Source organism: Lotus japonicus, chromosome 1, assembly GCF_012489685.1.
Source record: "Lotus japonicus ecotype B-129 chromosome 1, LjGifu_v1.2".
In the NCBI taxonomy this organism is placed as follows: domain Eukaryota; kingdom Viridiplantae; phylum Streptophyta; class Magnoliopsida; order Fabales; family Fabaceae; genus Lotus; species Lotus japonicus.
Window position 1 is genome coordinate 91,219,675 of NC_080041.1, and position 140,851 is coordinate 91,360,525.

Here is a 140,851-nt window from a genome sequence, read left to right on the forward strand (position 1 = left end):
CAAAAGAATGAATCTGTCTCAATACCCCTGTTATTTTAGCTTTAATTTTTCAATAAATCATTTAATTTATGATGCACTTGACTTGATATTTACTTGTATTCACCATATATTTGCAATGAGACAAAGTTCATTATAGAAACCTACGTGGACAAAGAGACAAGGGTTTCCAAACAACAAAGAAAATGATCCTTTGCTATAAGCCTTGGTTAATTCTGACTCAGGACACAGAAGTTACGTCTGAAATTATAAAAAAAGAAAATTTCTCTTAATATAAGTTAGTTTAAACACATAGCGATTAGTTCACTTTAGCTTTTAAACAATACCTTAATATCTTCCTGATTTACACCCACTCAGCATTTACAAACAAACACTAAAATCCATATCTGACCTATGAACCCTGTGGCAATTGCGCTGCATGTTCTTATCCACATTTTTTTTATCTTTGCTTGCTGCCCACCTATCACCTATGTTCTGATTTGTCAATAGGAAAAAAGATTGCTTCACACCGATTTCATCTATACCCAAACAATAGAGTTAAGAATTGAAGAGAGGAAAATAAAATATATTATGAGTAATGTGATTGTAAAAGAAAAGTAATACGTATATGAAAATAAAATGACAGAAAAAATATTTGTGGATATAAAAAGTTGTTGTCAATAAACTATAATAATATAGACAACTTGGATTGACACAATCCTCTTCAGCGTTCTTGATGCTTCTATTTATAAGTGAGTCTCTGTTGGTCTTCCCAGCATACCATTAGCAACCTATCCTATGATAATTTGGAGATGTTTTTTTCCGTTCCACTGTCTTTAATTTTTTTATTTTTATTTTTAAAAACCCACAATAACATAACATGTGTCTACACTTCATATTATTAATTTTAATCTTTTGTTAACACTTACATTTAGGGACTGACCGATGGGGGTAGTCGCATCCTAAGAAAACTTATTATTTATAAAATACTATATAAATGTTGTTTTTTCCCTTCTCAATTTTTATACTAATTGTTCTAACTATTAACTGCTAATTTTAAATAATGTGTTAAATTTTCGCGATTCTTACCTATTTTTTTCTGGTTTTACCCCTGCTTCTAATGAAGAGATAGAGAAATATGTAAGTTATTTTAACTGAGTAAAATAAATGAAAAGAAAGAATGTATGATATGTTACAGAAAACTAACACTTTAACTTAAAAGGGAAAATATAACTGCATAACTATGAAAGTGTAGGTTGTATGGAATGTAATGTTTGATGGTCAAAAGCAACTAGTAAGTAAGTTCAGTGTAGTTAGGAATGTTAAAATGAATGAGTGATTAAATAAACTTTTAATTAGATTATAAATATATACAATCATTACATAAAAAGTTAAGGTATATCCCATTAGAAAAAAGATACTTAAGCCTTATCTTAGGTGATAGACAGGTCCCGCCAAACAAGATACTTGCGAGACCTTAACGTTAGGACAACGCTAAGTAAGGCGAGTCAACGAAGGAGCTCGTTAGTGTCCATATAGGCTTAGTTAGGCGTATGGGTCAATACTAAGGCCCAATAGAGCATAGATAAGGCCCAAATATAATAGATTTAGGTTTAGGGTTCAGCCCCACTATAAAAGGCTAACCCCCATTCATAATAAAGAAGGTTCTCTCTTATGTTCAACAATGGCTACCATAAACCCTAGAGAAATGTCATCATTGTTCATGTAAGAACAGGTGATATAGTAATATATATATGGAGAAAATAGTTAGAAGCACATATAAAGAATTGACCAAATAGAAAAGGTCCAATAACTGATTTAAACTAGAAAGACATCTAATATATCTTAGAGATGCATAGTTAAAAAAGGTACTTGAATATTGTTGTCATTGGCTCATTGCTAACAAAAAAAAAACATTCATTTTACAAGATTAGTCCAAGAAAGAAATAAAGGAATGAACAAAGTAAGACAAGATCAGTATCGCTCATTTTGTGCTCGCTAAATTTCCGCAAAGAAAAAAGAAAGGAAACGAACCTAAAGCTACGCGCAACGTAAGGAGCACCTAGGAAACAAAACGCAAAGCCTCCTCCTCGTTCTGTGTTTCACTAAGGACATCATTATTCATTCCATTGTGTTATGCCTCAAAACATTTGTTTGGCTGTGTGAGTAAATAAACTCAGCCTGTGAAGGCAAGGCATTGAGAAAGAGGAAGGAGAATTCCATTTTTCTCAAAAGGATTCCCTTCCTTCTTTCTTGATTCATTTTTTTTGTTTTGTTAATTTGTGTTAGCTGAATCTCTTAATTTAAGTTAATATTGGTTCATTTCCAAAGAATATAAGAAGCAATGAGGAAAATGTGTCCTAATTTTGACAAGGTAGATGGGTTGGAAACGGTTCTTGAGGTTCCAATTCCTGAGGAGATGTTGGGAGGCAATGGCTTCAATCGGTGGCAGAACATTCGAACTCTCATGAACACTGATAAATCATCATCCTCATTACCCTCAAACAATGAATTTTTGGCATTGCTTAAGCTTGTTGGTGCCCCCCTCATTCCTCTTCAGGTTCAATCCGACAATACTTTGACTCGCCCCCTCAGAGATTGTTCCATTGTAAGCACGCAAAATCAATTCCGTCACTCCGAAACTATTCATATAAGCTTAATTTCATTATTAGTTCTATGCTTAGAATCAATTTGTATAAAAATAATCCAAACAGCCATTATACGGTAGACACAGACATATACATAGGCCTAGTGCATTACCAATAGGATTCAGATTACCTTGAATCCATCGAAATTATACTATAGTATTTTCAATTTTTAATTAAAAATCAAACCATTTCCATGCCTAAAATTTCACTAGCTTTTACATTTGAGTAGTTTACATTTGATCTAACCCAGTCTTAGTGTATTCTATGGTCATTCATTATAATTAACAATAGTTTCATTGAATGAGCAGAGAGATTCTACAGCTAAATACATAGTTCAGCAGTACGTGGCCGCCACCGGAGGAGTAGCAGCATTGAATTCACTGAAAAGCATGTATGCAATGGGGCAAGTGAAGATATATTCATCAGAGATTCATCAAGGTCAATGTGAGGATGAAAGTGTTCAATCAAGAGGTAAACCTGAAGTAGGAGGCTTTGTACTGTGGCAAAAGAACCCTGATTTATGGTTCTTGGAATTGGTTGTTTCCAGTTACAAGGTCAGTGCAGGCAGTAATGGGAAGGTTTCGTGGAATCAATCTTCTTCTCAACCTTTTCATGCAAACAAAGGCCCTCCAAGACCCCTTCGTCGCTTCTTCCAGGTACCGTGTTTCATGAACCGGCCATCCTAAAAGCCTATGAAGTGAAAACACTTGATTTTATATTGTATTTCTATGTGCACAGTCAAATCCTTCAAATTAATACATGATCCTCAATTGTTTTTTACTTCCTTGGTTTGTATGTGGTTGTTATTGCCAGGGGCTGGACCCAAGGTGTATAGCTAACTTGTTCCTAGACGCTGAAAGTGTAGGAGAGAACACCATTAACAATGAAGTATGTTTCATGCTCAAGATACAAACAGAACAACACATCCTCCAAGCACAGAGCACCTCCAACACTGAAATTATAATGCACACAATATTGGGGTACTTCAGCCAACGCACTGGACTACTTGTCAAATTTGAGGACACAAAGTTGGTGAAAATGAAACCTGTTAAAGGAAAAGACTCTGTTTTCTGGGAAACAAGCATAGAGTCTATGATTGAAGATTACAGACATGTCGATGGCATTAGCATAGCGCACAGTGGGAAGACAGTAGCCACACTTTACAGGTATGGCACGTCACATAATCACAAGCGGATGATCGAGGAAACATGGAAGATCGAAGAGGTTGATTTTAACATTTTGGGGTTGTCTATGGATTGCTTTCTGCCACCCTCTGATTTGGAGAGAGATCATGATGGTGCAGAGCAAACAATAGGAATGGGTTAGGATTTTGCTTCATGTTACTCTCAGCTCCTCAACTCTAGGAAGTGTAAATACAACTTAGACAAGTATAGGTGAAAGGAATGTTTTGTATTGGTTGTGTCCTATACTTGCAATATAAGTGATTCACCTTTTTTTAACAAGGAACTTTTTGGTGACAGGAATGAATTTTGTGTGGCAATTAAAGGAGTTTAGATACCAATTGAATACAATGTGCAAAAACTGACTTTCATCCTAGTCCTAGTTAATAATAAAAGTTCTGTTCACTTTTTTGCATCAGTGAGTGGTAACGACTTTTATTTACACTTGTGCCAACTGAATCCAAAGTTAACCCTAAATCATTTCGATAGTAGGCATTTAAACACTACCAGTATACTGATGAAGGTCTCAAGAACCAATGAAGAAAATCAAAGGAGTGGTAATAAGTTAAGCCTGATTTGGATTACATCTATCTCATCATAATTAAACATCCAACAATGCTAAATTAAGATGACAAAATTGCTTCAGCAGAGATCCAATTAATGCTTCTGCTGTGTTAAAAAAACAAAAAACAAAAAATCCTAAAAGAGTTGATTTACAAATTACAGCCAAAACACATGTACATGTTCCACAACAACCTATGTTAATATTAGTCTTCTACTGTCTGGATCTCACCCATCATGATCCGGTTACTTACGACATTGAATCCCAAAACTGCAGCACTAACCTTTTTCCCTTTCTTACCCTTCTTTCCACCTTTTGACACAGATACCTCAGTGTGTCCCATAGCGCGTAAATCTGCATTTCCAGATATCATGCCTCCAGCTACTTCTCCATCATTCTGTGTCTGAAAAGCGATTTTCAAAACATCTGGTGGTAGTAACTCCATGTAGTTGAGGAATTTTTCAATGAATTCATGATCAGGATCATATGTTCCGAGGTTTTCTATCAGAAACATCTCCGCTTCAGATCTGGATTGCTTCAAGCAAAACTCAAGGAAACTTGTATCTGCCACCCCAAGAATTATAGTTAGAATGAAATTAAAGATAATGGGACCACCACATGCCTGACTAAACATATTTGTCACGCAACATTCTTAAATCAGCCTACATCTGGATTAACCATCAAATAATAGAAAAGGAATTTTAAGTCTGAAATGGTTCGTACCTTTCGTCCCAATAAGCCTGACACACTCATTCTCACACCAAACTCTGAAGTCCATGGCTTCTGAAAATTTCAAAAAGAAAAAATAGCTCATTATCTTTAGACCATCATCAATGATACAATCAGAAGTGGGAAAAGGCTCAATTAAACAGAACTGCCAGCAAGTGAAATGAAGAATGTAGAAACAAATAATGAGCTATATATCCTTACCAGAATTCTTAGTCATGGCATCTTTTTTTGATTTCAGCAATGATTGAGAAGAGGCAGGTGATGCTGATAGAGACTGCTCTGTTAGTTTACTACTCCCTGATTTTTGTCGATTTAGTGGTCCCGGTGAATTACCTTTCACAGGAACATTCTTGGAACCCCAGCTCCCCTGGCTTGCAAGTTGAGGGAAACCTGACCTGCTTACAAACAATAAAATGAACACTGAATCAAGTTGCCCATCAAGATGCTGCATGTTTTTCTAAATACAACAATTGCACATGTATAGTGTCAATGTCCAAGGCAATCTAGGAATAATAAGTGTTCCCAAACCAATATATTAAAGTGTAGTGACCATAGTGTATCATGCATATAGCAAACAGTAATGGCAATACAAAGAGACAGAAGTCATACTGCTTATTTTCTAGCTTGGATTGCTCAACTGGACCCCAGAATAAGTCATCATCCCCTTTGTGTTTTGATTGAGAAGCTTGGGAGTTTATCTGGCCAGAAGGTGCAGCTTTCGACGGAGATGAAGCTGAAACTGTCCATGAAGGACCACTACTCCGAGCAGCTTGGGCAGGCTGTATTTTCTGAAGGGTAGACACTTGGCTTGGGGGGACTGCAGAAGAAGACTTTTTCTCCTGCTCCTTTAGAATGTCCCTTAATGACAAGGGTTTAGAAATCTTAGCAGAATCAGTACTCCATGCAGGAGAAGGAGATGGGCTTGTTGGTTCTCCTTTCCATAGAACAAAATCTCCAAGAGAGGGTCCAGAAGGTATGGCAGGCAGTTGTTCTTTCTCCTGCAGCAAATTGCGGGAGCTTTTTCCCTTTTCAATGGGACTTGAACTTATCGGCACTTTAGAAGCAGCAACTGGCAGTGAGACCTTAGACCCTGAACCCTTTGATTTTGAAGACTTTTTCCGGCTTCTTTTAGTGTCTTTAGCTTCAATGAAGTCTCCTTCATCTATTGGTTCTGAATGGACAGCTATATATTGTGAGGACAGTAAAATGTCTGGAACCTCACCATCTCTTTCACTAGATTTTTTTACATCTTCTGCCAATAGATCATGTAATTGGCTTTTCTTGCTTTTGCTATTTTGAGGAGTTTCAGGTTTAGCCAGATATTCTCTGTAAGTTTCAACAGAAACCTTTGAAGAGTCTGGATTAGCCACACCGCCAACCCAGGGAGTTGTCAAATTCAGGGAATTGACAGAAGCAGTAACCTCGGCAACAGGCATCTCCATCTGTGCCTTTTTTTGCTCTTCCTGTTGAATTTCTAATAAAGACTTCGCCTTGAAACCAGGAGCAGGTTTCCAAGCTCTCCCTGAAGGTAATTCATTATTATGTGTGGCAAAAGAACTTCCTGCCTTCAGATCACTCTCAATGACAGTTTCAGTGATGCTTCGTGAAATATTAGCAGGGAGACCACCAACTACTTGATGATCAGCTGCCTCAGAGGTAGCAACTCCAGATTGACTATCTTTACTTCTTGTTCCCTTAGCTGCTTCAACCTTGCCGACTTCCTTTAAATTGCTTTCACTATAATTTGCATTTTCAGCTTCTGACTTCTTTGGCTGCTGCAGAGTCACATTTTTTAGCAATCCCTTTGTTTGATCGGAAGACTGGGATTTGGAAGATTTTTGCTTCTTAGATTTTTTTTCATTAGCCTTCTTAGGTACAAGTGCTTCAACATTTTTTACATCCACTACAGGGGGCTCAACATTTGAGCTGTCTCTTCCAGCCTGCTGCTCTTCAATACTATCAGAATTGATCCCCGCATCCTTACCAAGATGACTTGCTAGTGGTAACTGAATCTCACAATATTCAGCAGCAGACACAGCAACCGCAGGTTCAGCACATTGCACAGCCTGAGAATGCTCACCAGACTCAGAAATTGTACTCACAAGAGTACTACCAGACGTACAATTGTTGTCTGGCATCTGCTCTGCAGATTTAGCAGCACAGTCAAAAACAGAAAGAGGTTTCTGTGCAATGTCAGGTTCCTCTTCTGTTCTATTCTGCTCATGCAATAGGGAACTTTCAACAGAAGCTGATGCAGGCAATGTTTCCTGGTACTTTTCATTAATTTGCTCAGGAATAGCAGGGACCCAGTTATTCTGATGATTGCCGAATAATTGGTGTTGCAGCTGCACAGAAGATTCGCTGTTTATATTATAGCCAGTGTCCTGACTTACTTGCAGAGGTGAATTCAAAGAACCATTATTACGCTCATCATGCACATTGTGAATCGGAGTCTGAGAGCTCATCGGAAAAATTTGTTGAGGTGGTTGAAATTGAGAAGAAATCCCATGCAAATTCCCCCCTGGTATTCCACCTCCCTGCAGCTGTCCATAAGATAAATTGCCAAGGCGCTGGTGAGACTGATGGTCTTGAAGCACTTGAGAAAGCAGTTGCTGTTGTTGACGTAGTAACAACTGTTGCTCCTCCTGCTGCTGTTGCTGCTTCAGTAATAGAAGTTTATCTAACATAGGCATCTGCTGCGTAGGAGCAGTTGCCTGAGAATGCAACTGCAGCAAGTATTGCTGTTGCAACATATTTACCATTTGGGGATCTTGCGATAAACCGGAAGAAAGTAATTTCTCTGCTGCCAAAATGCTAGATGGATTATCTGCAGTTTGTGAAATGAAGTTATTTAAAGGCAATTGGTTTGGTGCTTGCAACCTTTGTTGATGAATTCCAAATGGCATTTGAAGAAAATTCTGATCATGATGCAAGTCAATCTTATTCTGAAAGGGATTCAATCCACCTTGTATGGGATAATTTGTCCATCCAGGAACACCATTATTCAAACCAGTGGATGCCCTGTCGGATAATCCTTGGATGATTGAGAACAACTCAGAATTTTGGGACTGAAACTGACGAGAATTGTCACTCAACGAAGGCAAGAGTTTTGAATGTTGTGATGCATCTGGAACAATGTCTGATTTCGGCGGAAGAGATGGAGCTTCTACCCCTGGCCAATATGGATAAGGATTGGGTAAGGACCTCTGTCGTTCAAGTGCCAGCCTTTTGGCCAGCAAGTAAGGATCGCTTCCACCATCAACTCCTGACGGGCCCATATTACCAGAATTATTTCCCATAAATCCTTGTAAACCTTCAAAGCATACACAACATGATTAGAGTAAAATCAGAGAACCTCAGTACACAATCATCAGTGTATTGAAGATATTGTGGAGAGAAACAATAGTGCACATCAATACATTAAATATTCAAATTATTGGGAAAAAAACAGTACTAACCTTCTGGCAATGTCAGACTTTCAAGTGTGGGACTGCTCTTGCTACCAGACATGAGTGACTCCAAAAACCTATTTTCAGCTTCTGTACCAGAACTCTGTCTATGTATGGAATCATTTCTCAACATCCCAGCCTCACTCAAACCAGAATTAATGTTTCCGAAGATACTGGAATTTTGCCAACCAGGTGCCTCTGTAGAATCAACTTTTGTTGAAGAAAACCCAGGTGGCGGTCCACCTTTAGCTCGTAAATGGGGCATGGCATCACCAAGTTGCAACCATGGTGAGTCAGGAGCTGCACTTTCCAGACGAACTGGTAAATCAATACCAAAATACCCAGCCTCTAACCATCCAATAATATCAATTCCTTTGAATGGGCCCTGAACTCGACCCTGAGGATCTCTATAAAAAAGGGATAACTCCTCTGGAGAAGTCTGTGGAACTCTCCTGGTTTCAAGTTCACTGTCCAAAACGCCAGTTAGTTGCCTCTTAACAAAGGAATTTTCACTAGATAAGTATTCCAAATTATTGTCCCACTGAGAACGAGGATCTTTTGGCTGCTGCGACCAGCTCACATCTGAGTTTCTTGGCCTGACATCACCAAGCACATTTCTGCTATCATGCATGAGATTGCTTGCATGTGCACCCAGGGGTGTGGCACGCCATGCAGCAGGAGGATGAACAGAATTATTTTCTTCAAAGGTTGATTCTCTATTACTTGGCACCTCATCAGCTACTTTGTAAGAACCTCCATCTTCACCTCTATCTATAAAGATAAAGTATTAAAAACTCCTCCAGATACACAAAAGTCTGTCTTCATAGTTGTTAAATGCAGCATTGTATAATATATTTAAGTGGGGGGAGAAAACTATTCGAGTTACAGACATGCAAGTGGAAATCAAATAAGATGAGATAGACAATATAATAAACCTTAGCAGATGCCAAAAAAGGGGGGTCAGAACCACTAGTGAGATAATAGCAACCATGCACGTGCGAAGACACTCATCAAACCCATTAACATTAAAAACAAAAGGCTTAATTGCAACTTTGGTCCCCGACGTTTACCAATGCCACGATTTTGGTCCCCCACCTAATTTAATTACATGGATGGTCCCCGACGTTGTAGGCCGTGTGCAACGTTAGTCCTACTGTTTATTTCTTAATGGAGGAGGCTTACGTGGACGTCCAGTTGGAGAGAGAAATGAGGTATGAGGAGAGAGGGAAGCACGTGAGTATCACGTGACCCTTATATGAACCCATTATACCCAAACCCCTGACCTCCCTGGAACGAAGAAGGTAACGCGATTTAGATCCCTAGGGTTTCAGATTTAGGTATAATGGGTTCATATAAGGTTCACGTGATACTCACGTGCTCCCCTCTCTCCTCAGATCTCCTTTTTCTCTCCAACTAGACGTCCACGTAAGCCTCCTCCATTAAGAAATAAACGGTAGGACTAACGTTGCACGCAACCTACAATGTCGGGGACCATCCATGTAATTAAATTAGGTGAGGGACCAAAATCGTGGCATTGGTAAACGTCGGGGACCAAAGTTGTAATTAAGCCAAAACAAAAACAAAATGTAAAGATCGCCTTCAAAATACATAGAACAAAATTTGAATAGTAATGTATCATGCCGAGGTAATAAATATACAATTTCCAGGATAGTCAATGTCAAGTGGTCAAAACCTCCCTGCTAAAGCAATCTAGTTCTAAGTTTCTAAAACTAACCACCGTAAACAGTAAACACGAATCTGTGAAAGCTTATATTCTTAACATACCTTGCACAGATGCATTTCCAAGCTTCATTCGTCTAGAATGTGGATATTCTGTTGAGTTCCGTCCATCCTTTGACACCTGAGGTGCACTGCTGCTCAATATTTCCCCTTTGTCAATGCCCATTAAGACAGACTGTTCAAACAGAAAAGTAATCTAGTAAACCACTAGAAATGACAGTGGCATCCAGAAATGATGTAAATTTAACATCAATTACCAGTTCCTCAGAATTTGGTTCACAAAGAGCTAGAGGCTCCACCAGTTCATCCTGCGTAAGAGGAGGTACCTGCAGAAAATCATCCACTAGTTTTCTATCTGTATGCACATCAGTCACTCTATACACATCAAGCATATTAGTCCTAGTGTATCTAAAGGGACGAGCTTCTCCATGCTCACTTTCAAATTTATCCAATACAGTTCCAGGGTATTGAGAATGCATATAGGTGCTATTTATAGAGCTACCACCAGAGCCAAGCCGAGCACGTCCGAGAGTATTGACAGGAGGTGTATCCTCCCCACGGCCCCTCCCAGAGTAAAATGCAGGCCCTTGTTTGTTAGGTGTCACATTCTGGTTATGGGGAGACTCTACCCTTCCACGGCTTAGTGAGGAGTTAGACCTCCATGGCCGATAATGATCCCCTTCCTTTTCATCCTTGCTAGGATAGGAAATGTGAGACAAACCTTTGTCCATGCTCTGATCACCATTTTTACCAGAGTCATTCCATTTTTCACGATGAGCTTCAAGCTCCTTATCATCTGGACCCCAGCGCGTGTTCCACTTACTCTCACGCTTCTGATCAGTGTTCATGTCTCTATTACCTGAATCATTCCATCTATCAGGTGTACCACGACGTGTTTCTCCAAAGTGCCTTGCGGATGGGTTTTCTGCCCATCGGTCCACTTTCCGAGCATCACCTTGGTCCTTGTCTCCATCCCTCCAACGATCGTTGCGCATGGAGGACTTAGTGTCTCTTTCTTCATCCCGCCAACGGTCACGGCGCCCATTTTCAGAGTCAAGCACGGATGGCCTAAAGACATCCTTTCTCTTATGGCCATCAGGGACATCCTCTCCAATTCCAGATGTCTTAACAGTCTCAGAGGGATTGTCATATGCCGGAGTAGAGAACACATGGTTTTCCTGAGTCAAGAGAAATAAAAAACAGAAACAGGCTTAAAAGCAATTATAAGCTATTTCTGGAGTGATGTGCACACACAAAAAATCAAAATAGTACATTTTACAAAAGTACGAACAGACTAAAATAAAATTCCAGAAGTAATAAGTAGTGATTACACACCACATTTCCTGTTCCAGGTTTATTCTCCCCTGGCTTCGGCTGAAGCCACTGCGGGGAAAGTGGAATCGGATTGTCAGAGCCTTGGAAATCTGCCATATGCGATAGAAGATCAGTTAATATAATAGAATGGAATATTTTAACCAATCTTAAAATCTCTCCAAGTATATCTAGTAGCAGTAAAAGTATTGATGCAAGTTTCGCAAAAAACAGGAAAGCATACGAGATAGAAGAAAAAAAAATTGACATTTGGCATAAGCAATTAACCGTTTTTCCATCTATTGTTCCTTCAATTCACAAGCAAATAGTAAAAGCACATGCAAAGAAAAGATGCCAACCCTTCTAAAACTCTTCTTGTATGCAAATCTACTTGAAAGGGCAAACCAATCAGTTGTTTGATTATGTTGAGTACATCAATCAAAGTGTTGGTGAAAACGGAAAACCAGTACGAATAAAAGATAAATTGGAAAAATGAGGTAGGAAAAGGACAGCAGAGATAAAGTTACCCAAAATTGGCAAATGAACAACACAATAAATCTAAAATTGATATAAGTGATTAAGCTAGCTAGCCTACAACACAAAACTGGGAGGGGACAATAATACAAATCCAAAAAATCTGCATAATCCAAAAGAATTCCAGGAAAAAAATCAATGAGTCAGAAAGCAAGTGCACCATCAATAATTTCAGGAGAGCAGGACAAGGACAACTCTATGCATGCTGCAGTATATCAAACAAAGCCAAATGGAATCATGAGGCAACACCCTAATCTTAATCTAAAAGTGGAGTACATGAATTTTAGCAAACAAATGTGGTAATAAACAAATAACTCCAATAAAAAATTTCTAACAGTAAACAAAAGACCAAAATTTTCGGATTTCAGACACAACAAAACAAAAGTTTCCAGCTAAAAACCCTAATAGCGCTTTTCATTGCAAAAAACCAGTGATGCTCAGTGCAGTGTAAAGATCTAAACTTTCAGAACTAAAGTTCCCATAGAGAACTGAAAAAAATAATTTTTTTAAATGGGCCGAAGCGGTGGCCACGAACAAGCAGTTAACAGAAAGAGTGAGAAATGAGCAGAGTGCAGAGAAATTGATGAATTAATCAAATGGGTTTTCGGAAACGGGAAGAGAAAGCAAAACCCTAAGTGGAATTGGGATGAGGAATATGAATAGGTGAACAGAAGCTAGGGTTTAGGGTGGGGGATGAGAATGGAGAGGGAATCGGAGAGAACCTTTGGAGATCTGGAAGGGAGGAGGTGCGGTGGAGATGTGGAGGCGAGCGGCGGAGGAGCGGTCAGACATGGTGGTTGATCGGCGGCGAGAGAGCAAGGGGAAGTTGGTTGGTGCTATAGCGCTATTCGATTGAAGGAAGGAAGAGGGTAAGGAAGACAACAAGGGGGAGAATAGAATATAAGTTAGTCCTCAATTTGGATTATGAATTAATTGAATGTTTTGGTCCACGTCACCTACCTTAATTGGGATTAAGGACCTCTATCCATATCTATTTGGTGTCTTATATTTCATGTAAAGATGAGGTTTTTTTTTATAAGCCATCATGTAAAGTATTAAAATATCTCTACACTCTACCTCAAATAGGGCGGGTACAGATATTGAGGTATCAATATCCATGGATACTCACGCGATATATAAAGTATTAAAATATATTACATATATTATGTTTAATATATAATGAATTTGTGTTTGAGTTATAGTTCTCCTTCATGTAAACTTGTACAATAGTAATGGTAAATGGAAACTCTTAAACCCAAAAGGAGATAGAAAATAAGTATTTGCTTTAACACATTGATTGACTATAAAGTCTAATCTTAAAATTTATTTTTAGTATTATTTTCATTTGAACAAATATATGTGAATCCATATATATTCATGGGTATTGGGCGCCTATGAATATCCACAGATATTTTAAAATTCGGTTAAAACTCACTTAATGAATATTCATGTGGGTATGGAGCGGGTGCGAGTATGAATTTTCACCTACGGAGCGGGTGGTCGGTATATACTACCTATGCCCACCCGTACCCATTGACTTCCTACCAAACAGGAAGCACGCTAGACTTCTCTGAGTGTGATAACTATAAGACCAAAGTTTTGGCATTAGGATAAATAAATAACTTCCGACTCACGCCTAGGTTGTCGTGTAAGCGTGAGATGAGTCTGAAGTAGGATTTGATGAGTTATCAAGTGAAACTTTCCAGACAATTCTGTTTATGTTTAATTATAGTATTATAGTTAGTTTTAGTGATAGCACGAGTCGTTTTCAAACCCGACTTGTATTGATTATGATTGATTAAGGCTTATGTCATTATTGATTGAGGATTTATGCTAATATTGATTGTGAGGCTTCGACCGTTTACTATGGTTTCTGCCTTACTGTTTTGTAGTTTTAGGACAGGGTTATGTTTTACAACACTATATTATTGTTTGATCGCTCAATAGAACTTGATGTATTTGTCCATATACTTTTCTGTTAAACTGTGCTGACCGATCTCATGCGTATATCTAAATTGCGGAGTGTAGAATAGACACTAGGTTATGTCATGTCAATGATAGGACCTTAATAGATTGTTAGGCAGGCCTGACCTAAGGTCCGAGCCAATGCCTTGTTAAGGGATCTAGACCTTCTCGGGGGATTACTTGGGAGTTATTGGGATCTTTTGACTTATAGAGTTTTCAAAACAAAAAGAAATAAGACTTGATTTTGTAATTGAAACTCATAACGCACTAAACCAATCTAGAACACTTTTATAATGATGATAATCTCTTTGACGATGACTTAGGATTGGATCATAAGTTTGGAAAACGGGATGTGTCTAGGATCTTAGTATTGGCAAAAACTTGAGTGCGCTTGGCACTCCTGTTGCTCTTTGAATAAGTTCATGTGGTCATCCCAAGGATGAGTCAAGGTTACTTTAATAGTCCCCAAGTGCGTTTAGAACCTCTCTAGTTATTAGCTGCTAAGGCCAGTTTTGGTTTACAACCACAGTATACCTTCGGGCACAGTAGAATAATTGAACTCTAACACTTTACTGGTAAATCAACCTCTAGGTTAAGACCATCATTTACCTTATGGTACCGTAGAGACAATATACTCTAGCTAGACATGCGTATCCAAGTGAGGATGATCGTTGTTTGTCTATCCATATTGCACTCATTTATTCATGCATGAGAGTGCCTACGGGTACTTCGGAACACGACATGGGATGTGGTCGGTCGTAAGGTTAGGATCGACCTGTCGAAGTTTCTTGCAACGTCGAGGTTATAGTAAATCCGAAAGGGTCAGGACTGATCCAACTATGTCAAGGTTAGTAAGCGACACTCGAGTGGAAACGATTAGCATAAGATCTGTGTCAAGATCAACTCAATGGTGCCCAGCCTAAGAGGCAATCTTGCGGGATTGTCCTGTTGTCGGGCGAGGGTAACGACATCCGAAGCTGTGTCAGCATAAATTGCATTGGCACGCCATTCATTTAACTCTATTTGTTGATGTTCTGGAGATGTGATTGTTAATTGTGATTTGATAACATGCTATGTATATACACTAGAATAGGCGATGCAGAACCTATATATATATATATACCCCATTTTCTCTTTCACATGTTGTTTGTATTATATTGTATACCGTGAGTTGACCTTCGAACTGCCTTGTTTGTCTGTTTGTGTTTGGGCGGTCGGCAAACTGCCAGATGGTCGACAACTGGCTCGTCATGGTTCGTTGTTCGGGGGGGACCAGATGCGAAAGGATCACTACTGAGCTGCTGACGAGGACCTGGACTCCATGAGCAGAGAGGTTGAGGGTCGATGCGTTTGGTTTGGGGTATGGGTAGCTAGAGCCTACTGTTTTAGGCGTTTGACATTTGACCGACATTGCCTGTATTTTGGGGCAGGATAGGTCCCCAACTGTTTACACTGATTTTTTGTAAAATCACATGTAAATTAATTATTTCAAGGATCAGATCCTATTTTATGGGCTCTCCAAGTCCGACGGCTTACAGGCAATTTATGTGCGTTTTCAAGAGTGAAAAAGGAAGAAATTGTCCGGTGACAACTTGAAAGAAACAACACTCCGGTGAGTATTGCAATAGATGTAGAAACAAGTAGAAATTTAAAAGAAGATAAAAAAGATTGCAAGGAATCAAAAGGTAATCAAAGAGAAAACAAATAAGAACAAAGAAAAATCATTACTGGAATGGTAAATGGTGGAAGGAATCCGTCTACTGCACACTCGTTGAAGTCGTTTGCCATAACCGTGGGCTTGAAGGCTTTTTTAGAGCTTTGCAGTCATTTAGGAATCAAACCCCTTATCCTAGTTACAAACTAGTATTTATAAAGCTAAAAATGGAACTGTCATTTTAATCCTACGGTTACAAATGAACTAGAAAATAACTGCATAATCTACAGCCATTTATTTGGCATGATTACAAAATAATATATAACTCCCAGCAGCTTCCATTCTATCAACTCAAAGTAGTGCCACACCCCATTACTTGATAACCGCCAACTTGCTTGAAATGGTGAAGTTCCCATCTAACTTCCCTGTACGTGGCACATGTCTTTGGATATGGTAATTGCCTTGAAACATTGATGTTTCTGGTTGCCATTTGGATAATATAAAAGTAAAGTAAAGTTCTTGGCCATTTAACACAATATTTAACACAAATATAAGCCATTTGAACTCTTAACATATAATCTCAACAACATGACCAGTACCATATTTCGACATGGCCAGTACTATATTTCGACTAGGTGGCACATGATATATATAAATATAAAATTTGGTATTAACAGAGGCCCCCAAAATGTTGTTTCTCGAAGGAAGTGAGAGGAATAACATTTTGAGTAATAACACCAAAATTTACCAACACTGGATGACTTACTTTGATAGTTTAGCCATTTTATTTAAAAACCAAATTCAATCCATAGCCTTTGAATGGATTCAACATGACCACGTGAATGATCTATTGCCAAAAATAAACAGTAACGTATCCAAACCTCTCAAAGATCAATTGGCAATATATATCATTCATGTACTCATCCAAATTATGAGACCGAACTCACAAAACCTTGGTCGAATAGAAATTAGACAACCATGTAGAAATTGAATAGAACGATACCACACATACACATATGCCAAACCTGGTTAATTGGCATTTTTTGCGGTTTCAAAAACCAAATCATTTTTGGTCTCAGAAACCATTAATTTCGGTCACAGAGACCGAAATTGAATTCAGGTGATCAAAATTGCTTCATCCAATTCCTTTCCGTTGAAGGGGTACTGGAAGTATCACGTATGGCATTCTCAAACTTGAGATGCCAAAATTTGAAGCATGAATCACGTATGGCATTTTCAAACTTGAGATGCCAAAAATTGAAGCATTAGCATCCATAAAAAACCAACTTTTTCAAACACACAATGAAAATTTGAAAATGAAGTACTTTCCAAGTTCTTTAACTAAGAACGCGTTCATATGGTTCACAACCCTTGCTCCTAGGTCAGTCCACACTTGGACACAATTGGAAAGGATTTTCCATGAGCAGTTCTTTAGAGGGGAGTGCAAAGTGAGTCTAAAGGATCTGGCTAGCGTCAAAAGAAAGAATGCTGAATCTATTGATGACTATCTGAATAGATTCAGGATGTTGAAATCTCGATGCTTTACTCATGTCCCAGAGCATGAATTGGTTGTTTTGGCCGCAGGTGGTTTAGAGTATTCGATTAGGAAGAAACTCGACACGCAGTATATTCGAGATATGTCTCAGCTCGCTGATAGAGTAAGGCATGTCGAGTTACTCAAAGCTGAGAAGAATGATGAGAGAGCTAAGACAACTCACAAGTGGCCTAAAAAAGAGAAAGTGACCTACATAGATACAGAGTTGGTGTGTCCAACACAGTACACATGCCACGAGGTCACCCCCGAAGTCGACATCAATGACATCAATTTGGCTGAGCTCCAGCCAGGAGACCCTTATGTGTGCAAGGCACTGAAGCCTTATGAAAACAAGTTGGGAGAAGAGTCTCCCAAAGACAGTATTCCTACTGTCAAAACTTATACTTTTGATGTAACCAAATGTGATGCAATTTATGACATACTTGTCTCTGATGGTTTAATTGTGGTCCCTAAAGACCAAAAATTGCCTTCTCCTGAACAGAAGAAAGGCAAAAAATACTGTAAGTATCATAACTTTTTTGGCCACTGGACCTCACAGTGTGTTCGTTTCAGGGACCTTGTTCAAGGAGCACTGGATTCTGGTAGGCTCAAGTACGGCGAAAAGACTAAAGGCCAAGCGAAAGTCGACTCAGATCCACTCCAGAAAGCTGAAGCCAATTATGTGGAGCTCCTCCACATTTGCATGGTAGATATCACTGAGAAGCTCGACTCAGGCTTGATTCTGGAAGAAACAGAAACGAAAGAAGTGGAAGTCGAAGCACCAGTCGAAGAAGTTAGCTTAGAGGAAGTTTACCCCAAAGCTGGAGAAACTCTTGTCGAGCTCCTGTCTCGAAGCCGAGATGGAGAAAAGGAAGTCATGTTGTGTCCTAGATGTAGCGCTGTCTTCGACAAGTCAGCAACGAAGGCTTACCAAGATTCTGAAATGAAGAGGCATTATCAACAAAAAGCGCCTGTGGCCAGGAGATTGACTTACCCTCATGAAGAGATCACCACCCATATGGATCAAGATCGAAAGGGGAAAAGCAAAACCTATCTCCCCAATGCTGAGGTGCCAAAAAACCAATGGTTCAGGTCAGCACCACCTAAACCAAAGCCAAGGCAAAAGAGGCAGACAATCGACTTAGGCCAAGGATCTTCATACGTTAACAACTCTCAGATGTCAAGAAACTACTCCTATGGCTCAAGGAATTACTATGGGCCAGAGCAGATGACCAGGACCCAATTTAGACGCTTCCTAAGGAAAAGAAAGGCAGAGCGAGAAAGGGGTGGCAAATTTCGATCCCTGTGGGATATCAAGCCTGCAGATGCCCAGAAGACAAGTCAAGCGTGACATCCATCATCAATCATCTGGACCGAGCCATCAAGCAAGGAATGACCCTGCCAAACCCCACTCAAGAGAAGGTAAAGGTAGCTGCTAGAGATGAAGATGAAGATGAAGACATGCTAGAGGACTTCGACGAAAGTGATGGGGAAGACCTCAACATCATCTGCATAGTGTCCATACTCCCTGCTGATTTTGACCGAGTATCCGAGGTCATTGAAGGCGACGGAGATTACTATGTCGAGGAAGAGGCTGATGATAACCCTTTATGCTATTATGTCATGCAGAGGGGAGCTGTTGAAGATGACAGGGCCATCTTCCAAAGGCCTTCAGAGCATATGAAGAGTCACTTGAAGCCCTTGTTTGTGTGGGCCAAAGTGGAAGACAAAGGGGTCAATAAGATACTTGTTGACGGTGGTGCTGCCATCAACCTGATGCCCAGGTTCATGATGAAGAGGTTGGGCAAGATAGAGGCAGATTTGATTCCCCACGACATGGTCTTATCAGACTATGAAGGCAAGACCAGCACCTCCATGGGTGCGATCATGCTGAATATAACAGTAGGGACAGTAAGTAGATCGACCTTGTTCATTGTTGTGCCTTCAAAGGCCAACTACAACCTTTTATTGGGCAGAGAATGGATCCATGGAGTGGGGGCAGTGCCTTCTACCCTACATCAGAGAATCTCCATATGGAAAGCAGATGGAGTTGTCGAGAATGTGCAAGCTGACCAAAGTTACTATTTGGCAGAGGCAGGCTATGTCGACAAGAAGAATTTTGAGAAGAGTTTGGCTACAATTGCTCCACTTGACACAGTGGCCAATCAGTACTTCAATCCTTACTCAGAATACTCAGTGACACTAGACCCAATTCGAGGATTGCACCTCAATGAATCATGCAAAGCGGATGCCATGAGTGGATGGCAGAGTGACGAAGAAGAAGCTGCCACCAATGTGGCAACGCACCACAATGATGATTAATTCGAGCTTGGCTCGGATTTCGGCTTATGCGGCCGAAAACAGGATGAAAACGGCTCTAGAGGCCGACAAAATGGCTAAAAATATGGCCATGAAAGGAAAGTTTAAAGTTACAGTGTCACCTGTCGATATGCTATCTCGGGATGAAAAGGATAGTGCACGTGGGAATGAGCCAAGCGAAGAGGCCAAAGAGGACATGTGCGATTTGAAGATGGATTGCATTTATGATGATGGTCCGTTGGGGTTCGAAAAACCTTTAGTGGACGCCACGAAAATGGAGGCTCAGGACCCTTTGGAGGAAGTAGAATTGGGAGATGGCTCGAAGAAAAGACCAACCTATATCAGTTCTTTGATCGACCCAGAGCTTAAAGGCAGGATGATAGAATTGTTGAAAGAATTCAAAGATTGCTTTGCCTGGGACTACGATGAAATGCCTGGTTTGAGTCGAGATTTGGTGGAATTACAACTGCCAATCAAAGAGGACAAGAAGCCAGTAAAGCAACTGCCCAGGAGATTCCACCCAGACGTTCTAATAAAGATCAAAGAGGAAATCGAAAGATTGCTAAGGTGCAAGTTCATCAGAGCTGCCAAATATGTTGAATGGCTGGCCAATGTAGTTCCGGTAATCAAGAAAAATGGTAAGATGAGGGTCTGCATAGATTTTCGAGATCTGAATGCTGCCACACCCAAGGATGAATATCACATGCCCATAGCCGAGATGATGGTAGATTCAGCAGCAGGCCATGAATACTTAAGTCTCTTAGATGGATATTCTGACTACAACCAGATTTTCATTGCCAAGGAGGACGTGTCGAAGACAGCATTTCGATGTCCTGGTGCCTTAGGGACATATGAGTGGGTGGTCATGCCATTTGGGTTGAAAAACGCTGGCGCGACCTACCAGAGGGTAATGAATACTATTTTCCATGACTTTATTGAAACTTTTATGCTGGTTTACATTGATGACATAGTGGTCAAGTCCTCATCTAGGGATGAACACTTATCACACTTGAGGAAGTCATTCGAAAGGATGAGGATACATGGCCTAAAAATGAACCCTCTTAAATGTGCATTTGGTGTAATTGCAGGTGACTTTTTGGGTTTTGTGGTGCACAAGAAAGACATCGAAATCAACAAGAACAAGGCCAAAGCCATTCTCGACACAAGTCCACCAACTAGCAAGAAGCAGCTGCAGTCGCTTTTGGGCAAAGTCAATTTCCTCAGAAGGTTTATTGCTAACCTTAGTGATAAAACTAAGCCGTTCTCATCCCTTCTTCGACTAAAGAGAGAAGACATATTTCGATGGGGAGCAGAGCACCAAAAAGCATTTGATGAGCTGAAAAACTATTTGGCAAACCCTCCAGTAATGATTCCTCCTATAAAAGGGAAGCCAATGAGGTTATATATTTCGGCTACAGATGAAACCATTGGCAGCATGTTGGCGCAGGAAGATGAAGATGGCATCGAGAGAGCCGTATTTTATTTGAGCCGTGTGTTAAACGATGCTGAAACTCGATACACTATGATCGAGAAACTATGTTTGTGTTTGTACTTTTCTTGTACTAAGCTGAAATATTATATAAAGCCAATTGATGTAATGGTTTTTTCTCACTTTGACATAATAAAACACATGTTGTCCAAGCCTATTTTGCATAGCCGAATTGGTAAATGGTCTTTAGCATTAACCGAATATTCGCTCACTTATGCCCCTTTGAAGGCAATTAAGGGGCAAGCAGTAGCTGATTTCTTGGAAGATCACACTTTTCCTGAAGAGATAACTTATGTAGGATTACAGCCGTGGAAGTTGTTTTTCGACGGCTCAAGCCATAAGGAAGGATCAGGAATCGGTATGTTCATAGTGTCCCCACAAGGCATCCCAACTAAATTCATGTTTCGGATTCGAGAAAGTTGCTCCAATAACGAATCTGAATATGAGGCTTTAGTCTCAGGCCTCGAAATATTGTTGGCCTTGGGGGTAAAGAATGTCGAAGTTAAAGGTGACTCAGAATTGGTCGTTAAACAACTTACCAAGGAATATAAACGCGTAAGTGAAAATTTGGCAAAATACTACGTAAAGGCCATGAGTTTATTAGCCAATTTCGACCAAGAAGGAATTAGCTACATACCTAGGGTAAGCAATCAAGAAGCTAACGAGTTAGCACAAATTGCTTCTGGATACATGATAGATAAACAAAAATTGAAAAAGTTAATTAGGATCAAGGAGAAATTGAGTCCTCTGGATCTCGACGTTATGGCTATCGATAACCTTACTCCCAATGATTGGAGAAAGCCAATCGTCGAATACTTGCAGAACCCTGTAGGGTCAACCGACAGAAAAGTCAAGTATAGGGCTCTAAATTATACCATCATCGGCAATGAATTGTTCAAAACGAATGTCGACGACACGTTGTTGAAATGCTTAAGCGAGGACGACGCTTTCATAGCTGTATCAGCCGCTCACGACGGCCTATGTGGCGCTCACCAAGCAGGGGCAAAGATGAAATGGATTCTCTTTAGGCAAGGGATGTATTGGCCGACTATCAGGAAAGATTGCATCGAATACGCAAGAGGCTGTCAAGATTGTCAGAAACATTCAGGAATCCAACATGTGCCAGCTAGCGAACTACATTCTATTATCAAACCATGGCCCTTTAGGGGATGGGCAATAGATTTAATTGGCGAGATTCACCCAGCCTCGTCAAGGCAGCACAGGTATATAATTGTAGCAATTGACTATTTTACTAAATGGGTCGAAGCCATTCCACTACAGAGCGTGACGCAAGAAACGGTGATCGAATTCATACAGAATCACATTGTATATCGTTTTGGATTGCCAGAATCACTCACAACTGACCAAGGTACAGTGTTCGTAGGACGCAAAGTGGCAGCCTTTGCAGAATCCTGGGGCATAAAGCTTCTAACCTCGACCCCCTACTATGCTCAGGCAAACAGCCAAGTAGAGGCTGCCAATAAAACTCTAATATGCTTAATTAAAAAGCACGTGGGTCGAAAGCCAAAAAGCTGGCATGAGTCTTTAAGCCAAGTCCTGTGGGCTTACAGGAATTCACCAAGGGAAGCGACAGGAACAACACCTTTTCGACTGGCCTATGGCCAAGAAGTCGTGCTACCCGCAGAAGTATATTTGCAATCGTGCAGCATTCAAAGACAAGAAGAAATTCCAAGTGAAGTTTATTGGAATATGATGCTAGACAAATTGGTGAATCTCGACGAAGAAAGGGTCTTGGCGCTAGACGTCTTAACGAGGCAAAAGGATCGCATAGCTAAAGCATACAACAAGAAGGTTAAAAATCGATCTTTCGTCACAGGAGACTACGTGTGGAAGGTTATCCTACCAATGGATAAGAAAGATAGGGCCTACGGAAAATGGGCCCCCAATTGGGAAGCGCTACCAAATAATGCCTACGTGATTAAAGAATTAAGCGGTCAACGTCAATTTGTTACAATAAATGGCAAGTACCTAAAAGCGTATAAGCCAATGTTGCATGAAATCAAAATCGAATAAAAGAAAGTGTCGAAATTGCCAAACTGAAAATGTTTCATTAATAAAAAAGAACATTACAAATATGGCAAGATACAAAAGAAATCAAAAGCCTAGAATGGAAGACTGGCTTTGTATCCGTCATATCTAGCTTGCATAGGTTCCAGTAGATCCACCAGCGCTGCCATCTGGCCCTCAAGTCGAGCCTTCTTTTGACGAGCAGCTAGGTCTTCGAGAGAGACCGCAGATATCCCGACAGCCAGTCGAACGAGACCTTCCGGGTCTTGCTGGCCCAAGGAGGCTTGGAGAAAATTGAATTTCTCCTTCAACTCATTTATCTGATATTCCTGGAAAAACACCATCACTGAAAGCTCCCTGAACTCTTCAAACAGAGGCTTGGCTTCCAAGAGTAGCCCCCGGAACTCCTGAAGAGGGATCCTAACGCGTGCAATGATAGGCCTTTGGAGCAGTTGATCAATGAGCCCTAAAAGCTCATCGAGGCGAGAAGAAGATTCATACAGGCTATGAAAGAGGTTATGTTGAAAGGCCATGTCTCTAATGCGGTGAAGGATAAGTCTGCTAGCCATAATCAAAGATGAAGGTTGCAGTAGCAGGAAGAAGCTGAGAATGGAGAGGAGAAGTTACTGATGAGAAAGGGTAAAAAACGACTATATTTATAATGGAAATGTAACAAACAGCCGCATTAATGCAGGGCATGCAGTTGCCAAATCGTTAGCCAAGCACGGCAAGCCACGTCAGCCACTACCGTGAGTGGAGGAAGTTCTTCAGTCGTTGAACAAAAACGTGGTAAAAGAGCGTCATAAATTACCCTACTTTCCAAGAAGTTGATTAATGGTTTGGAAGATGGAAAGTTAGATTATATGCCAAGCTAAATGGTACAAAACTCAGAAATACTACGCGGGAAATATTTTAACAAGGTAAGGAGAAATCGACAATAAAAATTCAATCAGAAGGCGAATCATGTCGACATCATTAATACAGAATTCAATGTCGAACAAAGTCATAAGGGTTGGGCATTACAACATTGGCAACAAAGGCCATACAAACACATGGCCATTACAAAGGCAATAAATAGAAAGTAGAGTCCTAGATCCTCGACTTGAAGGCTTCAAGTTGAACCCCGGCAGCAGCAATCCTGGCATCCAAGCTTTGCTTAACACCCTGCTCCGCTGCAACCTCCTTGGAGAGTTGAGATGTCGACAACATCACATTTGCACACTCAGCAGCTAGAGTGTTCAGCCGGGTATTCACAGCTGGACCTTCTTCGATCAACATTGCTTTCTCCTTCTCGAGTCTTGCCATTTCCCTCTGAAGCTCATCCAGTCGAGCATCAACACCTGACAACTCAGCTGTTATAAGAGTCTTCCTGGCAGTCAGCTTAAGAATTTCATCTTTTGCAGGCAAGAGCCCATTGGTGTTAGAAGCCACTTGTGCCTTTTTGGTCTTGATGAGCTGCTCCACAGTGTTGGCCTTGTCAAGTGTGGCCAAGAGGTCAACTAAGAAAGTCTGAAGCTCGACAAGAGCATCTGCCTGAACTTGGTCAAGTCGTTGGCTCAACAGGAAAGTAAGCAGCTCTTTGGCGTCATGGCCCGGTTGAGGGTTGGCCCGGACGATGTCGACGAAACCCTCGTCGAAGATCAACCCCTTCAGCTTACTTAAAGCTTCTTCAATCTGGCCAGCATTAACCACCCTGCTAGATTGAGCAGTCTCAGTAGTTTCAGTTTGACATGGCGGAGAATCGAGATCCAGAGTGCCATCAAAAAAGCTCTGAAAAGTGGCGAGTGGATCTTCAACCAAAAGGGCATTAAGCCTCTCACCAGAAGTGTGAGAAGAAGCTGCTGTCTTGGAAGAAGCTGAACCTCCTTTGGCATGAGGATAAAGCAAAGCAACCCTAACGTCCCGTTGAAGCTGCTGGGGAGAAGGTTCAGACTGTGTTGAGGCTAGAGCATCAGCCTTTGGGGGAGGCATAACACCAATCACCCGGTCAGGCTGAGTGATTGGGGTCACTTGACCTTCGCCACTCTGTACTTCGACATGTGGCACATTTTCTTCACGAACTGGGGAAGACGCATCCTGGGTATCCTGCGGGGGAAAATTAGAAAAATTATCTCGACATTCTTTGGTATAATAAGGTTCGCAACCAGGTTGCTGCCAAGCGATTGGTTTCGAGTTAAAATAAAATGTCAACTTGTCCCACACAGGGTCCGACTCATGAGAGTCTAAACTCGAGCTCGAGGATTCCAAACTGCTCAAAGAGCTAGACAGAACAACTGGTGGGGGATTAGGAGAAAACCATGTGGCTCGAGGCACAGCCATTTTAGACATGCCAACCCTCTGAAGAATAAAAAGTGGAAATTGTTGAGAGGGAAGAAAAGAAAACAAATCAAGTTGAGATGTGAATTACGATAATTTACCTTAGGGGCAGACTCTTTGAGAGGACTAGAACTCGTCGAACTCTTGGAATGGCGAGAAGAGGAGCTGCCAGATTTATGACCAGACTTCTTCCTAGAGGTCTTCTTGGCCGAAGCCATCTCGACAGGAATAGGTGTGGTGTCTTGAAGGGGAGGGCTGGAAGCCTGTTGATCATCGCCTTGTTGGATCTCTTCGTGTTGGCTAGGTGACTTAGTCGGGGAAGGATTGCTCACAGCGGACCCACCAATGCCCTTAGCCTTTTTCTGGCTTGCAGAAGTAGTAGGAGTGGCTCCTCGTTTTCGACTCTGAGACAAAAGCAAAAGGTCATAAAGGGGATACATCAAAGAAAGAACGAAATTCCACGGCATAGATATTACCTTGGGAACTTTGAGCTTGTCAGCCATACTAACATCATCATCATCATCTTCAACCTCAATGGTAGCAGAAGTCACTCGGGGAGAAGCTTGAGAAGTTGGTCGAGGAATTGGCTCAGCTGCAAGAAAAGGGAAAAAAAGAGTTAAGCCATAAATATCGCAAAGATGCCAGGTCGAAATAATTACCTTGACCAATAAGCGTTCTTATCGATATGTGGTTGAAGATTTCGGCCGGCACATGGAAAGGAAAATTCCATAAGTAACACTTAGTCCAGGTCACCCGCTTCCGAGGAGGCAACGCGCTATGATAAAAGTTCTTGATACTTACATGGTCAACCCATTTGGGAAGGACCAATGGAAAGGCCAAAGCACACTTACAAGTAGGCAATGGTGGGAATTTAAAGCCTGTTTTTCAAATAATGAAAGAAAGACCGTCCTCATCAGAAGGAATGATCAATCGAGTTTTCTTGGCTTTAGATTCCCACATTTGCCTGAGAACTTGAGCTGCTTTGGCAACAGTCTCTTGAAGTCGAGGACCCGGAAAATATACTACACCGAAGAATTGCTGGAAGGCGTTGATCTCAGACGTATGCATACCTTTGGTCTTCTTAGGAGCTTGTTTCTGCAAAAGAAAAATATTTGTTATGCGTTGGAAACAGTCTTCAATCGGCATCGAAATGTCGCTCCAATAAGTAGACCACCAAGTTTTAAACGCCTTGGTGACATAAAAGGATAAAGCAAAATTAAAAGGGCTAAGGCCAATCAGCTCCTCATTGTAGTAGTCGATGGTGGTGTCAAAGACACTACGTTTGGTAATGACGCCAGGATAAAGGACAAGAGACTGATCGAACAATGTGTTGGGCAAATCTTGACTCAGCCCAAATTGTCGAGAAACAAGCTGAGGGTTATAACCGCATAAGGTGAAGTCGTTACTGGCAAAATTGATAGTCAGCACCCTAGGGGATAGGATGGTTTGCCAGAGTTCGATTTGATGTAGAGAGAGATCTTCTGAGCCAGGAAGGTTGGGGTAGGAGTTTCTTAGCCATCGAGGGCCATAAGAGGATTTGCTATATGGTGCAAAACTGGAACGGTAGCGCTTCAGTTCGAAGAACATGGTGAAATACTTTTTGAAGTCAGCTTCAAAGGTAGAAGCATCATAAGGAGGAGTTAAGGTTTCAAGCCTGTGAGCATCAATCCTTGTGTTTGACACCACAGAAGGAGGGTTCTTGGCAGGGAGAAACGATTCAAAAACCGCATTCATCCAAAGCTGAAGCAACCATAAGGGACCGACTGCGTTCAAAGACACAACTTTGGGATCTCGGATATCGGCTACTGCTTCGTTAATCATTTGATAAAGATTACCAAGCACAAGTCTAGCCATGACAATTTTTCGACCCTCGTGCAACAAGTTAGCCAAAGGAAGAAGCTTGGCTGGAATCCTCAGAGACTTGGTACAGAATACATAAGCAGCAAGCCAATATAAGAGAAACGCGACATGCTCGGCGTCAGAAACTTCACCGTCTTCGACATAATGATCCTTAATGAATCTGCTGAAAGCTATGTTGTCTGTCAAAATGGCGATGGGTTTCGTTGGAACAGCAGAAGAATGATAATCATCACCCACAACCCAGAGGCCAGTGATGGCAGCAACATCGAGAAGAGTGGGAGTGATCATGCCAAAGGGAACATGAAAGCTGTTGGTAGACCTTTCCCAAAAGAAGAGTGAGCTCAAGAGCATGGCATGATTATAAGAAATTGGCGACCTCGACAACTGAATTAGGTCGAAAATCCCGGTGACCTTCCAATGCCCAGACTTACTGGCCTCCACCCTGTCGAGCCATTTCAAATAGGCTCCATCACCAGCAGTTGGATTGGGCGGGGCAGACCTAAAAGCCCTTTTGGGATCTTTCAGAAAGGGCAAGCGGTAGGAAGGTCGAAAAGCAAGAATAAGCTCTTCCCCACGAATGCTGGGGTGAAATTGTTCATAACCATCAGGAAGACTGGTAAGCCTATCCTTTTTAGCCTTCTTCAGAGGACCTAAGATGGCACGTAAGGTACCATTAACAAAGATAGGAATGAGTACCTGAGATTTCCAGATAGCCCTCTTCTCCGCTTCGTACGGTGGGTCTGGAATAGGAACTCGTTTGGCTTCATTCATTTCAAAGGCGGCAGCCAATGGAATGATGTTGTCAGAGTCAGAAGTCATGGAAGCAGTCAGAGAATGCACCGGAGAGAAAGGAAGAAGCAGAAACTAGTCAATTGCAGATGATCGCAGGCAAAACCAGACGAAGCTTGAACGATTCAGAAGTTGTAAAGCGTGCAAAGAGGCAACAATTGCGTATTTATAGGCAAATGAAGAAACGGACGTGAAGCCGCATTACGTAATGGTGCATAAAAATTTGAAATCCAACAGTTATTTTATTATATAACTGTTGGTAAATCCGCAAGTGTACGGAATCCACCCGGTTTTAAATATCGAACCACAAGGATTGTGAGTGAATAGATTCGGTTCAAGCTTTGAGTTTGAAGGTTTGTTTTATTGAGGCAAACATATGACGAAGTAGTAATAAGGAAAAAGGAAATATAAATTCAGAAATGAAACAGAGAATGAAAAGAAAGAGTGATTTACTTTGGGTTCTTGCTCAACTAATCAATTCAAGCACATAATTCTAAGCACATGTTCTCATGAATCTCTCCTTGATGTTATAGCCTAAGCAACTACCTATCGATGCCTCGCATAGATAATTCTTTCAAACCAAAAGATAAGCCCAATTCCTTGTGTACTTAAACATTTGTTTGAAGCATAAAGGTTATAAAGTTCAGGCCAACAAACCCCAACCCTTCCTCTATTCCTAGTAGCAAGTATAGAAGAGGTAATCCCATAACAAGTCCCTAATCTATAACAAACTTCCGTTCTATTATAGAAAAGCATAAAGCTATCACATGTTCTAACTTGAAACATAAAGCATGGATATGGGATTCAAGGGAAGAAGAAGAACATGTGGGAAAGAACTTAAGATTATAACTTAAAAGGAAAAGTCTTACAAGAAAACCAAAGTAAAAGAAGAGAGATTAGCCATGCTTGGCTAAGAACCTTGAACACAAGCTTGGAAGCCTTCTCTCACTCTCCTAGATGATTCTCTACCTCTGAATTTTACAAAGTATGAAAAGATTACAAAAGAAAATGACTAAAATCCTATTTATAGGCAAAATTCCCGAGTCTGGGCTGTTCTGGGCGCTCAGGCGCCAATTCAGAGCGCCTGAGCGCCAATTGCATGTTGAAAAACATGCCTCTGGACCTAATTGGCGCCTAGGCGCCCATTCCCAGCGCCTAGGCGCTTAAGCTCGCCTGAAAAGGACTTTTTGGCTTCTGAAACTCCTCTTTTCAATCCTCTTTAAGTTCTTCATCAATTCCATGCTTCTTGGCCTTCTTTCTCCTTCAGTTTCTGCTCTCCAAACCTAACCAACAAGTCAAGGAAGATTCTAGAAGCTCCAAGAGCTCATTAGCACAAGAGGTCCTTCATAAAACACAACAAAACCATGCAAGTCCTAAACTTTACTTAAAATGCAAGAAAACTACCTATAAAACTACTAAATTACCAAAAAAAAATAAAGACTAAAGAAAAGAATAAAAATGCATTAGAATGCATGAAACACTACATGAGACATAAGAAAAAGACTCAAAACTAACAAAGAAAAACCCTAAAAACATCATATAAACCCGGGTCATCACACCACTATACTCAACGACAGCTCGCCCTCGAGCGTCACTAAGATTAGCTTGCCCTCAAGCACAAAGAATTACTCCCAACACACATGCCAAAAGAGGGATACTATTTTAGAAAACCGGGGGATCAAGTGAATGTAGTTAGTTCCAAGAGAAAAATTCAACAATCAACTTCATGCTACTCTTAGATAAAGAAGAATTAGAGTCCACTATGATAAGCATTTAGAGCTAACATCCTAACATGAGACAATTTTTTAGTGCACTGAGCACACAAGCAAGTTCATAGGTTCTGAGAATCATTTCCTCAAGGGCAACTAAAGTTGACAATGCATTATTGAATGAGACTTCAAAAGGGTTATGATGTTGGCTAGGTAAAGCACAAGGTAGGTGGTCCCTAAGGAAGACTAAGGTTGCACAAGATTTTGAGTGTGGTCCTTCATGAAAACCGGAGCTTAAAGCAATTGATACTTAGCAAACAAGTCTCTTAACCCCCTTTTGTTTCAGAATTTTTCTTTTTTTTGGAACTCCACCCATTCCATGGAGTTCATTTTTTTCTTTTGACTTTTTTTTTGGAACTCCATCCGACCATGGAGTTCATCTTTTAAATTTTTTGAATTTTTTTTCTTTGGGGCAAGAGACAATTGCATTTTCTATAAACTAGCTCCATTGATAGTTAAGAACCACAATTCCCCATTTTTCTAACCAAACAACCAGCCCAAATAACAAAGGTAACAAAGAATTCTTCATAAGGCTCAAAAGGGTCAACTAGGGACAAAGATGTTATAAACCAAATTCTGAAGTCCGAGAAAACCTACCAGTCTCAAAAATGCAAGTCTCCTAAAGCTACACTCAAGGAGGCATAAAATGAAACACAGAACCAAGAAGTGCAAGTGAGTCAGGATCCTCCAGGGAAATTATATAGTGAAGGGTCAAAGATGGACCCTTGTGGACTCAAATCAACTATATCCTCAAGACAACACTTAGAAGACCGAAGTCTCTCCCTCTCTTTCCCAACATACAATCACTCCCCAAAAGAAAGCACAAAGTATCCACTTAAAAACATTTTCAAAACCAGCATCATGTGAGTGAGCAAGACTCGGGAACATGTCATTTGAGTAAAGGGCATAAAGACCAAGGTATAAAAGACTATATAAAAAAAATGCATGATAAAAAAGATAAACAAAATCTATAAAAGAAAAATATGCTAAAAATGCATGGACTAAAACTCAGAGTAAGAAAAGAACCTCCTTCTAAGTGATTGAGTGCTTCCAAGTGTTCTCCTATGGTCTTTCAAATGCTGGAAAACAAGGTGCTCAAGTGCTAATTGCCACCGCTCGAGCGCCATTGTATCCATTTTATTTCCTGAAAAAAAAACAGAAGAAACAAAACGTAAAACAGAAAAAAGAAACATGGGTTGTCTCCCATTCAGCCCTAAGTTTGAGTCTTAGGTAGACTTTACCTCAAACTCGTAATTCAAACCAAAAATCACAAACAATCCCCGGCAACGGCGCCAAAAACTTGTTGGTAAATCCGCAAGTGTACGGAATCCACCCGGTTTTAAATATCGAACCACAAGGATTGTGAGTGAATAGATTCGGTTCAAGCTTTGAGTTTGAAGGTTTGTTTTATTGAGGCAAACATATGACGAAGTAGTAATAAGGAAAAAAGAAATATAAATTCAGAAATGAAACAGAGAATGAAAAGAAAGAGTGATTTACTTTGGGTTCTTGCTCAACTAATCAATTCAAGCACATCATTCTAAGCACATGTTCTCATGAATCTCTCCTTGATGTTATAGCCTAAGCAACTACCTATCGATGCCTCGCATAGATAATTCTTTCAAACCAAAAGATAAGCTCAATTCCTTGTGTACTTAAACATTTGTTTGAAGCATAAAGATTATAAAGTTCAGGCCAACAAACCCCAACCCTTCCTCTATTCCTAGTAGCAAGTATAGAAGAGGTAATCCCATAACAAGTCCCTAATCTATAACAAACTTCCGTTCTATTATAGAAAAGCATAAAGCTAGCACATGTTCTAACTTGAAACATAAAGCATGGATATGGGATTCAAGGGAAGAAGAAGAACATGTGGGAAAGAACTTAAGATTATAACTTAAAAGGAAAAGTCTTACAAGAAAACCAAAGTAAAAGAAGAGAGATTAGCCAAGCATGGCAAGAGCCATGCTTGGCTAAGAACCTTGAACACAAGCTTGGAAGCCTTCTCTCACTCTCCTAGATGATTCTCTACCTCTGAATTTTACAAAGTATGAAAAGATTACAAAAGAAAATGACTAAAATCCTATTTATAGGCAAAATTCCCGAGTCTGGGCTGTTCTGGGCGCTCAGGCGCCAATTCAGAGCGCCTGAGCGCCAATTGCATGTTGAAAAACATGCCTCTGGACCTAATTGGCGCCTAGGCGCCCATTCCCAGCGCCTAGGCGCTTAAGCTCGCCTGAAAAGGACTTTTTGGCTTCTGAAACTCCTCTTTTCAATCCTCTTTAAGTTCTTCATCAATTCCATGCTTCTTGGCCTTCTTTCTCCTTCAGTTTCTGCTCTCCAAACCTAACCAACAAGTCAAGGAAGATTCTAGAAGCTCCAAGAGCTCATTAGCACAAGAGGTCCTTCATAAAACACAACAAAACCATGCAAGTCCTAAACTTTACTTAAAATGCAAGAAAACTACCTATAAAACTACTAAATTACCAAAAAAAAATAAAGACTAAAGAAAAGAATAAAAATGCATGAGAATGCATGAAACACTACATGAGACATAAGAAAAAGACTCAAAACTAACAAAGAAAAACCCTAAAAACATCATATAAACCCGGGTCATCAATAACCGCAGAACCCTAACATGTAGGCTAGAAAGGAGCCATGATTACCCTAGGGTAGAGACGACGGATGGGCAGACGAAGTCAGACGCTAAAGCTTCTGATTGGAGTGAAGTCAGACGCTCTGATTTCTGATTGGACATGAAGTCAAAAGGGCAGAGGTTGCAAACAAACGACAGTTCCGTTCGAAATTCAGGTTCAAAAAATGCTTGATCCCTCCAAGGCCTGGTAGTCGAGAATCAACATTTTTGGGGGGCATCTGTTGGCCCAAAATATTTGGCCCAAAACGCATGAATGTTTGGGCCAAAACGCATGAGGCAGTCGAGTATGGATCAAAAGAATTAAGAAAAAACGCCAAGTTAGAAGAGTAGTCGAATTCGACAAAGGGACACTGGTAACCGTTGCTACAAACACAGATATATTTAACACGTGCATCATTGACTAAGTCAGCTTCTCACCACGATGGCCAAGTACGTGGCCAATAAGCAGTTGAAACAGTTGAAGAACACGATCTCCACCACTATGCGGGGAACTTCCGGGGCAAGCATCAGATCGTAGGGGGGGAAATCAGACCCACTAACCCATCCAATAAGGAAGAAAACCGCCAAGGACACGCGGGACATGAAGCTCTATAAATAGGAGAATCCAATTCAGAAAAAGGGTTCCCAACTCAGCTCTAAAACATCACTAAAAAGCTCTCATGTCCGCATCAATGAGACTCAACGAGCCTAACGTGATCATGGAGGAGTACGTTGCCGAACCAGCTGTTTACAATTTCTGCATTTAGATTTTCGAATTTGTTGTTGTTGTAGCTTTAGTTAAATTTGCTGTCGAATTTATGAGTTTTGTATAAAGCTTTTCAATTAGTGAATTTTATCTTCAAGCACCGCGTTTTTATTTCTTTTTATCCTTTGACACACGGTTGTCGAAAAACCCAATTTCACACGCGCTTTGGCAAGACGTTTTCCCAAAAGAACCCTTAATTCGCAAAACTCTTAAACTTTTTCCAGTCGAACTTGGAAGATGTTTGTTTACCAAATATCACGGTAAACTGGCCAGGTCTCCAGCCTCAATCTGGTATCTCGCCACGTGTTCCACAGTAGACTCCCTTGAGTCCCCAGAGAACTTAGTGAACTTTGGGACTTTCCAACCTCTAGGGAGTTCCGCTTCGAGAACTTCTTCAGTGAAGGCTGAAACAAAATGGAGTCTGTTAGCAAAACCTACATTAAAACTGTGCTGATTTAGCAATTGTTCGACCACATCAGCAACGTTTTGTTGCCCCCCAACATTTTGGTGTCGAATTCTTTCCAACACTCCATCAGCGTGCTCATCCCTATTTACCATGTATAAGTTCTGCGGCCCTGGTTGTCCCCTTCATTTTCTTCGAATAAAGGGTTTTGTCCTATGTGTTGGTAGGGTTGTACGGGCCTGCGAGCTGGGATTGCGACTGGTGGAATTGGCTCAATTCTCGGCAGAGGTGCTATCTCGTTTTGTGCTCCTAACGCTGTTGCCAGACGCCCCATCTGATGGGCTAACTCTTGGTTATTGGCATTTGTGTTATGAATCAAGGGATTGAAGATCTCTCCCATCTGTCGAGATAACATGTTAACCATCTCGTGCTGGCTATCGTCGAACTGCTGCCTGATAGCCTGAAGTGACCCGGAGTTCATACCCGTGGGCAGGTACATTTGCGAACTTTGCCCCGTGGCAAAGCCGGGAGGGCTCACTCGATTTCCTAAATTCATCATTGTGCCATTTGCCCCGAATGGAGGCATCCCAAAAGGGGGCACATTCTCGGAGAACGTCGAATAATTGCCCTGCAAGCCATGCATCAACGATGTAGGCATGCCAAAGGGCATATCTCTCGCAGGCGGAGGAAGGTTTGGCATAAAGGATGCTTGGGCCACGTTGGCCACTCCCCTCGTCACAATTGGCATTGTGACGGCCTGAACCGTGGTAGAGATAGGTATCTCAGCCACGGCTGACATCATTACACCCTGGGGTGGTGATATGACGCCAAGATTCGTCCCAGGAGGCAACTCCTCATCATTGTTACTAATGCTCCCACCAGGGCTATTTTGATTCACCACATTGGATCCCTGCGGGGAGGTTCTACCTCGATTATTCGCCATACTTACTGTCCTGCCGCTTCTCAAGTGCATAAACTAACTCACGCAAGTAAACAAGCAGCAAAAACAATAAAACTTCACACAAAACGCTTCTGTAAAACTTGGTTTTCACAAAAACGGTCCCACTGGGCGTGCCAATTTGTTTACCGTGATATTTGGTAAACAAACATCTTCCAAGTTCGACTGGAAAAAGTTTAAGAGTTTTGCGAATTAAGGGTTCTTTTGGGAAAACGTCTTGCCAAAGCGCGTGTGAAATTGGGTTTTTCGACAACCGTGTGTCAAAGGATAAAAAGAAATAAAAACGCGGTGCTTGAAGATAAAATTCACTAATTGAAAAGCTTTATACAAAACTCATAAATTCGACAGCAAATTTAACTAAAGCTACAACAACAACAAATTCGAAAATCTAAATGCAGAAATTGTAAACAGCTGGTTCGGCAACGTACTCCTCCATGATCACGTTAGGCTCGTTGAGTCTCATTGATGCGGACATGAGAGCTTTTTAGTGATGTTTTAGAGCTGAGTTGGGAACCCTTTTTCTGAATTGGATTCTCCTATTTATAGAGCTTCATGTCCCGCGTGTCCTTGGCGGTTTTCTTCCTTATTGGATGGGTTAGTGGGTCTGATTTCCCCCCCACGATCTGATGCTTGCCCCGGAAGTTCCCCGCATAGTGGTGGAGATCGTGTTCTTCAACTGCTTCAACTGCTTATTGGCCACGTACTTGGCCATCGTGGTGAGAAGCTGACTTAGTTAATGCTGCACGTGTTAAATATGCCTGTGTTTGTAGCAACGGTTGCCAGTGTCCCTTTGTCGAATTCGACTACTCTTCTAACTTGCCGTTTTTTCTTAATTCTTTTGATCCATACTCGACTGCCTCATGCGTTTTGGGCCAAACATTCATGCGTTTTGGGCCAAATATTTTGGGCCAACACCAACACATTAATTTTGGTGTGGTTCTCCGCAGTTGGGGATCACATGGAGTAGTCGGACATAGAGGTCTAGAGAATGTCATTTTGGGCTGACTACTTCCTCCTGTTATTGTAATATATTTGGAACTAATAATGCTTCTGAAAACTGGTAGACTATTACCTTCGGGCTTACATTTCAGATACTTGAGATTGTAAATATAATGCTAAGTTAGGTATTACGTCTGGTGGATAACTTTTACCACGAAAAGGAACAGAAGACAGATCCTTAGTTGAATCCAATTCTATTTGCTAGGGTTGTAAGTTGTATTCTTCTGTTGTTACCTTCGAGCACTTGTCTTGTTCAAGGTTGGATGTAAACTTATTTACAGTTGGAAGTATGCATGACATGTTTTAGAAATGCTTTGAAAACACAAAAAAATACTCGCATTTATGAATCCTTTTTGGAAAGCATTGCATATTTATTTGAGAAAGGTTAGTATCGTGACTCCTGAAAGTCGGGGTGTTACAATAACAAAAGTTCGAACGTTGTATCAATGTTATATGCTGGGAGAAACGATGATAGTTTTTTGAACCAGATTAGTCTTACCCTTGAAAGGCGTGGGGACACATTTAAAGACCAAATTTTTTTTAGTGATTTTTAAAGGACATGACACAAGCCTATACAAAAAAATTGACATGACACAATTTGATTGGTGAGGCATCATATTTAACACCAAAATGATGACATAAATTTCATTATGTGTCATATCTAGAAATTATGACTTGTCACGAGAACATATAAATATAAATTTGTAACATTAAGAACATGATATATTACTATTAAAAGTTTAAAATACATAATAATTTTTATCTAGGAGTTTTTATATATTAGTTACACTTTCAAACCTTTCTGAATCAAATTTCACAAATCTTATTTTCACGAATTGACTCAATATTTTATGAAGTGCTTGAGGTTGAAGAGGATATGATTTCTCTTTTGTTCTTTGTTTTTGGTTGAAATTTTCATGAGTAAAAAACATTGAGCTTTTTACTGAAAATAAAAGTATAACATGAGATAATTATTTTGTAGGGGTAATTAAACACTCACTATTATAATGACACAATATATGATATATAACATTTTGATTTATATTAGCAACATTTTATTAAAAAACATAAATTTACCTAAATGCCTACAAAGAGTATGAAGCTTAGCAATTGGAACTTGAGAAAAAGATAAAATTTTGAAGGTGCTGCCTAATGTGGCCTTTAATAATAAAATATAGAAATTCTAACTCATTTATCTTTAATATGATTTGATGATGAGTTATTTAACCCAAACTTTCTCATGAATCATTTAGATTTGAACTATGTTCATTACCAAGTGAATTACTACTCATCCCCTCTAACTTTTACTTGGCATATCTAGTTACAAGATTATGTTTGCTGGTGGAGCAGGGGCCAACACCTAATTCTGTCCCATTTCTTCTTTATCTCAATGGTGGAACCACCCACAACTTGGGCAAGGAGATCCAACTCCTTTGCAAACTTCCAATACCAATGAGTGTGAAGCCCATTGTATCCTTGTAGCATACCATAGTTATATGCCCACAGAACTAGAACATAGTGCCATCAGGTCTCAGGATTATAGTCTTGTGGCCAGTTACAAAAGGGTTAAAATTACAATCAACATAACATCTGAAATGACAAACTAATTAAGCTTAACAATTGACAGACTTAATAGCATAGTCAAACTCAAGACATCCCTTCGTATTATTAGAATGATATTGAAACACGTTAATCATCAGCTCAAAATTTCTCTGAATATCTAGCAAACCAAGCTCCGTTTACAGCAACACAGGCTAAGCTCCAAACAAAAGTTAGAATCTGAAACGGTATTCCCTTCTCAGGCAGCAGGAGATAACTCAACAAAAAAAGCAAAGAAAAACTGAGTAACGAGCTGAACCAAGAAAACACCAGATGATTTTATATTTCTTGAATGAAATAACAATCACCAAAAAGGTACTCATATTTTCGGCAAAGAAGTTGGCAGTTCTGCAGGACATCTGAACTTACCTGCCATATGAAAATAAAAGCTCTATTATTAATTCTATTGGCAATCTAAACGGATATCAACAAGTAATCCAATAATGTTATAGGATAGAGCACATAACAACCCTACCCTGATACCATTGTCTTATAATTTGTATCATTATCATTAAAAAAGTTAAATATAATCGTCACTTTAAATTAGAATCATGACTGTTGGGGTTAGTTAGTCTGCAATGAATATCTTATTTGGTTCAACTTCTAACTTTTAAGTGTCAACCCACAAAGATCTTTGTATAATTGATTTTGGCTATAAAATTAATTACATGAGGATTTCCAAACAATGCACTAAGATAAAATACAATTTCGAAATCTTCCTACAATTGATTCTAAAACAAAATCAATTATGGAGAGACTTTTGGGGCTAGAATTGATTATGGGAGTAGTATTTTAAATATTTGATTACAAAACAATATATAGTTTCCCCCCTTCTTTGAGCAGGGTAATTGGATAACCAATTTCTATACCTGAAGATATGTTGTCAACATTGTTGTTGTACTCAAATTAAAGTCTTTAACTGGTTCTCCGTTAACGAGAATCATTAAGTTTAGGGGTGGGAATAAGTCAGGTCGTTCGTAGGGGCCTATGACCTAACCTACCACAGGCACATGCCAGACCAGACCAAATTGGTAAATAGGCAAGGCTTAGACTTTTTGAAAAACCTATTTAGTTAAAAAGGTCAGGCTCAGGTCATTCAACAAGCCTTGTAAGCCTTATAGGCTAGCCTATTTAAGTAAATATGATTAGTATAAATATATTTTACCATTGATAATGTCTATATATTAGAAATTTGTCATATAAACAAAATTTATTGACATTTTTATATATTTAAGCAAATTGACTTATATAATGATTCAAAGTTATAAGTTTATTTAGAAATAGATATATGACGCATTTAAATACAATAATATGAAGTGTGATTTTAAATTGTCTCTCTGACTCTAAGAAACCAACATAATCTCATTTAGTTTCATCTCTTTATAAAACTTATAATATTATGAGTGTGATTGTTGAGAAAATTATTTCAGTATGTTTTAACCCATTGACTTATAAGTTTTATAACTTCTTTACATATAAGTTTTTTAGCAAGTGTAAAACTCTTATTGTGAAACGGACTTTTAAATAGGTTAACAGGGCAAGTCAGGCTTTCGGGCAGGCCAGGATAGACTCGAAAAAAAGTCTTTGACAGGCCACAGGCTCAGGCCTAAAAATTTTTAAACAAGGTAGACCTATTTAAACAAAAAAAAAAATTTAAACAGGGTAGACCTATTTAAACAAAACCTACTTATGCCCGGTCTATCCCCGCCCCTAATTAAGTTGCTTTCTAACTTGAGTATTCAGAGACTGCATTTTCATTGAATAGTTTCTCTAGTAAATTAGTTGATTAAGGTTTCAAGCATGTTTGTCTTCTCCACAATTCGTATTAGTAGGACAATGAATTTACACACACACAAACTGATCAATGATCATTGATTGGGAGTTTATGAAAGAATCAACGGTCAAAATTGAGAATGGAAAAAGATGCAGATGGTGCAGAAGAAGGCACAGGTCGTATTTTTCAAAACCCCAATTATGAAATCCCTTCTTATATACTTATATATATATATATATTTATATATATATATGGTGCTTGCTTTGCTGTGGTACCTTAATTTAAATGAGGGTACGGTACTTTTAATGATGTAAAACCTATTTATCTCCAATTTTTTAATTTTTAAAAGTCTCTAGCACCATCATTCATGACCATTTTAGTAGATTATCTCATTATTTTGTCGTTCGCCAGACACCAAATTACATATCTCACCCTTATTGTGGTCAATAACTCTCTTGTTTTTACATCGCATACATTTCCACTTCCACCACTAGATTTTGACTTGAAAAAAGCTGCAACAACCGGCATGACGTCTAAGATTCCAACAAAAGTTAAAAGGTCTAATCTTTTCTCTTTTTCTGTCCTTCAATTTCACAATTTTATTTAGTCGGGGTATCATACCCAAAAAAATTTCAGAGTCCCACAAAATTTACCTATGTATGCATGGGAGACTGAGACCTCAACAAACAAGTGGCCAGACTGAAACATACTGCAGTACATTACACAAAACCTGGTTGCCTACGTTGCCCCCTACTAACAATTCCACATGCCTAATTCACATCACACTTTGGTCCACGCCCTTAACCATGGTAATGGCTACTCTACTTTTCCACTTTCTCTGTCCATAGTCGAACACCAAGAGCTAATTGCTTTTAACCCTACTCTCTCCTTACCTGGCTAGCTACAAATATATTTGTTGCTTTTAGTACTGAGTAATTTATAACATAAAAATTCATCTCAAAATTAATTTCGTATGAAAAAATATTAGATAAACTCTTATGGTGAAGGTCAAACTCTATCTTTTGAAATTTGAAGTGAGGACTTTTATATTGTATCTTAAAAATTCTTTGAAATTTGAAGTGAGGAGTATGTAGTTATATTTCTATTATTATTTCTCTTAATTCACGTGTTATTTTTTTTGGTACATGGGAAAATTAAACGACTAAAGAGTTAGAGAATCCCTAGCCAAGAAGGGAGCGACCACACTAGGTGGGTCCACGAAATCCATTCGAGCACAATGCAAACGAGCACCTTCACCCGCAAGACAATCCGCTGGACCATTCGCCTCTCGCGGAATAAACCGGAGCTTGACTGTCCACTGTCTACTGAGGAGCAAGTGAATCCCTTGTAGTTCAGAGGCATGAACATGGTACCCATAGTTCTTATCCTGAAGAGCCTTCACGAGCTCTTTGCAATCTGTCTCACAGTAGAGAGCGCGAATGTTCCTGGCCCAAGCAAGCTTCAAACCTACCATCATAGCTCGAATCTCAGCAATCATGGGATCCCCTCCGACATCACCAGCATAGAATCCCAAAATCCAGGCTGTTGTGCTATCCCGGATTACCCCTCCGATTCCCATCCTGTTGTGTGTGCGACTGAACGCGCCATCAACTCTCAGCGAGTAGTAGCCTGGGGGGGAGGTAGCCACTTTGCCACCTGCATCATCCCATGGAATTCACGTGTTATTAATATATAAATGAGTTAGAGCATCTCCAATGGTAGTATTTAATGTTAAATACATACTCATATAAGTATCTATTACCATTGGAGTACATATTCAATTCCAACATGGCAAAAATGAGTATGTGGGAATAGATACTCCTCACTAGACTTGAAAGTTGAGCTTGTATTTATTACAAACACTTACAATTAATTAAAATGGAGATAAATAATAAAATATACAAATGTTATGTTTATGGTGGGATCCACTATAGAAACTTTTAAGAGTTGTTGGGTTGGAGTAAAAAGTTAGTAAAATAGGGTAGATGATGTGGCATTATGGAAAATTGAAAAAAATGATGTGTAGATATTCTAGTGAGTATGATGGATGTAGATACTCTTATGATACATAGACACATACATACTCATATCACACACTTCAATTTTCTTTTTATCACATATTCATGTCATAACTTTTATCTCTTCTCTTTCTTTCTCACTTTCAGTCGTTTACACTAATTGAGTTTAATTTTATCCAATTCTCTATATAAAGCTAATAATTATCAAGAGAAAAGCTAGACATAACTTGGATTTGAGTTAACCTCGTTTAAGGTGAATATTCAATTCAAATGAATGTAAAAAACTCAATCTAAACACACTCGAAAATTGAAATAGACAAAAAGCAAGGGTAAGATGATTCCAACAGCTTTTGAAGTTTTGATAAATATTTATTTTATTCTTAGTGTATGTTTGGTTTTGATATTGGTACTAACGCTAAAGTAATTTTACGTATTCCAAAATATCAATGTCATGTTGAATTAAAGTGGATAAGCATAATTTGACCACATCAAGTTCAACATGGATTAAGTTTAACGTAAAAATTAGAGAAGCATGATTTTACCGCATTAAGTTCAACGTGAAACCACATTGTATATAAATTGAAACATAGACTTATTACATGTGAAACACAATGAAAAACCACCTTAAGTCAAAACTGAGGTATACATCCAAGAAGTAGTTTTTATTAGGGTTGTCAATAGCGGGCAATTGTGGCGCAATCGCGACGGAACATATGTTGGGCGCGACGCATGAGGCTATAGTAGTGCAGAAATCACGTCAAGGTGGTAGCGGGGGAGATCACGACGAAAATTGCGTGTGGTTGAGCGCTATAACGACGCGAGGAAGAAAGAGGGATAAAAAATCATACTTTTAGAACGAAAACCCCAAATTGCCCCCAGATTTAAACTTTTTAAAGGCATTTTGTGGTTTTCCTATCTTTAGTAAAACCTGCGTTTCATTCCAGTGCAATGAAAACCATACGCTCCGTGCGAAAATCCCAAATTACCCCCAAATTTAAGCATTCGTTCAAATTTTTAAGATTAATTGAAATTGTGCGTTTTATCCTTCTTCAACCATCAGCCTATGTGATCTCCTTTTTTTTTCATGATGAAAATTGCTCCTTCCAGCCTCCTCCTTCTTCAGTCTAGCGGCCATAGCACTACACGCTATAACGTTTTTTGGGTTTACCGCTACGCGACACTATTAACGACACTAGTTTTTGTCACTTTGTATTTAGTTATTTTTTCAACTACATGGTGAGTTGAAAATGGTGTTTACTTTTATAGGAGACTTCTTCAATACCCTCGTTATATGGTACACGACTGATGCGATTTGATGTGTACCAATAGGGGACTGACACCTGACAACTTATTTAAATATTTGTTTCATTTTAAAACATATACGGAAAAAAAAGGAGAAAAAGACACTTAAATGTCATTGGTCCACGTCACTTGTTGTATTATACCCCAACTAAGTGTTGTGGTATCCTTTTATAACATCAACATAATCTAGATTCTGGTCAAAGATATCGTTCTACTTGCTTTTATAGCATGTAGAGATAACAGAGAGAGAGAGACAGAGAGGGGTTTTCATTTGGAAGAAGAAGGAATCATCCGTCTATCCTATCTATCACATAAAAAGAGTTTACTATCAACAGAGAGCTGAAGGATTGAAGATGCGGTTTTCATGATCCTCTGGTATTAAGAATCACTGAAAGTGAAAAATATACTGATGATTTAGCAAGTATTTTCTAATTTCTATCACTGAAGTTTGTTGTTTTTTGAGAGACAAGTGTTTTTATTTATTTATGGGGAAGAAGAAGCGACAGAAAATGAAGGAACTTTCAGTAGCTATAGCTGAGTCTGCAGCATCAAAAGAAGGAGGTGATACCAAGCAGCAAGAATCACAACCTCAGGCTCCTAGAAAAAGAGGCAGGCCTCGAAAGGTTGTTAGGGAAGAGGGAAAATTAGTAGAAACGACCATGGATGAAGCAGCAGCAGCTTCCACAGCAACACAAAGCATCATGAACATGGAGAAGAAAGAAGAAGAAGAAGAAGAAGAAGAACATGAAGCATCAGCAAAGGAAGAAGAAGATATTCAACTTCCAAAAAGGGAGCCATCGAGAAGCAGGGCCAGGAGGAAAAGCAAACCCAGAAAAAGCACTTGAAAATCATTACTTTTTTATTTTCCCCTTCTTCTCTTGTTATAATTTCTTCCCTTTCCAAGAACAAAAAAAAAAAAGAATTTGTTGAGGTTCATCGGTTTGACATCAAAGTCTTAATATTATTTGGTAATACAGGTTCTTAGTTTATCTATATATCTATCTAGCTCCTCTGAGTTCAATTAATTGCTTGCTTCTTTCGTTTAACTAGTTACTTAATAGTTAGTTTGAACAATTTGAATATAATGTTTGGTTCTCATGCAGAAACAAGGTTAGGATTGATCTTATAGGCTTTGCTGTACATCTAAATGTATCGTGAATTCGTGATTGATTGTTAGAAATATCTCCCAGAATATTGACATTTTTCTGCTACAATCGCTAAACAATTACTAGATATTACAATCAGTTTGATGAGACATGTTGTTCAATTAACATGAGTTTACTTCGTTTGTCACAAGCAGTTACTAGTTTAATTATTTCTCCCATTCTACACACTACACCGCTAGTAATTAAGCTGCTTCTCTATGTTGTTGTGCTGTTATTACGAAGAAATCAGAAAGTGGAGAAGGAGTGAAGCATGTCGTAGCTGCCATATAGAACCAATGGATGATAGGGATGGTGCCACTTGATGAGGGTCATGACCTACGCGAAGATCGCCTACTTGGTTGGATTGGGAGGATGCGATGATGTGATGCATGCCAACTTTTGCATTACTGCTGAAATGAAATCAGAATTGAAAGGACAACACGTCTTGCATTGCAATACCATCTGGCATTAGCTTTGTGGGTCTTTTATTATGATTACCATACTTTGATGATACCAAAACCTTTTCATTTACAATTTTGATTACGATCCACTTTCTTGAGGGTTAATTATCATTTTAGTCTCCGCAAACATGGTAAGGTTTGAGTTTAGTCACTCCTAAAGAAAAGTGGAAAAGTGGAGCATGAAGTTGAAGGTAACAAGTGGTCAAAGTCTTTAGTGACAGTGAAGAAGAGAGGGACTTAGGGGTTAATGATGGTTTCAACTTCCATCAAGGTGAGGCTGAAGTATTCTTGAATGAATAAATCAATAACATGATGATAAATGAAGATGATGAGGGTGGGACGGAAGATGGTCATGTTGTGGTGTTGTGGTGGTGGTGGCAGGGTAAAGGCTGACAAAGCTAATGAGGCACAACATGTCATTCCGGAGCCTCCTCACCACTGTCTGGAACTGTTGGGCCACCGCCCGCTTCATCCTCCTTACTTCTCGGAGTGAATCTCTGTATCCCACGATGTGTTTCATCTCTTGTTTCTTTTTTACTTTATTTTTTTCAAGAGACCACTAATGGGGGGAGGGGTATTTGGCTAATTTTTCCGAGGACAACAAATTGTTCTTCTTTCATTTTTTTCCGGCACATGAAATATAACATCTTATCCTTTTATCTTTTGTAGACTCTTACAAGTCTACAATTCAAGTCTACGGACCAAAAAATCATGAGTCTGGCAACCATGAATATAAAGTCATACAGGCAAACTTTTACTAGAAATTATGTACTGCTCTGCCTTCTCAACACAAATCTATGTTACTCTAAATGAATGAATTACTAATTCCTTAGGGACTCACTTTCAGAAATTTGATCAATTGTTGTTGGTGAGCCCGTTACAGAAGTAGCTGTAGAAATCGAATTAGTTGGTGTGTGTCCTTGAACTTCTAAACTTGAAGGCTTCGACAAATTTGCATCAGGAGCCTTTTCCTTAGAAGCATTCATGTTAACTTTTATCCTGCAATTGCAAGAGCTTGATCAAACTAGGAAAATGCTGTGTGTCACAAAAAGAAAAGAAACAAATGCACAATTGAAAACACATTTATAATCTTCAAGACATGGTTTTGTAATTTTTGAACATGTTCAGAAACACAGGCCAAAATTTTCAAATGCAGTCAGGGGTTGAAATGTGGTTTTGGTAGAAGCAACTCTATCTAGCTTTTGTTCAAGTGGATGAAATCCAAACATAAAATCACTGTACTTCAAACCATGTTTAACCAAACCAATTTCATAAAATACAAGTTATTCAAATTCACGGCAAGCGCTCAGCCAAACACACTAAACCAAATACCAAGGGACAGTTTGTCACCTCACCACAAAATGATCTAATTATACTTGTGGGATTCAAATGACAGTTAAGAGGGAACAGTTTCAAACTTACTTGTTATGAATATTGACATATTCATCAGTTTCATCTAGTATCTCCTCCTGAAATGCACACAGGTCCAAATGAAGATGGGTCAGCATATACAACTGAATTAACAGGCAATGGCAGCATGCATGCAACCAGTAGTTGCGTTCATATTAATCATGCACAATATATGAAGCGAAAAGCTCTTGCAAAATACAACCCATTCTAGAAATATGAAACACCTAGAAGAAATAGGAAATTAATCCTGCAGAAGTCAAATCATGTAATTCTTTCTTCAATACACTATAAATAGAGTAATTAATAATCAATCATCACATGTATGGACCAACTTCTTTTTCCTCAAAATTAATTCTAACACTCAGAAGTTACTCACAGAAGCTTCTCCCCAAAATTAATCAATTTTAGAAGGATTTCTAAACATGCACTTAGTGCACTTATGGTAGGAAGAATGGAGGGGGAGTTGTGTTGCCATTGCAGCAAAAACAAATGGTGAATATAGGAAAAAGAAACCAAAGGTGGACCTCATTATGGTGTCAGTCATCATTATTAAAAATTAGTGTATCAAAACATACTTACAGGACTTAAAAATGTGGAACCGAAACCACAGATTCTAACTAGAGTGGATTAAAGCATCTAACCTGAAGAAGCTCTTCGATGACATCCTCCATTGTAATAACACCAACCACCACTTCATTGGGTGGAAAAACTGGCAGGGGGGAATTATCTATGTCCATGATGCAATAAGAACAGCCTCTATGTCGCTTTTTAAAAGCAGGAGTTGCTGGTGGACTCTTTTTGACCTGTGAAATGCTGTCGGTCTTACAACTAGCAGTATCGTGTGACTCCAATTCAGCACCTATATTTGTGGCAAAAGTCAGGTGAAAAAGACCATCAAGAGTTTCACTAAGTAGATCAACCACAAAAGGTTCATGCGACTAAAGAATACAATTGAGGCAGATGGCTTAAAGATACACAAAAAACCATAAAAATGTGAAGTAAACACCACGTGGTGCTGAAAATGACCTTCACGGGAGGAAACAAAAATTGAATACAGTTGACAATTTCAGGTGCAAAAGCTTCATAAATAATCAGGAAGGTCAGCAAACAGGAAGAGTGATGAGTGATGACTCTACATCTCAAGGGAAATAAAGAGTAGATTATCATATCCAGCTTTATGAGTTTAACCAATAGCTAACCATACTCGATATTTCAAAAACCATGGTCTCAAATCTCAACAAAATGAAGTTTGTAATAGTTTTATTTAAATCTCTACCTTTACCCAAGGGTGTGTTTTTTCCGTTCTTACAGCTGTCCTTAAAATCAAGTTGTTCACCTTCTTTAATTTTTACAGGTGCTTCTTTATTCTCATTTACATCACTATACACAACTGCAATATGACTGTGACCCTTCTGAAATTCATTGAGTATATCATACAGAGGCATGTTCTCTGAAACACTGCAAGATGAAGGAGAAATCATGACTACCTTGTGATTATACAAGCATATCAACAAAAATACGCAAATAGACGCTAATGCTAATAGCCTAATACATATACCATCAAGTTCAGAGGTAAGGATAAATCATCTCATCTCATGTGTATAAAAAAAGAATTTACCGAGGAATTTTTCTGATGATCATTTTTCTTAGAGGAACTGCAGCTTTTGAATCAACCATGAAGAGATTTTTAACCTGCAAGTATAGAAGCAAACAAACAGTTAAATTACAATGAGTGGTGAGTCTGGCGACTGAATAGAAAGCACTGAAATTCCTTTTTTTCTAACAAGGTATCTCACAATTATTTCAGAGAAATTTGACACAAATGCTTTATTACATTACTGTATTCCCTTCACACAATAGCAGATCCATGATCTATCACCAAGTATATCATGAACAAACATGATAAGCAGGATATGGTATTAGGTTTTTTTGGAATATATGTACATAATGTGTAAAGCTTGAGTAGCACCCAGAAATTACTCGTTAGGATAAGTATGGTAACTATTGTTTATGTAGCTAAACCCACCAAAGCACAAAAGAAGATAGATAAATTTGAAACTTTGCATGATAGAATTTTCCCTAAGTGTCAAGTCATATCCAAGAACTTTGACGGAAGATTAATAATGAACATTTACATTACCATTGGAGCTATGAATCAATAATCCCATGCATTCACATACAAACTCTCAAAAGGAAGAAAAATTACCAGAACAAGCCCGATTATATTTGCTTTCTCCCCTGCATAAACTGGAACTCTACTATGACCCATCGTCATTATTGAGTTCAAGGTCTCCCTTCAGTGCAGACACAGGGAACAAGGTCATGACAAAAGAAGACACAAGCACGGAGGAGAGAATGATAAAGAATTCACAAACCCACAAATTAAGAGTTGCATCCAGATCAAGGGAAAATGCCTTTGATATGGGAGTCATAGCATCTTTAGCAGTTTTCTCAGTCAACTCAAGAGCACCAGCTATGATGGTTGTCTCATCATGTGTCAAGTCACCTCCTTTCCCAGCCTAGACAAGAAAACAAATATAAACCCATGCTAAGTTAGAGCTCAAAGCAGGGCACTGTTGAAAGAATTAGAGCATAGATGATATAATTTTATAACCCCACATCAAAATAGTGGAAATACTAACTATAGAAGTGCATCCTAATTATAGCATATGAATACAAAGGACCCGTTATACTAATTCCTCTCGAAGTTGGAATTCAAATCACCTACCTCGTTCCCATGAAAATTTACAAAAGTCTTGAGCTCAGCCCTCTTTAAAAGAGCAGCCTGTCCTTTACCCAACATCCAATCAAGAACCTAAAGAGTGTCACAATCTTAATCAGAGATCGTTTTATTTGTTTTTATAGCATCATAGTAACGATGACGGTACATAAACAAATACTCAGAGAGCAAGCTTTAAGCAAACCTTGCTGATGGGGTAAGCGAGGGGGTAGAAAACTACAAGAAGAACACGAACAAGCGGAGCTAGTTTCGCTCCAACAATCAACCCATATCGAGTACAGAGTGCTTGAGGCATTATCTGCAGGCAAGCAGCAATCATGGATACAACCTTACAAAGCTAATTATTCCTGACACTCAGAAGCTACTCAAAATCATGGATGGAACCTTATAGCATGTTTGGATCAGCTTCTTTTCCCTAGAATCAATTATGGCACTCTGATAGTCATAATCTACTCACATAAGATTCTCCCCATAATTGATTTTGACTTTAGAATCAATTGTCAGAAAGATTACCAAACATGAATGATGAATGAATCAAATCAAAATTTACCTCTCCAAAGACGAGGATGAGGGTGACCGACATCAAGACAGCTGCCCAGGAAGGAACAATAGAATCAAGGAAAATAGGAAGAGCCTGCAAGCAACAGAACAGCAGCACACAAGAAAACAATTCAATTAGATCAAAATTCTCAATGGAACATAAATAGCAACAGTAGTAGACTAGTAGTAATAGTAGGTAGTACCTCTAAGGCTAAGGAGTTTGCAATTAACAGAGTGCAAAGCAAAAGATGCTGATTCTTAACTACAGGGAAAATTTTGGCTGGGAAAGAAAGAGTAAGAGTGTGAAGTTAGTGAATTAATTACAAGTTTGGAGAAGAAGAAGGAATTGAGCAATTGAGAAAGAGAAAAAGGTACAAACAAGCATGGATGCGATCTTGAGGGCGACCGGATTTGATGAGAACTTCAAGGTCGACGAGGCCAAGAGACATGAGTCCAAGGGTGAGACCAGCCATTAGGCCTGAGAAGCAAACCAACCCCACAATCACCACCAGGTACAACCAGAACTGTGTGTCGCAGCACACCACCTTTGCCGCCATCTCGAGTTGTAGTTGTGTCAGAAACAAAGCACGATTAAGGTTCTTGAGCGAGGTTGTTGTTGTTCTAGCTGGCAAGTTTGGTCATGCGGTTTTTCTTTTCGCGTTTGGTTTGGTTTGGATTGGATGATGTTAACAGAGCAATAACATTGTAACAAGTAACACCCAATGCAAAAAATTGAGAATAATATTCATCAAACAATCCTTATTCCTTTTTTCTTTGCAGGCAAACACTGTCTAATTTTATTCTTTTTTGACGGCAACCACTGTCTATTCCATTGCATTCCTTAACTAAGATTTTCATGTAAGATAAATCCATTTTTTTCTAATATATTTTAACATGTTTAATATTATTTTTAGAACAATTTAAATTTTTTAAAGTTTTTTAACATGTTTTAGTTAAAAATTTTAACTAAATGAAAAATAAACTTTGGAATTTGGTAATTTTTATATAAAAAAGGATGTCAATAATATTTTTCTTGTACAATTGCAAAGCTGACTCGTCATTTCCCCTGTGCTTATTCCTATAACCTGTAATCATTTTTTTTATAGTAAATGTTAGTTGTTAATAATATTAGTAAATTAGTCATCTTCAAAGTTCGAACCCTGGACCCTTCGCCCTTCATCTCACTCAACCCTTATATACCTAACTCTTACCATTTGAGTTATCCTTCGGGAACTAATCACTAATCAGTATATAATGAAAAGTTAAAAAAATTACTTAAAATAAACTGACAATAATATAATACAGTATAATTGGATTATTGTGGCAGTGTCAGAGTTATAAGCATCAATTATTGCTCCTGTTTGGTGGGGCGCTGGTATTCTTCCTACGTGTAAACGACATGAACAATTATTTTCTTCAAGACATACTTTAGATCATCTCCATATTCCTTTTAATTGTAGAATGCTGATCCTAGAATCTTTCTCATGTTACAAACAAGAAAGAGGGGGAAAACAATGCTTTTTAAGTCTGATAGTTTATTAGTATATTGATGTTAGTTCCTAACTTCCTACAGTATAATTTTTTTACCAATTTGTGTTCTTTTAATGTTAACAATAGTCACATTTAATACTCAATGTTAATGAGATTCTATCCCCATATATTAGTTCTTATGTGGTGAAGTTTTTTCTGCTTTGATTCAAAAATAAATTGTTTCTTCTTCCTTACATGGTATTAAGATTACTTGATCTGCAGCAGTAATTTCTCATCTTTTGTTTGCATATGACAGTGTTTTATTTGCCTGAGCCTCGTTTTCGAAAGCAAAATGTATTTTAAACATTCTAGCAACCTACGAACGGGCTTCTGGGCAGAAGATCAACTTGGATAAGTCAATGCTCTCTATTAGCCGAAATGTGCTAGAGAATTGTTTCAATGATCTTAAACAGCTTTTGGGAGTAAAGGTCGTGGAGAGCTATGACAAGTATCTAGGCCTTCCAACAATTATTGGGAAGTCAAAAACCCATATTTTCAGGTATGTGAAGGAACGAGTTTGGAAGAAGTTGAAAGGTTGGAAAAATAGGACTTTATCTCGCGCTGGAAGAGAGGTTATGATAAAGGAGGCCGCGCAAGCAATACCATCCTATGTGATGTCGCATTTTCTACTACCTGATGGCCTTTGTCATGGGATTGAGGGTATGATCTCAAGGTTCTATTGGGGAGGAGATGCCTCCCGACAAAGCTTACACTAGATGAAGTGGGATAATCTTTGCCGGCCCAAATCTGATTTGGGGCTCGGCTTTTGTGACTTTAAGTCTTTCAACAAGGCTCTATAGTAGCAAAGAATTGGTGGAGAATAAACAATAACCCAAACTCTCTCCTTAGTAGAGTGTTCAAGGGTGTTTATTTCCTGAGAGGAAGCTTGTATGAGGCCAAAAAAAGGTTATAGCCCAAGCTATGCTTGGTCAAGTATTTTAAAGACGAGTAATTTTGTTGCCAAAGGTAGTGCTTGGCGAATTGGGGACGAGAAAAAGGTTCGAATTTGGCATGATAGCTGGTTGCCCCATGGCCTGCCTATTATTTTCTGCCATGATGTGGCTCATGAGCTCGGTTTGGAGAAGGTAGTAGAACTACTTTTGCTCGAAAGAAGATGATGGAATAAACAACTTGTGGAGTGGATCTTTTGTCCACATACAACAACGAGAATCTTGGTTGTTCCCTTTCCTCTTCACCAGCGTGAGGATACATTATTTTGGACAGGTATTCCGAGTGGGATTTATTGCATGAAGTTTGGGTATGAATTTTTGAGGCTCAAGGTGGCGGAAACGGCCACAGAAGGGTCATCAAGTGCGCGGTTTGGTACTGATTTCTGGCATAATTTCTGGAAGAGTAAGAGCTTGCCACAGTGTAAGGAAGTTGTGTTGAGAGCCTGCAATGGAGCTTTACCAGTTCAGGCATCATTAAGAACGAGATCCACTGTGTGGAGATGATGAGGAGACCATTGATCATGTTTTTAGATCTAGCTGTTTTGCTTCTGATATAGGTGTGAGGGTGGATGCTTCCATGATTTCATGTGTGAGGTGATGCATTTAGGAGATGATAGAGTCATGGCCTTGGTCCAAGACTTGATATACGCAGTGTGGGAGACAAGAAACAAGCTGGTTTTCGAGGGTACAACAACTTCTTGGCGTGACATAATTGATCGTGAACGGTCCCTTCGCAACCCAGCTTCGGCGATGGTGAATGCAACAGCTCGTTCTCAGCGCCCAGCGACCACATGGCTCCGTCCAGCAGCCGGTATCACCAAGGTGAACACAGACGCGATGTTGGATGGGGACAAATTAGCTAGCTTTGGCATGGTTGCTCGTGACAAAGATGGTGAAATCCTTGCAACAACATCCTCCTATCCCACTGTGGCCATGACAACAACTTTGGCAGAGGCACTGGCTCTAAGGTGGGCAATGATTTTGGCTTCCCAGTTGGGTTTCAGGCGAGTCCAGTTCGAAACGGATTCACTACAACTTTATCAAGCGTGGAATAAGCGGGAAGGAGATTCGTACGTGGCTACTGTAGTCCAGGATTGCTTTAGTTCTTGTCGTTATTTTGATTATGTTGAACTTTCTTTTATTCACAGGGAGGGGAATGTTTGTGCCCTTTACATGGCTCGGAATGCCTCATCTCTCAATGATGTTGTTTGGGTAGAGGAAGGACCTCCGGGCCTATTAAATCTGCTTCATGCTGACTTATTGGCTTCAGTGCCTACTTTTTAATAATATTTGATTCACGTTCAAAAAAAAAACATATCTTAGTCTTTACAAGTTTGATGATTTAAATTTATTAAGTGTTACTAAATAAAATATCCAAGTAAATAAATTTTTTATTGAATTTTTAAGTTTATTTATTAATTAAATTATTGTAAAATATTTAGAAATTTATTTTCTTTTGCATTTAATGCACTCGATTACAATAAGTACAGTAATATGATAAAAATAATTTTTTATTTAATTTAATTTATAGATGTGACACATTTTTAAACTTGTTTGATTGACAATAATGCATTAAAATTAAACTTATTTTTTAACTTTTTTGACCTGATAATATAAAACTTTTTTACACCGACATTCAAGCTTTTTTTTACATCGAAAAGATAAACTATAATCCACTAGACTTGACCTTTGGACCCCCCCTCCCCAACCTATATGTCCACCAATTCTTACCACTTGAGCTATCATTCGGAGACCGACATTCAAGCGTTCCACATAAGTTTAAACAATTACATGATTTAATATTTTAACTAGATTTATAATTTACTTTACATGATTAATATTTTAACTAGATTTATAATTTACTTCCAATTTTTTTTTAATATCAGCCAAATTTTTGCCAAATTTTCCTCTAAATATTTTATCCATAAACTTTCCCCTACCCAACCCATATTTACTTTTGAGCGTGACAAACAACAATAATACATATATTAAGATGTTACTGTAAAGCAGCTTTTACACCACTAGTAGTGCATACACATTTTTTGAAACTAAAAGACATTCATTAAGCAGAAATAGGCGCAGAGGCCATTAGTGGTGCATATACATTAAATCCACAAGTAATTGACCTAACCTAATAATTTTATTTGTCTTTGGGAATAATGCCAAGGCAACAGGGGTAACTGCAAGCAAGCCTTTAAAAATGAACAGCACTTAATTGTTGTTTTTATCCCAAGCTGAGAGGCACCCACATCTTCCAGTGGGAACCACAGAATGTCACTTTTGCACTTGAAAAAAAAAAGGACCTCAGTTAGGATATGTGATTGTGGTAGTCGTGGACTGCATTGTTACCTAGCCTTTCATTAAGGTCAAGAACCTGGATACGATTTAAGCATCCCTCAAGCATTGGTTCTGTGTGGCTCTCTTTCCTTATCCCAACCCCCAAACCTTCTAACCTCCTCTATATATAAATAACATGCATTATTTTCTTCAGAAACCTCTTAATCCCCTTACTCTGTGGTTACACACAACACAATCATGTCTGATCAAGTGAATGGCTTCTTGCCTGAGCTAAATCTTCCAGACTTGTTGCAGCACAGTGATGCTGTGAGACAGGTTCATGCAACTATTGAGAAGGAATGGGATTTCCTTCAAAGGTCTGCTTGCCAAACGGCTGCAGGGAGGGCTCTGTGGAAGCATGTCATCCATGATCCCCTAGCTGCCTTGCTGGCAGGGGAGACTTACCTGAGAAACATCCATGAGAAGATGAGGAAAGACCTTCTCAACAATGCGCATGAGATTTCTGGAGTGATTCTTGCTGTGAGAACCCTCTGGTTTGATTCAAGGCTGGAAGAAGCTCTCAGTTCCCCCAATGGGAGAGCGGCACAGGTTGTTCTCCTTGGTGCAGGTTTGTGGACACTAATTTACTGCACATGTTTATCATTTTGTCCAATCAGCTTTTATGTATATTGTAATTCACTAATTGGTCATCAGTTCTCATTTTCTTTCTCATTTTCCTGTGTCTAGCAAATAAGATTTTGGCATGTCTATCCTTATAAGCCATGTCAAAATTTCACTAGCGAGACAGGAAAAGAAATAGGAAATAGAACACAAGATTTTCATCCCTGCTAGCTGAGCTAAATAACATTCAGATTTTAAGTGAGCCAAATGTGGCTGCATCATTTTGTTGCCTCATATAAAACAACACTAAACCAGAAAATTGAGGACTTTTGGGTGAATGATGCCTTCAAGATCTTATTAAAAGATACATTAGCACAAATTCTTCTTGGTTTTGACAAACCATTGCTCATATGATCACTAGGCTAAGGCAGGGCAATTTTAGGCACTTTTGGACCACAAACCATCTAACAATTAGCTAAACATAATCAATGACATGACACTGACACCTGGTGCCTATTTATTCCCACATAAAAATAATTAACCCATAAACTAGTAACAGAAACATCTCTTAACTCAATCTTAAATCTTAATAAGAGATATTCAACACTCTTCATAATTGGTTTTGGCTATAGAATCATGACATGGTTGGAATAGCTTATTTTTCTCAGAATCAAGTTTGGCAAACAAATGCTACTCAAATAAGCTTATCTCAAAAATTGACTCTGCCATAGTCAATTGTAGAAGGATTTCTAAATATATTATCTTTTGTTACTGAACTTGCAACTTGTGATGTAGGAATGGACACGAGAGCATATCGTTTGAGTTTCTTAAAGGACAGTGATGTCTTTGAGGTTGACTTTTCAGAAGTCTTGGAGGTGAAAACCACCATTTTGCAAGCCGCTGAGGAATCAACCTACCACCGGCAGCACATTATGTCGAAAGCCAAGTCCTTAACAAGAGTGGCAGCTGACATAAGAGAAAATGACTGGATGGAAAAGCTTGAGGTTGCAGGTTTCTTGCCACAGAAGAGCACGGTTTGGATTCTAGAAGGCATCCTCTACTACCTAACCCAATCCCAGGCCATGCAAGTGCTGGGATATTTAGCTAACAATTGTGTCCTAACCCACACAGTCCTTATAGCAGACTTCATGAATAAGCCATCAACCACGCTGTCGAACTCTGCATTCCAATTTTACAGTGATTGGCCAGATCATCTATTACCATCAATGGGTTTTCCTCATGTAAAACTCTCACAAATTGGAGACCCAGATGCTCATTTTGGCCTCTTGAATGATCCATTGAATCTCTTTGACAAACTCCGTGGCTTGCCAAGGTCACTGCACACCAATCCAGACGATGGAACACCATGCTGTCGGTTGTACTTGGTGGAGGCTTCTGGTTCACCCGATCAGAGAGATGGGCATAAAGGGTCAATCACTCCGTCCTGATACGTACATCCTTGTCTCCAATTCACCTCTACTGGTAGTCTTGTCTTTTATGCAGCGCCATTGATTGTATCGTAGAATAATAGCAAGGAGATTGTAGTATTTTTTTTGGTTGTCGGAGATTACATATCTTTGAAATGGAAATTGTCTTAATAGTAGTTGGCCCATACCCATGTGCTGTCACTCGTACATTTGCTACACTATTCGTCTATTCCAGAAGGGGCAAATACCTATAAATAGACTTTGGTCTAACTTAATTATTCCAGTTCCAGCCATATTTTCTACTTCTTGGTGGAATAATCCCCTTTTACTGAAAAATGATGCAGATAAATAAAGTATACATTTATTAATATCTTTACATAATATTTCTTTAACTCATTTTCTTATACAAATTTTCTTTAACTTTCTTCTCCTAACTTAGTTGGACTACTATATAACTAACCACCAATTTGGTTAAATGCACTTTTGCGTACACGGTGGAAAACAAGTAAAAATCATGGTGGAGAACCACAAAAGATAAAAAAGTCCCCGAGTGTTAGCTCAAGTGATATGACCTATGAGACATAAGGGTGTGAGATGAATGATGAATAATCCATAATTCGAACCCTGAGGAGGACTAATTTACTAACATCACTAACAACTAACCTTTGCCTATAAAAAAACAAAAAATAAAAAATTACATGCACTTAACAGTGTAATTTTTTTATACATTATCAGTCAATCAGATTTCAAATAAGTGGGACAAATAGTAATTGGATGATAGTGTAAAAAATATTTAGAGTGTCATTTTGCATCAAAATCAAACTCATTCGTATCCCGATCATAATACCTAACCAGAAAACATGGAAAAGAAACATCAACAAAAATGAAGTTCGACTATAATCACACTAGCTATCATGGCCAGTTCATAATATAAATATAAATTAAAACACTAAAAATCTTTACTTTGACTACTCTTTTTTGTTGATTACAGCATATTCTCCAGACGGCTCCCACAAAGAACAAACATCCGACATAATTTGGGAAAGAAAAATGCTATGTTAATACTGCATCTTCACCCACATCTATAGTGAGAAAGATATAAAAGGGAGAAATGAGAGATTTGATGAGAAAAGAAGAGAGACATAAGGAAGAAAAAAGAGGTGGAACTGATATGGAAGAGAAAGTGGGTGTGTTTGTATCGAAGTTGTTTAGGAAAAATGGAAAAAAATTTTCTTGCTGATTTTAATGAGTCATTTCAGACCTTCCCAAATTATAAGGTTAGTATTTGCAAATAATGACTATTCCAGTATACCCTTTAATATAAAAAGTAAACCTATAAAAAATGCGCTTTTTATCTATGAAACAATTCAGAGGATTAAATGCATCAATAAACATAACAAATACGTATTAACAAGTGCTTACAGACTTTAGATTGAGAGAACTTGAAAGCAATAACTGAACTAGGGCAAAAGCATATTTTGATATTCTCAGCACACAATGATGACAGCAGAAAATAGCCGGTTGCACCAATAGATTCCCTGATGAATAAGTGAAAGCATTAGCAAGCAAATAATGTCAAACGTTAGTTCAGTTAGTGCGGTGGCTCAATTCAGGGTTCACGAGATAGAGGTCTATTTGTTATTGTCAACCTTTCATCTCAAGACAGTATGGCCAGTAATTTTTTTTTGTTGATAAAAAGATAAATAAATCAAAAGGAAAGTATACATAAAGCGCTGGACTCGAAATACATGGATGGAACTTAGAAGCAGTTACTTACATGACTCCGTTTTTAAAGATCAAATTTCCAGTTAATAGGATAAGCTATCCTTTACAGTCAGATTTCAAGGCAATCCCTGATTCCCTGCTCAAACTTGTCAAGAGAAGATATTGTATCTGATACAGCATCACCTAACTTTTTTCTGAAGAAAAAAGAGTGAATTCAGAGGCAAGTCATCGATTTCATGATCTAGGTAATAAGAGACAGAATAATAGATCAGAGCATCCCAATTATAACAAACAGCAATAACCGTCTAACTGATAAACCTTCCACTCCTAACCTAACAATTTAGAAAGAGAGAAACAAAATTGGACATGACAAGCAATTAAATCAAGAGGAAAAACAAATATATAAATCCACATCTGTGTTTAGACTAAGTTGTGACAAACACAAAAACAGTCCCTATACTTAAAGAAGGATAGTATCTTTCCGATGTACCAAAAAAAAAGAAGGATAGTGACACTGTTCTAATTGAATCCATATATATAGATCATTCAAAACACTTACAAACAAGAAAATGAAGCCCTCAAAACTTACAGTCTAAAATGCAAGAACATGTGAATAGACCAATAAATCTTGAAAAAGGTTTCACTTATAAATCCAACATACTGAGGATTCCAGCAGCTTGACTTCAGCTTTTCAGAAATTCAGCACTTTTGAAACACACTTTATCTATCAGCCCCCCTCATTTTTGTACATTAAGACAAATAAAAAAAGTTAAAGTCCATTGGTTGATACAGTGTGACATTTAATACGATTTCAGCTCTTAGAAGTTGGGTTAGGCCTAATTCTATCCCAAAAGCTAGCTCATTAGTGAGGATTTTCTTCCCATTTATTAGGACTTACGCTCAACAATAATGAAGTAATATGAAGATTACACATTCGTAGTGCATACCAACTTTTTTTAGGGGCGGGGGCAGTTCAACTAAGAGTTTTCTTTTAAAATATAATGGTCTTCCCCCATATTCCTCTGAGCTACTATCGAAAAAGACACCTACCTATCTGATGCAAGTTGAATGTTAGTTTCGCTTGCCAACCCACTGATAGATGTGAAAGATCTGCATGATGAGAAGCAATATGGGAAAGAAGAATTAACCATCAGATGTGCTCAAATTATGTAGTTGAAATGCACTTTGGCATCAAAATAGTATTAAAAGGGAGTAAAAAAGGAAAAACAGAATGCAGATAATGCATTCGGTATTGTAGTGCATGAAGATAGCATTTAGCAGTATTCTAGAACTTCTGTACTATAGATGTTATCCTTACAGGAACATAACTCCACCAGATTACCGTAAATTTATCTAAAATAATTAAATCATCTTGGCACTACATTGCACTTCAAAGTTCAAACTGTTTTCATTACAAAGAAGTGCCAATAGAACAGCATGGACACCAAGAATTGGCTATAGATAGTAAATACAATGGACCAAAAACAATTGTTTTGGGATCAGCCAGTTTCTTTAGATGTGAATTAAAAATTAAACTAGTCAAGTTGAAATCAATGATTTGCGTAGTATATCTGAAGTAGGTATACAGTATACTCAAAGAACGCAGATGCATGCTACATCTTTTAAGTACTTGGTATGGAACCATAGGGACTCAAAATTAATAATCAGTGTGGAGAAGGATTTGAGGGACACTAGTTGATGCAGTAGGTAAAGAAAATAGATTCTGGAAAGTAAATACCTTATAAGATCATCTAACATAACCTCCGCTTTCAACTTCACAGAATCTTTATTTCCAAGCAAGGATGCTGCATTCTTCACAACCAACCGAAACGTGCACACCTGCACACAACAAAAGACAGCATCTGAAATTTCCTTTGTACTTGAGCTAGCATGCTTCTTAGGAAAAGGTGGATGAAGAGGAATAAAACATCCATAAAAAAATCTTCTCCCACTAATTAAATTTTATCACCATCAATAAAAAAAAACATTTATCATACATAAATGAAGCAATTATTACAAAGTTACATAGGTACTTTTTAAGCAAAATTTAATTAGTGAAACAAATAAATGAGACATAATTTGAGGACAGAAGATTTTCAACCTCTTAAACAGATAACAGTGTTGCTCAAAATGAAATCTCTAGTGTCTAGCATGAAACCTATCAATCGCTATTTGATACCGAAAAAATCCAATTACTTCAGTAATAATTATATCAACGAGTATGAATCACCAGCACATTGAGCCTGCAAGCATTTGATAATAGATATTCAATGTCTGACATGGTTTTCTAAAATCCAATTTTCCTGTTACAGTAATCGACATATATTTAGATTGTGCGAGGGACTAACCTCGACTCCGGTATTGGCTTGGAAAGCGACGAAAGAATTTCTGTCCTGTGGAACGCAATCCCTAGCAGCAGATGTGAAGAGTTGCTGAATTTTCTGCAAATCCTCATCGGTGAAAGCTGCGTCGGTTTCCGCTGCAAAATGAAAACCCTAATGAGAAATGAAGCAACGATGTGAACGCAGAGAGAAAAGAGAGGGAAGAAGTGGTACTGACTACTGAGCAAGAGATAGGCAGAGCGAAGGGTTTCCCGGGAAGCATCGACTGGGGCCAGTAGAAACTTGGAGGCCTTCTTCTTCTGCTCTTTGAGCCAGTCCTTTGGTCCTGCTGCGAATCAATTTCAGGGATTAGGGTTTGACAGAAAGTAAGCAGTGACAACAAAAGGAAAGATGGAAGAAGAGTGGTGGCGCGTGCGTACAGATGCCAAATTCGAAGGCGTAGGCAGGTGCAGAGAGGGTGAGAATGGAAAGCAGAGCAATGTCTCTGCGACTGTGAGAGAGAATCGGAGAGAGGTTGCGTTTTGGAGGGAAGGAAGCGTGCGCGGTGGTGAGTGTGGATAAGAAAATCCCTGAGAAATGAGTAACTGTAGCGGGCAACGGCATTGTTAATTGCTTTGCTTTGCGTTTCGCTCACCTGCTTGCTTGCCTTGCGTGTCTGTTTCAAGGTTTGTTTGTTTGGAGTTTTTAAGAAAAAAAAAAAAGCTTAATCCTCAAATTAGTCCATGTCTTTGTCTCGCCGTCTGAACCAGGTCCCTGATCGAAAATATTTGTGGAATCAATCCCTATCTTTAAAAAACGTATGGAGCCCGTCCTCGCCAGAGCTCGGAGCTCCGGCGAGTGATGATATGGCCCACTGACTGGTTTAATGAGGCTTACGTGGAATTTAAAAATAAAAAAAAAAACTTTTTTCACATCAGAAATTTAAATTAAATTAACAAAAATAAAAGAAATTAACAAAATTAACCCTAATTTTATTAACAAATCCAAATTCTCCCCAATCCCCCTCCCAAATTAACCCAAAAAATGAAAAGGCCTCAATCCTATTTTTTGAACCCTAAATTTCATCTTCATGTTTGATTCCTACAACAGCCAACAAATCGACCAGGGCCGTTCATACTTGAACGTCTTCCTTCTCTCATCAGTTCTTGCTACTGCTTCTTGAGTTAATTTGGATCTGGTGGCTTGCTTGAACATAGAACTTGGGTTGTGGAAGGGGAAGGGGAGAAGAAGAGGTGATGGCCTCCTCATATCTGGGTTTTCGTTGGGGTTCAAGTGAGGCTTCTCTCGGTTGAAACTAGACCTGTAATTGAGATGAAATGGGTTTGGGTCTCGTGGAGGTTGGGGTGTCCGGTGCTGGTTCGATTTGGGTTTTGGGTCACATGAAGGTTGGGGTGGGGTTTCTTAGTTGTTGAGTTTCTGGGTGGTGGTGGTTACGTTTTCTGGTGGGGCTCGGTGTCATCCTTTTGCTCGCGCGGTGGAGGAGTTTCTGCACCTCACCAATACCTGCAACATTCCAGATCTGAGAACGTGAGAGAGATGAGATAAATGTGACGGAATTTCCATGAAATTACTCTCCTTGGTTTTTCTTTTCATGGGTCATTTGAAGAAGAAGAAGGATGAGGAGATGATGTAGGCAAGGAATGGCAGACTCAAGGAAGATCAAGGGCTATGTTTCTGGAAAATTTTGGGGATGAGTTTCAGAAAATGAGGGATTAGTGAATCTGATTTTTCTGTAAATTTTTTTGTTGTTTTTAATTATAGTTATAATTTTTAGTTTAATGAATTTGTGTTTTTTACTTTAATCAATTTATGGTGGGAAATTGGGTTTTCTAATTAATTTTGGGTTTTTTTTATTTTCATGTGTAATTTTTATTTTTATTTTAAATTCCACGTAAGCCACATTAACACAGTCAGCATGCTACCTCATCACTCGCCGGAGCTCCGGGCTCCGGCGAGGACTGGCTCCATACGTTTTTGAAAGTTAGGGATTGATTCCACAAATTTTTCCGATCAGGGACCTGATTCAGACGGCGAGACAAAGACAGGGACTAATTTGAGGATTAAGCCAAAAAAAAATGAGAGAAGATAAAACAAAATGAGAATAAGACAAGATAAAAAAAAAGGGTTAATCATCCCTGTCTTTGTCTCGCCGTCTGAAATTAGTCCCTCCCCGGAAAATTTACAAATCTGGGTCCTCTCGTTTGTAATAAGTCTGGAGCAGGTCCTCGCCGGAGCTCCGGCGAGTGATGAATAGGCATGCTGACTGGATAAATGAGGCCGACGTGTCAAGGAAAAAAAAATTAAAAAAATACAAATCAGTTTTATTTAATTAATAGTCCCTAATTAACCCTAAAACCTAACTAATCCCAATTAACTTACTAAAAACTAACTAATCCTAATTAACTTACTAAAAACTAACTAATCCTAATTAACTTAACAAAACTAACCATAATTTAATTAACAAAAACAAATTAACCCCAAAATAAAAAAACTCCAATTCCCCCAAATTCCCAATCAAATTAGGGTGGTTCTTTTTCTTCTCATCCCTTGATTTCATAACTCAAACTCTTCTTCATCTCAATGATCATCTTCACCATACGAATTCATCATCATCTCCAGCCCACTGCATCACCACAAGGAGAATAGCTTCGCCGCACGTTCTGTTTATGGTCGTCGAAGAAGGACCCAGACTTGGAATCGGCGTTGTCACGCAACCGGCGGCGGGTGGTGAAGAACCAGATCAAGAACATCATCCCCCGCTACCCTAACAATGAGATCCCCATCGAATCCCTCCGGAAGAAGTCAAAACCCTCGATCTCCAAGGCAAAGCCCTCAACTGGGTTTCCACCTCGATCTGGTTCGTCAATGGTGGGGATTTGGATTCGTGTTCTTCATCTTCTGCCTTTCTTCTTCATCTCGTTCATGAAGGTATGAAAAACGATAGAAAGGGGGGTTTGAATAGCGCTTTCAATCTAAAACTTTTCCCACTTGAGACTTTAACAAATCTCTTCAAACACCGAAGATAAAAGTGCTAAGATAAGAGTTGAGGAAAGCACACAATGATTTTATCCTAGTTCTCTTGATAAATCCCTCAAGCTAATCAGATCCACCCGTTAAGGTGATTTCTTCCTTCTTAGAATGAAGACAATCCACTAATTAGAGTTTGTTACAACTGCACTTGCAACCTGCAAAGTGACTAACAATACAATGACTTAGCTATCACTAAGATTCACTCTCTTAGTCTTCTCAAGGATCTGACCAACCTTGGTCTCCTTAAGGAAAAACAAACAACTGTTTGAAAGTTTGGGTTTACAAAGAATTGCTTCTCAGAAAGTTAAGGTAAACACAATAAGTACAGTTTGAAGAAAGATTGCTAAGAGAATATTTGAATATCGCGTGAGCTTTAACAAAGTTTCTTAGGCGGCATCTTTCATCTTCAGCCTCTTTATATACTCCAAAGATTAGGGTTTAGACGTTTGCATGGAATGCTACCGTTGGAGGGCAGATCTGGGTTTTTCAGGTTCTGCTGTGGCTGAATATGTTGGGTAAGGTCGTCAGGAATAGTACAGTTGCTTTTGTACTTTGGATAGCGACTTGACCTTTAACTTCGATGACTTCTGATCAGAGTGACGCTTCATGTTGGAACTTGTGAAGCTTGGTGATCAGAGTCAGAGGGAAGCTTGGATCCTCTGACCTTTGTACCTTCTGCTTCTGGACTCAGAGGAGAAATACTTGGTCTTCAGAGCCAGCTTACTTTTGGACTTCAGAGTCTTCACTTCTCAGCTTCTAGACCTTTAGAGCTTCTGGACCTTCAGAGCCTCTGGACCTTCAGAGTTTCTGGTCTTTAGAGCTTCTGGACCTTCAGAGCTTCTGGTCTTTCAGAACTTCAAGTGAATTGAATCCATATCAGAGCTTCACTATCTTTAGATCTTCTGAAGCTTATTCTACAGTTCAGATTGAACATAGTGAGTGCGAAAGCGTTGCGGAGGTTACTCTTTGAGCATAGTGCTTCCGATTTATGTGTCATTAGATCAGAGTCAGAGCTTATCATTAAAACACTCAGAAAACAACGTTAGAGTACCATAATTGTTCATACACAAAGTTAACATGTAATCATCAAAACATAGAGTTTTACTACTTGATCTTACAGTTCACTCCTCCATTGTGTGCGGTTTGCATGTTGATTTGGGGTTTTCCTCAATCTGGGTCGATCCGAGTTCCTGTTTTCCTTTCCTAGTTCTGTTGCTACTGAGTTTCTTAGCCACCACCGCTACATCTAAGTTTCTTAGCCACCACCAACACTTCTGGGTTTGAACGAAGGGGCTTGTTTTTCTGGGTTTGTTTTCAGGCTTTGTGTTTCTGGGTTCTGGTTATGATGTTGAAGACCAGGGGAATTTTTTTTCTATAAGTGATGTAGTTCGTAACATTGAGGTTTTGAGGCAGCTTGGCCTACATTCCATTTCCCTGTTGGTAACCAATTTTCTAGTGTAGCATTCACCAAGCATTTGTGATTTGTTGAGGAGGCTGTCATGATAGTGAATGAAATTGGGCTTGATCCTATGGAGATGAATTTTTTTTTGGCGCTTGAAGTAGTATCAAAGATTGATAAAGCAACATGAAAATAAAAGAAGACTTTGAAGATAATGAGCTTCTTGATGAATGTATCTGTCTCTCGGCTTTCAAAAGGTATCTCAGTATATGTTGATGTCAAAAAAGAATATTTTGAAGATAATGAGCTTCTTGATGAAGGAAGGTTTTGCCCTATAAGATATTGCTAGAAGCCTTGGAATTTTGATGCGCAGCTTGGATGAATTAGGGATTTAGAATTGGGGTTAATTTGGGGGGAGGAAATTGTTTTTTTAATTAACTTGGGGTTAATCTTGTTAATTGATTTTATTTTTGTTAATTAAATTAAAATTTCTTATGTGTAATTTATTTTTTATTTTTCATTTATTTCTAAAATCCATGTCAGCCTCATTTATCCAGTCAGCATGCATATTCACTCGCCGGAGCTCCGGGCTCCGGCGAGGACCTGCTCCAAACAAATTGCAAACGAGGGGACCCAGATTTGTAAATTTTCTGGGGAGGGACTAATTTCAGACGGCGAGACAAAGATAGAGACCTATTAAATGATTAACCCTAAAAAAATGCAGCATTTTAAATTTATTTGGATTAAGAGGTAAAAATAAAAAGAGTGAAAGTCATTTGAGTTTTTTTTCCTAAAGAAAAGTCATTTGAGTTTGATGAAAATGTAATGCAAAATAAAATAGTTTAAACTTATTTCACTTTAAAGCTTCTTGAATTGTTTCATGTCACATCAGTTTTTTTTGTTACATCCGGAAGATAAAACAAAACTAACTTAGAACATCCTAACACAGCAGGGGCACTATATCTGCCGGAGGTAGTCGCCAAATCTTCGCAACGAGCTCTGGTTGCAAAACTAGCTAAAGCATCTGCAACGACATTCCGATCCCGAGAGATGTGACCCACTGAAACCTCTCAGTTTCTGTGAAGCAGCTCGCGGACCTGGTGAATATACTCACGCTGCCAATATGGATCCCCATCGTGACCACCCATCACCAAATCAACCAGCTCCAACCAATCACAATGACAAATCACCTTACGGTACGTCTCCCACTCCCCATAACAAGCTACAAGCCTTCATGGAGTGCACGAAGCTCGGCTGTGAGCACGTCTCCCACTCCCCATAACACAGCAAACCCCGTTAACCAGCGTCCATCTCGATCTCTCAACACACCACCTCCACCAATTTCATGAGAGCCATGAATCCTGCTACCATCCGTGCACAGCTCGACCATACCTGCGTCTAGTGCTTCATTCTCTGGTATCTCTGTCCCTACCACATGTCTTAACCGTCCCCACCGCTTGAACTCCACCACCGCCACCAATATCTTCCGTAAAACTACCTCCATAGGCCACGAATGGCTTTCAAATACCTTGTTGTTCCGCCATGTCCACAACAACCACATAATTGCACAGGAGAATGCGTGATTAGCATGTTGGAGATGCCCCGCCAGCCATGCTCGAAAGCTCAAAGAATCTGGCATACGTGGCAGGAACGAACGGAAGTGGTTTCAAATCTGTCGGGCTACCACACATGTACGTAAGGTGTGCTCTCCATCCTCGACAAGTGCACCGCAAGAGGGACATGACTCGTCAACTGTGAGATTGCACATTTTCCTGCGCTGGTTAGTGGGTAGGGCTAACCTTCTCTGGAGCTCTGCATCGCCAGACCAGCTTCCACAGGCGCGACGGTGGCTGGTCATTCTCTGTCGACAACATGTAAGCATACACAACCGTATAGCGTCCATCGTTCTCTCCGTGCCACAATATCTCACATCAGTTTAAACAGTTATTTATTATTTTACGTTACTGAAATTCAAAAGAAAACTAACAACATGTATAAAAAATTATTGTTTGTTTACTACCCTCCTTTTCATCATGTATGTGTATTAGTAGAATTTAAGTTACATTTACATCACAACAATTTCTTAAGGAACTTGAGCTAATAGGTGTGTGTTTTTTAATTTATATACAATTGTACACTTATTTATAGAATATGTGACTTCTTTAAGTCATACTTGTGTTACTTTGATAGTGAGGGGGGAGAAAGAAGGCAAGAGGAGCATGGTCCTTAGCAGCACGGGTAGCACTCCTTCCGCGGAGGATGTGTGCGGTTCATGTTAATCGGCGTCAATGGCAATGGAAAGTGGCGGTATCAAGAAAGAGAACAATGGTGAAGGCTAAAAAAGGGGTTCACAGTGAATACAATGTGATTTTCGTGGTGCGGATTAGCTTGGGAGAGGATGGTTCTGGCCGAGGTTGGTTTATAATGAGAGCAAATAAGGCTTCACGCAGTGGAGAAGAGTGTCACGACCTCAAAATTTCAGTGACTTCAGCCATCGTACATCTCAAAATAAATACTGACCTAATGTGGTTGCAATGAGAGTGTTGTTGGGGATATGAATGACATATGCATAAGAAGAAAGACAACAAGTTTCCCTTTGTGATGGAGTGTCCAGGAGAGGAATAAGGCAACAAAATAGAGAATTGTCGTGGCCAGAGTAGAGATGACATTGATAAACCACAATAGCCGATGAGGCAATGTAGGTTTTGGTTGGGCGATGATTGTGTGAGAGGACAAGGATGAAGTGGGGATGGAAGATGAGAGACATAAACATTTTAGTATTTTTATTATTTCATTCACGGGTTTCAATACAACTTTCTATAGTGTGTCACAATAGTTTATATAAATTTGACTGTCGTCGGAGCCAAAACCCAAGTTTTACCTTATTCACTAGCAATCAAGAACTCATAAGTTTTTTCTTTATGTCGTTGACGGATGTCTCCATCTGTTCGAGAAACTGTAATTGTCTCTCCCATCAAATGATTCCACCAGTTAAGGAAACTATAGTTCTCCCTTATGGATGTAAGGATCTAGTATGCTTACCAATATACCAAATTAACCGAAACAAACAATCAAATTATTTTTAATAATTGATGCATCCAAATAAAATAAAATTGGTTTTAGTTCCTGTATTTCTCAATTTAATTGAAATAAATCCTAATCACCATATTCGTTATTTTGGAAATCTTTTAAATAGAGGTTCGTCTTCTAAGGTTTGTGGCGGCTTCTTGCGTGACCATCATGGAACTTGGATACTTTTTTTTTTTTTTATATTTTTGAGGGATCTTGAGATGTTTATCTAGCTGAGCTTTTGGCTGTTATCCACAACCTCTCTTTGACGTGGCGCACTAATGCTGAAAAGTTGTTTGCGAGATGAACTACCTTACGAGTCAAGTTTCACTCAACCTTCATGCTTGTGCAACCTACATAGCAGAAGCGCGAGTGCTGATCCAACAAGAGTCAAAGCTCACCTTCCAACGTCCCAATGAAGCGAAACAAACCTGCAAATGTACTTAGACCCCGTTTGGAAGAGCTTATTTGAGCTTATCTGATAGCATAAGCTCTTATGCAGTGTTTGAGAGAGCTTATGCAAACAACTTATAACCTACCATAAGCTGTTTTGAGCTTATTTTCATAAGCTATTCAGGATAGCTTATGAAAAAGGGCTTATGCTTATATATAGCTTATTTTCAATTTATTTCAATAAATATTTTAAAGTAGCTTATGTCATAAACACTTATGACCATAAACGCTTAATTAAGCTGTGTTTCCAAACGAAGCCTTATTATAATCGGATTAAATAATAAATCGAGTTTAAAAACATGGGGAACTCCTCGAACAAAATAAGTCCTTCACATGTTGGATAATGGCTAGGCCATTTTCCTCTTGATTTGATGTTGTTTTTAGTTTCTAATATAAAATAAATAAATTACATTTACACATTTTAGACCTTAGTAATTAGAGCTTTGTTTTTCTATTTATTTTGACTCTCTCATATTGTATTACCTAATGTCATGTCTCTGGTCAATCTTTATCATTATACTTTTTTAAAAAATAATGATATATAACCAAGTGGGTTGGTGTAATGGTTCATCACTTCATCCTTTAAGCAAGTGGTTGAGGGGTTTGAATCCCAACTCTTGCGAATAGAAAAGACTCATTGCCAGCCCCCTACCACTTAGTGCGCTGACCGTGGGGCGAGAGATTAGTCTCACAGCTGTCGGCTGTGGGGATACCTTGGTCAAGACAAAAAAAAATAATGATATATACAAATTATAATTAGGGTTAAGCATCATATTGGTCCCTGTCTTTGTGTCACCGTCTGATCTAAGTCCCTCCCCGGAAAAAGTATGGTTTTTGGTCCTCATGTTTGAAATTTGTTTGGAGCAGATCCTCGCCGGCGAGTGCTTGAGTGACATGCTGACCGTGCATACTTAAGTGACATGGATTAAAAAAAAAAAATTACAACTCAGATTTTTAAACATGATTAACCTTTTCTAATTACAACCCCTAATCTAATCAACTAAATTAACTTTCCTCCCCAAACTTAACCCAATTCACCCAAATCCCCATCTCATCCAAAATTAAATTAAGCTGTTGTTGATCCCCACTTGAAGATGCATCCAAGCTCGCGACGGAGAAGCGATACTGGTTCAGCGCCATATCTGTGTTCGCAGCGGAGAAGCTCGAGTCCTGCAATAGCTATGGCCTATGGGGTCGGCACGACTTAGCAATCCTAGGTATTGCCTTGAAAGCTTGTGATTGCCATCTTGCACTCTGAGTTTTCTGCCCTACGTTCTGCTGCACTTTTGTTCTGAATTGGGCAGCAAGCGTTGGTCTTTTATTCTCGGTGCTTCCTGTGTTCTTTGGCCTTTTCTCTGGTTTTCAACTATGCAAGGTGGAAGACTCTTGGGTGTTCTAGCTATGTCCTTGTGCTGTGAAGTTCTGTTAGCAGACAAATCAATTTTGTTAGTGTGTGAGGTGGCTGCCTTGTTTCAGCTTAGGCCCTCGATTGTGTTTTTGTTTGAAAGGAATGCTAGGTGGTAGTTAGCTTTTTCAGAGGTTTTCTGTTCTGCTTGTTTGTGTTCTGTTTCCTCTGATTTCTTTTTCCCCCTTCTTTTTTCCCCTTTGTACATGGATTGGAATACTCATAGTATTCCCCTTAATACATTTGGCTTATCAAAAAAAAAAGGGTCGGCACGGCGTGGTGCTCCGGCATGTGTGGCCTGGGTTTTAGTATGGTGGTGACTGCACAGAAAGGGATTTGAGAAAGTTGTACAGTACTGCACATGGAGGTCCGATCTGTTATGGGTTGTTAAATTTTTCTGGGTTACGGGTTCAATGTTCAATACTTGGTGCATTGTCTTTCTTCGATCTCGTTTTTTCTGCATATGGAGGAAGAAGAACAGCTTAATTTGATTTTGGATGAGATGGGGATTTGGGTGAATTGGGTTAAGTTTGGGGAGGAAAGTTAATTTAGTTGATTAGATTAGGGGTTGTAATTAGAAAAGGTTAATCATGTTTAAAAATCTGAGTTGTAATTTTTTTTTTAATCCATGTCACTTAAGTATGCACGGTCAGCATGTCACTCAAGCACTCGCCGGCGAGGATCTGCTCCAAACAAATTTCAAACATGAGAACCAAAAACCATACTGTTTTTTGGGGAGGGACTTAGATCAGACGGCGACACAAAGATAAGGACCAATATGATGCTTAACCCTTTATAATTATAGAAAACAACTAAGTGATATTTAAAAGCAATATTAGTTTTTAGAAATGTTGTAACTATCATTTATAATTATTAAAAAGCAAATAACCATTTTAGCATACAATAATATAGATTTCAAATTTTATATAAAGAATGAGAATCAAATTTTTTAAATAATCACTTTAAAGATTGATTTTAAATAAAAATTCAAAACCTATGATAGGGAAATGTCGCACATGCGTATTTTCCTTGTCAACTTTCATGACTCTGGAGAGTTTTCATCCATAAAACTAGAAGCTAAGAAATTGCTGAAAAGTATCAAAGCATCCTTGTCAATTTTGATCAGGGTAAATAGCCAAGTTGGTCCCTGAAAGTGTCAAGCGATGTCAAGTTGGTCCCTAAACTTTAAAAATCAATTCCACAGTCCCTGAAAGTGGTAAACGTCGGTCAATTTAGTCCCGACGTTAAAAACATAATAAAAGTTAACAGAAGAAGCTGAGTTGGCAAGTTATATGCCAATTGGAAAATCTTTCAACTTTCAATTTAATCCCTAGTTGAAAAGTCAATATTATCTCTCCAATATCCCTATCACTTTGGTCCTTCTCCCTTCTCCCAAGCCCACCACCTTCTTCCTCTCCTCCACCACCACCACAACCACCCTTCCCCCGCCCCTCTCTTCCTCCCACCTCTCCCACCACCGTTCCACCATCAACCCCTACCACAACCACCCTTCCCTTGACCATCATTTGCTACTAATTTGTCATCTTTTCCAGAAAATTTCGAAAGGTATTGAGCAGGGTAGTACTTCTTTGCCACATAACTGTACTGAAATACAAATAAAATTATGAGGATAAAGTACTGAAATAGGTTACATAGAACATCAAAACTTATAAAGTGCTTATAAAGTGCTTTCAAGGTAAGAGTAATCTATTATTAGGAGCATACCCATGAAACAACAAAAATGGAAGTCCATTGATGATGGTATGCAAAATGTGTTATTAGGAGCATACCCATGGTTTCTTCGAAGGGAGAAGTATAAATTTGGCCAGGAAAAATTAGTGAAGTGACTACAAGTGACGGAGCATAGCAAAGCATGTTGTACTCCATGAGAGACAATTCGGCAATATACTTTGTGCAGCTCTCTAGTAGTAGTGAAGGAACCAGAGGAGTGCAAATAAAGTCAATCACAATATTAGCCCCTGCCTTGAAAGAGAATTCACGCAAATCACCAAAGTAAGTCTAGGAAAATTTAATAGTATGAGGATGTAAAAGACTGCTTGCTACTGTTTCTGTTTTCCACTCTCAGAATTGATGGCATATTCATATATATCACATCTAGTTTTGCAGATAGATGGCAATTTGGGGAACACCACCTTGGAATTTTGGAGCAATTTGGGGATTCCTCAACTTCACTACTTGAAACCATAACTTCCCGACTAACACTTGGAATTTCCCCTGCATTCTCATAAGTTAAAGCACCACCATCATGCTTCCCATCAAATTTTTTATATCCATTGAAAACATCACTTGAAACTAACACGCCATTCCCTTGAGCCTTTCTCCAGCTGCAAATACGAAAGTTCTCAAATTTGTTTAATTGGGTTGAAGAGAATCACAAAAAAACACATACTCAACGCAGAAATTGAACATGGCATAAGGAAAAGGGAAGGTTTTTGTCAAGGGAAAAGAGAAGAATGGCGCAGCGACCAAATGAATCATTGAGTTGCAGTAGCTTTTCAGGATTGCAGCGCTTTCGGAACCCTCTACAACACCTCACTGCTCTTCACATTGTCATAAAAAAACCATGCTTTCTGAATCCGAAACCGCTCCAATGGCGAGAGACATCAACAACCACTAATCAAGACAGAGAGGAGAGATGGAGGTAGTGGGGGAAGAGGAAGAGGAAGAGGGAGGTCAGAGGTGGAGGAGGGACCATTCTGACCTAGGGACTAAATTGAAGGATTCATTTTTGGGTCAAACATCCAATGTGGAAATGCCAGATGGGCATATAACGTGCCAACTCAGCATCTCCCGTTAACGTTTATTACGTTTTTAACGTCGGGGACTAACTTGACCGATGATTGCCACTTTCGGGGACCGCGGGATGGATTTTCAAAGTTTAGGGACCAACTTGACACCGCTTGACACTTTCAGGGACCAACTTGGCTATTTACCCATTTTGATCACAATAAATATCCATCCAATTAAATAAACCAAAATGTTATAGCTTAGCCTTACATCACACCACCTTCACGTGGGATAAAAATAATGCAAGCTGGACATAGAAAATGAAAAGAGTTGGAATCAATCATCTGATTCGGATTGCTGAAACTCACTAGTTAGTTCGTATTGGCAAAGCAGCACACAAAAATTGTGGATGAGCGCTGCTGCTTCTACCTATTATCCAATCCACCACGCCAAAGCAGAACCAGAAAATACAAAAGCACATACCACGTGTCACACCATCCTCTTCTCTAATTTCCTTCCCCCGCATTGCAAACTGCAAAGTACAAAAGCCTTCGTTTCCGCAAATTGCAATTATCAAATGAAAAAATGGAAAAAAAAAAATAATAGAGAATAAACGGTGAGAGTGGGAGGGAGGGAACAAATAGGTGGGTCTTGTGGAAAGGGGTATTAATTCCTTCCCCTCGAAACCCCAATTCTTAGATAGGATAGGTATAAACCACCAAACCTTTTGGTTCCAATTCCAATTAGGCACACAAAAGTGGCAAATGCTATGCTATGTTATGGTGGTGAGTGAGTGAGTGGTGTGGTGAAGTTGCATTTCCAACTTAAATACTACATTTGCGAATTGCGATTGCGCTTCACACCAAGCAGCAATAGCAGAAGAATCTGATTCTCTCATCACACCATTCGCACTCTCCACTTGTATCACTTCAATCACTATCATCACCATCATGCCTATTTAATAACTGCACGATGCGAATTCCGAAGAGGCCTCTCTCATTCCCTCTCTCTCATTTCTCTCCTCACCTCTCTCCTTCTCGTTTGTCTTTCCGCCGTTCGTTCTCCTCCCCAATCTGCTCCAAACCTCCTCGATTTCTCGCTCACGCTACTTCTCCAGGTTCGTTTTTCTCTGCTTTCGACTCAACTGAACTGGATTCCTTGTGCTCTAAGCTTATTGAATTCGTTATGCGATGATGCTGTTGTTGCCATGCATTCTTGCACAGTTGCACATGTGCTGTTCGATTTTTTTCCAGTGTTTATTTGTTGTAGAGTGAGTTTACATAGGAGATATGGATTGGTGGAAAATAGACGAATAGTGGATTCTAGGAACTGGATTACTCTTGTTAATCCAGAAATTGAATTTTTAGGTGTTTCTTGGAGACGTGCATTGTGTGCTATGATTCTTTTACAACCAAGCTGTGCCTCGTTTGTTTTTTCAGTCTTCAAAATTTCTTTTGCTATGAATTAATTGGTGAGAGTAATTAAGGTTTTAGGGTTGGTTGCCTCATCAAATGTGTGTTGAATCATGCAATTCGTCTCCCCGTTATTGGTCCGAAAGATTGAACTAGGTTACTTAATGGTTTCAGTTTTCTGCGTGTGTCTGCGGGGTTCACATGGCAGTTTTACTGCTATGAAACCCCTAATTGTTTCTCTTTCGGTCTGAACACTAATTACAGATCAACTCAGTGACATTATCAAGAGTTTGGACACATGTCATATTATCCTGTCTTTTAGGAGATAGTATTTTGGAAGTCATGGAACTCGATCGAATTTTACTGAAAACAGGGAACACGTTAAATCAGTGTGTTCTCAAATATCCGCCATGGTGCCGCCACGGCGGAATCTCATGGCATGTTTTTGGCTCTCTGCCATGGCCGATATCCCGCCATACTCCATCATCCACCATCATTATTTGTCAAATATTGCGGGTTTACTCTTTGGCTCTCCGCCATTAACAACATTGGCTTAAATTCAATATTATGCATTTACAGTGATTGGTTGTTATCTTTAACAATGTGATTACCGGTTATTACCATTGTATAATTTTTTTGTCATGGATTAAATCTATCAGGAGCTAATCAGTTGCGCGCTCAAATGGATGGAAACCATGGAATTGGGGTTCATGACCCGAGATCAGTGGATTTGCCTGGCAGTCATAGTCGCGAACGGCCACGTGTATGGTCATCATCTCCTGAACATGGGTGTAAAGCTGATATAGGCAAACAGATATTTTGTAACCGGTCATTGAATATGAAGAACATCGTTGCTGTCGGATTTGACATGGATTATACTCTGGCACAATACATGCCCGAAACTTTTGAATCTCTTGCTTATCAAGGCACAATTAAAAAGCTGGTTCATGATTTGGGATACCCTTCTGAGGTTTGTCCAATCAGCCTAATAGCACTTCTTACCGTATTTGGTTACTTTGTCTTTTTTTCATGCAGTATTTATGATTGAAGTGCAGGTGTAATATGTGTGTGTGTGTGTGTTTTGTAGGGTTAGTAACTTCCTCTCGGTTCACTTTGTTAAAGAAATTTATTTATTTGTATATTCTTTTCGTGTTTACTCAGTAGTTTGGCTAAAAACCTTCATCTGTTCTGCAGTTACTGAATTGGTCCTTTAACCCGAAGTACATGGTTAGGGGTCTGGTTCTCGACAAAAAAAGAGGCAACATCTTGAAGGTGAAGACTGGATAAATGTTTGCTTTCCACCACTTTCATACTGGAAAAACATATATTAGCCCAATTGATGAAAAACCAACTTAACTTTTTCTCTGTTTGATTGTGGGAATGCTGGCTGTATGTATTTAGATGGATCGTCACAAGTATGTGAAAGTCGCCTATCATGGATTTAAAGAGTTGTCAAAAGAAGATAAAGTTGGAACCTATGGAAATACTTTACTACGTGATTCTTTTGATGAGCCAGACTATGCTCTGATTGATACACTCTTTTCACTTGCGGAAGCCTACTTGTTTGCTCAACTGGTAGATTTTAAGGATGGCAATCCTGGAAAGATTCCAGAGGGTGTTGAGTGAGTCTCATTCTTGCTTGCTCATGTACTTTCTTTTTGACAATTAATATATTTTATTTTCAATAGAATGATGGTCATGATATCAAAAGAAATTTGTAACTCTTACATGAACATTAATTGAATCTCCTACTTTTCTCTCGCCTTTTGACTTCTTCCTGTCCCATGGTTTATGTTTTTCCCTCGTCTTACATTTGTGCAATTTGTCTTAAACTAAATAGTACAGTTCCTTTTGATATCAACAAAATAGTGAAACTTAAGCAATCTTTGGTTTTATTCTTTTAAGTGGGAGGCAGTCTTTGTAAGCTTTTGATAGAAATTTAGTACATTATCAGTTAATGATAAATTACCTTTCAAGCAGATTTGGCTTCTTTTTAGGTCTGAAGTCTGAACATACCTAGAATACCATCATAAATGTTGACTTCAGCTGCATCCTATTAGGGCTTTAAATGGTTAAGGTGATTTGCTGCTAATCCTGTGTATACAAAGTACAGAACATTAGTTTTAGCTGTTGCTAGCTTTTTCTCCCCCAAATATTGGAAAACGGTTGTTGGTTGTAAGAGAGAAATGAATAAATATTCTATATATCTGTACAGAAACTGTCAAACAGCCAGTAAATAACTACATATGAGTGTTTCATTATACATGTAATCTTTATGGATTGTCCCTCCAGTTATGCTCGCATGTACAAGGATGTTCGAGCTGCGGTTGATTTGTGCCACCGAGATGGAACATTGAAGCAAATGGTTGTTAAAGATCCTAAAAGGTATGAATACAAAGTCACTACCCTATCAAAGTGAGAAATGGACAAACAATTATTATGCTAGCAATGTGATATCGTACTGCGAGTAATAACTGCTTTTTTTTTTGGTCAAAATTGTGTTCTTAAATAAAATATCATCTATGAATTGTAGTTGAAAATTTCTAACTTTGTTATTTTTCTATTTAAATTTTATCTATCAGGTATATTAATGAAGACCTCTCGATAGTTCCCATGCTTGAAATGCTCAGAGAATCTGGACGTGCCACATTTTTAGTGACAAATAGGTACATGTGAATTTTCTATGTACGCATAGGATTAAAAAAGTTATCATTAAATAGTCAAACCATCTTGCGGTTATTAATTATTGATTGAATTGAACAATCAAATGTGTATGTTTAAAGTTTAAAGACATGTCAACAGTACTTTTAAAATTTCAAACGCATAATGCCAATTGCCAAAAGGGAATTTATTACATGTTGTACGATCCATAACGTTTGAAAATAGCAAGGCAGACTGAGTTGCTTTGTGTTGCAAGATTATAAGATAAGGATTAAAAAATCCTTTAAATTTATTGTGAATTGATTATATAGAAGATATTGCAATGGGTCGGTTGTCTCAAGAAGAAAAAATAAAACTATTTTGTTTCCTTCTCTACGGATGTTTTAACTAAGATCTTCATACTTTCACATGTCATATGCAGTTTATGGGACTACACAAACATTGTCATGAATTACCTCTGTGGATACAGTGCGGTAGATGGCAGTAACAATTTTAACTGGCTTCAATACTTTGATGTTGTTATCACTGGCAGGTCATTTTCTTCTCCTGGCATCTTTACCTAGTTATATCTATTTGGCTTCATTATTCTGCATAATTTGAATTTTACCCTATAGTCCTTGGATTCCTATAATGAAATTATGTTACAAGGAATTAAGGGGCTTTCCAGCTGTTTAGTTAGTCCTAGTGTTGTTAAGTGAATTGCATGTGCAATTTGCTTTAGCCAGACTAATACATTCCTTCCTCCCTCTGATGACACATCATTTATATCTCATTTTATAGACCTGATAATTGATAGGAAACGTCCAAGCGGTGTGTTTTTAATCTGGAAAATTAACTTTTAGGGTTTCTGACCGCATGCAATAATATTATAGTAATTTATAGATTCCATCTAACCTGTTTAAGTGCACTATCCAACAGTGCAAAGCCAGGATTTTTTCACGAGGAAAATCGTGCCAACCTATTTGAGGTTGTTCCTGAGACTGGAATGCTACTCAATACAGATAATGGCTCTCCTATGGCTCAGGTTAGCTCAATAGAACACATCCTTTTATTCTTTACTTTATACATCAAGTTTTGTTGTTTTCATTTTATTTTATTTTTGAAAGGTGGGTAACATCTCAGCGAGGTCATTCGTAGAAGCCAAGAATCATGCTTGTCAAGTTTTCCAGGTATACTTTTATAAATTTTAATTTGAATTTTGGAAAATGATTTGAATTTAAGGTTGTTTTAGTGCTAAGTCTGTTTTAGATATATGTTTGATAGCTCAGTGTTGCAGTATATATGTATTGATTATGAGCATCTGTTGCAGGGAGGCAGTGTTGGTCATCTGCATAAACTGCTATCCATCGAATCGAGTTCACAGGTAATATTTTTCTCTTATGACTTTATACACATTGATAACAAAAACAAATGGTGGTAAGTTGCATCATGGTGTTTCTGGTTTGAAGAGCTGATTATTTTAAGGTAGTTGTTGCTTTAGGAATTCAAGTACTTGAGGGTCGTTGCTATTATGAAGCTTCGTGTAAAAATATGAGTGCTTTATGTGTAGGTTCTGTATGTTGGAGATCACATTTATGGAGATATACTACGCAGCAAAAAGGTTCTTGGTAAATCATCTTAATCCTTCTAACGATTCTATCAAAATATATTTTTCATTCTAATTCTCCCTACCAGTAAATTTTGCTGATACCTGTGGAATTAATTAGTCCAGTTGATGCTTGTGTATGCATAGAAACCCCGAACCCAAAATATTAACTCGTTTCGAAGTTTATATATTTGTGGGTTCTCCTTTTAGTAACTTAAAACTGTTGTTTTGCAATGTGCTGAACGAGCAGGATGGAGAACAATGCTTGTAATCCCAGAGCTTGAGAAGGAGGTTGAACTCCTCTGGGAAACCAGGGATACCCGTAAGGTGCTTGTTAATTTTATTAACTATAATTAGTATTATTTTTTATGGCAAGGCTTGGCTTTATAAAACATAAAAAAAAATGACAGTTTCAAGTCATGCATAAAATAGTTTATGTGGGCTTCTGACACTTTTTAATGACATGCTTTTGCATTCTTCATTATACTCCTTCTCAATAATCACCTGACAAGCTAGTTGCATTTAGGAAGATTTTTACAGGAATATTCTTGTGCAGGAACTTCAATTCTTGAGGAGTGAGCGTGATCGGATTGAGGATGAAATACATCATATGAAGTGGTCTCTCAAGTTAGTGCATCTTTGGACCTCTCGTATAAGTCCTGCCTTGTTATCTGTCTGCATTATGATAGAGTAGTGTGCCGTTTTTCAGATTCAAGAATCCAGACGCTGATGCCAAGCAGAAGTTATCTTCAGAACTTGATAAATTGGAGGTTTGGGCTTTAAATCCGTTCCCATGTTATCCATGGAAGTTCAATTTCAGACATTTGATAATTGGCTAGTTTTTTCACAGCTTGAAAGAGAGAGAGTACGATTAAGTCACCAAGATGCACAAAGAAAACTACATCAGAAGGTAGAAAGTTCACCTTTAGCCTTTTAAATTATCTTGTAGTTCTCTTTCTACTAGTTTCGTACAGTTACAATAATGCACATTGTACACGAGATTTGATTGTTAGTAACACATCAATGCAGTTTCACGAGCCATGGGGGCAGCTTATGAAAACTGGTTATCAGAATTCTCGCTTTGCTCATCAGGTAAAATATGACTTTGGTGGTTTAGGTTTTTATGCTCCCATTCTCCTACTTGTATACAACAGGAAATTGTACTTACAGTTATATCTTCCTAATTGGAGTGGCTGCTAGGGCAATTTACTTGTGCTATGCAAATAGCATACTAACCTTCGCAAAATTACTCTTCACAAGGTTGGATTGCATGCACATATATCACAAATCAAGAAGTTGTTAAAATCTTATCCGATGTCTTTACTAATAACGGTTACAAATATGCATTTTATCTTCTAAAGCAACTTAGAGTAGCAAAATTCTACAATATAATACCTGTGCGCAAAACAAATATTAGCAAATCTATGCATCTTAATATAGCAATTTCAGGAAGAAAGCACTAAAAACGATGGATGCTTTTTTGTTCCTAAATCATAATATTGAATTGATCCCATTAAGTGATAATTATTTTAACAAACTTATGTGTTGATGCATGGTGCAGGTTGAGAGATTTGCTTGCCTTTATACCAGCCAAGTATCTAACCTGGCCTTGTACTCTCCAGACAAATATTACAGACCCAGTGAAGATTTTATGCAGCATGAATTTGGCATTCTGGCTTTTGAGCCAGAGAAAATGGAAGTTTAGGAATTCGGGGCAGCATTCCTTTGGGTTGGAAAGCTGAATCCTGCTGTCAAGTGTTCCTGGTTCCTATCTTCTTTTTGTTTTGTCCCCCTCCCCTCCCCTCAGATAGCTCGCTTTAGTGATTAAAAGCGCTTAAATGATATTTCAAACGTCTGCTACAGGGGGAAAAAGATACCAGATAGCTTGTTTACAGAATTTAAAAAGGGCTAGTATGCTACTTAGTAGCAATTACAGCAATTACAGAATTTAAGTTTCTTCTCTGAATACACTTTCAGATGTTGAGTTAGAATGCAATTGGAATTGTGTATATGAGTTTACATTGATGTATTCACCAATTTTTCTGATAAATCGTCAACATTTTTTATTCTATATTTCCTCCGTGATTAAAAATAATGAGAAATAATAATGTGCTGAAATATTTGACCCTGGTTTGATGATTGGATTGGGATAACTAAACATGGATTTGGAACTCCCCCGACCCCTGCTTCGTGCTTCGTTGTTGGACTTTACTATTGAATATTTAGTGTCACTAGTGGGAACTCTAGTAGAGAAATTTCATCCAACTTAGTTGACAGTGCTCTTGACACTGCTCGAAGGCCTCTTCAAGGCACTAGGAGCTATCTCATCAAGATTGTGGCTTTGAGTAATCACACACTCATGCTCCTAGATGATTCTAGGGGAAGAGTATGCATGAAAAATCCTCTTATAAAGTACCCTTCATCGAAAGGCACACCAGTACACCTGTTTGCAACATCAAACCCGAATACCTAAGTTCTCTCTCAAAGATCCGCTGCACCTACTACAACTGCTTATTGGGTATTCACGAAAAGGCATTAACTGTAAAAGCTAACAAATGTACCGATATGACAACACAATAACTCATGTTTACCTCTACCTCTAGGTCAAAGTATTGGAGCGCCCAATTGTTCATGAATAAAATGAGACATTGAACGTCTAAAACATACCGACATGACAACACAATAACCTACGTTTACCTGGGCCTCTGGGTCAAAGTATTAGAGCACCCAATTGTCCATGGATAAAACGAGACATCGGAGAATAAGAGAGAGGGAGAGCACCCCATAAGAAAAGAATAAAGACAAATGTTTGCGAGTAGTTATTTGATTTTCTAAAATTAAAGAGAAAAGAGAAGCTCACCCAAACATGCTATATAAAATGGAAATGATATAGCTTGTCATTTGAGGAGAATATATAACAAAAATGACATCCAATAAAATAGGTAATAGAGTGGTAGAATTTATTTCATTTCATGTAGTTGAACTTTTCATCCGCATATATCTTGTGTTTCGAACTATCAGCTCAAACCAGAATACAACAGCTGGAAGAATTTGATCATGTTTCAGATACTTGATGAGTTGATGTGATCTGAAGTTAGAAAGGGTGCTTAGATCTGTCTTAGCAGAAAATAGAAAGAAAAGTTTGAGTTACGAAATTTATCAGCTTAACCAAAATTGATCAATGGCCTGAAGGCATATACTATTTCTAAAGACATTCTATCAGCAAATACTCGATAAAGTTCCCACCACCATGACAATTATGTGGGCTGCTTCTACACACGGTACCTCAGTTACTGTTTCCATGTAAAATACAAAATTACCCTTTTAATTTAAAATTACTCTTGTTGGCTCTCCGGCGAGCCATACTGCCGGCTTGATCCAGGTTGCTGACTATCCCCACCATTTATCCATCTCCTCTCCCTTGGAACCTGCCATCACACTACATCTACCACCGTCATCAACATCAAATCCATGTCATGTGGATCCATCATATTAGTGTTAAATACCTTCCTTCATTTGCTTTATTAATCAGCAACACTCACTCACTCAACCACCGCCATGTCTACTCGCCGCGGCGGCGGAGGCGACGACGCCGTTAGATCCACCACCAGGTCCGTCACTCCTCCCTCCACCTCTCCCAAACTCCCTACTCTCTCAACCTCCACCGAAAAGGAGAACAACCCTCGCAACCCGACCCAGAAATCCGTCATCAAACCCGTCGGGCCTTGCTCCCCAGCCCCTCCGACGTCCGCCAAACCCGCCAGGTCTCCGTGGGCCGGGCGGCCAAGGAACCGGCCCACCTAAAGCGGCGCGGTGATCTAATTAGTAAACCAGCGGAGAAACCCAACAGATCTGAACAAGGATCTGGCAAAGTGGAAGAAGAGGAAGAAGTGGATCTGATTAGTAAATCACTTGAAGAATTCGGATCTGCCATGTGATCCCTGCCCACCCCAACTCCATTGTCATTCTGCTCACTTTTAGTATTTTAATAACTTAAAGTTTGATTTTTTAATGGCTGAAATCTGATTGTTTTGGTTCTTATTGGAAGAAAATTAATTAAAGTTCAGATTTTTTTTAATCATTCATACGCAGAGATCATTTATTTTGTTTAATTGAATCAACCCCAAATCAAATAACAACAATATCAACATCATCCAATTCTTAGATCTGAAAATTTTGGTGTTTTAAGATCTACAATGGAGGATATCTGGTTTTTTTGTATTTTGGTGGAGAAGAATAGAAGATGATGTGGTGGTTGTGGACTTGTGGAAGGGGAGATTTGGTGGCAGATCTGGATGTTTTGGTGGTAGATCTGGAATCCTTGTTGGCTCTGTTTTTGTGGTTCTGGTTGGGCTCAAAACAGAGGTTGAATGAGGCTGAGGAGAGGAGGGGCACGGTGTTGGGTCAGAGGAGCGGTGGAGGGGAAGGGGAGAGGAAGAAGGACGATCTGGTTATCCAAGTAGAACAGTTAGGAGAAATGGGGAAGATAAATCACGGGTGTTTTGGTCATTGCATAATTTTTGTATTTTAAATCTAAACCATTGAATATTGTAATATTATATCTAAGGGTTCTAATTAAATTGAAGCACCAACTGACCCACGGTAGATGAAACCAATGTGGCATAATATTAATGTCTGAAAGCTTCTCAGATTAATAAGTCAGCATTGGAATTTTTCTTGTAGTTTTCCCACTTTATGGCTTCTCATGTCCATCAATATTCCTCCAAAAACTTTGTGATTGCGGAAAGTATTGATTGAAACATGTTTGGAGTAGCAAAGTGCACGTAACATGTACAATAAAGACCAATGGCATCCAGAACAGAGGTAAAGGAAAGAACCTCACTAAGAAAATTGAGCACTAGTTTTAGACGATATTTGGAAAGCAAGAACAATCAAGTTTCCCCGATCAATGGTCTATAGTGGCAAATAAACATGGATGATAAGGATTCCAAATCTGTCATAACTTATATCTCTAAAGTTATATCCTTCCCTTAATTATATTATATGCCAAAGTTGAAGAGTTTGTTTCAGCAAATTATCAGTGCTGAAAAGGCATATTCAAAATTTCAAGATATAGCTGAAAGACAACTGTCTTATCCATGCTGATGTATGCTTGCAAGAGACTTGAAAGTAGTACTTAACATCTTAGTTCTCATAGAAGCAGGTTACAGGTAAAACAAGTCTAGTCTGACTAAACAAATTTTCTATTTTGCTGTTTCATAAGATAAGGTCCATTAGCCATTTGGAACTGCTAGAGCAATCTTATAGTATGTTTGGAAAATATTTTACAATTGATTCTAAACTCAAAATCAATTATGGGGAGAAGCTTATGAGTAGCTCCTGAGGGTCGGATTTGATTCTGAGGAAAAATAAGTCAATCCGAAGAGTTCCTTTGACTAATGGCTAAAAGCATCTTGGTTCATGGATAGCAATAACAACCTCTGTTTGATTACAAATACAAATAAATGCAATGGCCCCAATGCCAAGTTGAACTGGTAGTGGAGTGATCATAAAGCTTCTGAACTAGAAAGGAAAGGACCTCAGAGATAAATTCGGTGAGGATATGCGTGCATGATAAGGATTCTGAATATATCAGCATCACTTCACCCCTTGCTACAGCCCACATGGATCAAATAAAGTTGAAAAAGGTTCTTGGGGGGTTCTGTTTCAATACCTACTTCTACTTCAAAATTAGGGGTGTTTTTATGTTCAATACTTTCAGGGATATTGTTGTAATATAGTTCATTTGTATCTTTATATATGCTTGTAACATTGTAATCATAAATGCTTCTGAATTCTAATCAATAAGACATAACTATAGCTGCTCTGACCAATAAAACGTAACAATAAAACACTGTAACCCTAGATGCTTGTAACACTTCACGGCCTCACCCTTGTCTCCTTGACATTACCCATCATACCCAACAGTTATATTCCTATCTTTGTTGGAGAAGTGAGAAAGTAGATACAAAGATTCTATTCCAAGATAACTTTCCCCGTCTCTTTCATTGAATATTGTGGATGGAATATTTGAAAATCCTTCTACAATTAGTTTTAAAAGCGAAATCAATTTTGGGGGGGGGAAGTTTATTGGAGTAACTTCTGATGCAACTGAGATTATGAGGAAAAATATATTGATCCAAAAATTTTGTTACCATTTTATATAGGCACTTTCAATTAAAAGATTTATACATTTGAGATTTCATTATGTCAATAGCCCCCTAGTTATGGCCTTCACTATGAGTGATGACTGATGTACAAGATAAGTTAATCGATGTACAAAATATTGAGCTGCACACCAGAACAATAGTCCTCTAAGTCTAGCCTTTATTATGAGTGATGGCCAAGGAACAAGATATATAAGTTGACCAGGTGCGAGGCCTTGAACCACACATGATAGCACTTACAAAAATACCTCATCCACAAATGTTACCCCTAGTAGCTTCTCAGAATCACTTCTTGTTCACGTAAAGGTACAAAAGGACGAGGTAGGTCAGGCAATAGCCATGCTCAGCACATTTAAGTCCGAGCGATATGTTTTACTCTGATTATACACGTTCTTTATATGACACACATCATTAATTTTTCGGATCTCCATAATGATAACAATAAACAAGAATTATTCGTTTGCCACCAATACATAATAAAATCACAAGATCCGCCGAAGATATTTACGCCGGCCGACCAATTATATTAAATAAGCATAACGGTACATTTTTCTTCCAAAAGTAAGAATCTATGAATTTTCCAAACACGCACTTAAACATTAAAAATTGCTCACAAGGCTACCATTTTCTTTGCAAAGAGAAAGAACAACCAGAAGGAAGGCAACAACTAAAGAAAATAAAGGTAAGCAAGGAAGTTCATGATTTATGAGCAATTAACACTCAGGTGATATGATATAGCCATATAGGACACTCTACTCACTAACTCACATATTTGGAATTGTACAAAAGCCAAAATGCTGAATATGGACCAATAAATATGTATAGGATGACAGCCGCTTAGCTTAAAATTTGATTCAGGAAGGAGTAATAACTAGCAAAGCCTTTGGCCACTTTCACACTTAACCAGAATTCCACAAGGGAAGTGGTGGAACGTTTTTTATGCTCTCGATCGAGTCTCTACTTCAATGTTAAGTTTGTTTCTACTTTTTCTTGGTTAACTCGAATAGTACATGTATCTCAAGAACTTTCAGTGATCTAAAGTATGAAAACCAGCGTTTTGCTGAGGACTCTAAGTAACCACAAAACGGCTCAAAAGATAGTAAAAAAAGCACTTTTGTGTGTTTTCTTTCTCCCCTGTTCCCTAAACAGCTTGAAGGCACTCTTAGCGTGAAAAATTCTTCATGTACGCAAGATTAATCAGCTGGGCCCACCTGTACTGTGTACCGTGTAAGATTAGATCACAACAGCCGTACATGACATCTGAAATCCAGATGATGCACAGGACACTACTGTTGATCAAAGTAGAACCCTGAATGCAATTGCAAACAACTCTTCTTAATACAAACAAACATTTACACAAAGGTAAAAAGTGAACCAAATCATTTTTATATGTCAATTGATTTGTGTTTGAATGTGAGTTACTTAATGTAATATGATTGATGTCAATTTTATATGAAGTGTGAGTAACTTTTATATCAAAAGAAAATAAAATGTGTAGAACAGTTTATGGAGAATTGTTGGGAATTAACTCACTTGGAAAACTGGGGACTGCAGATTTTATTTTAATGTCAAATATTCAGTTTATTAGGATTTGATTTAATGGGTAACATAATCCTAGAAATCAGAATTCAGGAGCTGAGTAGTTGATCTTCACGAGGGTTCGAGAATTCGCCAAGGAGATTTTTGGGATTGACTCATTATCTTATCAGTTATTTGATTTTGATTTAAGGGGATGGTAATATGGGTTTAGGGGGACTCTATCTTATCTTATGGGTTTAGATAAGATTTTATCTTATCGGTTTAGATTATCTTATCTTGTAATACTAGAGTTAGTAGTGTACTATAAATGGATAATGTTCTTAACAGGTGTGTGCACCAGGTGTGTGCGGAGTGCACCGCAATTGGGTGGTGTGCAAGTGCGCCGTAATTTAGCGGTGTGTGAGGGTACACAACAATTAAGCAGTTGAGAGAAACTGCTATTGTAAGTACTTCATAACACATTGAAGGAAAATGAGCTATAGCTTCTCTATAGCCGCAGTGGTAGACACAATTGGCCGAACTGCGTGAACAAAAATTTCGTGTGTTTCTCTCTACTCTAATTTGTATTCGTGTTGTTGTTCTAACAAGAACTCATATATTCAATGCCTTAAGATTTTATTTGAAAAATGTGTTGTCCAATCTACGTTTCTCTTTAGCCCAATGTGGAGATTCCTAGAGTTTTATGTTTATCTTGACCCAACAATAGTATCAGAGTCCATAGTTGGTTTGACCATGGCGATGACTCATTGTGTCTAAAGTCTTCCTAACAATGTGGTGACCAGGCGGTGTGTCTCGTTAGTGGAGAGTCAACCCAATGAAAGCATAAGTATTGAAAGGCTTTCACTTGATATGAACTCACACTAGAAGGAGAGATTGTTGGAATGTCAAGTATGAGTAGGTGTCAATTGGAAAAAAAAATGTTGTTAGGATAGGAAGAAGATATAGAGAGAGAGAGAGAGAGAGAGAATTAGAGAGAGAATGAGAGAAAGAACTCTATTATCATCAACATAGCCATTACAGTATATCACAGAGACTATATATACTCTGCTAACTAACTAACTGACTCTGCTAACTAACTAATTGAGCAAGTAACTGCTTCTGTTATTCTAACTGCCAGCTAATCAACAACTACCCGTAACATATCCCTCCCCATAACCACTTCCTTGACCTCAAGGAAGAACAGGTAAATCAACTGGAGTAATGTCCACAGAGGTATCAAACAATGGAAACTGCTTCTGCAAAATGTATAGGACTTCCCATGTAGCTTCTTCTGGCATCTCACCATGCCACTGAACCAGGACTTCAGTCACAGCCCTATGCTTCTTCTGAACCATCCTTCTCCGAAGGATCTTGAGTGGAGCCCTTGGCTGATCCAGATTGCCCCAATCTTCAGGGAGAGGTTGCATAGGAACTTGAGGATCAGGACAAGGCTTCAATAGAGACACATGAAAAGTAGGATGAACCCTGGATGTGGGGGGTAGACTCAAAGTATAGGCCACCTTGCCTACCCTGTACAACACCTGATATGGCCCAAAGAATCGAGGAGAAAGTTTTTCAGAAGCCCTGTACTGAGTTGAAGTCTGCCTATAAGGCTGCAGCTTCAAGAACACCCAATCTCCAACCTGAAATTCCCTATCAGACCTGTGCCTATCAGCCATTCTCTTCATCCTAGCTTGAGCTCTAACCAAGTTGCCTTGTAGCTTTCTAATCATCTCCTCCCGAGCCACAAAACTTCTGTCAATGGCCTCCAAATTAGTGCTTTGAGGGAAATAGGGCAGGTGCAATGCAGGTGCTTGACCATACACAACTTCAAATGGGGTTGCTTGTGTGGCTGAATGATATGTGGTATTATACCACCACTCAGCTAAAGGCAACCAGTTAACCCATTCCTTTGGCCTTTGCCACGTCATAGATCTAAGATAGTGCTCCAAGCAGCGATTGAGAACTTTACTTTGGCCATCAGATTGGGGATGATAGGCAGTAGTGAGGCTCTGGGAAATGCCCAGCTGCTGCAAGAAAGTGGACCAAAATTTGCTAGTGAACACAGGATCTCTATCACTAACAATGTTGGCAGGAGCTCCATGCAACTTATAGATTTCCTTCAGAAAAATGTCAGCAAGCTTGGAAGCTGTATAAGGGTGGGACAAAGGAATAAAATGAGCATATTTGCTCAATCTATCCACAATTACCCAAATAGTTTCCTTCCCATGAGACAAAGGAAGTTTATCAATAAAATCCATGGCAATACTTTGCCAAATGCCCCCGGGAATAGGCAAAGGTTGTAGCAGTCCAGGAGTAGCCCTAGTCTCATACTTGCATCGCAAGCAAGTCTCACAAGCTTGAATAAAGAGAGCAACATCCTTACTCATACCCTTCCAATGAAAAAGTGACTTAATTCTATGAATAGAAGCCCTGATGCCAGAGTGACCTCCTTGATGAGAAGAGTGCAACCATTGGAGGATCAACTCCTTAACATGAACATCCGCAGGGATCACTAATTTGTGTTTCCTAAACACCATGTCATCCACCACAGTGTAATGAGGGTGAGCAGTAGGATCCTCCACCACTTGACTCTTCAATTGTTGAAGAGCAACATCTGCACCATAAGCCTTGAGGATACAATCCCATAACTCTGTGGATATAGAGGAAACTGAAAGCTGAAGTAGTTCCCCATGAGTAGCCCTAGAAAGAGCATCTGCCACCACATTCTCCTTGCCTTTCTTGTATTGAATCACATAGGACAGACCCATAAGCTTGGTAACCCATCTGTATTGAGCTGGGGTAGACAATCTTTGTTCTAACAAGAACTTCAAACTTTGTTGGTCAGTAAGAATACTAAAAGGCTGAATGGACAGATATTGATGCCACTTGGTCACTGCATGTACCAATGCCAACAATTCTCTATCATACACTGACAGCAACCTATTTCTGGGAGACAAAACCTTGCTGATAAAGGCTACTGGGTGAGCATTTTGAAGCAAAACGGCCCCAATACCTGTGTTGGAAGCATCTGTCTCCACCATGAAAGGTTTAGACAAGTCAGGGATAGTCAAAACAGGAGCTTGAATCATAGCTTGTTTAAGTTGAAGGAATGCAGATTGAGCTTCCTCAGTCCAAATAAAGCTGTCTTTCTTAAGTAGATCAGTGAGAGGAGAAGCCACAATACTATGGCCCTTCACAAATCTTCTATAGTAACCAGTAAGGCCCAAAAAACCCCTTAATTGCTTCACTGTAGAGGGCTGGGGCCAGTCTTGTACTGCCTGGACTTTAGCTGGGTCAGTAGACACTCCATTGGTAGTGATAAAATGGCCCAAATATTCAATCCTAGGAGTAAAGAAAGCACACTTGCTTCTTTTAACAAAAAATGAATTAGCCCTGAGAATACTGAAAACTTCCCTGAGATGCTGAATATGGGCCTCCACAGATGCACTATAGACAAGAATATCATCAAAGAAAATTAAGACACTCTTCCTTAATTGAGCTGAGAAAATGGAATTCATAGCACCTTGAAATGTAGAAGGAGCATTGGTTAAGCCAAAAGGCATCACCACATACTCAAATTGCCCTGAATGTGTTTGGAAAGCTGTCTTCTCTACATCTTCAGGCTTCATCCTCAATTGGTGATATCCAGCCCTCAAATCCAACTTAGAGAAGACCTTTGCCCCCCCGAGTTCATCTAACAGATCTTCTACCAAAGGAATTGGAAATTTAGCTTTGATAGTCATCTCATTCAACCTCCTATAATCCACACACATCCTCCAACTGCCATCCTTCTTCTTAACTACACAACTGGAGATGCAAAAGGAGAGGAACTAGGTTGGATTACCCCTGAATTCAATAACTCCTTGACCATAGTATCTATCACATCCTTCTGTGCTGGAGGATATCTATAGGGCCTAAGGGAAACAGGATTAGAGCCCTCCTTCAAAATGATTTTGTGATCATGGATGCCTCTAAATGGTGGTAAAGAGTTAGGCTCCTCAAACACATCCTGAAAATCTTGAAGTAACAATTCTTGTTGCTGTGTCAAATCAGTCTCAGCAGTAGTAACATTGCAACAAACTAACCCCTGACAGCAAGGAATCAAGTGCAACATACAGCAAACTTTATCTTCTAACATCATATGATTCAACTTGGTAGTAGATACTACTCGGGGTACTTGTTCCTCCATGGCATGTAAAACAACAGGAATACCTCCCATATTAAATTCCATAACTAAGTTTGCAAAGTCCCAAGAAATCTTACCCCACTGTTTCAGCCATTGCATTCCCAAAATCAAGTCACAACTAGTAAGAGGAATAGCTATAGTGTTGGCAGAGAAGTTGTAACCTTGCATTTTCCAGTGGACATCTTCACACCAACCAGAACTTTGGATTAAACCACCATCTGCTACTGTGATGCTGACAGGTTGCAAAGGCTTCAACTTTACTAAGCCAGCTTTGCACAATTTCTGGTCAATAAAATTGTGTGTGCTACCTGTGTCCATAAGCACAAAAATTTTCCTCTTCCCTATCCAACCAGTCAATCTCATCATAGGTTCATCAGAAGAATCCCCATTCCCATTCAAAGCATTGAGAGAGACTCTGGGAACACCAGAAGCTGTGTCAATTACCTCCATTTCCCCTTCTTGTTCCCCTTCAGGTAGCTCTTCATCATGTACCTCCATCAAAAACACTTGCAACTTCTTCCTCTGTGTGCGCTTATGACCAGGAGAATACTTCTCATGGCAAAAGAAACAAAGGTTTTGAGCACGATGCTCATCCAATTCCTTAGGAGTTAACTTCTTTTGAAATGTGTAATTAGGTTTCCCTAAAATGCTTTTCTGTGTATTATCATTCTGTGCCTTCTTATCAGTTTGAAAAGCTTTCTTTTCAGGAAGAACACTTACATTCTTCTTCTCTGACCAATTTCCATAACCTCTAGAAACAGGCACCATGCGCTTCTGCAGCAATTCGAAGCTTCTCTCCTGTAATTTCGCCATCCTTGTAGCCTCTAACACAGTTCTTGGAGCAAACATCTTGACTCCATTACTAAGCTCTGCATTGAGACCTCCCAAATAACATTGCAATTTCTGGCCCTCTGTTAACTCAGTGCGACCTATGAGATTGTCAAACGCTTCTTGATACTCATCCAAACTTCCAGTTTGCACCAAACGTTTGAGTTCCTCCATTGGAGACTCAAATTCCAAACCAAAACGAATCTTGACAGCTGTAGCAAATTCCTTCCATGCAAGCCTTCCCACCGTGCTCTGTTCCAAGCTCTGGAACCATCGAAATGAACTTTCATCGAGTGCAATGCTAGCAACAGCAACTCGATCATCTTCTGGTGTTGAATCCAGCGCAAAGAAGCGCTCACACTTCGCGAGCCAAGAATCCACATCTTCGCGGTTGAATTTTGGAAAATCCAAACGCGTCAATCGCGTTGCGACACGATGCTCGCCATCGCCACCTCCACGAGTTCTACGCGCCGTAGAAAGTTCCGCCATCTGCAATCCAACGCCTCTCAATGTCTCCTGGAAGCTATTGAATCGAGACTCCATGCTTAGTTTTATGCGTTCTTCGAATCCACGCATACGCTCATCAATGCTGGGTTCAATCGTCGCTGCGAACCTTTCCTCTGCTTCTCGAATCGCACTCTGCAATCGCGTAGCGTCAGCCATGGCGCTCCAGGAATCGCAAGCTCTGAATACCAATGTTAGGATAGGAAGAAGATAGGAAGAAGATAGAGAGAGAGAGAGAGAGAGAGAGAGAGAGAGAGAGAGAGAGAGAGAGAGAGAGAGAGAATTAGAGAGAGAATGAGAGAAAGAACTCTATTATCATCAACATAGCCATTACAGTATATCACAGAGACTATATATACTCTGCTAACTAACTAACTGACTCTGCTAACTAACTAATTGAGCAAGTAACTGCTTCTGTTATTCTAACTGCCAGCTAATCAACAACTACCCGTAACAAATGTATTGAACACTTTATAAGTGAAAAAGCACGCACACCCAATACCTTATGGGTTTAGGTGAAAGATTGTAGTAGTGTTTTCACATATGGTTTGCTCTTTAACCCAATTTGAAAACCCCTGGAGTTTTATGTCTCTCGTAGCCCAACAAATTCATGATCAGTTCACCTTTTTCCTTCAAAGTGTGTAGTAACATCAGTTTGCTCTAGTGGTCCAGAACTGAAATTGTAAATTCATTGTAATATTGTATTCAATTGGTGGATTCAAAAACACAATTGATTTATAGTGTGCCATTCAATTGCGGCTCCATAGCTTTCTCGTTGCGAACTCGTGTGCCTCCTCTCTCCCCATTGACAACCAAACAGGAATTAGATGAGGACATCCTTTATTTGATGTAATAAAGTTTAGCTCAAATGTATAATGGAGAGAAATGAAAGATATGATAAATGATCTAACACAACAATAAGATAGAGACAAGAAGAGAAAAATGAGTGAAAATTGGATGGAAGAGAAAGTCGAGTGTGATTGAATCAAAATCTTATGCTTATAGTTAACTTTAACGCTTTGTTTGTTCATATAGAGTTAGAGAAGAATCAAGCACACGAGAGTTTGCAAAGAACCATGAAACTCGCGTTTGATTGCCAAAGAGAGAGAGAGAGAGAGAGGAGGCACGAGAGTTCACGTTGAAAGAGTCATGGAACCCGCATTTAATTGCAATTGGGGAGATATGAGGCTGGATCTGACACACCGGACCCACACTTTTTTTTGAGTTCAGTGCAACGAAGAAATTGAGACAGTGGTTCATCAATTTTAAGATTTGTCGTTTATGCCGTTTGTCTTATTTCCTTTCTCACATTCTCTCATTAACCGATAAAAGTATGAGTGAAATAATGATTTTGATGTATTCACACACAATTTTTTTTTCCATCTCATTTTTACATAATTTTTTTTAGAAATGATAAATACTAGAGAATTTTCAGACGAATTCTACGAGTTATTTATCAACCATCGGGGCTATTTTTTTTTTTTATTTGTTTATTTTTAGAAAATTCAAGTAATATGAATACCGCATATTCTTGTTTTTTTTAATCTTTCATAATATTTTGAATTGTTTTGAAAGAAAAACAAATGTAGTAATACGAAGTACAAGGGGCGCTTTTGTCATATTTAGCATAATTCATTTTTCATCTTTTTTATTTTCTATCACATCATCTATCATATTGCTCAGTTCTCCCGTGGGTGGAAATCATTTGTGATGGAAACTTTTGCTTAATAGCCTTAAACTAATATAAAAAAGTGTAATTTTAATTCACATATAAATAACATAAAAAAAAAGTTACCGATGTAAAAAAAAAAACCAAAAGTTAAAGAAAACCACGCTCGTATCTAGGAATTCAAGATCCCATGGTTTTGTTCTGAAAGCAACACAACAGCTAGCAATTATCATGAAGAACAAGCACACAACTCACGCACTTTCTACCTCAAGTTCTCCACTATCACTAGTATATAAAGGGTAGTAGCAATGCCACTCTCCTTATCTAATCTCACCCATTCCTCTGTTAAATTAGTACTGATTATATATCCATCACCATTATTTTTGCTACAATGGCCTCAAGCTCTGTTTGGACAGCGAAACAGAACAAGAAGTTCGAGAACGCATTGGCCATCTATAACAAGGATACCCCGGATCGGTGGCAGAAGCTGGCTAAGGCCGTCGGAGGAGGGAAGACGGAGGATGAAGTAAGAATTCATTACCAGAAGCTTGTGGAAGATGTGAAGCTCATTGAGGAAGGACATGTTCCCCTGCCTAATTACAGAAATGTTGCACCTGCAGGAGGCAGGGCCAAAGAAGAAAAAAGGTACCAACTTGGATTTAATTTAATCAACCAATTTATCTTATTTGATTGTTGTTAAGGTTATTTATGACCAGATTCTGATTGCATTTATCATAATGCAGGATGAAGGCTCTGAATCTCCAGTGAAGGGTGATTTACCAATAGCATGCATGGGATTGGTAGGTTCAATCAAATATTCAAATGTTTCATTTACATTTATGTTTTTTGTCTCCCTGTTTTATTATAGTCTATATGTGTAGAACCAGTCCCTTCCCTGCCTTGTAATTCCTATAAATGTAATGATCAAATTATGCCAATGACATGCGAAGTGGTAAATGATATATAGCCTTTGATCTGTCTTGTTTATCTCTTTTTCAATCTAAGATATAAATGACAGGGACTAAATTTGCAAAGAGAGAAAGAAAAATAAAATGATAATGTGGAAATTGTAGGCAAATCCTAAGAGGTGCCCTATAGCATCTCCAATGGGGGTGCCATTTATGGTAACTTAATCATCTAGTGAGTGAGTTATTGCATATACATTCAACCATGTTTAACATCAAATGAACCTATACATTTCACAGTTTTCATTCATATTTGTGTTTTTCCAGTTAATTTTTACATTGAAATGCCGCATAACGCAAAATAATATACCGCTTAACACATAATAGACACCAAATTAAGGGGTTGTCTAAATAACCCTAGTTAAAAATTGGGTTAAATCACCCTTGATGAGGTGTTCCAATAATATCACAACATGTGTCTTTATTAATCAACTCATTTTATTAAAAGGTTAAATATGCTTTAGTCCCTAAACTTAAACTGAAATTAGAATTTTGTCCCAACAAAAGTAGATTATTGAAGGGGTCTCCCTAATAAATAAATTGTCCCTTCATTCTTCATCATTTTCAACCCTTAGTCTAAAAATTAATATCATCTTCATCCTTCCATCATCTTCATCATTTTCAACCCAAAACAACCAAGATTCATCCCATCCAAATACAGATTAAGAGAAACATAATTTCATCTTCATCATCACCATTCATCTTCTTCTTCTCCATCATGATCATCATCAACCCACCATACCCACATCCACAAACCCCCCAAAAACATAATTTCAATTTTTCGCCACCACCAGCAACCTCGCCCATTTCCACCAAACACCACCACCACCCACAGAGCCCCCACTGAAACCCAAACCCCACCCCAACCCCACCGAACCCACCTCCACTTCCACGCCTACCAAAATTGATATGCAGAGTGAAACTAACCTCATCCTCTGCAGCGCAATGATACTTATGAGCTAGTTCAGAAACTGGAATCTCCGCTGAAGCTTAAGTACTGTTTCTCGGCAATCCTCCAACGACGCCATTTCAGCCAATCGACGAAGCTGGTGAAGTTCAGAGCGGAGAGCCTTGTGGAAGCAAACAAAGAAGAGTATAGGAGCATCGAGGAGTGAAAACCGCGACAGAAGATCCTCCTCAGCAGCATCGTGCTCCTCCTCCTCTTCTCTATCGGACAAGGAAGGATCGTCGTCGGCGCCGTCCATCGGTGAAAGTTTCGGCAACCACCATCAACGGCGAGGGAGAGCAAAGGGAAGTTGGGCATGAAGAGAGGAACTGAATTTATCTGGATCGGTGATGTAATTTAGGGACAAACCATTTATTTTGGTTCAGACTTTTCGGATTTCCATAAACCATTGCTTGTTTTGGTCTGATCCATTTGATGGCTTTCAATGTAGCGTTGTGATCCTATTCGAACGAATCCTTTTGTTTTGAATTGCTTTGCTACTGATTCTGTAATGAAGTATTGCAATCTCATTGTAAATAATGTGTCGCAATTTTGTTAAAAGAAAATCAACAAAATTCTGGGTTTGATTTCTCAATCTCCTTGGGAGGTGTTGAGGTTATAGGTTGTGCTTTGATGAATCTGGGTTTGGGTGGGGTTTGTGGATGTGGGTATAGTGGGTTGATGATGATGAAGGAGAAGAAGATGAATGGTGATGATGAAGATGAAATTATGTTTTTCTTAATCTGGATTTGGACGGGATGAATCTGAGTTGTTTTGGGTTGAAAATGATGAAGATGATGAGAAGGATGAAGATGGTATTAATTTTTGGAGTAAGGATAGAAGGGACAATTTATTTGGTGGTATAACTTTACACAATGAAATCCTTGTGCATATTAGGGACAAAATTCAAATTTCGGTTTAAGTTTAGGGACTAAAACATATTTAACCTTTTAATAAAATGAGTTGGACTAATAAAGACACATGTTGTAATATTATTGGAACACCCCACCAAGGGTGATTTAACCCAATTTTTAGCCAAATTAAACATATTATTAAAGTTAAGAAAAAAAACATATTATTAGAAAGTGTTTGGTTTAACTTTCTTTAAGAAGAAAATGTTTGTTGTTTTCGCTTCCCAATGCACCTTTTTACAGAGCAACCATTTTGTCCCATTTGAAAAACGTCCGTTTATGTTTTGGCCAACTACATGCAAACATGCACTTAATTGGAACCGTTAGATGTACTTAGTCAGTCGTAATATATTATTCTTCAAAATAAGTAACTCTTCTTTCGAATGAAGTTAAACAAATGGGGTTTAGAAATTACCTCACATTTTCATCTCATCAACAATTCAAATTTTAAATAATTTATCTAATTTATATTATAATTTTGAGACAATAGTAATATAAAAAAAATAGATGGCATGAAAATTAACCTCTTAAATTTTAATCACCATACATGGTCATCAATTAACCAATGTCTATGCTCTAATAGATGTGGTAGAATCATTTAAGTTTTGTGAGTTATTCAAGCGAATATTCTCGTGGTACTTCTATAAAACATGACAGATGAAATATTTATATGTAACGATTAATTACTTATTTTTCAGATTTGCACTCTTTAACGATGAGATGTTACTAAGGAATAATTTCTTTAATAAAAAGGGAAATAAATGTTCTATTTTTTTTAAAGAAAACTCAATGCATTGATCAGAGAAAGCTGAGTCTAGAAAAAGAACATGCTAAATACATGAAGGAGGATTACCCTATCACATATACGAGGGAAAAGCAATTCCATTGGAAGCTAAAGTAAATTATTGAATTAACCAATTGATATATTAAATTAAAATGTTTGAAGAAAAGCTTATGGGCATTGCTCCGGTACCCATTGAAAATAAGAGGGTATAGTACCCATTAGTTCATTTTTTACCATACAAATGTCTAATTTGTAAATTTTAAAAAGTTTATTGGGGAGAGAACATGGCTAAAAGGTATAGCTTCACTTTTAAAAGTGTACCAAAGAAATTGTCCAAGCTGCTTATTAGGTCTCTCTAAGCAAAATTTTGACAACCCCTTTCAATTGAACTATAGTTTTGTACATAAGTAGTTGTTATCCATCTTCCGAAGTTAGAAATCATTTTAAAAGGTAGGAAATTTTTCACCTTTAAGCTAGTTTATAGGATGAAATTAGATTAAGCCCAAGTTTTCAACATGGTATTAGGTTCTATCAAATATTAATCTTGTTATTGAACCAACTATGATGGGCCACTAACAGAAGTTCACTATCCATGAGATGACCCATATATATCTCATGATGGACATGTGAGCACTTCCATAAATATCAAGTCCTTAATCTCCTTGTTATAAATGTTGGTGTGTTGAGACTTATGTTAACTAGAAATATGACAAGAAAAAAAATCTTATAAACACCATAGAGATTCCACCCTAGCGAGAGACATTAAGTAGCTACGTCGTCTCATGTTAACCGCGTGAGTGTTTATCTAAACATCTTTGTCCATTGTAATTTGTCCACCAAATCCAAATTCAGAAGAAAAACACCAAGCAGTATTGGGCTTTTGAGGGCTTGGGCCGATAATGCAGAAATTCACGTGCAGCACGCAGTTCAAGGTGGCGTGGTGAGATGAAGAAAACAGACACCTACCTACACCACACCACACCACACCACACCACACCACACCACTCGAAAAATCGACCAAGACGCAGACGAAAACACCGGAAGTTTTGAGGACGAAGAAGACCCAGTGAGTTCAATTCATTCAATCGATTGCATTTGCATTCCACATTCACATTCACCTTCATCAATTCAAATTTCAATTCAATTCAATTCAATCTCTCACACATGGGCGAACCCCAATCCCTAACCCCAACCCAGATTGAACCTCACCCTCAGCCCCAATTACCTCCCTCCTCCGCCCCACCATCCACCGTCGCCGCCGCCATCATTACCCCAGACCCCGAACTCACCAATGTCCCCCCGCCAAACCATGCCCCGGCAACCAAAATCCCCCTCCGCCCTCGCAAGATCCGGAAGCTCTCTCCTGAAACGACGACCACCACCACCACCACCTCCGAATCCCAATCAGAAACCCCAAAACCCACCGCCACCGGCAAGTCAGCCACCGGGCGCAACAACAACAAGGCGGCTCAACAGCAGCAGCGAACCCTAGCGGCACCCAGAGTGATTGCCAGGCCACTTTCCTGCGAAGGCGAGGTGGAGATCGCACTGCGCTATCTCCGCAACGCAGACCCTCTCCTCTCCCCTCTCATCGACATTCATCAGCCTCCTACCTTCGACAGCTTCAACACCCCATTCCTGGCGCTAACGCGCAGCATCTTGTACCAGCAGCTGGCGTATAAAGCCGGTACCTCGATATATACCCGATTCATCGCCTTATGTGGTGGGGAAGCCGGTGTTGTTCCGGAAACTGTGCTTGCGTTAACTCCTCCGCAGCTTCGCCAGATTGGGGTTTCGGGGCGGAAGGCGAGTTATCTTCATGATTTGGCTAGGAAATACCAGAATGGGATACTCTCTGATTCTGCAATTGTAAATATGGATGATAAGTCGCTTTTTACTATGCTCACCATGGTTAATGGAATTGGGTCTTGGTCTGTTCACATGTTCATGATATTCTCACTGCATAGACCTGATGTTCTTCCCATCAATGATCTCGGTGTTCGCAAAGGGGTTCAGTTTCTTTATGGTCTTGAAGACTTGCCTCGGCCCTCTCAGATGGACCAGTTGTGTGAGAAGTGGAGGCCTTATCGCTCGGTTGCTTCCTGGTATATGTGGAGATTTGTTGAAGCAAAGGGAACTCCTTCAAGTGCCGTGGCAGTGGCTACCGGTGCTAGCTTGCAACACCACCAGCAGGAGCAGCAACAACAACAGCAGCAGCAGCAGCACCCTCCACAGCCACAGCTTCTGGATCCCATTAACAGCATGTTTAATCTCGGGTAAGACTTTGGTTTATTGCATTGCCTCCCCTTACACTCCTTATATTTTATTTTAGGTTTATTGAATATCTGCTTATTTGGAATTAAATGCTTTTGTCCATATATCATTTGGAGTGATCATTTACCTTGCAACTCTTTAACTTTTTTCTTACTTCAATTTAAGTTGTAATGGATTGTTTTGAAAATGTATGAAAGGCTTGCTTCCTCAAAATTGCATCTGTTGCTTCGAATGGCTATGGTAGTAATCAAATATTTCCCAATGGCTTACGAGCCTTCAGGTGCTTGGCTTTGTTTTAGATACGTTAGGCACTATATATATATATATATATATTGTGGAGGAGCTTTATTGGAAATGAAGCTAGCATAGTCCTCGTGAATTTTCACTCCTTCTAGATGCGTTTCTTTTGATTTATTTAGGAAAATTTCACTTCTGTTATCTTTACTACACCTCTTGTTGTGTAGTTTTCTGATCAAAATATGCACTATCTTCTTATTAAGGAATGCTGTATTCTTTCTTTTCCTTGATTAGGTAAGCCTTCGTACCTCATGGTTGCATATCATGGTTTTCATGTTTTATCATTGTTGAAATTTACATTGAGTCAGCATAATGCTAGAGTTTAACCCTGTAAAAAAATTGGTTGCTCATTTTCTCTTCCTGTTGAAGAAGGAACACCTTAAGTGTTTTCATTCGTCCTTTGGCTAAAAGAGTCTCTATTTGTTCTTTGTGGTTGGTGAAGATTATTGTCACAAAACTTCGTTGGAGTTGCCTTTGGCTGATGGTCATTTCATTTAAGGCGTTCATTTGTTTAATACAAGGAAACTTTAAAAGATAAACAAAGTGATGCGCAATACCTGATAGCAGGGTGTCTTGTGGAAGAAATTTAGTGCCTTTTGTGCCTTAATGTTAATCACAACAAGATATATCAGATGTGATTATAATCGATACTTTTTTTTTTCTTGTTACCTTTTTTTTGTGAATGCAGTTTCATGTGTCTGTTAATCTTGTGATCAAATAGCGATGACAAAACCAGAAATAATTTAACATTCCCTTTGAAATGAGTGGAAACTTGAAAGAACCTGGGACATTGCTTGATCTCTATGGAATATAGAGTGTATTATGAGGTGAAAAGCACTTCCTGGCATTCCCTTGCACTATTATTATGTGGACTAAAAGAAGTGAGGAAGCCTATAGTCATGTAGAAAAGCATGCCATAACATGTAAGATAGGAAGTGACAAAACTATTTAACAAAGAATCACAAGGAAATGGATGTTTTGATGTTTAAAAATAGAACTAGAACTACAAAGACTAGAATTGATGATACTATAAGTAAAATTTGATTACTTAAATATGTAGTAGTGAATGCATAGCTAGTGATTTTTGGGATTGGAAGAAGTGCTACAGGTCACAGGAGTCAGATTATCTTCTCATTGAAGAAAATTTGTTGAGAGGAACTCATTGTTGCGCCATTATACACATTTACATGATGGATATGTATATTTAACATGATCATCCTAGGACGCTTTAGACAGAAATGTACATTACGATTGCATGATTTGCACGGATATGAGGATTTATTTAACATTTAAGTTTACATTCTAACATTAATTTTTTAGGCTTCAAGTTGAAAAGGCTAGGCTAGTTTGGTATTAAGGCTATCTTATGTTATAAATTATACTGTACAGCGGCTTAAGTTTTTCCTTAAATGTTCCTTGGGTGATTATAACTGTCAAGAGGAACAAAGAGGTCATATTTTGGAATCTCATATGTAGTTTGCTTTCCTGTGTCCTTGTGGCCTTTTTAGTAGTTGATGTTTTTTTGCTGTGGTATGTTTCACTATTACCATTAATTAATATGATTTGATCATTGAACCTTCATGGTGGGTATGTTTTTTAGGTTTTACATCAGTTCTTACCATGTTTTGGAATTTTGCTTCTTATGCCCCTTCGTAGTATTATTTTGGTGTCTTTAATTGGATTAATCTTGTGTCTATTTAGTTGAGAGAAGCTTCTCTAATGTGGTCCATCATCTGAATATAAATCTTAAAACCTATATTAGACAATCTTTTGTCGGTAAAAGTTGTCTTTGGAATCCTTGTCATAACATTATGTAAATGAGATGAAGTTTTTTCTTTCACCGGTTGTTTTGATAATCTCTCCTATGTAGACTTATATATAATTTCTAGATTATACTTAGATATGTTCTGTTTTGTCCGTTTGTTTTGAGTTGTATTTGAAGTCTGTTCATGCTGTATCCACTCTAATATCCAATGCACTTGATTGTGCTTTGATCGTGCCAGCTGCCAAATATTTCCTTATAATTTTTTTCATGTATGTTATATAACTAAATGCCAAGTTTAGTTACTTGAAGGATAGGTTTGTGAATTTCAAGGTATAGAATACATGTCTTTCATTTGTGCTTCCTTCCTTTTTTTACTCATCTTCTTCGAGGTTTGTAGTTATTTATATTGTGTAACCTAGTATTGTAACTATCATGCACGTCTCATTTTTCTGTCATTCACTACAGGGCCACCTGTGCTTGGGGACAATGATTACTCGTGAAATTGTGAAGTTTGTACTGAAACTTGGACATTGCATTGAAGGGTTAGTCTATGATTGCCATGTGTTCAATAAATCCTGTGCAAGATTAATAAAGACCAGTCCTTAATGACCAGTCCTTAATTTTGTTTTGTTGATCAGTAATTGTAGTGGTTGGAGGCCGAATTCAAGTTGTCAAGCTGTCTTTTTGTTAGATATAAGAGAGAAGTATTTCACTACCTTTGCCACTTGGTAATGTCACAATGGTTTGAACTTTGGACATTGTAACTATTATGAGTCCTTATTTAACGAACTCCTTGTGGATGGGCCCTTTGTGAATTCTTATATCGTCAACATAAGATTTCAGTAATTCTTATCCTCATTGATCTATCATTCATTTATGGGTTTTGATGAAGAATGCATGGTATGCAGTATGCTACACTTGTAAACAATCTGATCCATTCATAGTCACTAACTCATATGTTTAGCCTCACATCATCAATACGTGTAATTGATGATTGACTCATTCCCAACATATAATAGTCCTTAAAACTTAACGTCGTTTTCAAATCATATATAGTTATGTGCAGAAGTTTTTCTTACCACAATTGCATATATTAAGAATCAATGGAGGAAGGGTGATGGAGTATAGTAAACTCAGACATCAACTAACTGACAGTTTTTGCCATTGTGGCTCAAGGTCACTAGGATATTCTCATGGAATGTCCGTTTATTCCTTTCTATTGTCATTGTAATCTTCACTTTGTGTTTGGATCTGACACTACATGCAACTACATACATCCTAAATAATCTAACTATAATAGGGTAACTGATGTAGTGTTTTGGATCACACACTAGATTTTGCAAGTAAAATGAAAATGCAGCTCGAGTACGAGAATTATGATCCTTCATTCCCTGACCAACCTGTGGTTGACTTATACCTCCCTATGTGGGCCAAATTACCAGCCTTCAAAACTAAACCAGCCTTCATATGGGTTGAAGAGATGAACACAACCACCACCACCTCCTCTCCCCTGTTTCTCACATATCAACAACTCAATGCCTCAGTCAATGCCATCTCCTCTCACCTCCTTATTCCACTGCAAAGAGGTGACACTGTCTTGCTTCTTTGTTCTCCAGGGCTTGACCTAGTTGAACTCATATTTGGTTGTCAAAGAGCTGGTCTTTTGAGTGTCCCAATGATCCCTCCTCACCCTTCTTTTGCCAAACAAAACCACCACCACCTTGTAAGAGTGATTTCACAGACAAAGCCCAAAGCTGCCATAGCTCACCCTGATTACATCAAAAGCATTCAACACTACATTACTTGTTCCCCCAACAACAATAAGTTTGCTCACATGCTACAGAGTATCCTCTGGATTTCCATAGATGATCTCAAAAATGGTAACTTCAACAGTGATTCCATGATTTCATACAATGGTTGCAAATCAGATGAGGTTTATCTGGTTCAGTACACCTCGGGTGCCACTGGGATTCCTAAGCCAGTTCTTGTCACAGCTGGTTCAGCTGCTCATAATGTTAGAACTGCAAGAAAAGCTTATGATCTTCATCCAAACAGCACCATTGTTTCATGGTTACCTCAATACCATGATTGTGGCCTCATGTTTCTGTTGCTAACCATTGTTTCTGGTGCAACGTGTGTTCTCACGTCCCCTTCTGCATTCATCAAACGCCCAAGGCTCTGGCTTGAGTTGATGTCAGAATTCAGAGCCACATGCACCCCTGTTCCATCATTCACCTTGCCACTTGTGGTCAAGCGTGGAGGGATCAACAAAGGAACTACCCCCATAAATCTATCAACCATGAAGAACTTAATAATCATCAACGAACCAATTTACAGAGATTCAGTCGAAGAATTTGTTCACACCTTTTCACCATTTGGGTTAAGCCCCTCCTCTATTTCTCCTTCTTACGGGTTAGCAGAGAATTGCACCTTTGTTTCCACCTCATGGAGGAGTGAAACCAGTGACAATTTTTCCACCTTTCCAGATTTTCCAACCCACAACATGCTCTTACCAGTTGCAAGGCTCTGTTCTGAAAACGAGGAACATGGAGAAGAAGACGTGGAAATCATGGTTGTGAATGAAGAAACTCTTGAGCCAGTTGAGGATGGTGTTGAAGGAGAGATTTGGGTTTCTTCTCCAAGCAATGCCTCTGGCTACCTTGGCCACCCTTCTTTAACAAGGGAAATTTTCCATGCCAGGTTAAGAAACATGGTTAGAAAGTGCTTTCTCAGAACAGGGGACAGAGGCATTGTCAGAGGAAAACAGAGGTATCTGTTTGTCACTGGTCGCTGTCATGATTTGATCTTGCTCCAAGATGGTCGAAGAATCCATCCACATTACATTGAAACTGCTGCTTACAACAGTTGCAGGAAGCTACTAAGAGGTGGTTGTGTTGCAGCATTCAAAGCTTCAACCAGTGTTGTTGTAATTGTGGCAGAGATGCAGAGGATTGGAGAAAACGTGGAGACAGGGGTGTTGAGGAGCATTTGTGAAGGGATTAGAGATGGTGTTTGGAAGAAGGAGAGGGTGGAGGTTGTGAGGGTGGTTTTGGTGAAGAGTGAATGCGTTCCCAAAACCACTTCTGGGAAGTTGCAGAGATGGGAAGCGAAGGAGAAGCTTCTTGCAGGGAAGATGATTGTTCTGATGGAGATGCGATTTGGCAAAGATGCCATGAGAAGAACACAAGAAGATGTGAGAAAAGTGGGTGTAGAAACTCGCACCTCGTTGATCTCACATTTATGAGGACACACGAGTGAATACCTAAAAACTGTTGATTCCTCTATCAGCAGATTTTCACTTCTGTATCATAAATTATTATAATAAAGAAGATTACTGAATGTGTTTAAGAAGGGGTTATCTATTGGTTGATTTAACATCGTCTATGCACATCCACAATCATCAACCATTAGACCTATCCGCTCGAGGTCGTGGGCAGGTCTTTTCCAACGAATCTTTCTCCAAGTTTTAAATCAAATCATCAACTATATGTTTGATGAGTTCAACTATCTAACAATTGTGTTTGAACTTGTTGGTGAACCTTATTAGATTATTATTGTACCAATAAAATTATTTGTATAAGCCAAGTAAAAGTGTGCAACCTTCTTGACCCACTTATTTTAGTCCACCCAGAATGAGGTTTAGTTTTATATAACCTCTTTTATGTTTTATTTGGTTGAAGAGAGAAAAATAAAAGAGAGAATGTGATGAGACATATAATAGATTTTGTATGTTGTTTGGTATAATAAAAAAAAAAGAAAAAAAAAGGTGTTTTTATTTTTATTTTTTTTATTTGGATAGGCGGAGAATGAAAAAAGAGAAATCACTTTTGTACAAATTGACATTTTTACCTTAAATATATATATATATATATATATAATTTTTTTTGATAGGCATATATATATATATATAAATAAATAAGTACGCTAAAAGAGAAAAAGTGTGGTAAAAAGTTGTACACACTCTTCTCTCTTTCTCTCCAAATTGGTGAGACGACAAAAAAGTTATGAGTCCATGTTTCTATGATTCTATCTCTTTCCTTTCTCAATCTCTCTTGTGAAACAAAGTTTGGTTTTTCTCTCCATTCTAGCTCTCTCCTCTCAACTTTCTCATTCTAAAATCAGCTCTACCAAAGACTGTGTTAAAAAGAAACTTAACAAATTCACCGAGACTTTTGTGTACAATATGAAGTATATATAAGATTTTTGTACAAATCCAATTATTTGCAATGTTTTTTTTTTCTAAAAATATATTGTAAATGATGTTCTGGCCAGCTCAAATGATCATAAGACCTAAATAATGTGTTGGTAACTCACAATCGTGTAAATGTTGTATTGGTTGACCAATACGACCAAAATGAGATCTATCTTGTACACATACTCAGCCGAACAGAACCGACACAATCAAAGACATTAAAGTTGCACAAGTGCGACCATTGAGTCAGAAGTCATTCACAGTCAATGCTTCAATACACCTCATATTAGACTCTATAAACACATGTTTGTTCGTTTTTTTTTTGGTACATTGAAAAGATACATGTTTGTTCGTTTAATTACATAAACATTACTCATTGTGCCCCTTAAATATTCTTTTAAGAATTTGAATTTCTCTTTGTTCTATAAGCTGACTTGAGCGTCAAAGTATATTTTACAAGTGCATCCCTGCCATGCTCTGCCATAGTTATTCCTTATGTCAATGTGCACCGAGCCTAATTTTGGTTGACTTTTTCAGAATCACTTTTATCTTTACAAAAGTAACTCTCGGCTGCTTTTTTCATAAGCACTTCTACTCCTAACGTGAAACCTCATGGAGTTTTTTAACATATACTTAATTATCTTCTTGAATTTAAATGTCACTCAGGCCAAATTTTTCTCGACCTTGTTCTTTCATTAATCAAATAAATGAAATAATAAACTAATTAGAGAAACATTTATTAATTCTTCATGTAGGCATAACATGAGGACAACAATTAGGCACCTTTTTCAATAGGTGTGACAAACATGGTTTAAAATTGGAACATAATTAATTCTCAATGTAATAATCAAATTCAATTAGAATAAGACCTTGCTATCAATTAATCAATTAATTCTATGCATCTTCATCATCATCTTGTGCTCCAGGTGCATCCGCAGGAGCATTTGTAGGCGCAAATTTATCCTCATCTACATCCTCATCTTCATTATCATCTATAGGTGCCGCTGCAGGTGCATCAGTGGGTGCCTCTGTAGCAGGAGCATTAGCTGCTGCTGCTGGTACAGCCGCCACTTCTTCAGGTGACTCTGCGACTGGTGCACTTGCAGGTGCCTTCAAGGGTGCAAATGTGGATGTGGGTGTGGGTGTAGGTGCATTCACTGGTGCTTCCGAAGGTGAGTTGATTGGTGCTTGTTGAGGCGCCGCCGCGGGTGAGCTTTGTGGTGCTCCTGCTGCTGGTGCTGGTGAAATGTCAGAATCGGCATCAGCTGCATCTGCAGGTGAATCTGCAGGTAAATCTTCAGGTGCACCAACAGGTGAATCTGTTTGTGGTGGTGGACTTCCTGATTCGCTGCTCGCACTGGTGTTGATTGTCACAAAAGTTGTCACAGAGCACACATTATTAAGGTATGTTACACATTTAAACATTTGAATTCAACGGTTATTTGAGCTATGTTTAGATTAATGGAAAATTATGAAACTGAAATAATGGAATAAAACGAAATGATATAGAGCAGAATGATCATTCATTCTCATTCTTGGGATATTTTTTAAAGGAAAAGAATAAATATACTACTTTATTATTTAGATAGTGAAAGAAATAAAATAAGTTATGTCTTAATCAAGGTAAGACTTGTCAATTGCCTCACGGGTAGATTTTAAATAATATAGGTTGGGTAGAAAAATAGATGAGCTAAATCTAATTTTGGTCTTACAAAATAGTGACTATTAATTTTTGTCCTCAATCTAGAAATAGTCCTTCGAAATAACTTTTTTTAGGTATTGGTCCTCCCATGGACCAAAACATGAGTATTTCCATAAATTGGGGATGTATATCAAAGAAAAAAGTTTGAGAAACCAAAATCAATAGCTTGCTATTTTGTAGGGACACAAAAAAATATTCATTCTACCTCTTTCCATGAGTTAGAAATTTATGGCAAACAATAGAATGTGAATGAATGAATTTCATCACCTTCCATTACATTTGATTATCAATAACTTAACAAAACCAAACAATAGACCATAATAACATTCTCCTCAACATTCTCTTCATTGCATTTCATCAGGGTAGTATTTATACATTATATACTATATATATTATTATAGTACTATATTCCAATTTTATGATTGAAAAGGAAAATTTTGAAGACAATCAAAGAAATGTATGTATGTTATATACCTTTCTGATGTATCTAACAATCCAGCGAGAGATGCAGCTCCTCCATCGCTACCTTCATCAGCTCCATCCCCAAAATAATCGTTTAAAGCTCCTTGAGCTGATGCAACTTCATTTGCAGCACCCAAAGCCTTCTTAGCCTCCTCCAGAGTAGAAGAGAAACCTTCTCCCTGTCCTATCAGATCCTGAAATGAACCTTCCTGACCCAAAACTGAGCCCAATTGCACCAGGCAAAACACCAGAACCAAGAATGGTACGATCTTTGCTGCCATTTTCTTGATTAATTTTCCCTGGAATCAAGGTTTTTATTGAAGAAACGCCTTGAAATTTTTATAAACCAAGGGTACTGGCAATGAAGTGCAACGTTGTTTGATTAGAATTTGGTGTTTTATATGTAGCGCAACCCAACAACCTCGCATGCTAATTTGTTATCTTTGGAAATTTGTCTCCGTTTTATTTTCTAACTAACTATATATAGCTACACCATTTGGTGGTTGCTGTGCCATGCCATGGTATAACAATAGTATTATTTGTTATTTTTAGTACAGAATCTTTTTTTGGTTACAGTAGGAGTTTTTTTAGTACAGAATCTAAATAGGCGACACAATTTTTTTGAAAATAGCTAGCAAATTAAGGTATACATTACATGATGATATTTCTTACAAAATATAATAGGGTGAAAGAAATACAGAGGATATTGACATAATTAGTTGCAAACAGGATGCAGTTATGCATAGGCACAAATAGCAATTGACATGCTGAGAAATAGAAACTAGAAAGCAGTAACTTCCACAGCTCCAGTAGTCTTCTCTTCACTGCACATTTAGATTCTTCAACCGCCTGCTAGAATTAACAAATACAAATAGGATATTATATACAATAAGAACATGAGCATGTGATGAAGTGATAACTTGATAGATTGAATTTCACGTGGACATGAGACGATGAGAGAATTAAACATTTATAATTTTTAAAGAAATACAAATTTATTTATTATATTATCCTTTTACTTCTATTGATGTTAATGTTCTTTGATATCATAACATAAAGTACCAAATGACAATAATAAAGGAAATCAGTAATACTTTAATTGGTAATGACGTAGATGCAGAGGAGTCTCCCAAAATTAGAAAGTCAGGAGCATGGGGGAATGGAGAGTACTAAGGGATGATAACAGGCACAAATCACTAAACAGTTCATGATTTGAATTTGGAACTCCATAGATTGAGATTTACAAGGTTTCTCATTGATCTGGATCAGGACACATACATATCATTCTAATAATTTGATTGTCAGTGTGAGAACTGAGAAGTTCATAGCTAGTTTAATTGCTGGCTATAGTACTTGTACTCAATGTAACTTAGAACTCGTTTGATATTACCTTATTATAACTTATTTACTAGAAAAAACACCGAATAAGTTCTAATAAGTGTTCTTTAATTTGATTTGCATCAAAACGGGAAGTTAATCCACATTATATACTGGATGAATGTGATTGCATTGGCATAATTAATTACCTGTGTTCATTGATGCCACTTGCAGAACCTCTGTACCTGGGAAACGGGACTTGATCACGCTCAATACGTTTGACATCCTCCTTCAGGACCTCATATTGCCTTTTCACTTCATCTACAGATTTTCCACCAACGGCGTTGGCCACGTGTTGCCACCGGTTGGGGTCCTCCGGTCCATACACAGCAAGAGCATCCTCAAAACGCCTGTTCTCCTCTCGTGTCCAACCCATGCTATGTATCTAACGTCCGCTGTAGAGGCAGTAGAGGATCCAAATTCGATTGATTGAAACCGTGCAAGTAACAAAAAGAAAAGAAGAACAAGCACAATAGTAGTGTATTGAGGTGCCTCAATCTAAGGATGTTAATTAGCTTAAGGGAAAAGGTTGTGGTTCCAGCTCCTTAAATAAGGAAAAGTCAAGTGGTACTGCTAGTTGGAAAATACTTTTATTCAACAAGATATTATTCTCTAGCAGTAAGTACTAGATCTCCTTTCAGTCACAATGTGCCTCCAAAACCAGGGGGTCGATGTGTTAATTGAAGTAAACTACTACAAGTACTAGTGTACTACTCTAGCTTTGACCTTAAGATGTTGTCCATTTCGTTTGTAGAATTTCTTCAGAATTTTAGTGGCTGTGGGGATTAGATACCAATTCCCCCACTGCCATATAGATCATATATTCGTTATCATAAGAAATTAAAGCAAAGGCAAAGATATTCTTCGTCCTTCTTCCCGTGACATAGCTAGAATATGTGTGCCGGGCACTAATTTTGCAACTTGAAACTAATATTGTTTCTCTATTTATATATTTGGAAAAAAATTCCATGAGATCATAATCTATAGGCTTAATCCTCATATTAGTCTCTGTCTTTGAGTCGCCGTCTGAACCAGGTCCCTGATCGGAAAAATTTGTGGATTAAATCCCTCTTTTTTAAAAACGTATGGAGCCAGTCCCTGCCGGAGCTTGGAGCTCCGGCGAGTGATGATGTAGCGTGCTGACTGTATAAATGAAGCTGACATGGCACTAAAAAAAATTAAAAAAAATTACACATCATAAAATTAAATTAAATTAACAAAATCAAATTAAATTAAAAACTCAAATTAACCCCAATTCTAAATCCCTAATTCATAAACACCAAAACCTAATTCCTAACCCTAAATCAAACACAATCCCTAATCTAGTTCTTCCATCTTCATTGCAGGAAACAGATGCAGTAGCAGCAAAGGGAGAAGAAATTGCCATCTCCCGAGAGATTATCAACAATTGAAGATTTCTTCACTTCTGATGTTACCTAAATCCCTAATTCAGAAGCAGAAAAGGTAGAAGAAATTGGGGATTTTGTTGTTAAAGATCTCTCCAGTTCGGTGATGAGTTGCCATGCGAGGTAGAATTGGTGAACCTTGGCCATGGTGTCGATGAGGAGGTGGAAGGAGGAGCGGGGGAGAGGGGGGTTGGGGAGGGATTTGGCGTAGTTGAAGAGAGTGAAGGCGATCTTGGAGTGGTGCTTGAGGCGGAGCAGGGTTTGGGTGAGGAGGAGGATCTTTGAGAAGGAGCGGTGTCGAAGGGGTTGTGCTGTTGGAGGAGGATCTTTAAGACCAGCTCTCGTCGGTGGAGGTGAAATGGCGGAGAGCGAGTCGCGGAGCGACGAACGCGGCGGAGCGAGGACAGTATCGTCGGGCTTTGAGAAACGCCATCGACTTGCTTCACTTCACCACAGCCTGTGGTTCGTTCAGACATCCATAACCAACAGCGGAAGTAGCAGAAGGTCTAGCATGAACAAGAGCGTTGTGCTCGCTTTGCCGATCACCATAACCTTTTTGATTGGGGATTTTGTTGTTGGGAGCAAGCTTCTTCCTGTTTCTTGGCCCAATCCCCAGAACAGCTTGGCCACCGCCACTGCTTATGAGTTTCTTGGCCACCACCACCACTTCTGGGTCTCACTAGAAGAAGAGAAGGCTTGAAACAGAGAAGAAGAAGGAGAGAGGAAGAGGAGGTCAATTCAGCAACGAGAAGAAGAGGAAATGGGGAAGAAGAAGGAGGTCGGGACAGATGGAGGAGATGAACACTAATTTTAATTTCTGAGTGTTAGATGAATTGGGAATTGGGGTAATTGTTTAGGGAATTAGGATTAGTTGGGGGGAGGGGGAATTAAGAATGTTTAATTAGTTTTTGGTTTATAGTTAGTTTTAGGTTAATTATGTTAATTATCATATGTGTAAATTAATTTTTTTAAAATTTTTTGTGCCATGTCAGCTTCATTTACACAGTCAGCATGCCACATCATCACTCGCCGGAGCTCCAAGCTCCGGCAGGGACTGGCTCCAAACGTTTTTTAAAGAGAGGGATTTAATCCACAAATTTTTCCGGTCAGGGACCTGGTTCAGACGGCGACTCAAAGACAGGGACTAATATGATGATTAAGCCTAATCTATATATAGGAAATTGAGAAATAATGTCCCGTAAGCTCTTCTTATACAGTCATACGTGAATTGAATTGCTTCATAGCACCAACAAGTTCTAGATAGCTGAGCTTTTTAAATAACCAACTCAGGGTTCGTTCCCTAAACAGTGTATATGAAGAAAGTTTATTAAGAGTGACCTACTCACTTAACGTGATTTCAAAGTCTCAAATGATTAGTCTCATAAGTCATAACTGTCAGTTGTATGAATATCTTGAGAAAAAAAATGTTCCAAAGGGGAAAAAAACGTTTAGAGTGCAATAAAAAATTGGAGCTGAATATTTGTACCATTTGATTAACTTGGGTTACTTTATTTTCTACCCACAGATTGCTTGTTTGACCAAGCTAGGAGATCCAAACTGAAAAGCTTTGCGTTCCTAAGAGATCATGCAGCCTGATGTGTTTGGAGTTTTTGTTGAGTATGGCTCATAGGCACTAGGCAGTATCAAGTGGGCAAAAGGTTTAGCCCAACTTTTGAAAAGCTATGTGTTCCTAAGAGATCATGCAACCTGATCTATTTGACCTGTTTCGACCCTTTGCCCTTGCGGTTTGGCCCAACTGTTGTTGGGGGGGGGGGGGGGGCTATTAGGGTCTGGGGGTTATTAGAGTATATATAGTTATATGTTGACGTGGCAGCTTTGCTGACATGGTAGCCATGTTGTTAGTTAGTAACAGATTCAGTTATTAACTGAATCCCAACAAGCTTTATAGTTCCCTATATATAGCTGAGAAGTTATCTTGTAATCTTCACAAAAAAAAAACAATATACAATTCAGTTACATTTTAGATTCTTCTGTTAGGGTTTTCAACATGGTATCAGAGCTAATCTAATCCAAGCCATAACTTTCGGTTCCAAAAAAAATTGAAAAAAAGAATTCCAGAAAAAGAAAAAAGAAAAAGAAAAAGATGATATACAGGACAAGGTTTATGAAACTCAAGAACAGGAGTCTAACACCTAATGACGTTTCGCTGAGCTCAAGCCCAAAACAACGCAAGTCGTAAGGCCTCTGAGATTCAGACGAAGGAGCACAAGTCCGACGACCACTGATGTTCCCCGCTGGAGTACAAGCGCTAACAAAGAAAGTCGTAAGGAATCTGAGACTCAGACGAGAAGGAGCACAAGTCCGACGACCATTGATGTTCCCGCCGGAGTAAAAGCCCAGACAAAGCAAAGCCTTAAGGCCTTTGAGACTCGAACGAACGAGTACAAGCCTAAGCAAGAAGAAGAAGAAGAAAAATAGAGTCCCACTTGAAAGAGGAGTATTAGAGAATACCAAGTTGAGACTCAAAGAAGTCTCACATTGGTTAGATTAGTTGTGTACAAGTGTATATATTATAAAAGAACACATACACCCATTGTCTTAAGCCTAAGGTTTTGTGGTGTGTGGTTCTAGCTTAGGATTTCTAACAAGGCTGCGGGGGGTCCGCGATACGGTTTAGGGGTATTATTGTAATCCGGATCATTAGTATCCCTATATATGCTTGTAACACTGAAACCCTAATTATTGTATTCAAAACGCATCAATAAACGAAATTATAGTTGCTCTAGAGTCGCAAACGTCGGCAATTTGACCGAACTGCGTGACCAAAGTGTTTGTGTGTTTCTCTCTACTCTGTTCTTTATTCAGTGTTGTTTTTCTAATAGTTTTGAATAGTGATTTTGCACTTAACCCGGCCAACACCACAACACAGATTAATTTATATTTATTAGCTATTTAACTTTTTTTTATTATGAGTATTACTATATTTTCATTTATATACGGGGAAAGAGATTAATCACCCCTTCCCAAAACTTATTTCGGAGGAATTTTCGTCTAAGTCCCAAACATTATAGTAAAGTTATCCAAGATCGAGTCCTCAAATAAAGCAATTTGCGTGAGAATTCTTATAGACGAAAATTGTCATTCCAAATTGTAACTACTATTTGTGCGACTGTCTAATGAAAAACTCAATCACACATTTGACCCAGTAAAAACAAATATAGCACTGTATCATAATTTTATCATTTAATAATTGATAATAAAAAATTTGTTGCTGTTGTATTTTTTATTTTTTTTCTAAGATGGAGAGGTTAAGCCCCAAGGTAAACAACAGCCATGCCTAATCTATTATATAAAGATAGTCTTTGATGGTGTATTTATCATGAATCCGTTGTGATATTGATATCTATCCTTCTTATCTATGAAATTACCATATAATTAGAGGTGGCATCCTGCAACATGCTATTATTTTTTTGTTAAACCTGTAACATACTGACTGTGATAGTCATAGAGTATTGAAGAATTTGAATTATTTACATGAAATCTTATAGTATAAATATAAACCTCATTGTAAATTAATGTCGCACTTTATGCATCATTAATACCGATAAACTAAGCATAGGATCTGTTCGATGCCCATTGTCCTCCCATGTCTTGTTAGTGACTCCTGCATTTTGGGGATACTATTTCGTGCACAAGGCATCATAACGGGATTGCCCTCCGTCACTAAAATCTCGACCCCGGTCCACCATGTTGACATTATTCATCACAAAAATGTTCTTGACCTCATATATTATTTAGCATCACAAATCTAATCTAATACTTTTAGACAAATCTGGCTCTGGAATCGTTATTGTTCAATTTGAAAAAATAATATTCTTCTGAATATTATTTGCAAGTATCATCTAATTGTTTTTTTTTAAATATTAATATCACATAATATCAACAACTTTTTACCCATGCTTTTTCAGTGCTTACAAATAACATCACGGAAGGTAAATCATGTTCGAGTTGAGAACATCTATATCATGGTGGACTAATTCTTCCAACAAGAGTTTTTTCTTACCCATGTTCAACCAAACTAAATGGTCGCTTAATTTTATTTAACAAATAATTAATTTTTCTTGAGTTTGATTTTGTTTTAGGTTATGATCAAAATTGGAACTTAAATGTTGGTGGTTACGGTTGAGTCCGTGGGGAGTGGGGGTAGACGGTTTGAATGGAAATAAAAATTTAATTTTGTTAGGCCAAATAAGTTTAGGGTCCTCAAGAATTTGGTCACTCATCACGTCATCTTTCACGTGATGTGATAAGTGATGTAAACGTAGAACGTGAGAGCTCATCACACATACGAGCCACCCAGGCTCTAGTAAAGATTAAAACAGAAATTATTTTTGATCCCTCTTGTTTTTGTTCCAAACTAATTAATTTTGGTCCACCATCGGGCTTCGTTCTTGGATAAAGCCACCTCATGGCTTCACATTCTTTCTTTGGGTTGTTATGTTATAAAAGACCTTTAGGTTGGCCCAATGACTGTGGAGGGTTGATACATATCTCACCCTCACCCAAGTTACACCACCTCAGCATCAAGTAATTTTTCAAAATATTTATATTCAAATTGTGTCAGTGAAATCAAACTCCGAAATAAATTCATTCCTCATGTAACCAAAAAAAAAACTCCGAAGTAAATTATATTTTTTTATTGTCGGAAATAAGAATCTGGTAGTGTTAGAGACCAGATCCAGTTACCTAGACAAAATGAAAGAAAATTACAATGGTAGCAAACATCAAGATCCGAAATTGAGCAAAATCGACCACATCGAAAGTCTCATCCACAGAAGAATACATGAATTTTCTTCTTATTAGGGCGGTGTTATAAATATTTGATTAAAATTTATTTGTAAATGACTTCTCATCCACAAATTATTGATACATCTTTACTAGTTTTAGCATAAGTAGTAAGTACCTTAGATTTTTTTTATTTTCTGTATTTTTTTGTGGTATATAATTTTTTATTTTTTTTATACGGTAGAAACTCTTTAAATTAATAATGTCAGGACCGGAGAAATTTTATTAATTTAGAGAATTATTAATTTATCGATAAATTAATAATTATTAATTTAAATATTTTTTAAGTAATTATACTGTACATACCAAACAAAAAGACAACTTTATGATACAATAAAAAAATACAACACCTGAGCTATTGGATGCAATAAGAAAAGTTAGAGATGAACTTCAAATAGACTTGAACTTTAAAGGAAAACAAACAACTATTGAAACATATTTCATAGAGTGTAATATTTTTTTTTTCAGTTTCTATAAATTATTAATTTATGATTTTCTTGGGACCGAAAATTATAAAGGGATCTCCCGAAAAATTATTATCTTATTATTTTATCGAGTTTTTCAATTTTTTACATTGGCCCAAGTCGGGACGCGACAAATTTATTATTTTAGAGAGTTTATTAATTTACCGAGTATTAATTTAAAGAGTTTCTACCGTTAATGTTTTATTTTCTGGGCTAATAGGCTTATAAAATTTGGGCTTAATTGAGAAGGAATAGGGTTTACAAATTAAGCCCAAATTCCGTGGCGGTTCGTTCACGTCATTCCTTGCCGCCAAAAATGGCGACAACCGCTTTCACCCGCTCCCCTACCCTCCCTCTCCGCCATCTCAACCACCGTCCGATGCTCGCCCATCTCGCTTCCGTAGACGCAAGCCACCTTCCGGTGCGCGTCCGTCTCGCCTCCGTAGGCGCAAACCCCAATCGCGCCTCCTCTTTCTCCTTCAACCACCGCAACAGCCACCTTCCGGCGCGCGTCCGTAGGCAATCGCGCTTCCTCACTCCTTCCTCTCCCTTCCAGTTCAGACCCCTCGCTCTCCCTTCTCATCCCTCGCCGCTCAAAGACGAATCCGATCCTCAAGGTAGAAACCCTAAACCAGAGCACAAAATTGCAATGGATAATTTATTTTTGTCTGAATGATTATTGAAATTGATCATATGTTATTCAATTGGTAGTCATTAGAATACCAAACAAATTACTAATTGAAATACAAAGATGTATTCTGTTTTAGCTACATAGATTTTGCAATTTGCTTCATGAAATGTGTATCAGTGCTTGAATTTTTTTTGTTTAATAGTAATCTCCTTTGATGTAGTCATTGAGTCGCTTCAGTTCTCCACCTTGTTGCTCCATCACTGCTCTTACAACATCTACAATGGAAATCATACCAACTATTTTCCCATCAATAACCGGAACATGCCGGATGTGATTCTCTGCAAGAAAAAGAGGCAGTGGTCTTTGATGTTTGAATTTTGATCACTTAAGCATTGCGAGTTGCGACAAATGAACAACAGAAGAGTTACCTATCATAAGTCTCATTGCTTGAAGAATGTTGGTTTCAGATGTCACTGTTATCAGATTGTTCTGTTTACAGGTAACCTCATCACTCACAATGAAAATGCTCAATTGAGTTGTATATAATGGAAATGAAAGAGTGTAAAATCACCTCATCAGTCATGATTTGACCAACTTGTGTGTATAAAGGAGACCTTCCTTGTGCAATTATTTTCTTCAAGCAATCTGCCAGCTCAAGCATGTAGCCAACAAAGAGATTCAATTTGCGAGAGTGGTTATACGTGGATATCCGGTTTTCATTGGACATTCAATCAACACACGCTTCAGCGGCGGTTGGTGATAAACCGCCGTTCAAGTGTGTTTTGATATTGATGAAAACCGCATGTCTCAGTAAGTTTTCATTTGTTCACTATTGTTTGCTTTGGTTTACAAGGGTAGCACAAATTCTAGCTTAACTTGAAGTACATGAATTAATTGGAAACTCATACCTCGTTCTGTGACAATGCCTGCTATATGCTGACCTTCTGGATTTAGCACCACCAATGATCCAATATTATTTTCTGCCATCTAAATCCATACACCATGTTTGTTAACAAATCTTATGAAACTTATAATTAGAGGAAACATATGAACAAATTGAAACTATCTTACATTCTTCATTGCATTGATTACAGCATCATCAACTCTGCACCAAAGCCAGGAACCATTTTTGTCTTCCCCTTTTGTCATCAGCACGTCAGATACTGTGACATTCTCCAATCCTTTCTGCTGCATTGGTGGAGAGGTTGTGACACATCCAAAACCTGCAGATAGCTTGTTCGGGTTAATGATTCCATTCCCATGGTATTGTTGAAATATTGCAGCCCTTGGAGGATAATAGTGAGGTCGCAGTATCCGGTAAATTCCTTGCATTTGTTATTCTTGTTCTGTTCAACCAAAATAAATATAAGCAATGGCTAAAATTTATTGTTTATAAAGTACCACTAGAAATTATAGATGTTCTTCCTTGGAGACATATGTGACTTAAGACATTAAATAAACAATAAAATTATAATTTTTTTTTTGTTACTTGTTTCTATGTACCTGATGTTGCTGCCAAGGAATACTTGAGAGTTGATTGGTATTTTGGTATTTGGTAGCGTTGGTTCTGGTTTACCAGCAGCAAAGGTTTAAGGAACTACCTCTTTGGTATTTCATATTTGTCAAAGAATAGCTTGGAGGCATGGTTTACTTTATGACTTGCTTGTCTCTGAATTCTTTTCTTGAAGGAGAATATGAAGAAAGGAACTTTATGGTTGCTTTCACATTGATGGAACTGGTGAACCTTTTTGGATGATATGAATGATTAGACCTCAAAGGGAAGTATATTCTGGTGGTTTCTTTGGTAAGATGTAAAAGAAATTTCTTTCCTCCGCCACAAGATATAAGAAATGGTTACCACAAGACATGTTTGGTTAAAACATAAATCTGAAGCAAAGCACATAATAAGAAGCTTTCAAGGGAATCAGTGTGAAATGCTGAGGAATAACAACTGGTGAGTGAGTCAACACAAAAAAAAAAATCCATGAAACTCCTACAATACATCCAAGGTATAGATTCTTAGTTCTGCATATATGTAGAGAAGGCAACTAATGAAATCTAAAGAACTCATCCTGTTGTTTTTGTTACACCATGCCACATAAAAAGCTGCAACTTCGTTTTAGAATCCCTTGGATATCAGGTCCTTCAAGCAAATCCCATCAATCTTCTGAACCTAAAGCTAAGGAAAAAGTGGTGGAAGAAGAAGAACCTATCAGAGTAGGAAAAGGCAATGACATCATAAAGCATGGATCTTTATTAACATCAGAGAGGAAGATGGTGTTTCCTAGCTCCAGCGGAAAAGACATCAAACTTGCTGCTTCTTCAGATCCAGTGATCAGGGAAGTATCATCCATATCCAACGATGAGAAGCCAATAGATGATGACATTTCAAATTTTGATCATAAACTAGCCACTGTGGATGAGAAAAGAGTGAGTGTCATGACTCTAGCTGGTGAGAACAGAGGAGCAACAATGCAAGTGGCCGAATCAACAAGGAAGAAAAATGGATCAATACATGGAGAAGAAAACTCTTCTTCGTATGTGAACAGCAACATACAGAGCATGAATAATTCATTGATCTCCCACGGTTCAATCAATGGAAGAGACCCTGGTGTTCGTGTGATTCTTCAACAACAGCCTGAGGAGGATAAACAATGTTTTGAAAAGGAAAATCCCAGGCCTGAAGTGAAGATTCACCGGGCAGAGAGGTTAAATCATGTTCCCACTCCCATTGTTCGAAGACGATGCCTCAGAGGTCTTCTCCTGGAACCTAGTGACTCTGATCCTGATAACCCTGACAAGCCTCGGCGTCATGGTTGCAAAGTCAGTTGTGGTGAGGTTAGAAATTCAGGATAAAAAGGATTATGGGATTCTGCAACAAATTACAGTCTCTTATTCACTTGAGATCATATGATAACATGATTTTGATATTTCGTTGTTAATGTTAACAACATAGCTACTTTTTCTGCGCCAAAATATATACATTTGTATCAAGAAAGAGTATGAAAAATTCATGACCATTCGTTTACAAACTAGTCTTCAAAGCTGCTCAGCCATATTGGATATGCTTGAAATGCTTCAAAACTAGTCTTTCACTATATTAAATAATTATGTTTTCATTTTCTTAACAAACATGTCTTAATTTTGGTGTGCAAGATCTTAGGAAAATAACTTAGTTTTAAATGTCTGCAACTGTAATTTTCACTGTGACATCAAAGGTTTTGGAACTTTCAAAAACCGCAACGCGACCGTGATTTCAGTCGTAACAGCCGTGTTTGTTTACAATTTTCTGCAATAGAAAGACCACGACACAACCGAGAGTCTATGATGCAGCCGTAATTTAAAACCTTAAACATAATTTTGATAATGTCAAAATTCAACGAAAAAGCGGCTTAGACATTCAAACAGTTTGATACCAAAAAAATAACTTATTTTCCCTTAATCTCTTTTTTTATTTTTTTATCGTATCACATTACATGTCACATCAATTACTTTCCGCTACCCTTATTTTCTCACTTTAAAAGTTTGTGTCTCACCAATATACGGATATTTACGAATCATTTTTTGCCGGCTAAATTACAAGCATACATGAGTCAGGTGGAGTTTACTTATTCAAAACAAAAACCGCGGTGGTATAGTTGCACTGTTTTCTTAAAAATCTATGGGCTGCCCTTAAAATATTCAATGTCTATCTATTTTATTCATTTCATGCCCAAACTCTTCGTCGTTATCATGTGATCAGCCTAAGTTGTCACAGAGATAAGAACAAAGCAGAAAAACTAACTGGAGCTTCGTCACTTCACTAGCACTATATATATTCCTTAAGAAACAGGTTATCATCAATCAAAAATATCTCATTTATAGAAAGCAATTCAGCAAGCAACAATCAACAATGGGTTCTCTTATGGGAGGATGGGACTCTCACACCTTGGATTCTAACTCAGGTATTTTGGATAATTAATTACTACTAAACTATAGTGTCTTTAACTATGTCACCTAATTTTGATGTGAGATTTTTTTCTTTCTATTTCAGCTTCAATTGAAAGGAATCGCTCGCTCACAAAAGAAGATATTGATACTTTCTGGAAATCGAAGAAGGAAATAGAGGATGAACATCTAAAAGCTATTACTAGTTTATCAAAGACCATTCAGGTTTTTACTTTGAGATTGAAAGCTCAATAAACCTTACATCTGCTTTATTTTTTTTAATTTTTTTGTATTAAGCTAATAATATATTTCAATATTTATGGTTGCTACTTCACAGCCTGGCAAATATGAGGATTCTGACAATTTACATAAGTCAAAGACAGTGCCCTTTGTCCGCATAAAGGAGTCTTTAGGTGTTGGTGACACAAGTTTGGAGCACCTTATGAAGAAAAATGCCTGGTAAAATTTTTCAATGAATTATAATTGGGATCATAGGGATATCATTTTCATCAAGCTGAATGACATAGTTTAATCCATATAGCTGACCTTATTTAGTGAGATAAAGTTTTTTTTGTTGTCGTTGTAGTACGTATATAAAATTTATATTGACTATGGTACTTGAATGAGTGCAGGTGGACTAAGAGCAACTGGGCATTTCTGAATGAACCTCCAGTGATAGAATCTGCTACCAACAAGTATGCATCACAATTTCACGTCGCGAAGGGGGGATCCTCAAAAATTAACCCAGGGGATGGAATTAGTGCTTGATAATTACTCTATCTCATTTCACAATGTGTGTGTATATGTTCTGTATATGTAGACGCTGGTTGGAATTTACTTTGTTATGATTCTGCACATGAAACTCTGGTTTGTGATTGAGACCGGAGGAATGTTCCGTGTAAAACTTACCTACAGTTCCATACCTACTGTATTTACTGTTTTCAAATAAAAAAAATGACACATGGATTCTTTTTCCACATCATCACCACTACCAACCATCTTCAATTAGGACGCATTTTGTTGCCCCAGAAAAATACTTCTGGAGCAGCGTTCAAGACTACCTGTGAAGCGATTAAATCTGTTTTTCCAGGATATACACTCGACTTTCTTCCCCTGTGACACTTTTCGCTACTTTTGGGATTTTTAATCATGAAATTGAAGATTAAATTGGACAAAACTCTGCACCCAACCTCCATTCATGGTTCTGAAAACTACTCAACACCCACACCCATACATGACAAGTAATGAGACGTTGGAGACTTGGAGATCCATAATAGTGAGGAGAAGGCACATGGCCACAAAATTAGGTATTTACTTTGCCGGTGCACATAAAAAGTAGCCGGACATAGAGGGTGGAACCTTTGATTGGCAATTGTCACCGTAAATGGTGAAATTGCATAACCAATTCCATAGAAATGGTTTTTTCTCCATCAATTAAAAATTCCAGTGCGCAGAAGTTAAGGGGAAAAGGGGGCGCATAGGTTAAGGGAAAGGGGAAAGATGGTTGATGATGATGACATGGAAAAAAGTGTCCAAGTGTAATAATTTGGTTGGACAACAGTAGTAACAGTACATAAGGTATTGTATCTAAGTTTTGCCCTTTGTTTATTTACATTCTAACTAGCGGAATTACCCGTGCCCTGCACGGGTGACTTTTGTTATGTTTTCCGAAAATAGAAATATATATAAATGATGGAATAAGACATGAATACACAACCCTTAAGAAAGGTGAAAAGACCATCCAAAAAGAAGTAAAATCAAGGAGCATCCAACAAAACCAATTGTCCATCAAAACACCCATAAAAAGCGATATATAATGGTGAATCGAGAAGAATGAGTAAATAATAGGATCATGAAATAGGGGTATTTATAACCGAACCAGAGGAATTAAAACCGCTCAAACCGATCCAAAAAACCAAAACCGATAACCAAAAAAACTGAAAACCGCAAAAACCGATATTTTGTTAATGGATCGGTTTGGTTTTTGGTTCCCATGTTCAAAATCGAACCGATCCAAACCAAACCAAAAGTATTTACTTATTTAAATTTTGACATGCATTATTACCCATTTAACCATACTTATAATGTTTTATTTCATGTATACTCAAACCTTTACAGTAATGTGTTTAACCTTTTCCAAGTTAGGAGACATATGTTTTCTTTTCATTCAGTGAAAGTGAAACCATCAATGTTCTGCTTCTTTGCCTCTTACTCAAAACAACACGTTTGTAATTAACATTGATTGATAATCAATTTAGATAGAGTTAATTAGATATTGTCCATGAAATACAGTAATGTTACAAATTACAATCATCATATCAAAGCGTACTTAATTCATTTTTTACAATATTGATGATATCTTCTCTCTGTAACTTTTCCAGTTCTTCTTATTTTGTTTTATGATTTTATTTTCTATTTCGTTATTTATTTCAAGATTTTTAGTTTTTTTGAAAAACTGAAATCCAATCTAATCCAATTCAAACTAATAAAAATTGGATCGGATCGGATTTGAAAAAAAAAAAGATTGAATGATTAAATTATAAAACTGAAACGATCGGATCGGATGAATTTATCATTTAAAACCGAACCGCGAGCACCCTATCATGAAACATGAAATAAATCATTTTACACAACAAATAAAAAGGAGTGAATAAGAGGATAATAATAAACTAATAATATTGCGATCATACAGTGGTGGTGGAGAATTATAAAATAAAAAATGGAATAAAACTCTGAAAACAATAAATCAAAATACTTATTAAACAATGTCACAAAGAACAGGTGAAAGAGAATGTTATAGATTAAAGAAATAATGTGAGAAATGTCTCAAAAGAGCAAATGAATTCTAACCAATGTGCATGTATAGCAAAATTAATTATTTTCGCATTAAGATAAAAAGCATTACCTTGCACTACCTTGCACATGATTGATAAATTATTTTTTTCTATAGTTGTTTCAAATGAAAGAAAATTTGAAGGTGAAAGTTCATAAACATGAAATCGAATAACGAATTGAGAAACAGAAAAATGAAAGGGAGGAAAGAGTGGAGTATGGAAAATATGGAAGAAGGTTGAAAATACTTACCATGGAGTAGACGAACGGAGAAAAAAAAACAGGATGAGCTTTTTTTCATAAGAAATCCCAAAAATGGGAAGAAGAAGTATAGGATGAATACAAAAAGGAGGAAAATGGAAAGTCCTTGCCTTGTTGTCGAGGAGATATGCACACACTGATGCTGAAATTGTTACTAATGCTATAAATTTAACATGTAATTTTATTTCCTAAATTAATAATTTTAATTTATTAATGCTTAATTTTTTCCTAAAATGAAATATTCATTATTTGTCAATGAAAAATTAATCAGAAATCAAACATATCAACAAAATTGTAAGTATTAATGTTTTAAGGATTCATTAATTAAATTATATCAATTTATTTTCAAAAATGTGGAATATTCCATTTTGAAAATTCAATTCTTTAATTAATCCTGTCTAATATAATTAAATTTTTTCATTATTTATTAAAAACTATTTCATTGTTCCAATAAATTATCAATTCTTGAGCATCAACGTTTTTAAAATTTGAATTTCAAAAAGATAATGAATTATACTCATTAAATTTAGGAATTAGTTAGAGGCATTAATTTCAATTATAAGAAATATAAATTAAGGGTGTAATCGGATCGGATTGGTTCTAATTTATGATTTTTACTTCTAACATTTTCGGATTGGTTCGGTCCGGATGGTCGGATTTGAAATAAAAAAATATTATTTGGAAATATGCACGAAAATTATTCTAAAAACGTGAAAAATTATAAAAAAACTATAGAAAAATCTAACATTTTCAAAGAACAGAACATTCAATAATGACATAATCCATATAATCGAAATAAAAATAACACTTCTAATAAAAATATAAATATGTAATGTAATGGGCTGAAAGTGTTTCAATCCCCAAATATGATACCCGAACCGATGGTGATCAGATTCAGTAAAAAAATCTGAACCGAACCAATGATCCCATCTCATCCATCATAATGTGTTTGGTTCGGATCAGTTTGATCGGGTTCATGGATCAGACCATACCCGTTTACATCCCTAATAAAAATTGTAGTATCTAAAATAGGAAGTATTTATTTAATTGGAAATTTTTTGGAAAATTCAAAATAAAAAATAATGATGCTGAAAATTTAAAAAATTCAATATTTATTTTTATTTGAAATAATTACGAATATTTATTATTAGTATTTAGTATATTATTAATTAAAATAAAAAAGGATTCCAATTATTTTTATGAATCATATTTGCAAAGTTGTAATATTTTTTTTTTTAATATTTGATATATCTTAAAAAAAGAATTTAAGGGAAAATAAAAATTGAATTTTTTTACAATCAGAATTGATTAATTTGCAAAAAAATTAAATCTAATCAAAAAAATTTAATCATGGATGAAGTGAAATAGGTTCAGAGATGTTCATGTATTGTATCATCTTTTCAAAAATTTGGAGGGGCTGAAAATAATATTATTTGGAATTTATATCCTTACTTTGATAGTTTTTATAAGTATTACTTATGTTTTATTATTAAAAAAGAATTTACCTCTGAGTGTAACAAAAAATAAAATAAATGTGGTTACTGGTATGTGGCAATTTACTTTTGTTGATATATTATTATTTTTCTAAACATTTTTTAAAATTATTAATGTATTGTGTATGTGGCCATAATATTATTAAACTTAGCAATTCATGTGATAAAAAAAGTTGAAATAATTTTTTTTGTTTTCGAGGGAAAATGAATTACTTAAGAGGAGACATGTGGCATAGGTCTTGTAGAAGAAAACATTCTTTTCATATTTATATAGATATAGATAAATTATTATTTGGAAAACGTAGCTTTAAAAATAAACTCTGAAGGAAAGAATCACCTTCTTCAAAACATCTAGTTAATTATCATGAAGCATCTGCTACCTGGAAGAAACATTAAAGAGGAAAAATGTGTATGGCACTAATTTTAAAGGTATATTATCCAAGCAAAAACATTTTAAAGAAGTACCTATAGCAAATCAACTCTGCATATGAATGAAACTGTTGGAAATGGGCGAACATGAGTATGGTGGAGTGAATGAGAGGGGAAGAGAACGTGAGTGAAAAAGAATGTACCTTTAAAAAATTGTTATTGCATCTTAACAAACTCCTTAATGCAACCAAAGAGAAACATAAATGAGTAAAAATAATGAAGAAACGTGAGTTACAACGAATGTGAAGGTCTCGCGTTTATAATTTATAGTAAACATATAAGAATTACAATTTAAATTAGTGTGTCTTAATTGCTAACAAAAAATATATTCTGATTTGATTTTTTATTATATTATATTAATTAGAATAACTAAATAAGGAATTATTAATAGTTTTTTTCATTCCATGGAATGATTAGGAGTTGATATCCTGAATAATGGAAAACATTTAAAAATGTATTTTTATAATTGAATCACAAAATTGATTGTGTTAAAGAAATGATTTGAATTTGAAGCACTTGTTAATTTAAATGTTTAAAGTATTTATAAAATTAACTAAATAATTAAAATATGCGAAGTAGAGAACTTGAATACGGGGCATTACAATTTCTTGACCAATATATGCACATATATCTTTGTAACAATAAGAGTCATAAATGTAGTAAAAATTATTTGGTTTAAATTGCTCTTTATATTCCTTAATTAACTAATTTGAATTCAAATTTGAAAAACTTTCCTTATATAAATTATTTAATATTTGTAAACTAATTAAAATAAATGATATAATATTTATATGTTGATATTTTTGAATTTCTTATTTTTCTTATAATATTTGATATATTTAAAAATATTTTCAAGTAAATTTTACATTAAAAATATGAAATTTTATAATAGTAGAGGATATTAAATAGGGTGAGAGATGATCATATGCTTTTCTTTTTTGAAATTTGCCGAGATGATCATATGAAATAAAAAATGTGGGAGTACCAAAATTAAAACTTTAATTAAATAAGACAATAATATATAGGGTGGGACTTGATTGTATGTTGTGACAAAAAAATAGAATTATTTTTTTTTCTTGGAGGGAATGTGGATGAATTTGGGGGTGTCATGTTGAAAACCATTAGAATTAGTTTTCAATTGTTAATAACCACTGCATCAAAATACGTGTTTAAATTCTTTTAAAAAAAATCAATAAAAAAGAATATGAGTTTCAATACTTTTTTTTGTTAATATCTCTTTTTACATAAAAAAAAAAGAAAACTGAAAATGAAAATTGTAATTAAATTAGTCGTATTGTTTAATTTTTTGAATGTTAGGCATGTGTTTTGTTTAGCATTGATCGTTATTAAAAATAGGAAAACATTTCTAATTTAGGTAGAAACTTAATGAGTTTGGCGGTATTAACAATGGTTGTTTAGATTCAAAAAAAAAACAATGGTTGTTTAAAATATGAAATTTTTTTAAATTATTTGAATGAATTTTTTTAATATAATTGTATTGCAAATCATCTTTTCTTTGGTATTATTTTAAAAGCTGTGTTGTATTTTTTTTTGTAAAAAACAAATATGGGGTTTTTTTCTGATAAAAAAAAGGGGTTTTAAATTATAATTTTGCATTATTTATTTATAATGTTAAAACATTATGAAATTTTTATTTTAAAAGCTGTGTTGTAATAATTTTGTATAAAAAAAAAGCTGGGTTTCAATATATTTTGCTGTGAAAAAAAATTAATAAAAAAGAATCTGGGTTTCAATCCTTTTTTTGTTAATATCTCTTTTTACATAAAAAAAAGAAAACTGAAAAAGAAAATTGTAATTAAGTTAGCCGTATTGTTTAATTTTTTGAATGTTAGGCATGTGTTTTGCAATTGTTTCAAATTTATGATTATAAAAGAAAACTGAAAATGAAAATTGTAATTAAATTGGCCCACAACAATTATGGTGAGTCATGGTTTTATGTTGGGACAAAAAAGTTGGATGAGTTTTTTTTTTCTTGGAGGGAAAATGGAAGACTTTGGGGGTGCCGTGTGTCATAGGTTTCTAGAAGAAAACCTTATTTTCATATATATAGATATAGTTATAGTTATAGGTTAGAAAATAATGATATTTTAAATTAAAAGTTTCAACATTTATGATCAACACTGCTGTTGGAGTTGCACATACAAAGGATTCCAATTTTTGGTGTGTATCATATTTTTGAATTTGTAATAAAAAATTAATGTTAGATTTATTTTTAAAATAATTTCAAGTTATTTTTATATTTAAAATTTAAAAAAAAAAGAAAAAGATTCGTAATAATACTTGAATTGTTACAAACTTTCATAAATATAACATTTAAAAATATACATTCAAGTGTATCATATGGAATAAGGAATTATTAATAATAAATGAAATTAAATAGGGTGAGAGATGAAATATATTGTAACAAAAAAAGTGGGATGTCTTTTTTTTTCTTGGAGGGAAAATGAATTATTTAGGAAGGGACATGTGGCATAGGCTTCTAGAAGGAAACATTATTTTCATATATATATATATAGATGGAAGTTACTATACCACTTGGGAATTGGTTAACTTAATTATGACAATGTTTATGTAAAACTATTTTTCTAAACATACCATATTTTTTTTCGAAGTTTAATTCAACCAATAGATTACTTAAGAATCGAAAAGGTGTTGGCTTCGGTGGTACCGTTAAAAACTGTCACACGGTGGTGCAGTTTATAAATAGCCATTAGATATATTAATTTTAAATTTAACAGTTGAGATTGATTGAGATTCAGATGTTAATTTACAAAATTATCCCAGACACATATTACCCATTTACCCCACTATTCTCATCCTTAGTCACTAGTTTGCTGCAAATCATTTCCTCCCAACAACCGCATCCAGTGGCAGAGCTTCAGGTGAATATTTGAAGGGGCCAAATTAGCACTTGAATCAAACGCTAAAAGGATGAGGCAGCAAGACATTAGAACAAGAACAGAGATCTGAGTCAAATTAACACTTGAATCATACACTGAAAGTTAAATGGCCAGTTGTACAATGAGGAGAATTAATTGGTCTTCGTTATCCACCGAAACGAAAGCTTCGATTACAAGAACTAGACAAAAAAAATGAAGCAGCCATGGTCTTGAAAACTGTTCTCGAAGGTGCCGACGCTAAGCGCCGCGTACTTGCCTCCATCAAAACGCTCATCTATAAACCTTCCATCAGAAACAAGAAGGTCGCTTTCGCTCTCATCTGCCAAACCTCAAGCTTAACAAACAAACCTCACTCCCCTCTCTCTCTGAAATTTCATTCAACGCATAAAAAGTGTGTCTGTTTCATTGTGAATTCACAGATCTAGGAAGAGTAAAGTGAAAAAACTAAAAAGGAAGGGGAAGTTAGCACAGTGCCAGAGAGGTGGTGGAAAAAATTAGGATATTATTGTCCAAGAAAGAAATAAGTTAAGGGCGTTATTGTCATTACAATCTAAAATTTTAACTGAAGCACCATGAGTCACTATTTAATTGACACACTGAAGACGGCGTCTAAGAAAAGCGTAACTTCATGAATAGTGTGCTTTTTTTTTGTTACAGGTTTCCTAGAGAAAATCATCGTATTTTTATCTGAGTCCTTATCAACGATATTCAACCCCCTCATAATGAGGAATCCATAGCAAAGATAATTATTATGTCTGCTTCTCAAAAAAGCTCAAACAGCACAAAGTAAAAATAGCTTCCGGAGAAAGAAGATCATCATCTCATTATCTTCAGGCTCTTATCACCTCTCACCTTGAAATACAAGACAACAATCTCTAAAAAAAGAGCTACATCATATATCTTTTTCTTTAAATCATAATACCCAAAATTGACAACAATCAAGTCATCCTCATTAGAAAAATTAAAAGCCTTATGCTGCAAATTTGGCTCCCCAATTAGAACCTCGCACCAAGATCTAGAAGCAGGAAAAGTCTCATCCTTTAATGATTGTCTCGCCCGAGGTGTGTCAGACACCTTCTCCTAAGGCCCCAAGCACTCGCGAAACCTTCAAATCCCTAATGATATCATGAGAAGAACTCTTCACACAAGAAAACTATGCAATTGAGATAAGGTTATGAAAACTGGACCGGTGATTAAACTGGTGAGGACACTGGTTCAACCGTAATTGAACCGAGGTCCAACCGATATTACCGCTATAAATTAAATATTATTATTTAAAAATAAATATCTTATAATAATAATATTGTATTTCTCTTCAATTAAAAATTTTCATCCTTCTTTGTCATCTCTCTTCAAGAAATATTTCAAAGTAGTAGAGTTGAAAATAATTATTAATTGTTTAAAAAAGAAAAGTTAAACAAAAGATAATAAAAAAACACTTACTCACGTTGTGCACAATACTGACTCTAGTTTTAAAATTGAGTAAAATACACTTCACCCCCTCAAAGTTTGTAAGAATTACACTTTACTCCATCTTTATCTAAAATCTACCCCTTGCCCTGTTTTATATAGAGACAAATTTAGTGACGAAAAAATATTTTTCATCAATAATTAATTATAATTTAAATTTTTAATTAATAATTTCTATATAATCTAATAAATTAAAAATGAAAACATCGCAGTACTCCTCATTCTTTAATTTTTCAAAGTTCATTTAAAAACATTCCAAAGCTAAAATCCATCAAAGCTACCTTTTCAACAATTTTAAATACATTCCAGAGCTTCTCCCAATTAAAACCGAGAGGGAAGAGAGGTGTTCCATTCTAGGAACGGTGATTCTGTACGGTGGCAGAAGAGGATTTAACAGTGCTATTTGCTAAATATTTTGGCTTTTATGTCGTAGAAGAGGATTTAGTCACGCTTTTAGGAACGAAGGGTGGTTCTATACTGCGAAGTTTGAGTTTGGTCGTTCCAAGCTTTGACTTTTGTTTTTTTTTTCAGTCTTTTTTTCCCAGTCAAAGCAAAAAAGTGCAGTTATTTCTTGAACCAGTTTAACCGCAAAAACCACAGGTTTTCACCGGGTTGGCCAGTTTTTGACTGACTCCTCCGGGTTTTAACCGGTTTCTTTCTCCTGATTTTCTGCTTGTTCCGGACTGGTTCCCAGTATAACCGTTTGAACTTTCTGATCCGGTCCGATTTTCATAACCATTGAGATAGATAAAGACGACCCACTCATCCTAGTACCACCAAGATTGCTCAAGGCCTCCACGAAATTCCTCATAAACACCATCCGAACAAACCCAAAGCGTTAGCGTCGTCCCTCCTTCCTCCTCCTTTGACAAAAACACTACAAATCCTTCTGAACATAACAAATACACTAGAAGTCTTTGACCTGGTGGTATGTTGCACCATCTAAAATACCATCAATGAAAAACGACACACTGCCTCCAACAACCAGACGCGTCTTTTGATTCTAAGTTGACCCATCACTTTCCCCTTCACCGATGTCATCGTCGACTCCTCCATCTTCTTCCTCATACGCTTTATGCCGACCAGAAGAAGACTCATCGTGCCTGGTGTCGGCCGCTATTGCCACACCAACCACAAAGGGGTGAGAAACTCTAGAGGAAGGTTTCTCACATAGCTGGCTCTTCATAGTTTTTGTCTAATTAACAATGAACTCTAGTTTTAAAATTGACTATACTTACTACTTAATATTATTATCAAACAAGAGTTTATACTTGTGTTGCACTAGTTTATATATAACTAGCATTTTAGCTTGTGCGGCACACGTGGAGTGCACGGAAAAATATTTTCTAAAATATTTAAACTTGACAAATAAAATTATAATATAATATATCTTGTCAAAGTATGATATGTATATATACTGAAGTATAATTTTTAAATCAGTAGTTTTTAATTTTATAATATAAATATTAAATATTTTTGATTTTAATTAGGAAATTTATTGATTTTCTATGAATTTTATATAGTAACTTTATAGAAATAAATATTAAAACTTAAAATTTTTAAAAACTATTTAAATTAAATTTAAATAGTTTTGACTTAAGATATATTAATTATAGAAAAAGCTAAATAATATACAATAATAAATTACTTTCTGATTTAATTCATTATCTTGTTGGTTGAGAATAAAACTGATCACACAAACTAAAAACTATGGAAATAAATTATACAACTAATGAACAATGAACAACCGGAAAGAAAAAAAGCTACAACTCATGGTCCTATCTACATTATTCACAAAAGCTTATCATCATCATCATTTACTGGATTTGGCGAATGAGGATCCCAGAGCGGGTGCGTATGTTCCTCTGGTTGGTGATGCAGGATGCGATTCAAACAAATGCTCGCCGGTTCAGATGTAACATGGCCGTGTCGCCTCACTGTACTCGATGTTCGGCAGCAGAGGAGGATGCAATCCACTGCCTCAGGGATTGCCCTCACTATAGGGAAATATGGCTTCGTGTGGGTGCTTTGTCATGGCCAAGATTTCTGATTAATGGGTGCACCGATTGGGTGCGGGCGCAGGCTCAAGGCAGGAACGGAACCAGGTTTGTGGCTTGCTTGTGGGGAATTTGGAAGTGGCGGAATAACATGCTCTTCGAAGAGGTTGGGTGGTCCGTCGGCGAGGCGTGGCGTCGGTTGTGCAATGAACATGACGATATTGAAAGGTTCATGAATGGAGAGGATGATGTGAATGATGATTCGTGGATGGCTAGAAGGTGGAAAGCGCCGCCGGAAGGACATGTTAATCTCTGCGTGGATGGAAGTTTTAACCCTGTGGCCAGAATCATGGGGTCAAGGGCATAATTCGCTATTCCCGTGGACAGTGGTTGTGTGGCTTTCATAGTTTCCTCTCAGGTGGATGTTCGCTGCTGTCGGAAGCAAGGGCCTTGAAGCTTGGCTTGCAGGTAGCTTGGGACCGTGGGTACAGGGATGTGATTTGCAACACAGACTGCAGTGATTTGTTGAAGGCGTTGGAAGATGATGAAAGACGCCAGTTCTTGCCTATTCTTGGGGAAATCAGAGACTTGACATCTAGGAGCTGGAATGTGTCATTAAGTGGTATCAGTAGAGACTGTAATTTACCAGCAGACTGGCTAGCCAAGAAAGGTGCTGCTTCTCCGTCCATGGATCTTTGCCTGCTGGATAATCCTCCGTCGGAGTTAGAGATCCTAATCATCAGGGATCGTTTAGCTTTTCCTTAGCTTTCTTTTGTTTTTATTAATTTTCCGATGTAGCAAAAAAAAAATTCATCATCATTTACTAGTATACCTTCTTCACTCTCCACATCATTTGCATGTGGTCTTTGAGTTAATAGAGAGCTTTGATTGTGCGCGCCCCAACATCTCATAATTTAATATTTTTTCTCATAAAGGTTGCTTCACTTACTTTTTGGAGCCTAAACACACTTACTCAAAAAACACATACTCAAGTCACTGTGTTTTCAACTCATCAAGTTCATAGCATGATGAAATCAATACCACGTATTTTTGTGACCCTATTGAGCAACTGTCGATATTTTTGTAACTCTTCTTTCTACAAGTTCTTCATGTTTTCACATTTCCTATAGTAGTTCAAGAAATACGATTTGTTATTAGAAAACCACTGGATTAATGATAATGTGTTCAAAGAAACTATTTGCAGAACCGAACTATCTTCAACTACGTGAGGAAAAATTTTACAACATTTTTTATGTGTAAAGGTTGATGGAGGAATGTGAGGCCGCAGTTGCAACCATTTTTAATTACCTATCTCTTGAAAGAGTTTTAATGGTAGCGGTGGAGTTGAGACCTTTATAAGTGTATCGTCTCTTGCTCATTGATATAATCTTGAATAAATTATTGGCTTTGAGATTAAGATAGAAAACTCGGAGTTTAGATGGTTTGACCGATTTGTTTATTCATATATATATATGCAAGAATTAAAGTTAAAGGCTTAAAGCTATAGCGCGCTATAGAAAAACATATATAAAAAATAGAAATAGAAAAAATATTTGAAATAAATGTAAAGAATTGGTAACATGAAGCTGAAATCAAATAAAAATCTCTATAGAAGATGGTTTTTTTATAAGGCAATTAATAATATAAATAGGAGCACCAGAGGTGGTAAATAAAGTTGTACAAATGCAGCTCAAATAAAGAGCAATAGACCAGAAAAGATAAAAGGAAAAGAGCTAGGGCCAGAGCAAAACAGAGGTGCACAAGACAATATAATACAGCGGAACAAGAAAACAGGGTAATAGAGAACTAGGTGAATTTCACCACCCCACCCACTGCTAGAAGGAGAGAAACTATCTCTTTACATCTGCAATTTGCGAAGCCTAAACTTCTCGACCTAATTGAGCTCAAACACATTTCTCATCAGATATATATCCTTTTGATAATAATATATACATATATACATAAATGTATAAAAACACGTGATAAATATAAGGGAACCCTAAATATATATAATTTTTTTTATAAGCCACATAAATATAAATAAGTGTATATTGTACGTACGAACGTACAAACAATTATCAGTGTCTAAGTATGAATAAGAAAAATGAAAGCATATAAGATATTAATCAACATAGAATGCTAATCATTATAAGATTCATTTCATAATCTTGTTGGTTGACCATGAATATTATTACACAAACTGAAAGCTACAATTTAAAGAAGTTAAATGACTAATTAACATTGAGCAATTGATAAAAAATCTCCAACTCATGGTCCCATCTACAATTCTCACACAAGCTAATATTGTCATTATTATCATTATCATCATCTAGTAATACCCATCTATCCCTCTTCATTTGCCATCCTTTGCATGTGCTCTTGGAGTTACATAAAGGGCTCAGACGACGCTCAAACATTCCATTGTCTTTCCATATAAATTTCAATAGTTGTTTCACTTTGTTTCTAGAGCCTACGACACATTGTGACTTCCTCAAAAAACGCATATACTCGAGTCCTTGTTTTCTCAACTCATCATCTTCAGAGCATAATGAAATCATACCACATACGTATTTTGCTTCCTTGTGACCTTTTTGAGCAGCTACATTCAAGATTTCAAGACCATCAATCTTTTCATTTGGACAACAAAAGTATTTTTGCAGCCCTTCTCTGTACAAGCTTTCCATGTTTCCACATTCCCTACAACGGTTCAAGAATGATGATACTTTGTCATTAGGAAGCCATTGAATTAAAGGAAATTTGTCCAAAGAAGCATTTCGCCAAATGTAGTTATCTTCAGTAGCGTCAAGAAAATCTTTGCAACACATTTTGATGGCATGAAAGTCGATAAAGGAGTGCGCGGCCACGAGTGCAACTATCTCTACCAACAAATCTCTTGGAAGTGTTTTTATGGTTGAGGTGGAGTGGAGACCTTTACGGGTGAAACGTCTCTTACTCCTTGCCTTTTTCACTAATCTTGAATACATCTGTTGCAGTGGTGACTTCTTAGCAAGAGCAACTACATGCGCTCTACGGCAGGATGCAGTCAATGAAACGTGTGGTGCGTGACCACCTACAGAAGCACCATCACCTCTAATTCTAACCATATCTACAAGAAAATAAATAAATTTAGTTAAAATATTTATATAGTTGAATAAGCCTTCAAACAATGTATAAAATCCCCATAAGTATTGATTCAAAGTTACTTTTTTTTTTTGAAAACAGAAGGCTTTATTAATAGAAAGCAAACATGAGACCACAGCTCATGAAGAGTACAGGAAACAGCCAAGGAATGCCACAAAGAAGCAGCGACAGCCAAGGCAAAGAGAAGCAGAAAGGATAACAAAATACAGGAAGCAAAAGCATAAAACAGCAACAGTCAAAAGCAGAAACAAAGGGACGCAGAACAGCAGGTCCAAAAGCTCCAGCACAAGAGTCCCGCCACGCAAACAGTAGCAGAAGCAGAAGCCCGCAGAAGAAACATTCAAAGTTACTTGATTATAATTTTTGTATGTATTAATCTAAGGTTCTGAAAAATCCAATAGTTTAAATTAATCTCAATGATAAAAATAAAATATTAGTCCATTCTAATTTTTAGAACCTTTTTTTGGAACCTTAATACATATAACAAGTTAGAATTGGGTGGAAAACATAAACTATCGGATTCTAGTTTCCAAAATAAATTTTTAAAGTTTTGAAAATTACAACTAGGTAGTTTAATTTAACGTAGTGACACAAAACTGTCTGAATCTAGTTTTCAAAACCTGAACATAGTGCCTACCGGAGATTAGAATCTGGTAGTTTCAAATCAGCTACTTTGACACTATGCTACAGGATTCACTACAAGAAAACAGACAGTTAGCGGTGGATATTCTGCAACGGTTACGCATAAATCGCCGCAAATTGCTCCCAAAACCGCCGCAAAATGCTATTTTTTTGTAGTGATTATAATTTTTGGAATTTTAAAATACCTACTGAAAATAAAATTTTAATTTGTAACTACACTTTACTTTCAGAACGCTTATTTGATGTTCTATCCTTCACCGTTTTGCAACTTTGATGCCAGTGGCAGAAGAGGAGCTTCTTTTGATCTTCTTTGAGGTGTTGCGCGGTGGAGTTTTACTGAAGGCTCGATGCAGACTAGGTTGGTGGTCTTGATGCTTCTTGAGTCATCGGTGGTGATTTGGTCTCCTGGGCTAGTACTGTGGTGCTTTTGGTCGATAGTTTGTGCGTTATTGCATTTCTAGTGTCGAGATGTGGCTCCGTTTTTGTTGGGTTATGTGACTTTTGTCACAGATAGGGTCCCCGACGGATGTCCGTCTCGTAGGTTTTTTGATCTGAGCTTATTCTCATGATCACTGGGTAGCAGTCTTAAAGTCTACTAAATTGTAGCATTGGATGACTATTTGTACTATCGACCTTTTATATCTATATATATATATATAATTTTTGTTTTCAAAAAAAAAATCGAGTAAGGCGAAGCTTCACCATTGCGACAACTTCTCCAATGCGAAATAGAGGAATATATAAAAAAAATCTGACAAAAAAATGAGGAAGGAAGAGAGCTCACCTGATTGAAGGAAGAAATTAAAGTTGAAATGTAATTAAATGTGAGAGGTGGTGGAGAGAGGGAATGTGAGGGGTGGCGAGGAAGAGGAAGAAAGGGATGTTTAAATATAGAGGAAGAAGAAGTGATGAAGGGTTTAAGGTTACTAGGGTATGTTTATCTTTTTGAAAAATATATGATGGTGAGGATAGGTGAGAGGGGGTGGGGTATTTAATTTTTCCCTTTCAAATATTGATATATTAATTTGTTTGACTGAGGAGTGCAATTTATATTTTATATTCTTAATATGTGAAATATTAAAACAAGTTCTTAAAATAAACTATTTTTTATAAATCTGGAAAATATTATTGCACTCGTGTTAGAAAAGATTATCCATATACACGTAAAAAATGGAATATCGACGAAATATATAGCATTAAATCATAATAATACTGAATAAAGTAGAATTTAAATTCTTAAATTAATTTATTTTCTTTAATATTTTAAAATTTTATTGCAATTCAGTTAGAAAAAATTGTCCATTCATGATTAAATGCGAAATATATAGAAATAAGTTAATGTAATTTTGTTTCAAAAAAAGTTAATGTAATTTATTTTCATTCTTATATATCAAGAAGTAAATTAAATTCTTAAGCTACCATATTTTCTTTAAATATTTAAAGTGTCCAAATACACGTCAAAATATGCATATACGAAATATATAGAACTGGTAATGTATAAAGTACAATTAAATTCTTAAATGAGATTAATGGATATGCACTGTCAGTGTAAAGAAGTTTTACACTGACGTCCAATCACATTATGACACATAAGACTAAGTAGTTACAAATCTTTTTAATTTTAATTAGTAAATTAATAAATTGGTGATGTGGCGAAAATCAATTGGGTGCATGTGTAAAACAAGTTTACACTGTCAGTGCATCTCCTATTTTCTCTTGATAAATTAATTTATTTTCTTTAATATTTTAAAATTTTATTGCAATTCAGTTAGAAAAAATTGTCCATTCACATATTAAATGCGAAATATATAGAAATAAGTTAATGTAATTTTGCTTCAAAAAAAAGTTAATGTAATTTATTTTAATTTTTATATATCAAGAAGTAAATTAAATCTTAAAAAAGAAAGAAGTAAATTAAATTCTTAAGCTAACATATTTTCTTTAAATATTTAAAGTATCGAAATACACGTCAAAATATGCAATATCAAATACGAAATGTATAGAATTAAACTAAAGTAACTAAGAAATAAAAATAGAATATAAGATACGAAATATATAGAATTAAATCATAATAATACTGAATTAAAATATTTATATGTTTTTATTCGTAAAGTATAAAGTAGAAAATTAAATTCTTAAATTCATTTATTTTCTCTAAATCTTTTAAAATGTTATTGCAATCCAGTCAGAAAAAAATTGTCCATACACATATTAAATGCGAAATATATGGAAATAAGTTAATGTAATTTTTTTTGGTACATATAAGTTAATGTAATTTATTTTCATTCTTTTATATATATATAAATATATATATATATATATATATCATCAAGAATTAAATTAAGATATTTTCTTTAAATATTTAAAGTATTCCAATACAGGTCAAAATATGAGTATCAAATACGAAATATATAGAATTAAACTAAAGTAACTAAGAAATAAAGACATTCATATTTCTACCTTTATTATATTAAATATTAATTTAAATTCTTAAAATAAACTATTTTCTTTTAAATCCTTGAAATGTTATTGCATTCGCGTTAGAAAAAAAATTGTCAATGCGTAAAAAAATGCAATATTAAATACAAATATATAGCACTGAATTAAAATAACTATGATACAAAATCATTTATAATTTTTACTCTTAAATTATTAAATTAAATTCTTAAATTATTCTATTTTCTTGAAACCCTTAAACTGTTATTTTTTTTTTCAAAATGAAAGAAATATTATTAATAATGATGAAAACCTGTGCTAAAAGAAACACCAGGCAGAGTACAAAAAACATGAATCCGAGAAAAAGAGAACCCATCACCAACCCTCAAAATGGCATCAGCGTAATCCCAAACAAAAGCATCATTAAAACCTTACTAGGTAAAACTCTGTGGGAAAAATCATAGCAAGGAAAAAGAGCACCACAAGCTTGGGATAGCCACTCTGCATCAAAATACACCCAAAGAAATGGTCGAATAAACTGTTATTACATTTGCATTAGAAAAAATTGTTCATGTACACAGTAATAAAAATGCATTTTTAATAAAAAATATAAATTATAGGTAAAGTAACCCTGCAATAAAATATTTTATTTTTATTCTTAATATATGAAGTAGTTAATTAAATTCTTCATTTAACTATTTATTTTGATCCCTTAAAATATTATTGCCTCCCGTCAGAAAAGTTTTTCCCCATATACATGTACATAAATATGATACTAAATACAAAATATATTGCACTGAATTAAGGTTAATATTTTTTTATTCTTAATATGTGAAGAAGTAAATTAAACTCTTAATTAAATCGATTTTCATAAAATTTCAAATTTTTTTATGATTTATAAAAAAAGATCTCACAATACACGTCGTAAAATGCAGTATTAAGTACGAAGTATATAGAATTAAATCAAATTCCTTCAACAACAACAAAAATATTAAATATCAATTAAAATTTTAAGATTTTTTTTAGAGCATTAAATATTAAACTAAATTATTATCTTTGAATCCTTAAAATGTTATTGCATTCGTGCTAGAATACAATTGTTCATTTACATTAGTTACACGTCAAAAAGTGCAATATTATATGCGAAATATACATTAAATAAAAATAACTATGAAAAACTTCTTTACACTTTTAATATTAATATATTAAATATTAAATTAATTCTAAAATTAGGTTTTAAAAATTTAAAATGATATTGCATTCCCATTTGAAAAATATTCCAAACACACGTTAAAAAAGTGCAAACTGTGTTTCTTGTGTTTCTTTAGATGCCCCTTCCACTGTGTTCCGTGCCTTGAAGATGAATGTTGAATCCTGTTTTGGTTGATCTCGTTACCACATTCTGTGCCTCCATCCCTTTGTTTTTCCTAGGTTTTTTTTTTTGTTTCCTTAGGTTTTGAATTCTCAGCTCTATGGTGTGTGTTGGTCTTTGTAGTTGGGTCTTTTGGTTAATTTGCACGGCTGGGTTGGTTCGTCTCTGTTTTAATTTACATGTGTTTGTATGGCTTGATTGGATCATGTTCAATTAAACATGTAGTTGCTTTCGACTTCATATAGGGACCTCTCCTAGCAAACATTGTATCTCGTTGTGGTTGATCTCGTCGCCGCACTCTACGTGTTCAGTCCTTTTGTTTTTCCTAGTTTTTATTTTTCTGTCTCTTAAGGCTTTGAGTTCTCAGCTCTATGGCGTTTGTTGGTCTTTGCGGTCAGGTCTTTTAGTTTGCGCGACTAGTTTAGTTCTCTGTTTTACAGGTGTTGTACGACTTGATTTGATCTCGTTTGGTTGAACATTTCGTTGCTTTCGATTCAAATAGAGACATCTCCTGGTGTAGACGTTAGGTCGTTAGGTGTTTCGCTTGTGGGGGATTTTTTAGAGGTTTTTGGGTGAGTTTTTTTTCTGTACATAGTGATTGTATTTTTGTCATTTTTTATTGGTTACTACTGTATCGTCTGTACGTTTGTTCATATTGAGAGAGGATCAATTCTCAACTATATATATATATATATATATATATATATATTAACATATGTACATTTATATGTATATATGAGATGTATCTCATGAGAAATATGATTTTATATGAGAAAATGAGAATAAATTACGACCGTTAGATCTAATCATGAACGATTATATTAAAATAAATTGATAGTCATGTGATCATAATTTAAAAACGTCAAATAACTTCATGTTTTAATTTGGTCATGAACGGTTTAGAGCTTCTAGTTGTGAAAAATGGTTTACAAATTACACCATGCTTAGGATTTGAGTTACAAGGAGGTTGTGCGTGCTTCAATTACAAAGATGTTGTTGACATGCTTGGGAGCGATGTGGGTGGCACGTTCTGGATTCCGACACCTTTCTCCGAATTCAGGCTATGTTTGTGATGGAAGTTTACTCTAACCCTTATTAGTTCCTCGTGAGCGGAGCACTACAGCTGGTTCGTTAGCTTGTTGAGGAGCTATGGAGGATCTCCAATTCCTAAATGTTAATTGTCCCTTTTAATGTGGTTGGTTTCCTACTTGCAACAATGCAACAAATTGGAAACTCAACATGCACTAATGGTCCGTTTGACAATTTTATAAATTAAGTTTGAAGATTGAATTAAATTTCAAAAAGAAAAAAAAGTTTGAAGATTAAATTTGTGATTTGAAATAATATGTAAGATAAGTTTAAGAAAATAACGTTGTTTGAACATAACAAAGTAAAATCACCTTTTGGGGATAAAATGGCTAAAAATGACACCAGATATTTTTTCTTAGGGTTAAGCATCATATTAGTCCATGTCTTTGAGTCGCCGTCTGATCTAGGTCCCTCGCCGGAAAAATTATTGTAAATGGTCCTCGTGTTTGAAATTTTTTTGGAGCGGATCCTCGCCGGAGGTTGGAGCTCCGGTGAGTGCTTAAATGACATGCTGACTGTGTTAAGTCAGCTGACGTGGATTTAAAAAAAATAAAAAAATAACAAATCATCTCCAGGTAAAACATTTTTTATTTTCATTTTTATAAATAATTATTAAATCAATAATTTAAATAACATTTACATTAAAAAACACCAATTCAACCCAAAATCCCAAATTAACCTAAAAAACATTAAACAAATCCCTTCTTCTCTCTTACTGTACCTCACCCACCAGATGTGTTCTTCAACGCCACAACCACCGCCACCAACCACTTCCTCCACCGTCAACAAACGCCACAACCACACCCAGTCCATCGCGCTTTCCACCTCCTTGTGAGTTTCGTTTTTCCTCTGAGATTCCTACCTAACACTACAAGTAGTGAGTTTCGACCAACCTCTCATGTGCTACAAAAACCGCATCAAGGTCCTCAATTCCTGCAACGGACTCCTCTGCATCTTCCTCTATGCTCTCTGCTGCGCGAGAACCATGGCCGTTTTCGTCGGGGGGGGGGGGACTGGGTTGTGACTCGGATTTGATGGATATGGGGGTGGGTTTGATGTTTGGTGTTTGATGGATCTGCACTGGCATAATCATTTTCGGTTGGGGGTGGGGTGGGGTTGGGGTTAGGGTTCCGATTGCAGGTGGGGGTTTGGGTGGGGCTGGAGGTTTCGATTGTAGGGGGTGGTGGGGTTGGGCCTTGGGGTTCTGGTTGGAGTAGAAGAAGAAGATGAAGGAGGATGAGATGATGTGATGAATTTCTGGAAAAAATTTCTGGGTTCAATTAAGATGAAGGAGATGATCTTATTTTTTTGGATAATTTAAGTGGTGGGTACCCAGGATGGTTATGGTGAGTGGTGACTTAAATCTCATGGTGGTGTTGATGAAGGTTGATGATTTTTTGCCAATATTGATGAAGATTAATGAAGGGTATTGCTCTTGTTGCTGCATTCCCTTTCTGCTTCAAGCTAGGACCTTACTACTGTTTCCGTTGTGTTGTTTGTTGTTTCTTGGCTTTTTTCTTTTCTAGCTTTTTTCATTATGAAACCCTTCGAATCCCTTTTGTTTTTGTTGTTGAACTATCTGTAACTGTTATCTTTTTTTTATCAATATATTCTTTTTCTTCTCAATTTTTTTTTTTGAGTTTTTAATTTAATTAATTTTCTAATGTGTAATTTATTTTTTAATTTTTAATTTATTTTTATAATCCACGTAAGCATTTTTATCCCAGTCAACATGCCATTTAAGCAT

General features: G+C 37.4%; 17 protein-coding genes across 21 annotated transcripts; 10 read left to right on the forward strand and 7 right to left on the reverse strand.

The window, feature by feature from the left end:
• The first annotated feature begins 2,080 nt into the window (after positions 1-2,080).
• On the forward strand, positions 2,081-4,108 carry LOC130727726 (uncharacterized). The gene is made up of 3 exons (XM_057578961.1): positions 2,081-2,584; positions 2,933-3,280; positions 3,438-4,108. Exons 1-3 carry the CDS (start codon positions 2,321-2,323, stop codon positions 3,948-3,950), a joined length of 1,125 nt encoding a protein of 374 aa, XP_057434944.1. The 5' UTR covers positions 2,081-2,320; the 3' UTR covers positions 3,951-4,108.
• A 234-nt stretch (positions 4,109-4,342) lies between these two features.
• LOC130727725 (protein ESSENTIAL FOR POTEXVIRUS ACCUMULATION 1-like) lies at positions 4,343-13,024 on the reverse strand. Its single transcript, XM_057578960.1, has 9 exons — positions 12,853-13,024; positions 11,621-11,709; positions 10,543-11,463; positions 10,331-10,460; positions 8,555-9,316; positions 5,706-8,409; positions 5,298-5,491; positions 5,091-5,150; positions 4,343-4,931 (listed from the first exon to the last, which is right to left on the reverse strand). The coding sequence occupies exons 1-9, from the start codon at positions 12,920-12,922 to the stop codon at positions 4,573-4,575; spliced, it is 5,289 nt and encodes a 1,762-aa protein (XP_057434943.1). The 5' UTR covers positions 12,923-13,024; the 3' UTR covers positions 4,343-4,572.
• Positions 13,025-42,521: 29,497 nt separating this feature from the next.
• On the forward strand, positions 42,522-43,300 carry LOC130727728 (enhancer of translation termination 1-like). The gene has a single exon (XM_057578964.1). It carries the CDS (start codon positions 42,793-42,795, stop codon positions 43,150-43,152), a length of 360 nt encoding a protein of 119 aa, XP_057434947.1. The 5' UTR covers positions 42,522-42,792; the 3' UTR covers positions 43,153-43,300.
• Positions 43,301-44,499: 1,199 nt separating this feature from the next.
• LOC130727727 (DUF21 domain-containing protein At1g47330-like) lies at positions 44,500-49,327 on the reverse strand. 2 transcript variants are annotated; one of them, XM_057578962.1, is made up of 12 exons: positions 48,983-49,320; positions 48,807-48,883; positions 48,614-48,697; positions 48,248-48,361; positions 48,052-48,138; positions 47,703-47,842; positions 47,530-47,617; positions 46,942-47,015; positions 46,600-46,781; positions 45,965-46,182; positions 45,336-45,382; positions 44,500-44,912 (listed from the first exon to the last, which is right to left on the reverse strand). In XM_057578962.1, the coding sequence occupies exons 1-12, from the start codon at positions 49,158-49,160 to the stop codon at positions 44,735-44,737; spliced, it is 1,467 nt and encodes a 488-aa protein (XP_057434945.1). In that variant the 5' UTR covers positions 49,161-49,320; the 3' UTR covers positions 44,500-44,734. The 2 variants fall into 2 exon arrangements, with proteins under 2 accessions (XP_057434945.1, XP_057434946.1); XM_057578963.1 differs by lacking the exons at positions 44,500-44,912; positions 45,336-45,382; positions 46,600-46,781 and having other exon boundaries at positions 46,141-46,182; positions 48,983-49,327.
• Positions 49,328-53,436: 4,109 nt separating this feature from the next.
• On the forward strand, positions 53,437-55,789 carry LOC130727729 (uncharacterized). The gene is made up of 2 exons (XM_057578965.1): positions 53,437-53,988; positions 54,777-55,789. Exons 1-2 carry the CDS (start codon positions 53,619-53,621, stop codon positions 55,427-55,429), a joined length of 1,023 nt encoding a protein of 340 aa, XP_057434948.1. The 5' UTR covers positions 53,437-53,618; the 3' UTR covers positions 55,430-55,789.
• A 967-nt stretch (positions 55,790-56,756) lies between these two features.
• On the reverse strand, positions 56,757-60,141 carry LOC130727730 (uncharacterized). Its single transcript, XM_057578966.1, has 7 exons — positions 59,895-60,141; positions 59,693-59,803; positions 59,482-59,612; positions 58,872-58,972; positions 58,184-58,243; positions 57,186-57,327; positions 56,757-56,946 (listed from the first exon to the last, which is right to left on the reverse strand). Exons 1-6 carry the CDS (start codon positions 60,076-60,078, stop codon positions 57,243-57,245), a joined length of 672 nt encoding a protein of 223 aa, XP_057434949.1. The 5' UTR covers positions 60,079-60,141; the 3' UTR covers positions 56,757-56,946; positions 57,186-57,242.
• A 12,046-nt stretch (positions 60,142-72,187) lies between these two features.
• Positions 72,188-79,310, forward strand: LOC130727731 (uncharacterized). Of its 2 annotated transcripts, none has more exons than XM_057578967.1 (17): positions 72,188-72,696; positions 73,651-73,961; positions 74,186-74,263; positions 74,393-74,613; positions 75,284-75,376; positions 75,574-75,657; positions 76,074-76,184; positions 76,571-76,676; positions 76,759-76,821; positions 76,962-77,015; positions 77,202-77,259; positions 77,488-77,564; positions 77,794-77,864; positions 77,932-78,007; positions 78,088-78,147; positions 78,267-78,329; positions 78,799-79,310. In XM_057578967.1, exons 1-17 carry the CDS (start codon positions 72,552-72,554, stop codon positions 78,940-78,942), a joined length of 1,815 nt encoding a protein of 604 aa, XP_057434950.1. In that variant the 5' UTR covers positions 72,188-72,551; the 3' UTR covers positions 78,943-79,310. The 2 variants fall into 2 exon arrangements, with proteins under 2 accessions (XP_057434950.1, XP_057434951.1); XM_057578968.1 differs by having other exon boundaries at positions 77,947-78,007.
• A 9,414-nt stretch (positions 79,311-88,724) lies between these two features.
• Positions 88,725-90,602, reverse strand: LOC130711837 (uncharacterized). Its single transcript, XM_057561602.1, has one exon. It carries the CDS (start codon positions 90,600-90,602, stop codon positions 88,725-88,727), a length of 1,878 nt encoding a protein of 625 aa, XP_057417585.1.
• Positions 90,603-92,415: 1,813 nt separating this feature from the next.
• LOC130727732 (protein RADIALIS-like 1) lies at positions 92,416-94,554 on the forward strand. The gene is made up of 2 exons (XM_057578969.1): positions 92,416-92,757; positions 92,856-94,554. The coding sequence occupies exons 1-2, from the start codon at positions 92,504-92,506 to the stop codon at positions 92,878-92,880; spliced, it is 279 nt and encodes a 92-aa protein (XP_057434952.1). The 5' UTR covers positions 92,416-92,503; the 3' UTR covers positions 92,881-94,554.
• Positions 94,555-96,490: 1,936 nt separating this feature from the next.
• Positions 96,491-100,912, forward strand: LOC130727734 (DNA-3-methyladenine glycosylase 1). 2 transcript variants are annotated; one of them, XR_009015429.1, is made up of 3 exons: positions 96,491-97,994; positions 100,520-100,596; positions 100,693-100,912. XR_009015429.1 is itself a non-coding variant. In XM_057578971.1 (2 exons), the coding sequence occupies exons 1-2, from the start codon at positions 96,883-96,885 to the stop codon at positions 100,542-100,544; spliced, it is 1,137 nt and encodes a 378-aa protein (XP_057434954.1). In that variant the 5' UTR covers positions 96,493-96,882; the 3' UTR covers positions 100,545-100,912. The 2 variants fall into 2 exon arrangements, 1 of the variants encoding a protein (XP_057434954.1); XM_057578971.1 differs by having other exon boundaries at positions 96,493-97,994; positions 100,520-100,912.
• A 152-nt stretch (positions 100,913-101,064) lies between these two features.
• LOC130727733 (uncharacterized) lies at positions 101,065-103,685 on the forward strand. Its single transcript, XM_057578970.1, has one exon. The coding sequence runs from the start codon at positions 101,403-101,405 to the stop codon at positions 103,296-103,298; it is 1,896 nt and encodes a 631-aa protein (XP_057434953.1). The 5' UTR covers positions 101,065-101,402; the 3' UTR covers positions 103,299-103,685.
• Positions 103,686-104,954: 1,269 nt separating this feature from the next.
• LOC130727735 (uncharacterized) lies at positions 104,955-108,406 on the reverse strand. 2 transcript variants are annotated; one of them, XR_009015430.1, is made up of 3 exons: positions 107,937-108,406; positions 106,423-107,259; positions 104,955-105,603 (listed from the first exon to the last, which is right to left on the reverse strand). XR_009015430.1 is itself a non-coding variant. In XM_057578972.1 (2 exons), the coding sequence occupies exons 1-2, from the start codon at positions 106,689-106,691 to the stop codon at positions 105,141-105,143; spliced, it is 732 nt and encodes a 243-aa protein (XP_057434955.1). In that variant the 5' UTR covers positions 106,692-106,788; the 3' UTR covers positions 104,955-105,140. The 2 variants fall into 2 exon arrangements, 1 of the variants encoding a protein (XP_057434955.1); XM_057578972.1 differs by lacking the exon at positions 107,937-108,406 and having other exon boundaries at positions 106,423-106,788.
• A 6,733-nt stretch (positions 108,407-115,139) lies between these two features.
• On the reverse strand, positions 115,140-116,426 carry LOC130727737 (CBS domain-containing protein CBSX3, mitochondrial). The gene is made up of 5 exons (XM_057578974.1): positions 116,166-116,426; positions 116,003-116,081; positions 115,666-115,739; positions 115,523-115,583; positions 115,140-115,432 (listed from the first exon to the last, which is right to left on the reverse strand). The coding sequence occupies exons 1-5, from the start codon at positions 116,424-116,426 to the stop codon at positions 115,290-115,292; spliced, it is 618 nt and encodes a 205-aa protein (XP_057434957.1). The 3' UTR covers positions 115,140-115,289.
• On the forward strand, positions 116,282-118,226 carry LOC130727736 (uncharacterized). Its single transcript, XM_057578973.1, has 2 exons — positions 116,282-116,411; positions 116,783-118,226. The coding sequence occupies exon 2, from the start codon at positions 117,186-117,188 to the stop codon at positions 117,948-117,950; it is 765 nt and encodes a 254-aa protein (XP_057434956.1). The 5' UTR covers positions 116,282-116,411; positions 116,783-117,185; the 3' UTR covers positions 117,951-118,226.
• Positions 118,227-118,846: 620 nt separating this feature from the next.
• Positions 118,847-119,998, forward strand: LOC130727738 (uncharacterized). The gene is made up of 4 exons (XM_057578975.1): positions 118,847-119,038; positions 119,128-119,246; positions 119,359-119,480; positions 119,654-119,998. Exons 1-4 carry the CDS (start codon positions 118,987-118,989, stop codon positions 119,787-119,789), a joined length of 429 nt encoding a protein of 142 aa, XP_057434958.1. The 5' UTR covers positions 118,847-118,986; the 3' UTR covers positions 119,790-119,998.
• Positions 119,999-130,347: 10,349 nt separating this feature from the next.
• Positions 130,348-131,189, forward strand: LOC130711850 (uncharacterized). Its single transcript, XM_057561620.1, has 2 exons — positions 130,348-130,750; positions 130,843-131,189. Exons 1-2 carry the CDS (start codon positions 130,348-130,350, stop codon positions 131,187-131,189), a joined length of 750 nt encoding a protein of 249 aa, XP_057417603.1.
• A 1,466-nt stretch (positions 131,190-132,655) lies between these two features.
• LOC130711856 (uncharacterized) lies at positions 132,656-133,528 on the reverse strand. The gene has a single exon (XM_057561629.1). The coding sequence runs from the start codon at positions 133,526-133,528 to the stop codon at positions 132,656-132,658; it is 873 nt and encodes a 290-aa protein (XP_057417612.1).
• Positions 133,529-140,851: the final 7,323 nt, after the last annotated feature.

Bases quoted from the DNA above. Each gene is read 5' to 3' on its own strand.
- LOC130727738 (XM_057578975.1), top strand. From the start codon at position 118,987: ATGGGTTCTCTTATGGGAGGATGGGACTCTCACACCTTGGATTCTAAC. The intron at 119,039-119,127 runs GTATTTTGGATA...TTTCTATTTCAG, and splicing joins CACCTTGGATTCTAACTCAG to CTTCAATTGAAAGGAATCGC. The intron at 119,247-119,358 runs GTTTTTACTTTG...GCTACTTCACAG, and splicing joins GTTTATCAAAGACCATTCAG to CCTGGCAAATATGAGGATTC.
- LOC130727733 (XM_057578970.1), top strand. From the start codon at position 101,403: ATGAAAATGCAGCTCGAGTACGAGAATTATGATCCTTCATTCCCTGAC.
- LOC130727732 (XM_057578969.1), top strand. From the start codon at position 92,504: ATGGCCTCAAGCTCTGTTTGGACAGCGAAACAGAACAAGAAGTTCGAG. The intron at 92,758-92,855 runs GTACCAACTTGG...ATCATAATGCAG, and splicing joins AGGGCCAAAGAAGAAAAAAG to GATGAAGGCTCTGAATCTCC.
- LOC130727725 (XM_057578960.1), bottom strand. From the start codon at position 12,922: ATGTCTGACCGCTCCTCCGCCGCTCGCCTCCACATCTCCACCGCACCT. The intron at 11,710-12,852 runs GTTCTCTCCGAT...CGCATATGGCAG, and splicing joins TCCCTTCCAGATCTCCAAAG to ATTTCCAAGGCTCTGACAAT. The intron at 5,492-5,705 runs GTATGACTTCTG...GTTTGTAAGCAG, and splicing joins TCCAAGCTAGAAAATAAGCA to GTCAGGTTTCCCTCAACTTG.
- LOC130711837 (XM_057561602.1), bottom strand. From the start codon at position 90,602: ATGGCTGACGCTACGCGATTGCAGAGTGCGATTCGAGAAGCAGAGGAA.
- LOC130727728 (XM_057578964.1), top strand. From the start codon at position 42,793: ATGGGGAAGAAGAAGCGACAGAAAATGAAGGAACTTTCAGTAGCTATA.
- LOC130727730 (XM_057578966.1), bottom strand. From the start codon at position 60,078: ATGCCGTTGCCCGCTACAGTTACTCATTTCTCAGGGATTTTCTTATCC. The intron at 58,244-58,871 runs GTATTTACTTTC...CTCATCATGCAG, and splicing joins ATGTTAGATGATCTTATAAG to ATCTTTCACATCTATCAGTG. The intron at 57,328-58,183 runs GTAGGTGTCTTT...TTTTTTCTTCAG, and splicing joins ATTCAACTTGCATCAGATAG to AAAAAAGTTAGGTGATGCTG.
- LOC130711856 (XM_057561629.1), bottom strand. From the start codon at position 133,528: ATGGTTAGAATTAGAGGTGATGGTGCTTCTGTAGGTGGTCACGCACCA.
- LOC130727729 (XM_057578965.1), top strand. From the start codon at position 53,619: ATGTCTGATCAAGTGAATGGCTTCTTGCCTGAGCTAAATCTTCCAGAC. The intron at 53,989-54,776 runs GTTTGTGGACAC...CTTGTGATGTAG, and splicing joins GGTTGTTCTCCTTGGTGCAG to GAATGGACACGAGAGCATAT.
- LOC130727726 (XM_057578961.1), top strand. From the start codon at position 2,321: ATGAGGAAAATGTGTCCTAATTTTGACAAGGTAGATGGGTTGGAAACG. The intron at 2,585-2,932 runs GTAAGCACGCAA...TTGAATGAGCAG, and splicing joins CCCTCAGAGATTGTTCCATT to AGAGATTCTACAGCTAAATA. The intron at 3,281-3,437 runs GTACCGTGTTTC...TGTTATTGCCAG, and splicing joins CCCTTCGTCGCTTCTTCCAG to GGGCTGGACCCAAGGTGTAT.
- LOC130727737 (XM_057578974.1), bottom strand. From the start codon at position 116,426: ATGCAAGGAATTTACCGGATACTGCGACCTCACTATTATCCTCCAAGG. The intron at 116,082-116,165 runs GTAAGATAGTTT...GTATGGATTTAG, and splicing joins TAATCAATGCAATGAAGAAT to ATGGCAGAAAATAATATTGG. The intron at 115,433-115,522 runs GTAACTCTTCTG...TTTTTCTTGCAG, and splicing joins AGCAATGAGACTTATGATAG to AGAATCACATCCGGCATGTT.
- LOC130727734 (XM_057578971.1), top strand. From the start codon at position 96,883: ATGGGCGAACCCCAATCCCTAACCCCAACCCAGATTGAACCTCACCCT. The intron at 97,995-100,519 runs GTAAGACTTTGG...CATTCACTACAG, and splicing joins AACAGCATGTTTAATCTCGG to GGCCACCTGTGCTTGGGGAC.
- LOC130727735 (XM_057578972.1), bottom strand. From the start codon at position 106,691: ATGGCAGCAAAGATCGTACCATTCTTGGTTCTGGTGTTTTGCCTGGTG. The intron at 105,604-106,422 runs GTATATAACATA...AATCAACACCAG, and splicing joins TTGTTAGATACATCAGAAAG to TGCGAGCAGCGAATCAGGAA.
- LOC130727731 (XM_057578967.1), top strand. From the start codon at position 72,552: ATGCGAATTCCGAAGAGGCCTCTCTCATTCCCTCTCTCTCATTTCTCT. The intron at 75,377-75,573 runs GTATGAATACAA...TTTATCTATCAG, and splicing joins GTTGTTAAAGATCCTAAAAG to GTATATTAATGAAGACCTCT. The intron at 77,016-77,201 runs GTAATATTTTTC...CTTTATGTGTAG, and splicing joins CCATCGAATCGAGTTCACAG to GTTCTGTATGTTGGAGATCA.
- LOC130727736 (XM_057578973.1), top strand. From the start codon at position 117,186: ATGCCACATAAAAAGCTGCAACTTCGTTTTAGAATCCCTTGGATATCA.
- LOC130727727 (XM_057578962.1), bottom strand. From the start codon at position 49,160: ATGGCGGCAAAGGTGGTGTGCTGCGACACACAGTTCTGGTTGTACCTG. The intron at 46,183-46,599 runs GTAGAGATTTAA...CCACAAATATAG, and splicing joins AAACACACCCTTGGGTAAAG to GTGCTGAATTGGAGTCACAC. The intron at 44,913-45,335 runs GTAAGTTTGAAA...TTGCAATTGCAG, and splicing joins TATGTCAATATTCATAACAA to GATAAAAGTTAACATGAATG.
- LOC130711850 (XM_057561620.1), top strand. From the start codon at position 130,348: ATGGCCGTGTCGCCTCACTGTACTCGATGTTCGGCAGCAGAGGAGGAT. The intron at 130,751-130,842 runs GTTTTAACCCTG...GTTTCCTCTCAG, and splicing joins TAATCTCTGCGTGGATGGAA to GTGGATGTTCGCTGCTGTCG.